The sequence below is a fragment of the Eleutherodactylus coqui genome, chromosome 4 (assembly GCF_035609145.1).
Source record: "Eleutherodactylus coqui strain aEleCoq1 chromosome 4, aEleCoq1.hap1, whole genome shotgun sequence".
Taxonomy (NCBI): Eukaryota; Metazoa; Chordata; class Amphibia; order Anura; family Eleutherodactylidae; genus Eleutherodactylus; species Eleutherodactylus coqui.
This window is the reverse complement of record NC_089840.1, coordinates 13628-157806: the sequence shown is the minus strand read 5'-3', so window position 1 is coordinate 157806 and position 144179 is coordinate 13628. Positions and strand designations below refer to the sequence as shown.

The 144179-nt window shown below is 45.9% G+C and overlaps 2 protein-coding genes across 4 annotated transcripts in view; both read left to right on the top strand.

Moving 5' to 3' along the window:
• Nucleotides 1–49555, top strand: part of BACE2 (beta-secretase 2) — a 116183-nt gene extending 66628 nt beyond the window's left edge. Inside the window, exons 5-9 of the mRNA XM_066598948.1 lie at nt 54–188; nt 41837–41938; nt 44121–44270; nt 45370–45538; nt 47857–49555. Coding sequence (XP_066455045.1) covers nt 54–188; nt 41837–41938; nt 44121–44270; nt 45370–45538; nt 47857–48104 — 804 coding nt within the window. The 3' untranslated portion in view covers nt 48105–49555. The remainder of the gene's footprint in view (nt 1–53; nt 189–41836; nt 41939–44120; nt 44271–45369; nt 45539–47856) is intronic.
• A 14198-nt stretch (nt 49556–63753) lies between these two features.
• Nucleotides 63754–143568, top strand: FAM3B (FAM3 metabolism regulating signaling molecule B). 3 transcript variants are annotated; one of them, XM_066598946.1, is made up of 8 exons: nt 63754–63900; nt 107547–107690; nt 119072–119195; nt 119938–119996; nt 123020–123070; nt 124983–125070; nt 131815–131947; nt 141803–143568. In XM_066598946.1, the coding sequence occupies exons 1-8, from the start codon at nt 63873–63875 to the stop codon at nt 141881–141883; spliced, it is 708 nt and encodes a 235-aa protein (XP_066455043.1). In that variant the 5' UTR covers nt 63754–63872; the 3' UTR covers nt 141884–143568. The 3 variants fall into 3 exon arrangements, 2 of the variants coding, with proteins under 2 accessions (XP_066455043.1, XP_066455044.1); XM_066598947.1 differs by lacking the exon at nt 63754–63900 and adding an exon at nt 77457–77521; XR_010792500.1 differs by lacking the exons at nt 63754–63900; nt 119072–119195; nt 119938–119996; ... (2 more) ...; nt 131815–131947; nt 141803–143568 and adding exons at nt 72087–75296; nt 77475–77521 and having other exon boundaries at nt 107547–107594.
• The last annotated feature ends 611 nt before the right edge of the window (nt 143569–144179 follow it).

The following is a 144179-nucleotide window of genomic DNA, read 5'->3' as shown; positions in this document are numbered from 1 at the left end:
AGAACGTCTGTAGATATTTTGCCCTTCTAGAACCCATTTGTTTTCTCCTGCAGGTCATGGGGGGCATGGAGCCAAGTCTGTACCGCGGTGAGATCTGGTACACGCCAATCACTGAGGAGTGGTACTATCAAGTCGAGGTTCTCAAGTTTGAAGTTGGAGGCCAAAACCTAAACTTGGACTGTACAGAGGTAAGTGGGAAAAAATCCTGTTTCTTATGAACTTCCTTAAATGGGTGTCAGAATTGTGATGTAATTTGGAAGGTTTTGCATGTTGTGGTTTATTAAACCTTTCTCTCTGTGCGACATACATGTGTTCATGGGTGGGAAGGAGAACCTGCAGAATGCTATACACTTAGGGCATATGGATGGCATGCGCTCAGAAGCTGACTGTGACCGGTATCTCATTGCAACAGCGGGAATCGGGTCAGGAACAGAGATCCCTGCCATTAACCCCTTACATGGTGTGATCGATGTTGATAATGGCATTTTCGAAGATGACACAGGGAGGGTGCTTCCTCTGTGACATTATTGGCCCTTCACCAAGAAATAGCAGAGGGCTTATGGGTTGCCATGGCTTTCAAGATAAATTAATAGCAATAATGCACTGTGAGACAAGAGCATTGCAGTGTATTATCTGAGTGATAAGATCACAGCTTCAAATTCCCAACAGGGACATAAGAAAAGCTGAAAAAAAATTTTATTTTTAAGAGAATTTTTTCTTGACCATTTTCAAATTGCTCACTGTTCCCTTTCATTAAAAAAGCAAAACACCCCCGCCCTATGTTTGGTATTGCTGCATCTGTAATGAGCCGTGGATTAAGCTAAAACAGCTTTTAATCCTGCATTGCAAATTTGTGTGTGTGTGTGTGTGTGTGTGTGTGTGTGTGTATAATTCACTGACTGATTCGACCCTAATTCTCTAACTTCCCGGTGTGATACAAACATGAAATTTGGCAAAAGCATTCTTTAAGTCATACATAAGAAAAGTAATAGGGTCACAACTCGATTTTTCAATGCTAATTTCAAAAGTGCACCCTATATAATGTATCTTCTCTGTGTCGTAAAAGCGTGAAATATAGCATGACCATTCTTTAGGCACTAAATAGGAAAAATAAAGGAGCTACAACTCTATTATTAAATGCTAATTGCAAAAGTAAGTGCACCCTGTGTAATGTAACTTCCCTGTGTGGTACAAGTGTGAAATTTGGCACAAGCATTCATTAGGTCCTGAATGAGGAGAATGAGAGGGGTGGCACATTCTGCAGAGGGACATTGGTACATGCAGCCTGAGGAAAATCTAACTCTCCTCTATGTGTATACATATTTCGTTCCTCGATTCCTCTAAAGAAACCTTGACTTTTTCTGTGCGAACAACACGTAAACATCTGTATCAAATGCTTTGTTCATCTTGCCTTCTAAAAAGTGCAATGGTGCTGATTTTAAAAAAAAGGAGAAAAAAAACTATTTACCCCAAAATCAAACTACTAATGACCACTTGTCAGTTAGTATGTATGTGTATACTTCTAATGCTCCGCCCATGGTGACGTCATCGCAGGTCCTACAAACATATATAAAATACAGAGCCTGACCAATAGAAGAACAATACCGTTAGGGCTCTTGGAAGGGGAGGACAACAATAACACACTGAGAATACAACTAAGCCGTTATTATCTCAGACACAACTCGGCTGAAGACCTCAACCTAAAACCACTACATAGATCTGGTGGGCTGAAGGACCTGCGGTGACATCACTGCTGTGGGAGGGGCCATTGTGCAGCTTGGTAGAAAGTACTATATACTGAATAAACCGACAGCAGCTACTACCAGGACGTGATGACGTCACTGTCATGTATTTACATGACATGGGGTGGATCACTGTATCCACGAGTCTGCTGAGCTGGTGATCTCTGGAAATCAGCATAGATGTACCACAGCTGTGTGTGAGGTATAGGAATCAGGATGGATGTATTAGAGCTGTGTGAGATGTCTGGAAATCCAGATGGATGTAGTAGAGCTGTGTGTGTCATGTGTGGGAAACAGGATGCATATAGTAGAGCTGTGTGAGTAATGTGTGGGAATCAGGATGGATGCAGTAGAGCTGTGTGTGATGTGTGGGAATCAGGATGGATGCAGTAGAGCTGTGTGTGATGTGTGGGAATCAGGATGGATGCAGTAGAGCTGTGTGTGATGTGTGGGAATCAGGATGGATGCAGTAGAGCTGTGTGTGTGATGTGTGGAAATCAGGATGGATGCAGTAGAGCTGTGTGTGTGATGTGTGGGAATCAGGATGGATGCAGTAGAGCTGTGTGTGTGATGTGTGGGAATCAGGATGGATGCAGTAGAGCTGTGTGTGTGATGTGTGGGAATCAGGATGGATGCAGTAGAGCTGTGTGTGTGATGTGTGGGAATCAGGATGGATGCAGTAGAGCTGTGTGTGTGATGTGTGGGAATCAGGATGGATGCAGTAGAGCTGTGTTTGTGATGTGTGGGAATCAGGATGGATGCAGTAGAGCTGTGTGTGTGATGTGTGGGAATCAGGATGGATGTAGTAGAGCTGTGTGTGTGATGTGTGGGAATCAGGATGGATGTAGTAGAGCTGTGTGTGCGATGTGTGGGAATCAGGATGGATGTAGTAGAGCTGTGTGTGTGATGTGTGGGAATCAGGATGGATGTAGTAGAGCTGTGTGTGTGATGTGTGGGAATCAGGATGGATGTAGTAGAGCTGTGTGTGTGATGTGTGGGAATCAGGATGGATGTAGTAGAGCTGTGTGTGTGATGTGTGGGAATCAGGATGGATGTAGTAGAGCTGTGTGTGGGAATCAGGATAGATGTAGTAGAGCTGTGTGTGTGATGTGTGGGAATCAGGATGGATGTAGTAGAGCTGTGTGTGTGATGTGTGGGAATTAGGATGGATGTAGTAGAGCTGTGTGGGAATCAGGATGGATGTAGTAGAGCTGTGTGGGAATCGGGATGGATGTAGTAGAGCTGTGTGGGAATCGGGATGGATGTAGTAGAGCTGTGTGGGAATCGGAATGGATGTAGTAGAGCTGTGTGGGAATCGGGATGGATGTAGTAGAGCTGTGTGTGGGAATCGGGATGGATGTAGTAGAGCTGTGTGTGGGAATCGGGATGGATGTAGTAGAGCTGTGTGTGGGAATCGGGATGGATGTAGTAGAGCTGTGTGTGGGAATCGGGATGGATGTAGTAGAGCTGTGTGTGGGAATCGGGATGGATGTAGTAGAGCTGTGTGTGGGAATCGGGATGGATGTAGTAGAGCTGTGTGTGGGAATCGGGATGGATGTAGTAGAGCTGTGTGTGGGAATCGGGATGGATGTAGTAGAGCTGTGTGTGGGAATCGGGATGGATGTAGTAGAGCTGTGTGTGGGAATCGGGATGGATGTAGTAGAGCTGTGTGTGGGAATCGGGATGGATGTAGTAGAGCTGTGTGTGGGAATCGGGATGGATGTAGTAGAGCTGTGTGTGGGAATCGGGATGGATGTAGTAGAGCTGTGTGTGGGAATCGGGATGGATGTAGTAGAGCTGTGTGTGGGAATCGGGATGGATGTAGTAGAGCTGTGTGTGGGAATCGGGATGGATGTAGTAGAGCTGTGTGTGGGAATCGGGATGGATGTAGTAGAGCTGTGTGTGATGTGTGGGAATCGGGATGGATGTAGTAGAGCTGTGTGGGAATCAGTATGGATGTAGTAGAGCTGTGTGGGATGTGTGGGAATCAATATGGATGTAGTAGAGCTGTGTGTGAATTGGGATGCATGTAGTAGAGCTGTGTGTGGCATGTGTGGGGTCAGGATGGATGGATGGATGAAGTGGAGGTGTGTGTGTGTGTGTGAATCAGGATAGATGTAGTAGGGCTGTGTGTGTGTGAATCAGGATGGATGTAGTAGAGCTGTGTGTGTGTGTGTGTGTGTGTGTGTGTGTGTGTGTGTGTGTGTGAATCAGGATGGATGTAGTAGAGCTGTGTATGATGTGTGGGATTCAGGATGGATGTAGTAGAGCTGTGTGTGATGTGTGGGAATCAGGATGGATGTAGTAGAGCTGTGTGTGATGTGTGGGAATCAGGATGGATGTAGTAGAGCTGTGTGTGATGTGTGGGAATCAGGATGGATGTAGTAGAGCTGTGTGTGATGTGTGGGAATCAGGATGGATGTAGTAGAGCTGTGTGTGATGTGTGGGAATCAGGATGGATGTAGTGGAGCTGTGTGTGATGTGTGGGAATCAGGATGGATGTAGTGGAGCTGTGTGTGATGTGTGGGAATCAGGATGGATGTAGTGGAGCTGTGTGTGATGTGTGGGAATCAGGATGGATGTAGTAGAGCTGTGTGTGGGAATCAGGATGGATGTAGTAGAGCTGTGTGTGGGAATCAGGATGGATGTAGTAGAGCTGTGTGTGGGAATCGGGATGGATGTAGTAGAGCTGTGTGTGGGAATCGGGATGGATGTAGTAGAGCTGTGTGTGGAAATCGGGATGGATGTAGTAGAGCTGTGTGTGGGAATCGGGATGGATGTAGTAGAGCTGTGTGTGGGAATCGGGATGGATGTAGTAGAGCTGTGTGTGGGAATCGGGATGGATGTAGTAGAGCTGTGTGTGGGAATCGGGATGGATGTAGTAGAGCTGTGTGTGGGAATCGGGATGGATGTAGTAGAGCTGTGTGTGGGAATCGGGATGGATGTAGTAGAGCTGTGTGTGGGAATCGGGATGGATGTAGTAGAGCTGTGTGTGGGAATCGGGATGGATGTAGTAGAGCTGTGTGTGGGAATCGGGATGGATGTAGTAGAGCTGTGTGTGTCGAGTGGGAAACGGGATGGATGTAGTAGAGCTGTGTGTGTGTGGGAATCAGGATGGATGGAGTAGAGCTGTGCGTGTCGTGTCGGAAACAGGATGGTTGTAGTAGAGCTGTGTGTGTGTGTATCAGGATGGATGTAGTAGAAGTGTGTGTGTGTGAATTAGGAAGGGTGTAGTAGAGGTGTGTGTGTGAATCAGGATGGATGTAGTAGAGCTGTGTGTGTGAGAGAATCAGGATGGATGTAGTAGAGCTGTGTGTGTGAGAGAATCAGGATGGATGTACTAGAGCTGTGTGTGTGTGTGTGGGAATCAGGATGGATGTAGTAGAGCTGTGTGTGTGGGAATCAAGATGGATGTAGTAGAGCTGTGTGTGGGGGGGGGGGGAATCAGGATGGATGTAGAGCTGTGTGTGTTTGTGTGAATCAGGATGGATGTAGTAGGTGTGTGTGTGTGAATCAGGATGGATGTAGTAGAGGTGTGTTTGTGTGTGTTTGTCAATCAGGATGGATGTAGTAGAGCTGTGTGTGTGTGGGAATCAGGATGGATGTAGTAGAGCTGTGTGTGTGTGGGAATCAGGATGGATGTAGTAGAGGTGTGTGTGTGTGTGTGTGTGTGTGTGAAACAGGATGGATGTAGTAGAGCTGTGTGTGAGTTGGGATGCATGTAGTAGAGCTGTGTGTGGCATGTGTGGGGTCAGGATGGATGGATGGAGTGGAGGTGTGTGTGTGTGAGAATCAGGATGGATGGAGTAGAGCTGTGTGTGTGTGGGAATCAGGATGGATGTAGTAGAGCTGTGCGTGTCGTGTCGGGAATCAGGATGGATGTAGTAGAGCTGTGCGTGTCGTGTCGGAAGCAGGATGGTTGTAGTAGAGCTGTGTGTGTGTGTGAATCAGGATGGATGTAGTAGAGGTGTGTGTGTGTGTGTGTGTGTGTGTGTGTGTGTGTGTGAATCGGGATGGATGTAGTAGAGCTGTGTGGGAATCAGGATGGATGTAGTAGAGCTGTGTGGGAATCAGGGTGGATGTAGTAGAGCTGTGTGGGAATCAGGATGGATGTAGTAGAGCTGTGTGGGAATCAGGATGGATGTAGTAGAGCTGTGTGGGAATCGGGATGGATGTAGTAGAGCTGTGTGTGGGAATCGGGATGGATGTAGTAGAGCTGTGTGTGGGAATCGGGATGGATGTAGTAGAGCTGTGTGTGGGAATCGGGATGGATGTAGTAGAGCTGTGTGTGGGAATCGGGATGGATGTAGAGCTGTGTGTGGGAATCGGGATGGATGTAGTAGAGCTGTGTGTGGGAATCGGGATGGATGTAGTAGAGCTGTGTGTGTCGAGTCGGAAACAGGATGGATGTAGTAGAGCTGTGTGTGATGTGTGGGAATCAGCATGGATGTAGTAGAGCTGTGTGTGTGTGTGGGAATCAGCATGGATGTAGTAGAGCTGTGTGTGTGTGTGGGAATCAGTATGGATGTAGTAGAGCTGTGTGTGTGTGGGAATCAGGATGGATGTAGTAGAACTGTGTGTGTGTGTGTGGGAATCAGTATGGATGTAGTAGAGCTGTGTGGGGTGTGTGGGAATCAGTATGGATGTAGTAGAGCTGTGTGGGGTGTGTGGGAATCAGTATGGATGTAGTAGAGCTGTGTGGGATGTGTGGGAATCAGTATGGATGTAGTAGAGCTGTGTGTGAATTGGGATGCATGTAGTAGAGCTGTGTGTGGCATGTGTGGGGTTAGGATGGATATAGTAGTGCTGTGTGTGTCGTGTGGGAAACAGGATGGATGTAGTAAAGCTGTGTGTGTGTGTTTTGTGAATCAGGATGGATGTAGTAGAGGTGTGTGTGTTTGTCAATCAGGATGGATGTAGTAGAGCTGTGTGTGTCGTGTGGGAAACAGGATGGATGTAGTAGAGCTGTGTGGGATGTGTGGGAATCAGTATGGATGTAGTAGAGCTGTGTGTGAGTTGGGATGCATGTAGTAGAGCTGTGTGTGGCATGTGTGGGTCAGGATGGATGGAGTGGAGGTGTGTGTGTGTGTGTGTGTGTGTGTGTGTGAATCAGGATGGATGGAGTAGAGCTGTGTGTGTGTGAGAATCAGGATGGATGGAGTAGAGCTGTGTGTGTGTGGGAATCAGGATGTATGTAGTAGAACTGTGCGTGTCGGGAATCAGGATGGATGTAGTAGAGCTGTGCGTGTCGTGTCGGAAGCAGGATGGTTGTAGTAGAGCTGTGTGTGTGTGTGAATCAGGATGGATGTAGTAGAGGTGTGTGTGTGTGTGTGTGTGTGAATTAGGATGGATGTAGTAGAGCTGTGTGTGGGAATCGGGATGGATGTAGTAGAGCTGTGTGGGAATCGGGATGGATGTAGTAGAGCTGTGTGGGAATCAGGATGGATGTAGTAGAGCTGTGTGGGAATCAGGATGGATGTAGTAGAGCTGTGTGGGAATCAGGATGGATGTAGTAGAGCTGTGTGTGGGAATCGGGATGGATGTAGTAGAGCTGTGTGTGGGAATCGGGATGGATGTAGTAGAGCTGTGTGTGGGAATCGGGATGGATGTAGTAGAGCTGTGTGTGGGAATCGGGATGGATGTAGTAGAGCTGTGTGTGGGAATCGGGATGGATGTAGTAGAGCTGTGTGTGGGAATCGGGATGGATGTAGTAGAGCTGTGTGTGGGAATCGGGATGGATGTAGTAGACCTGTGTGTGATGTGTGGGGTCAGGATGCATGTAGTAGAGCTGTGTGTGATGTGTGGGAATCAGCATGGATGTAGTAGAGCTGTGTGTGTGTGGGAATCAGCATGGATGTAGTAGAGCTGTGTGTGTGTGGGAATCAGTATGGATGTAGTAGAGCTGTGTGTGTGGGGGAATCAGGATGGATGTAGTAGAGCTGTGTGTGTGTGTGGGAATCAGTATGGATGTAGTAGAGCTGTGTGTGTGTGTGGGAATCAGTATGGATGTAGTAGAGCTGTGTGTGTGTGTGGGAATCAGTATGGATGTAGTAGAGCTGTGTGGGGTGTGTGGGAATCAGTATGGATGTAGTAGAGCTGTGTGGGGTGTGTGGGAATCAGTATGGATGTAGTAGAGCTGTGTGGGATGTGTGGGAATCAGTATGGATGTAGTAGAGCTGTGTGTGAATTGGGATGCATGTAGTAGAGCTGTGTGTGGCATGTGTGGGGTTAGGATGGATATAGTAGAGCTGTGTGTGTGTGTTTTGTGAATCAGGATGGATGTAGTAGAGGTGTGTGTGTGTTTGTCAATCAGGATGGATGTAGTAGAGGTGTGTGTGTTTGTCAATCAGGATGGATGTAGTAGAGCTGTGTGTGTCGTGTCGGAAACAGGATGGTTGTAGTAGAGCTGTGTGTCTGTGTGAATCAGGATGGATGTAGTAGAGCTGTGTGTGAGTTGGGATGCATGTAGTAGAGCTGTGTGGGGTCAGGATGGATGGATGGAGTGGAGGTGTGTGTATGCGTGTGTGTGTGTGTGTGTGTGTGTGTGTGAGAATCAGGATGGATGGAGTAGAGCTGTGTGTGTGTGTGTGTGGGAATCAGGATGGATGTAGTAGAGCTGTGCGTGTCGTGTCGGAAACAGGATGGTTGTAGTAGAGCTGTGTGTCTGTGTGAATCAGGATGGATGTAGTAGAGCTGTGTGTGTGTGTGTGTGTGTGTGTGTGTGTGTGTGTGTGTGTGTGTGTGTGAATCAGGATGGATGTAGTAGAGGTGTGTGTGTTTGTGAATCAGGATTGATGTAGTAGAGGTGTGTGTGTGTGTGTGTGTGTGTGTGTGTGTGTGTGTGTTGTGTGTGTGTGAATTAGGAAGGGTGTAGTAGAGGTGTGTGTGTGTGTGTGAATCAGGATGGATGTAGTAGAGCGGTGTGTGTGTGTGTGTGTGTGTGTGTGTGTGTGAGAGAGAGAGAATCCGGATGGATGTAGTAGAGCTGTGTATGATGTGTGGGATTCAGGATGGATGTAGTAGAGCTGTGTGTGATGTGTGGGAATCAGGATGGATATAGTAGAGCTGTGTGTGTCGTGTGGGAAACAGGATGGATGTAGTAGAGCTGTGTGTGTGTCGTGTGGGAAACAGGATGGATGTAGTAGAGCTGTGTGTGTGTGTTTTGTGAATCAGGATGGATGTAGTAGAGGTGTGTGTGTTTTGTGAATCAGGATGGATGTAGTAGAGCTGTGCGTGTCGTGTCGGAAACAGGATGGTTGTAGTAGAGCTGTGTGTCTGTGTGAATCAGGATGGATGTAGTAGAGCTGTGTGTGTGTGTGTGTGTGAATCAGGATGGATGTAGTAGAGGTGTGTGTGTTTGTGAATCAGGATTGATGTAGTAGAGGTGTGTGTGTGTGTGTGTGTGTGTGTGTGTGTGTGAATTAGGAAGGGTGTAGTAGAGGTGTGTGTGTGTGAATCAGGATGGATGTAGTAGAGCTGTGTGTGTGTGTGTGTGTGAGAGAGAGAGAGAGAATCCGGATGGATGTAGTAGAGCTGTGTATGATGTGTGGGATTCAGGATGGATGTAGTAGAGCTGTGTGTGATGTGTGGGAATCAGGATGGATATAGTAGAGCTGTGTGTGTCGTGTGGGAATCAGGATGGATATAGTAGAGCTGTGTGTGTCGTGTGGGAAACAGGATGGATGTAGTAGAGCTGTGTGTGTGTGTTTTGTGAATCAGGATGGATGTAGTAGAGCTGTGTGTGTGGGGGGGAATCAGGATGGATGTAGTAGAGCTGTGTGTGTGTGGGGGGGGAATCAGGATGGAAGTAGAGCTGTGTGTGTGTGTGTGTGTGTGTGAATCAGGATGGATGTAGTAGGTGTGTGTGTGTGTGAATCAGGATGGATGTAGTAGAGGTGTGTTTGTGTGTGTGGGAATCAGGATGGATGTAGTAGAGCTGTGTGTGTGTGTATTAGGATGGATGTAGTAGAGCTGTGTGTGTGTTTGTGAATCAGGATGGATGTAGTAGAGGTGTGTGTGTGTGGGAATCAGGATGGATGTAGTAGAGCTGTGTGTGTGTGGGAATCAGGATGGATGTAGTAGAGCTGTGTGTGTGTGGGAATCAGGATGGATGTAGTAGAGCTGTGTGTGTGTGGGAATCAGGATGGATGTAGTAGAGCTGTGTTTGTGTGTGGGAATCAGGATGGATGTAGTAGAGCTGTGTGTGTCGTGTGGGAAACAGGATGGATGTAGTAAAGCTGTGTGTGTGATGCGTGGGGTCAGGATGCATGTAGTAGAGCTGTGTGTGATGTGTGGGAATCAGTATGGATGTAGTAGAGCTGTGTGGGAATCAGTATGGATGTAGTAGAGCTGTGTGGGATGTGTGGGAATCAGTATGGATGTAGTAGAGCTGTGTGTGAGTTGGGATGCATGTAGTAGAGCTGTGTGGGGTCAGGATGGATGGAGTGGAGGTGTGTGTGTGTGTGTGTGTGTGTGTGTGTGTGTGTGTGTGTGTGTGAATCAGGATGGATGGAGTAGAGCTGTGTGTGTGTGTGTGTGTGGGAATCAGGATGGATGTAGTAGAGCTGTGCGTGTCGTGTCGGAAACAGGATGGTTGTAGTAGAGCTGTGTGTCTGTGTGAATCAGGATGGATGTAGTAGAGCTGTGTGTGTGTGTGTGTGAATCAGGATGGATGTAGTAGAGGTGTGTGTGTTTGTGAATCAGGATGGATGTAGTAGAGTGTGTGTGTGTGTGTGTGTGTGTGTGTGTGTGTGTGTGTGTGTGAATTAGGAAGGGTGTAGTAGAGGTGTGTGTGTGTGTGTGTGTGAATCAGGATGGATGTAGTAGAGCGGTGTGTGTATGTGTGTGTGTGTGTGTGTGTGTGTGTGTGTGTGTGTGTGTGTGTGTGAATCCGGATGGATGTAGTAGAGCTGTGCGTGAGAGAATCAGGATGGATGTAGTAGAGCTGTGTGTGTGAGAGAATCAGGATGGATGTAGTAGAGGTGTGTGTGTGTGTGTGTGTGTGAGAGAGAGAATCAGGATGGATGTAGTAGAGCTGTGTGTGTGTGTGTGTGTGTGAATCAGGATGGATGTAGTAGAGCGGTGTGTGTGTGTGTGAATCGGGATGGATGTAGTAGAGCGGTGTGTGTGTGTGTGTGTGAATCAGGATGGATGTAGTAGAGCTGTGTGTGTGTGTGAATCAGGATGGATGTAGTAGAGCTGTGTGTGTGTGTGAATCAGGATGGATGTAGTAGAGGTGTGTGTGTGTGTGTGTGAATCAGGATGGATTTAGTAGAGGTGTGTGTGTGTGTTTGTGAATCAGGATGGATGTAGTAGAGCTGTGTGTGTGTGTGAATCAGGATGGATTTAGTAGAGGGTGTGTGTGTGTGTGTGTGTGTGTGTGTGAATCAGGATGGATGTAGTAGAGGGGTGTGTGTGTGTGTATCAGGATGGATGTAGTAGAGCGGTGTGTGTGTGTGAATCAGGATGGATGTAGTAGAGCGGTGTGTGTGTGTGTGAATCAGGATGGATGTAGTAGAGGTGTGTGTGTTGGTGAATCAGGATGGATATAGTAGAGGTGTGTGTGTGTGTGTGTGTGTGTGTGTGTGTTGGTGAATCAGGATGGATGTAGTAGAGGTGTGTGTGTTGGTGAATCAGGATGGATGTAGTAGAGGTGTGTGTGTTGGTGAATCAGGATGGATGTAGTAGAGGTGTGTGTGTGTGTGTGTGTGTGTGTGTGAGATTCAGGATGGATGTAGTAGAGGTGTGTGTGTTTGTGAATCAGGATGGATGTAGTAGAGGTGTGTGTGTGTGTGGTGAATCAGAATGGATGTAGTAGAGGTGTGTGTGTGTGAATCAGGATGGTTGTAGTAGAACCGTGTGTGTGCGTGAATCAGGATGGGTGTAGTAGAGCTGTGTGTGTGCGTGAATCAGGATGGGTGTAGTAGAGCTGTGTGTGTGTGTGTGTGTGTGTGTGTGAGAATCAGGATGGATGTAGAGCTGTGTGTGTGTGTGTGTGTGTGTGTGTGTGAATCAGGATGGGTGTAGTAGAACTGTGTGTGTGTGTGTGTGTGTGTGTGAATCAGGATGGGTGTAGTAGAGCTGTGTGTGTGCGTGAATCAGGATGGGTGTAGTAGAGCTGTGTGTGTGCGTGAATCAGGATGGATGTTGTAGAGCTGTGTGTGTGCGTGTGTGTGAGAATCAGGATGGATGTAGTAGAGCTGTGTGTGTGAATCAGGATGGATGTAGTAGAGCTGTGTGTGTCATGTGGGAAACAGGATGGATGTAGTAGAGCTGTGTGTGTCATGTGGGAAACAGGATGGATGTAGTAGAGCTGTGTGTGTCGTGTGGGAAACAGGATGGATGCAGTAGAGCTGTGTGTGTCGTGTGGGAAACAGGATGGATGCAGTAGAGCTGTGTGTGTCGTGTGGGAAACAGGATGGATGCAGTAGAGCTGTGTGTGTCGTGTGGGAAACAGGATGGATGTAGTAGAGCTGTGTGTGTCGTCGGCGAAACAGGATGGATGTAGTAGAGCTGTGTGTGTCGTCGGCGAAACAGGATGGATGTAGTAGAGCTGTGTGTGTCGTGTGGGAAACAGGATGGATGCGGTAGAGCTGTGTGTGTCGTGTGGGAAACAGGATGGATGCGGTAGAGCTGTGTGTGTCGTGTGGGAAACAGGATGGATGCGGTAGAGCTGTGTGTGTCGTGTGGGAAACAGGATGGATGCGGTAGAGCTGTGTGTGTCGTGTGGGAAACAGGATGGATGCGGTAGAGCTGTGTGTGTCGTGTGGGAAACAGGATGGATGCAGTAGAGCTGTGTGTGTCGTGTGGGAAACAGGATGGATGTAGTAGAGGTGTGTGTGTGTGTGTGTGTGTGTGTGTGTGAATCAGGATGGATGTAGTAGAGGTGTGTGTGTTTGTGAATCAGGATGGATGTAGTAGAGGTGTGTGTGTTTGTGAATCAGGATGGATGTAATAGAGGTGTGTGTGTTTGTGAATCAGGATGGATGTAATAGAGGTGTGTGTGTTTGTGAATCAGGATGGATGTAATAGAGGTGTGTGTGTTTGTGAATCAGGATGGATGTAGTAGAGGTGTGTGTGTTTGTGAATCAGGATGGATGTAGTAGAGGTGTGTGTGTTTGTGAATCAGGATGGATGTAGTAGAGGTGTGTGTGTTTGTGAATCAGGATGGATGTAGTAGAGGTGTGTGTGTTTGTGAATCAGGATGGATGTAGTAGAGGTGTGTGTGTTTGTGAATCAGGATGGATGTAGTAGAGGTGTGTGTGTGTTGGTGAATCAGGATGGATGTAGTAGAGGTGTGTGTGTGTTGGTGAATCAGGATGGATGTAGTAGAGCTGTGTGTGTCGTGTGGGAAACAGGATGGATATAGTAGAGCTATGTGTGAGATGCGTGGGGTCAGGATGCATGTAGTAGAGCTGTGCGTGTGTGGGAATCAGGATGGATGTAGTAGAGATGTGTGGGAATCAGTATGTATGTAGTAGAGCTGTGTGTGAATTGGTATGGATGTAGTAGTACTGTGTGTGTCATGTCTGAGGTCAGGATGCATGTAGTAGAGCTGTGTGTGGCATGTGTGGGGTTAGGATGCATGTAGTAGAGCTGTGTGTGGCATGTGTGGGGTCAGGATGGGTGGAGTAGAGCTGTGTGTGGCATGTGTGGGGTCAGGATGGATGGAGTAGAGCTGTGTGTGGCATGTGTGGGGTCAGGATGGATGGAGTAGAGCTATGTGTGGGGTCAGGATGGATGGAGTAGAGCTGTGTGTGGCATGTGTGGGGTCAGGATGGATGGAGTAGAGCTATGTGTGGGGTCAGGATGGATGGAGTAGAGCTATGTGTGGGGTCAGGATGGATGGAGTAGAGCTATGTGTGGGGTCAGGATGGATGGAGTAGAGCTGTGTGTGGCATGTGTGGGGTCAGGATGGATGGAGTAGAGCTCTGTGTGTGTGTGAATCAGGATGGATGTCGTAGAGCTGTGTGTGTCATTTGTGGGAAACAGGATGGATATAGTAGAGCGGTGTGTGTCGTGTGGGAAACAGGATGGATATAGTAGAGCGGTGTGTGTCGTGTGGGAAACAGGATGGATGTAGTAGAGCGCTGTGTGGGAAACAGGATGGATGTAGTAGAGCGCTGTGTGTGATGTGTGGGGTAAGAATGCATGTAGCAGAGTTGTGTGTGTTTATGCGTGGGGTAAGAATGCATGTAGTAGAGCTGTGTGTGTTTATGCGTGGGGTAAGAATGCATGTAGTAGAGCTGTGTGTGTTTATGCGTGGGGTAAGGATGCATGTAGTAGAGCTGTGTGTGTGATGCGTGGGGTCAGGATGCATGTAGTAGAGCTGTGTGTGTGATGCGTGGGGTCAGGATGCATGTAGTAGAGCTGTGTGTGTGATGCGTGGGGTCAGGATGCATGTAGTAGAGCTGTGTTTGTGTGTGGGAATCAGGATGGATGCAGTAGACCTGTGTGTGTGTGTGGGAAGCAGTATGGATGTAGTAGAACTGTGTGTGATGTGTGGGAATCAGTATGGATGTAGTAGAGCTGTGTGTGTCGTGTGGGAAACAGGATGGATATAGTAGAGCGGTGTGTGTCATGTGGGAAACAGGATGGATGTAGTAGAGCGGTGTGAGTAATGTGCTGTGTGGATAATGTGTGGGAATCAGGATGGATGTAGTAGAGCGCTGTGTGTGATGTGTGGGGTAAGGATGCATGTAGTAGAGCTGTGTGTGTGATGCGTGGGGTAAGGATGCATGTAGTAGAGCTGTGTGTGTGTGTGATGCGTGGGGTAAGGATGCATGTAGTAGAGCTGTGTGTGTGTGTGATGCGTGGGGTAAGGATGCATGTAGTAGAGCTGTGTGTGTGTGTGATGCGTGGGGTAAGGATGCATGTATTAGAGCTGTGTGTGTGATGCGTGGGGTCAGGATGCATGTAGTAGAGCTGTGTGTGATGCGTGGGGTCAGGATGCATGTAGTAGAGCTGTGTGTGTGATGCGTGGGGTCAGGATGCATGTAGTAGAGCTGTGTGTGTGATGCGTGGGGTCAGGATGCATGTAGTAGAGCTGTGTGTGTGATGCGTGGGGTCAGGATGCATGTAGTAGAGCTGTGTGTGTGATGCGTGGGGTCAGGATGCATGTAGTAGAGCTGTGTGTGTGATGTGTGGGGTCAGGATGCATGTAGTAGAGCTGTGTTTGTGTGTGGGAATCAGGATGGATGTAGTAAAGCTGTGTGTGTAATTTGTGGGGTCAGGATGGATGTAGTAGAGCAATGTGTGGGGTAAGGATGCATGTAGTAGAGCTGTGTGTGATGTGTGGGAATCAGTATGGATGTAGTAGAGCTGTGTGGGAATCAGTATGGATGTAGTAGAGCTGTGTGGGATGTGTGGGAATCAGTATGGATGTAGTAGAGCTGTGTGTGAGTTGGGATGCATATAGTAGAGCTATGTGTGGGGTCAGGATGGATGGAGTGGAGGTGTGTGTGTGTGTGTGTGTGTGAGAATCAGGATGGATGGAGTAGAGCTGTGTGTGTGTGGGAATCAGGATGGATGTAGTAGAGCTGTGCGTGTCGTGTCGGAAACAGGATGGTTGTAGTAGAGCTGTGTGTGTGTGTGAATCAGGATGGATGTAGTAGAGGTGTGTGTGTGTTTGTCAATCAGGATGGATGTAGTAGAGCTGTGTGTGTGTGTGAATCAGGATGGATGTAGTAGAGGTGTGTGTGTTTGTGAATCAGGATGGATGTAGTAGAGGTGTGTGTGTTTGTGAATCAGGATGGATGTAGTAGAGCTGTGTGTGTCAATCAGGATGGATGTAATAGAGCTGTGTGTGTGTGAATTAGGATGAATGTAGTAGAGGTGTGTTTGTGAATCAGGATGGATGTAGTAGAGGTGTGTGTGTTGGTGAATCAGGATGGATGTAGTAGAGGTGTGTGTGTGTTGGTGAATCAGGATGGATGTAGTAGAGCTGTGTGTGTCGTGTGGGAAACAGGATGGATATAGTAGATTGGTGTGTGTAATTTGTGGGGTAAGGATGCATGTAGTAGAGCTATGTGTGAGATGCGTGGGGTCAGGATGCATGTAGTAGAGCTGTGTGTGTGTGGGAATCAGGATGGATGTAGTAGAGATGTGGTGGAATCAGTATGTATGTAGTAGAGCTGTGTGTGAATTGGTATGGATGTAGTAGTACTGTGCGTGTCATGTCTGAGGTCAGGATGCATGTAGTAGAGCTGTGTGTGGCATGTGTGGGGTCAGGATGCATGTAGTAGAGCTGTGTGTGGCATGTGTGGGGTCAGGATGGGTGGAGTAGAGCTGTGTGTGGCATGTGTGGGGTCAGGATGGGTGGAGTAGAGCTGTGTGTGGCATGTGTGGGGTCAGGATGGATGGAGTAGAGCTGTGTGTGGCATGTGTGGGGTCAGGATGGATGGAGTAGAGCTATGTGTGGGGTCAGGATGGATGGAGTAGAGCTATGTGTGGGGTCAGGATGCATGTAGTAGAGCTGTGTGTGGCATGTGTGGGGTCAGGATGCATGTAGTAGAGCTGTGTGTGGCATGTGTGGGGTCAGGATGGGTGGAGTAGAGCTGTGTGTGGCATGTGTGGGGTCAGGATGGATGGAGTAGAGCTGTGTGTGGCATGTGTGGGGTCAGGATGGATGGAGTAGAGCTATGTGTAGGGTCAGGATGGATGGAGTAGAGCTGTGTGTGGCATGTGTGGGGTCAGGATGGATGGAGTAGAGCTCTGTGTGTGTGTGAATCAGGATGGATGTCGTAGAGCTGTGTGTGTCATTTGTGGGAAACAGGATGGATATAGTAGAGCGGTGTGTGTCGTGTGGGAAACAGGATGATATAGTAGAGCGGTGTGTGTCGTGTGGGAAACAGGATGGATATAGTAGAGCGGTGTGTGTCGTGTGGGAAACAGGATGGATGTAGTAAAGCGGTGTGTGTCATGTGTGGGAAACAGGATGGATGTAGTAGAGCGCTGTGTGTCATGTGTGGGGTAAGGATGCATGTAGTAGAGCTGTGTGTGTTTGATGCGTGGGGTCAGGATGCATGTAGTAGAGCTGTGTGTGTGATGCGTGGGGTCAGGATGCATGTAGTAGAGCTGTGTGTGTGATGCGTGGGGTCAGGATGCATGTAGTAGAGCTGTGTGTGTGATGCGTGGGGTCAGGATGCATGTAGTAGAGCTGTGTGTGATGCGTGGGGTCAGGATGCATGTAGTAGAGCTGTGTGTGTGTGATGCGTGGGGGCAGGATGCATGTAGTAGAGCTGTGTTTGTGTGTGGGAATCAGGATGGATGCAGTAGACCTGTGTGTGTGTGGGAATCAGGATGGATGCTGTAGAGCTGTGTGTGATGTGTGGGAAGCAGTATGGATGTAGTAGAACTGTGTGATGTGTGGGAATCAGTATGGATGTAGTAAAGGTGTGTGTGATGTGTGGGAATCAGTATGGATGTAGTAGAACTGTGTGTGTTGTGTGTGGGGTCAGGATGCATGGAGTAGAGCTGTGTGTGGGGTCAGGATGCATGGAGTAGAGCTGTGTGTGGGGTCAGGATGCATGGAGTAGAGCTGTGTGGGGGGTCAAGAGGGATGGAGTAGAGTTGTGTGTAATGTATGGGGTCAGCATGGATGGAGTAGAGCTGTGTGTAATGTATGGGGTCAGCATGCATGTAGTGGAGGTGTGTGTGTGTGAATCAGGATGGATGTAGTAGAGCTGTGTAGGGGATGAGGATGGATGTAGCAGAACTATGTGTGTAATGTGTGGGCATCATTATGGATGTACAATGTAGCACAGCTGTGTGATGTATTGGGCCACCCGAAACACTGTTACTGTAATTTCCTAATAATTTCTAGTAGTACCAATAAAGACTGCAGCTTGTCACGCAAAAGCGCACACGGCTTTGTCCATGGTAAAGGAAAAAAAAATGTTCTGGACACTTGTGCTTTGAACTAAAAAGGGAGATGTCTGCTCCAGTAATAAGTAAATAGGAGCACAGGGCAGGCTAGACAGGTCATGGTAGTAGGTGACTCATTTATTGGGACAGATAGGTCCTGTTAGTGGGGGACAGATGGGGCAATCTATCACAAAGACTGGTATCGTTGAACGGTGTGTTGTCTTCCTGGTGCTTGAGTTTGACACTTCGCAGGTAGGTTTAACCGATTACTGTGACGGGCTGGTGACTGTCCAGCAGTCATTGTACACATTGACATCAATGACAAAGTTAGAGGTAGGTGGAAGGTTTTTAAAGACGATATCTGGGTAGTAGGATGTAAGCTTATGGTGAGGGGACCTCCAAAGTAGTATCTTCTGAAATCCTACCTGAGCGACAAGCCACACCAGAAAGGCAGCGGGAGATTAGGGAGGTAAACAAGTAGCTCCGGAGCTGGTGTAAGAAGGAGGGCTTCGGGTTCCTGGAGAACTGGGATAACTTTGCTATTGGCTACAGGTTCTACTGTAGGTACGGGCAGCATCCCAATGGGGATGGGGCAGCTGTTCTGGAGGAGAAGATGGCTAGAACGTTGGAGAAGTGTTTAAACAAGGTACTGGACGGCAACCAGAGAGATGGGGAGACAGTGTAGAAAGTGAGCTTGGAAATGGGGGTAGAGTGTTGCGATGGGCTAGTACAGTTAGAACTGGCAGAACACTTCGTAGGGATGTACATAATATAAAAAATGTAACCAACAGACCTTACATAACAGGCGTTGTAGGTTGGGGGAACCTGGAAAAAAGTGACCATAATATAATATATTTCCACTTGTCCTTTCAAAGAGCTTTTTTATAGGGGAGCTACGAAAATACTAAACTTTAGGGAGGCCAAGTTCCATCAGCTTAGAGATGCCCTTGACTGGGATAATGTCCTCAAAAATTCGAGCTCAGACAATAAATGGGAAATGTTTAAAAACATCTTAATGGCTTACTGCGAGCAGTTCATACTTTACAGGAATAACAGACTTCGTAATAGGAGAAACTAATGTGGGGCAATAAAGATGTAAAAGGAGCAATAAACAGCAGAAATAGTGTTTAATCTACTAAAATAAGAAGGCAGCGAAGAAACACAAAATCTATAAGGAAAAAATAAATTATGTAAATATCAGGTAAAAGCAGCAAAGATGGAGACAGAGACGTATTGCCAAAGAGAGTAAAACAAACCCTAAACTGTTCTTCAACTATATAAATAGTAAAAAGATGAATACTGAAAGTGCTGGCCCTTTAATAAATAATGTAGGAGAAACTGTAGAGGCTGATGAGGAGAAAACAAATCTATTAAATAGCTTTTTCTCCAGTGTATTCACAGTGGAAAATTAAATGTCAGATGAGATGAAAAGTGATAAAGTAAACTCTCCACTAAATGTCACCAGTCTAACCCAGGAAGAAGTGTAGAGCCACTTTAAAAAGATTAAAATTGACAAATTGCTGGGTCCCAATGACATACACACCCGGGTTTTAAGGAAATTAGGTAATGTGATACACAGTCACTTGTTTCTTATATCTAATGACTCTATAGTGATGGGGTCTGTTTCACTGGTTTGGCACATAGCCAATGTGGTGCCGATATTTAAAAAGGGTTCAAAAAGTGACAGGTCAGTAAATCTTACTTCCATTGTGGGTAAGATGTTTCACGGGTTTCTAAGAGATATCATCTTGGAGGACCTCAAGGAAAATAGCTGTGTAACTCCATATCAGCATGGGTTTATGAGATCGCTACTGTCAGACCAACTTGATCAGTTTCTACAAGCAGGTAAGTTCTAGACTGGACCGGGGAGTCACTGTATCTTGTGTATCTGGATTTCTCCAAAGTGTTTGATACTGTGCCACATAAAAGGTTGGTATATAACATGAGAATGCTTGGTCTGAGCGAGAATGTGGGTAACTGGTCAGTGATAGAAAGCAGAGGGGTTCTAAATGGTAAATACTGATTGGGTCACTGTTACTAGTGGGGTACAGCAGGGGGGGGGGCGCTGTATCGTAAGGGACACAGTTACTAGTGAGGTACCACAAAGTGCGGTATTGGAGGGGGCACCATTACCACTGGGGTACCACAGGGGGCAGTATTAGAAGGTACACCATTACCAGTGGGGTACTACAGTGGGCAGTAAAAGGGCCCTATTCTTTTTTTATATAGTTATTAATGATCCAGTACAAGGATTGTGCAGTAAAATATCAATATTTGCAGATGACCCAAAACTATGACCCTAAGGCCGCCTGCACACGGCCGTGACGGGCTCCGCCGCGAAATATTCCGCGGCGAAGCCAGTCACGGCGCCCCCCAGGGACCCCATACTTACCAGCGGATCCGGCGTCCTGGGTCCCGCATGACGCTTCGGCGTGACGCGCCGCAGACAGTGTGACGCGGCGGCGGTGGGCGGAGAGGCGATTTCATGCTATCTTCCGCTGTGCTACAATTGACTGCAATGGAAGCCGGCCGCTGGTACACCCGCGGGTCAGGACGGGAGATTTCACGGTGCGGAATTCCGCAATGGAATTCTGTACCGTGAGCATTGAGCTATTGGGTTCAATAGAACCTAATAGCTGCGGGCAACGCGGCGGATTTTCGCCGCGTATTACGCGGCGGAAATCTGTCCGTGGGAAGGAGGCCTAAGGAATAAACACTAGAGAGGTTGAAAGGAAATTGCAAGAGCATCTGGGTTAGTTGAGGGCAGTAAAGTGTCATCTAAGGGGTAACCCTGATACATGTATGGTTCTGCACACGGGCAGGAAATACATGTTACCATTACACACTACATGGGACACCACTGTTCTTCCTCTTTACAAGTCATTGGTCAGACCACACATGGAATATTGTAGACCGTTTTGGGTACCGGGACTCAAGAAGTACGTATGTCAGAGCTTCAGCGGGTACAAAGCGGGCAACTAAAGTAATAAATGAACTGCAACACCCAGGGAGATTATCGAAACTGGGGGTATTTAGTTTAGAAAATAGTAGGCTGAGGGGAAACCTAATAACTATGTATAATATATCAGGGGTCAGTACAAAGATCTCTCCGATCATCTATTATACTCAGGACTGTAACAAGGGGGCGCTCTAATAACTATATAATATCAGGGGTCCGCATAGAGATCTCTTCAACAAGGGCGAGCTCTCTACGTCTAGATGATAGAAGGTTTCTACAACATAGAAGGGGGTTCTTTACTGTAAGAGCAGTGAGACTATGGAACGCTCTCCTGAGGACTCGGTGACGGTGATACGATATAAGAGTATGAGGTTCTGGATGTCTTTCTTGAATGTTACAATATTACATGTTATATCACTGATTACTCAGGAGGGTCTGGATTATTGAGATTACTAGATTGGAGTCAGAAAGGGATTGTTTTTTTCTCTTAAATTAGGAAAATTGGCTTCAACCTCATTTTTTTGCCTTCCTCTAGATCTACATTGGGGGTGGGAGGGATAGTCTGAACTGGATGGACGGGGGCATAACATTCTATTTTACTATATTACAACTTTTCATCCTGCAGTCTTCAAAAATATTATACAAAACTCTGAAGGACTCATTAACACAGGCGTATGCTTGAAATTCTGCGTGTATTAGACAGCGTTTTACCGCTGTGAGACTGGTATCACTGAGATTGTGTACTGCACATGATGGTGTCCCTCTTGTACGCTGTCATGCGCATTGTGACTAGGTTTTTTTAGTTTTTATTCCCGCACATGCGTATTAAATGCTGTAGATATGCAATACATTACGTGAGGCTGTGCAAACGTTCTTTTTTGTGCAAGCATTACACACAAGGAATATTCGCACGTGTGAATGGATTATCAATGTTCTTTCATTGACTCCATTTATCATGCCCGTAATACACGGTGAAACGACATTTGTGGGAATGAGCCTTAAGGCAGAGTTGCTGATTTCAGTTTTCTATTGCAAATTGCACCACAAAGCAGTCTTGCATGCTTCGCGTCACATTTGCTATGTGTCTTTAGACACTCGCAGACAGTTTTTCCACCTCCCCTGAAAAAGGGGTGTGGCCAAAATTACACATCATTCTTCAATTTTTAGACTACACTAAGTCAATAGGTTGTATATAAACTCAAATCGGGTAGTCCTAAAATTTGACAGATTTACCACCCAGCTGTGATAAATGCTTTTGCATTTTGATATAGATAGATCATTTCTACATATCACATATGCATAATGTACATACATGCATAACTATATATCAGGCATAGTATATATCATACTCCTCTTCTTGTCAGTAACGGTCTTCCCTTAGGAGGAGTATGTATACTGGGGGCATGGAGACTTTAGTACCTTTTCGTATTCAAACTATAGGCAGTACAAGATGTGATACAGACTGGCATAAAGGCTCTAGTACCCTGTTGTACTGCCTCTAGCTTGGATACAAGATGTTATACGAATAGGCATGGAGGCATACAGGTTTTGTATGGTGTCCTGCAGCATATTGCTACAGACTTGCTGTAACTGAGCCTCTGTTTCGTGTAAACTCATAGACTATGGTAGTTTGTGTCCCAGATGGTCCCCAACATGTTCTACTGGTGATAAATCTGGTGACCAAGCAGCCAGACAATCCTCTCTACTGGTAGTCCTACCAACAGGATGGGGATGGCTGAGTAAGTAAGGGTGGCTGGGACCTTAGGAGGCAGTGATTGTGATATCCTTGGTTGTTGGATAACAAGGGGAGGAAGACCTGAGAAGACTCAGATCTCAAGGTTGGATTTCAGAAAGGGAGATTTTACTGAACTCAGAAAGAGGAAGAATCCAATGGCCGGATGTTCTTAAGGACAGAAATGTCCAAGAAGGTTGGGAAATATTGTGGAATGAGATTCTCAAAGAACAATCGTTACCAATCCCTAAAAGAAGGAAGAATGGGAAGCATTTAAAGAGACCAGGATGGATGAACATAGAACTTGTACACATGTTATAGAGGAAGAAAAATATGTTTATCAAAGTCAAAGATGCTGTTGGATGCTTGCAAGATGAAAATGATGAATTGGTTAAGAAGGATGTTGAGAAGGCCGAACTTTTAAATTCCTATTTTGTATCTGTTTTCTCTAAGAAAGTAGATGTAACATCAGCTGATCTTCCCTGTGCTGTTGGTGTAATTAAAGAATGCAGGCTATCTGTTGTCACAGTGCAGAGGGATCAGCTCTATTCTCATCTGCACAAGGAAAGACTAGAAGCAATGGGATGAAACTGAAAGGGAGGAGACACAGATTAGATATTAGACCGTGAGGGGGATCAATGAGTGGAACAGGTTGCCACGGGAGGTGGGGAGTTCTCCTTCAATGGAAGTGTTCAGACAAAGGCTAGACAAATATCTGTCTGGGTGATCTTGCATTGAGCAGGGGGTTGAGCCCAATGACCCTGGAGGTCCCTTCTAACTCTACTGTTCTATGATTCTATGACCTTGTCTGGTCCCAACACCCCCTAACAGTCTGGTCAGACGCTCCTCTCTATAAGTGGAAGAAGAGGTCACTACACACAAGGAGCTTCCAAGAGCCTTTTATAGGCCAGGGGGGAACCACTTTTAGGGCCCCCGGTGACAAGACCGTTCATCTAATCACCACAACTCTCATTATTTACAGATCTGCCTGAGATAGAACTGCAGGACAAGTTACGTCAACTTCGATGGGGCTGTTTTTTGACACTGTGTGTATTTGTATATTAATATGGTATATTATAAACATTTTTGCCTTAGGCCTCCTGCACAAGGGGGAAGGAAATTCAACAGTGTGACTTCCTGCAGAATTTCCACCCATGCCCACTGCCATAGGATTGCTTTAAATCATGCAATCCTATACAGACAGCCATGATTTGACCCCGTGAAAACTCGTGCAGTAAACAAATCGTGGCACGTCCTATTTCTGTGCGAGCCTCGTAGAGGCCCGCACAGAAACATCACGGCTGACGCGCCGGCTCTGCTCTGCGAATGTGCAAACTGGTCCGTCAGCTGACACATAGAGCGGGAAGGCGGCGGAGCAGGTGAGCCACGGTGGTCACTGCAGGGGCATGGCTCGCATCCTGCTGCGGGATCCGACCCGGCTGTCAGCAGGAGGCCTTACTGAAGCTACACAACTGTAGTCCTTGGCTTGTGTCTGTATTGCAGCCCCTCCCCTCCAAGTAAATACTGCAATAACCTAAACAGCCACTGGACTAGAGTGGTGCTCTTGGCAGAAAAAATAGCAGGCCCTTTTTCCAATCTCATATAATATCTTTAGGCTGATCTCGCAGTCTTTTGCAAAAATGTGTTGTGATATAGTGGCGTCTTTCACAATATCTAGAAGGCTGCTGTCATGGACTGAGACAAATGCAATCCATATCTAATGCCGTGCACTATCCAAGTAATCAACCAATTTCCTCTTCAAGCCCCCATCAGGAAGTAAAAAAATAGCATCTAAAAATTCAATAAAACTCAATTAAAAGACGAAAAACCTCCAGTTTAAGAAAAAAAGATACACATTTTCCGCACAAAACCTATTTTACTCATCCGTCTTATTTGGGGTACACCGCTCTAGGCCATGGGATATAGCTACTGGTCACTAGGAGGCGACACTAAGCAGGGAAGCATTAGCCCTGTCTCCTGCTGATACTGAGTTAACCAGTTTTAGCTTTTTATCTGTAGGAGGCAGACCTACCTATCGCATGTCCTGCGAAGCAGGGTGTTAACGGGGAGGTAAGACCGAGGCGGGCGAACAGGACTAATCCTTACCCTGCTGTTGTCAGACCCTCCTCCGAAGGAAAGGTGGTCCACGCTATCGCTGGCATGTTAACCCGCTAGCGATGGTGTGCTTCCCCCTATTTTTCAGTATACCCTCCCATTCCTAGCTCTAAAGGAAGGAGGCTGCAGGGGTACGACTGCTGCAACCCAGGTCTACTTTTCCCCCTAAAGGTGACTGGGGCATATTTTGTTCTATACTCTGTGGCTGCTAAATATGTGTGGACTTACCTTGTGGTGCACCTCCTGGGAGCTTGGAGGTCCCAGGGTCGGCAAGATTTCCCATCTGTCGGGGCATTTGGTGAATTTGTCCGGCCGCAGGTGTGGGGACGCTCTCCTAAACACAGTCTGGGTGTTCTGCCCGGTGGTCTTTTGCTTTCGCTGGTGGCCCCGTGAGCCTCCCTGCTGATTTCGTCCCCGGGCATTTGGGCCTTGGTGTCTTCCAGGGACAGGCCAGTGCGCGGTGATGTCAGACACCGACCCCCTTCACCAATTACTGCACCATTTGAATGCCACACCCCTTCCCCACATCCTGGTAGCTGCATGGATGTTCTGGGACTTTTAGTTCCACGCCAGGAGCATCCCTGCGATGACTGCGCTGCTGTTACAGTTCGAGTGGTTGGGTAAGCTCTCCATGTGCTTTTCTCCGCTACTTACTATATTCCTCCTGTAACTTGCTGGCAATTATTTTTCGGTTGTGCCATGTCCAAATTCAAAGCTGAGGAGCCGATACAGGGATCATCCAGAGCCACTCATGCATGCTCTCGGTGCATGATTAAATTCATGTGCGGGTAGCTAAAGCCCTATTGCAGTAATTGTACTGCGTTGCAGCAGGTGGCTGCAAACCCGACTGTTAGCACCCACTTCCGCACCGCCCTTGCCAACCACTCGGAGTCGGATTAGGCTCAATCTCTATAATTGGTGGTCTCTAATTAGACTAGAGCTTCGTCTGCTATTCTGGAGAGGCTGGATTGGATGTCGGAGCCTCCTAGCAGAGTGGGGTCTGAAAGAGATGGTTCTGTGTCACAAAACGTTCTTCACAGTAGACCTCAGAAGCGGGCCAGGCCTTCAGTGTCCTGTTCCCTATTCCAGGTGTCCCCATAGATTTTTTTTTTTTTCCCTCTGCATGAGGATTTGAGGGTGGGATCTCTAGCAAATGGAGTAAGCTAGATAAGCGTTTTGTTAGGCCTAAGGGATTGGATCTTTTGCATTCATTTTCTGAGATTTCGGTGAAGTGTTGGTCTGTTTCCCCTGTTGTGGATCCTCCGGTGTCACGGTTATCCAAACTTACTATGCTCCCCGTTGCGGACCCCTCATTCTTTCAGGGTGTGCGGGACAAAAAAAATAAAACAGACAGCCAAGTCCGGCTTTGAAGCGGTAGGAGTGGCCTTTAGGCCAGTGTTTGCCACCACCTGGGTCAATAAGGCCATTTCGGAGTGGGCTGCGCATTTGCAAAAAGCTATCCTAGCTGATTGCGCTAAGGTTCAGTTATTGGAGCTGGCACAACAGATTGGTCATTGGTCTGTGAGGCATCCCTTTAACCCCTTCCCGCTCCAGGACATATATTTAATTCACAGAGGCAGAGGGATATAGAAGAAAGGCTTTCTCAAAATATTCACTGGGTATATCCCTTAAAATATAACTTTTATTAATCAATAAATATAAAATGATTGGGCCTCACAAAAAACAGACAAACTGGAACTAACAAACACAGAGCAAGAATTTTAAACCCTGGAAAAGGACCAGAGAAAATATATGCAATTGACACCTCTATTACAATGCAGAAGTATCCTGCAACGTGAGACACTCTAATGCACTCTTTTTCAGTCACCATTGGGGATGGATGTCACCCAATAAAGATTAGAGGACCATATTAGGATGCGTCCTTCACAAAAAGATGAAAGGAGGATGATCGTTCCATCAAGGTAAGTGGTTTACGGAACACCTCCAATGGTGACGTACATTCGGGCTCCTATTGTGTCTCATCAACAAGGATCAGAATTATTAGAGGTGCAATGACAAGAGGCCACCAGGCCGATGTCTTCTTAGTACACAAACCCTCTTAAATAAGAGATAAAATCTGGTTCTTGACCAGGTAACTGCCCTATCTGGATAATAGCACCGGGCTAAAGATGCTGAAACAGTAGGACTCCAGCAGCAGCCTATGATAGGTCCTTGTCCGTGATGAAAAAAGAACTGTATATAGTTTCGTTTAGAATGGACAAACCACAAGCAAAGCTTCTGCTGATGCCCCCCGAGAAAAAATACACAAGTGGCTGATAGATTATCAAATCTATATTCAAATTGCATATATTTTCTCTGGTCCTTTTCCAGGGTTTAAAATTCTTGCTCTGTGTTTGTTAGTTCCAGTTTGTCTGTTTTTTGTGAGGCCCAATCATTTTATATTTATTGATTAATAAAAGTTATATTTTAAAGGACATATATTTACATCCTGGAGCATCGGGGTATCTATGAAGAGAGGTCGCGGGGGTTTATTACAGCTGACACCTGCAGGCAACAGCTGCAATCGTCCGTGCGGCCTATCGCTGCTATAAACCCTTTAAATGCCCCGAACGATGTTCGCGGTTTCCGTATGCCCCCCCCCCCCCCCCCGGGGTGAGATCATCAGAAAATCTAAATCCTAAAATAAAAATACATATTTGATATCGCCGCGTCCATTAAATTCCGATCTATCAAAGTAGTGTATTTTTCCCGCACGGTGAACGTTGTCTGAAAAAAAAAAAAAAGAAGAAATAAAGAGTGCCAGAAATGCACTTTTTCAGTTACCTCGTCTCCCAGAAAAAACGCAATAAAAAGCAAACAAAAAGTCGTATGTATTCCGAATTGGTACTAACGGAAACTACAGGACATCCTGCAAAAAGATTAGCCCTTGCAGAAGTTATTGCGTGCAGAAGATGGCGGCAGAAAATAATTTAAAAAAAATTTCTTTGCACAAAAAAAGTAGTACAGTAGAAAAAACCGGTATAAGTTTGATATCGTTGTACTCGCACTGACCCATAGAATAAAGTTATCAGGTCATTCTTTGTTGCAGTTTCTGCGCCGTAGAAACAAGGAGGAATGTCTTTTTATTTATTTTTTTTTCATTTTACTCCATTTTTTAAAAAGTTTTTCAGTACATCATATTGTACAGTAAATGGCATCATTTAAAAATACAACTCGTCCCACAAAAAACAAACCTTCATACAGCGACGTCGATGGATAAATAAAGGAGTTACAATTTTTTTGGAGAGGGGAGGAAAAAACGAAAATGGGGAGGGGGGGGGAGAAGGGGGCGCGTCATTAAGGGGTAAATGCGGCTAGGCTCACAGCTTGGGCATCTGCGTCATCTGTGGTCATATGGTACACCCTGTGGTTGAAGGCCTGGGAGGCTAATACTGCCTCTAAGAAAGCACTTGCGCACTTACCCTTTGGGAATTTTAGACTGTTCAGCACTCAGCTGGAGCATTTCCTATTTGCATCAGTATAGGCATAGATTTATTGGCCCCAGACAGGGCAAAAGTCTTTTTCCCGGACCCTTCACCGTTCCAGTTCGCGAACCTCAGGCAACCGGAGGGCATCGCAAGACCAAAGGCGAGGTCCCTACTTCAAACCAAGACCGAAATGGCACCCATGCCTGATAGGTCATCGATTTTCCTAAATCGTCCCTCATTCCAGCCCAGCAACATGTGACCGCCAGAGAAATTGTGTAACCTCTGGGAGCAGATACACAGCCTATGGACGTCAGATCGCATATCCATTCACCAATGCATGCGAGTGCTGAGCCTCATGGTTTCATCTTACAAGGTGATCCATTACAGAAAGTTTCATTGCCGATCCCTTCATTGGGACCTCCTCTCACAGTAGGATGGTTTTGTAGGGTCTCTACAACGGAGTATCTCAGTACCTTCTCAAACCCAGCACAGTCGGGGTGGGGCCATGGCAACATTTTCTGTCGTGGGCCGAGGAGCATCTATTGGCTCTCTCGGCAATTTACATTTCCGGGTTAGTCAACTGGGTGGCCAACTACCTCAGCAGGACGATTGCTTTCCCAGGGGAGAGGGAACTGCATCCCGAAGTATTTTGGTTGATATTTCCACAGGTGCAGCCACCCGGACGTGGATATGAAGGCCTTCAGGTTCAACCACAGGTTACCAGCCTTGGTGACCTGATCCCGGGTTCCCTTAGCTTGCGCAGTAGACACCCTTGTGATTGAGGGATTCCGGTTCCCATATGCATTCCCTCCCTTCCGCCTCATCCCGAGACTGCTCAAGAAAATTTGGCAGGAGGGCCTTTCACTCATCCTCGTGGCTCCAGATTCGCCATGCAGAGCATGGTACGCGGAGCTCTTCAGCTTCCTAGTTGATGCTCCATGACTCCTTCCAGTTCGACCCAACTTTCTCTCTCAAGGACCCCTTTCTCACCCCAATTTGTCCATGCTACATTTAATAGCATGCCTAAGGCTGCGGTCTTAAGATCTCATGGCTTTGGAAAATTGGTCATCCCAACTATGATACAGACATGAAACCTTTTTTTTCCAAGGTCTATTATCAGATATGGAGGAGCTTCTTCCTCTGGTGCAAGCAATGGAAGGCTCACCCTATGCATTTCTTCCTGCCTCGAGTCCTTTTTCTTTTAGCAGAGTGGTCTGCAGTCAGGACTGGACCTCTGTTCTTTAAAACGATAGGTGTCAGCCCTCTCGGTGCTTTTTCAACATAGGCTGGCCTCAAGGTCGGTGGTCCACACAATCTTGTAGGGTGTCGCTCACATCATTCCTCCCCATCATTCCCTGGTACTGCCGTGGGACCTAAACTTGGTGCTGACAGCATTATGATGTCACCCCTTTGGACCACTGAAGGAGGTTCCTATGCGTCTCTTGACATAGAAAGTTGCCTTCTTTGTGGCCATGACTTCCATTGGCAAGGTATAGGCGTTTGCAGCTCTCTCTCTAAGGCCGCCTGCACACGGGGCGGAAATCCCGCGGCGGGATTTCCCGCGGGATTTCCGCCGCTCAAAGTCTGCATAGGAGTGCATTACAATACGCACTCCTATGCAGACGGCCGCGGTTTGGCCGCGCGAAATGTCGCGCGGCAAACAAACCGCGGCATGTCCTATTTTTGTGCGGGGCTCGCAGAGCCTCGCACAGATACGTCACTCACCCGTCCGCCGGCTTCGGTCTGCGCATGCGCCGGCTGCCCGGCAGCCGGCACATGAAAGAGTCAGGGCCGCCGGGCGCGGGTGAGTACGCGCTCGTCTCTGCAGGCGCTCAGGTCGGGTCCCGCGGCGAGAATTCTCGCCGCCGGATCCGACCCGCTCGTCTGCAGGCGGCTTAAGCCACCATTTACAGTCCTCCATCACAATAGGGTGGCATTAAGAGGCCTTCCACCTTAATGAGGAAATTGTCCTCCCCTCTTTTTGCCCTGCTGCCCATCATGCGTGATTGCGGGCCCTCCGCTGGCGGGACCTGGTGTGGGCTTTTTGAGACCTATCTCTCGCGGACTGCCTTTTTTAGGCGTTCTGGTTCTTTTTGTCATCCCTTAGGGTCTGAAACGCAGACTGCCCGTCTCCAAGATTGCCATCTCCCGCTCGATTCCATTTGGCTGTCTCCGAAGCCTACCGTGCGGGAGGAAAACTGCCCCCTTCCGGGTCACGACGCATTCAGCTCAGGCGATGGGGGCATCATGGGCTGTGCAGAATGGGGCTACTGCCACCCAAGTGTGTAAGGCCGCCACTTGGTCCTCCTTGTACATGTTTTCCAAATGTTATCAGGTCGATACATTGGCATCTGTAGATGCCACTCTGGGGTGCGGAGTTCTGCAGACTGCAATCAGCTGACCGCATGTCTCCTCGAGCTCCCACCCTAGATGGGAACTGCTCTAGGACATCCCATGGTCTAGAGCTGTGTACCCCAATGAGATGGGCGAGTAAAACTAGACTTTGGTATTCGCCGTAAAGTCTTTCTCGTCTCGTCCATTGTGAGACACAACACCTACCTAATTCTTGTATTCTTGCTTTTTGTTAAAGGAGATGTCCCGCGCCGAAACGGGTTTTTTTTTTTTTAAACCCCCCCCCCCATTCGGCGCGAGACAACCCCGATGCAGGGGTTAAAAAACCCACCCGCACAGCGCTTACCTGAATCCCGGCGGTCAGGCGTCTTCATACTCACCTGCTGAAGATGGCCGCCGGGATCCTCTGTCTTCATGGACCGCAGGGCTTCTGTGCGGTCCATTGCCGATTCCAGCCTCCTGATTGGCTGGAATCGGCACGTGACGGGGCGGAGCTACACGGAGCCCCATAGAGAAGAGGAGAAGACCCGGACTGCGCAAGCGCGGCTAATTTGGCCATCGGAGGGCGAAAATTAGTCGGCACCATGGAGACGAGGACGCCAGCAACGGAGCAGGTAAGTATAAAACTTTTTATAACTTCTGTATGGCTCATAATTAATGCACAATGTATATTACAAAGTGCATTATTATGGCCATACAGAAGTGTATAGACCCACTTGCTGCCTCGGGACAACCCCTTTAAGCTTCTTCGTTTGAGCTGCTGCTTTGTCGTACATGGTACTATCCTGAGTGGATTTATTCTTATACGTTTTTTTCCACTGTATGAGCGTCCATATCATTTTAGGAGAATTAGAAGGAAAGTGGAAAGAGGTAAGAAAAAAGGACTTTCCAAAGTTTCATCTCCTTTCTGTTATCACTTTCCTTTGTACACACATTGTAAGCTCAGTGCTGGCAGGAAGAATATAGTGAGTAGGCGGAGCTAACTCTTCTCTGCTAGGGCCGCCTCCTAGTGACCAGTAGCTATATCCCATGGTCTAGAGCGGTGTCTCCCAATAGACGAGAAAGAGACTTCACAGTGAGTAGCAAAGTCTAGTTTTAAGTGCATAAAATACCCCCAAAATGCTTTAAAAAGTGAAAATATGTTGTTAATCTTGCACAATGCAGACAAAAAAAAAATGTATTTTAAAAACAAACAGCAGAATTGCTATTTTTCTTCTGTTCACCTCCCAAAAAAACGCAATTAAAAAAAACAGTCCAGAAGTCTAATCTACCTCAAAATGGTACCAATAAAAAAACAACTCTTCCTGCAAAAAAAAAAGCCCTCAAAGAGCTCCACTGATGGGAAAAATAGACCTTTCCCCTCGTCATCGTGACAGCATACACATGGAGGTTGTCCTCTGGACTCCTGTTGGGACAGGAAGCGAAAGCGTATAAAAGAACCTTCCCCTCCCCACCTGATCACCAGTGTCTTCCTGTCCCTGCAGGACAGTTTGAGCGGATGAACCTATCATGTGTAGGAAGGAGACTTTTAGCAAGTTGCAGCCTGTGCGTGCAGGGAGGGGTGTGTGTGTGTGTCTCCTCTCTTCTGGGCTGGTGGGAACTGCACAGGTGAGACTCCATATCAGGGGCTCTCACCCGCCGGGACAAGCGAGGCAGCCGGTGGTATAGCGTCCGGGAGCGTGCTCCATCTGCACGGCCCGGTCTCCCCAGTTGGTGGCGTCCCACCTGAGCTTCACCAGTATCTGTGCGTGACGGAACTCAAGTAAGGGTCGCCAGCCTGCAGCGTCTGTCATTGCGGTGGTGGCCGCCTCGTGAGTCTCGCCAGCAGCAGGAGCTGTCTTCTTCCTGGTCTGACGCTAATGTCAGACGTTCCGTGCCTCAGCCACAACCCAAGGGGGCATGGCTTAGCGCAGAGATTCCAATTGAGATACTGCATCTGCAAGGAAAGCTCTGCAGCTGTAAGCAGGGACTGGCTCCAATTCCTGCAGGTGCTTCTCAGGACTCTGCTGGATCTGTCGCTGGGATGTCCGCTAGAAGGAATCAAAGACCTACAAACCGGAAGTGGTCCAGTGGGCCGATCAATGCACACTCTAACATCGGCACTCCCTGTCTCGCAGGACAGGGATACACAAAAAGTCTAACTCTATGTCCAGCCTCCATCAGCAATCCCCTCTACATCTACTAGAAGGGCAAGGCTCACAACTCTGGATTCAAGTCACGTAACTACCCCTCGGGGCAAATGGAGGAAGAAATACAGCAACCTCTTTACATATAAGGACGAGATTCTTGCAGGTCTTATACCCTGAGGTAAAAACCCGTGTTTCTGGTAAATGCGATTCTGAAACGCCTAATTCAAAGAATGGCAATATACGGAGCATAGTCCTGTGTTTATCAAAGGTCTGTAAAGATAGACTCCTATTTTCAGAGGGATAGAGCAGTCTTTGAAAATATCCCTAGAGTAGATAAATCCATCTCTAACATTTCCAGGATGTCCGCTTTACCTGTTTAGAGTGTCTCCCACTTACTGGAGCCCATGGATAGTAAGTGGATAGTGTGATGCGGGAAGCTGGGGCTACATGCGCCCTAACAATTAAATCAAACAGTCCACAGGTGGATAGCTTGGTAGTGAGAGCTCAGGAGATCCCCGGTTAGATTCCTAACACAAAGTGTTTTAAACCCGGGACTCAACTGCCGCTTACATTGCATTGAGTGGGAACACTTCCCCATTAACCCCTTTAGTGGCACGCCTAGGAAATCACCTCTTATTTTTATTAAAAAAAAGAAAAAAAAAAAAAAAACTGCCCTGTGAGGCATGAGATGGTAGCAATAAACCTGCCACTAAAGGGGTTAAAGTCAGCTGAATGGTAATACTACCCTGACAATTTACGTAGACAACATGCAGTTCTAGCGGTCGTGGCCACGTCTATGACTAGATTGATCCGTGTGGTGGGATCAACTCGCTACACTAATTCGCCATATAGCCACAAGGGAAGGGGGGGGGGGGGGGAATCTCTAATTGTCTCCCTCCTTTGCAATTGGCCACAGCCTATGGAATTAGACCAGCAGAAGAGCAGTATGGATTAGGGCCCAGTATGGAGATAGCTAATCAAAGAGCATACTCTACGCCCTGACCCGGACTTAGAATGCCTGCCGGAGTGAGCAGCCAATAAAAGCCACGGGATACAGAGGCCCCAAGAGACTCTACACACCTCATCCCTCATCCTGAGGATAAAAGGGATGGTCTTACCCCAAAGGAGGAAGGGGAAGATTCCATCCAAAAATTCCCCTAGTCCTTCCGCTCAACAAGTGGGTGGGAGTCTGCCCTGTTTTCATAGAGCATGAGAGAAGATTAGATCTAACGAGTGGGCGACTAATAGCAGACGGCATGGGTCGACTTATCCTAGTTACTTCCAAGGAGATTCGTGGAGATCTCCCACCAGTCACCATCCCTTCAACAGGCCTTAGGTTAGGGATTCAGATTCTGTTGCCACTAGGGGCCATCATTCCTGTTCCTGAACAAGACTGCTAGAAAGGGTTTTATTGCCCGCTATTCTTGATAAAGTAACCAGATGGTTGTTATCGAACCACAATAAACTTAAAAAATAAATAAAGCAAAATAAATTTAAAAAATAAAATATATATATTTGTCCATTGATTAACGTGGTCAGTGTCATGTCCACCATAGTTTAAAATATACCTATTACCACATCGCTATGCATCTTAACTCTCTGAGATGTCTGAGGTTCACATTGCAGATAGAGGTTTCGGTCCACCACTTCCAGTTGGTTGTTTGCCCTTTTGGATCTCCTCCGCCTCTTGGGGTTTCTCTAAGTAGTTGTAGAGAGAGGGGGCACATTTGCGCAGACTAGATATAATCCTTATTCCTTATCTAGTAGATTCCCTTCTTATCGCAGTATCTCTGGCAAGTCTGCATTCACATTTTGAATTGAAAATTGCTCTGCTACGAAAATTGGGCTGGCTTATTCACAAGTATCCAGACCAAAACCCGAGCACAAAAAAAAAATCTGAGGGGTCATGCTGGATTTCCACCTTCAGTTCTCCTCCCTGCCCTGTCCAAAACACAACATGTGTTGGAAGCCTGTGTAGCCCTCTACAGGGTTCCAAGGGTATCCATTAGAGACGCCATAAGAGTCTTGGGCCTAAATACCTCCTGCATTGGTAATTGTGCCTGGGCCCAATTTCATGGTAGAGGACTGCAATCCTTCATCCTTTTGAATATCTGAGAACAGAACCCAGTTTTCCTCTAAATCAAGTGATCTCCATGTCTCCTAAGGTCATGGATTCCCCTGTTGGTGGATGTCTGTAGATAATATTACTAAAACGACAGAGTAGAGAATCAAGATTCTTCAGTTGTCCTTATGATCGTCGCCAGCTCCTTGGGCTGAGGGGCCCACCTACACGGAAAGCATATACAGAGGACTTGGAGTTCTCACAAAGTAACTTGAACCTCAAATTTCAAAGAATTAAGTGCTTGGATGCAATAGGTCCTGGGTTCGGAACCCAGATGAGCCCATGCAACTAGGTGGGGTTTTGGCAACCCGTGCTGTTTAATTCAACTTGCAGATAAGTGGGAAACATGTCAACATCTTTTCAGATAAATGTAACTGCTGCATCCCTTATTTGCCACCAGGTATCCTCATCTTCAGCAGGTGGCAGCAGAGATACTGCTCTGGGCAGAACAACTGACCTGGTCATTATCAGATTTCATGTGACAGAGGCAAACTGCCCAGATATTGGGCACCCGCAAAGGTTCATATGCTTACCGTGGAATGAGGATCCCCACAAATACTTTTTTTTTTTTTTTGCTTCCAGGGAAAAATACCAAATGTCCCCTATTCTTCTCAGGCCATAGGCACAAACGCCCTCTCACACGTATGTGACTGGGACCTAGCTTGCGCCTTTTTTCCCCCTGCCTCTAATCTGTATGGGGCCAAGAGGTCTAGAGCTACCATGATGATAGTAGCCCCCTTTTGGCCCAAGAGGCCCAGGTTCCCACTACTAAACTTTCTTAGGGTTTCCATTTCCCTACCGATGAAGACACAGAGATTGAGTTTCAGGTTAACCGCCGGGATGCTGAGAGGGTAAAATTCTTAGACCTAGCTCAATCTAATAAAGTCCTATCAACCCTCTGCGAAAGCCTTAAACCCTTGAAAAGTCTATTCAAAAGTTTAGGGGAGATTTTCCAAGTGCATGGGTCAGGATACCCAGGAATACTTTAAAAGTTCAGGCTGTGCCCTTGGGGGCTTTCTTTGACTTTCCCTGACAGAACATAGATGGATCAGGAAATTCCTTAAGTGAGCTAGCAGGCCTCTCCCCTTATCAGGAATACTACCCTTTCTTGGGATGTAACCCTAGTTCTGCAATCACGTTGTGAGCCTCCCTTTGAGCCTATAGCGGATTTCCCTACTTCTACTCACGTATATAGTAGCCCTGTTAGTAGCCATTACATCAGCTAGACGAGTGGGAGAGATACAGGCCCTCTCCCATTAGGCTCCCTCTATGCTAATCCATCCGAACAAAATAATATTTAAGCTAGATCCTTTTTTTTCAACCCAAAGGCCTAACTGACTTTCATAAGGGGCAATCAATAGCTCTTCCTTCCTACCTTCTACCAGGATCCCCGGAACAAGAAGGAAGGGAAGTTCCCCAACTACACATCAGGAGGGCAATACTAGCTTACCTAGAGGCAATACATTCCTTCAGAAATGCGGATACCTAACCTCTTTTCCTTGTCCGGCCCCTGAAATTGAGAAAAAGGCCGGTTCTAATGATACAATTGCCCAACAGGACAGATGAGCTATTCAGGAGGCCTACAGATCTCAGGGCATCCTCCACATCCCCCTCCTTCCCTGATGGCCTTCTACACCAGGGCCATAACTTGCTCCTGGGCAGAAAAAGCTCACTCCTCCACTGATCCACGAGATATAGGGGAGTAAAATAAACCCCCTGCAAAATGTCATACCTAACGCAAGAGGAAGTGCGGAACCGATTAAAGAAGATTAAAATCGATAACTCACCAGGCCCAGATGGAATACACCCAAGGGTACTAAGGGAACTAAGTGATGAGATAGCTAGGCCGCTATACCTGATATTTCTAGACACTATCAAGACCGGTGTTATACCATTGGATTGGCACATTGCCAACGTGGTTCCAATTTACAAAAAGGGGACCAAAAGTGAGCCTGGTAACTACAGGCCGGTAAGTCTCACTTCAGTAACGGGAAAAATTTTCGAGGGGATTCTGAGAGACGCCATCGATGAGCACCTCAAGGAGAACAAGGGAATAACACCTCACCAGCATGGATTCATGAAGGGTCGCTCATGTCAGACAAATCTGATCAGTTTCTACGATGAAGTAAGCTCTAGGCTGGACCTGGAAGAATCTATTGATCTCGTATATCTGGACTTCTCTAAAGCATTTGACACTGTGCCACATAATAGGCTAATATACAAAATGAGACAGCTCGGATTGGGTGAAAACGTGTGTAATTAATTGGGTAAAAAATTGGCTCAATGATAGAAAGCAGAGGGTGGTAATAAATGGCTCATACTCTGATTGGGCCACTGCCGCTAGCGGGGTGCCACAGGGTTCAGTATTGGGCCCCATTCTGTTCAATATATTTATCAACGACCTGATAGAGGGGCTGCACAGTAATATATCAGTATTTGTAGATGACACAAAATTATACAAGACAATTAATACAACGGACAATGTGCGGCTTGACCGAGATAAGCCGGGGGCTTGGGCAGAAAAATGGCAAATGAAGTTCAATGTTGAAAAATGTAAGGTTATGCATATGGGCAGCAAAAATGGATGTTACCAATATACACTTAATGGGGTACCGCTAGGGGAAAGTGATATGGAAAAGGACCTGGGGGTACTAATAATAATAATAAACTTTATTTGTATAGCGCCAACATATTCCGCAGCGCTTACATAGACAGGGGGGAATACGGAAAGACAAAATACAAACATTACAGAACCACGGTTACATATAGTAATCAGTTGATGGAAACAATAGGGGTGAGGGTCCTGCTCCAACGAGCTTACATACTACAAGTAATGGGGTGATACAGAGGGTAAAGGGGCTGGAGATGTGCACGGTATGGCGAAGTGTAAGCGATGTTATACACATAGACAATGGTCAGACATTTAGCCGTGTGACGGCAGAAACGGTGTGACTGCAGGAGCGGTTTATGATGGCTAGCAGGGATTGCAGTCAGTAGGTCAGGGAGCATGTTATCAGGCGGAGTACAGAGAGGTTTGTTTAGGGAATGCGGTATGCCTCCCTGAAGAGGTGCGTTTTTAGAGCACGCCTGAAGTTCTGCGAGTCCTGGATTGCTCGGGTAGCCTTTGGTAGTGCGTTCCAGAGGACAGGTGCTGCTCTGGAGAAGTCTTGGAGGCGGGAATGAGAAGTTCGAATGAAAGGGGCACTCAGTCTGGTTTCATTAGCAGAGCGGAGAGCCCGGGCTGGTTGATGGATTGAGATGAGGGAGGCGATATAGGGTGGCGCTGCACTGTGGAGGGCTTTGTGGATGAAGGTAGCGAGTTTGAATTGAATTCTGTATTTAACGGGCAGCCAGTGCAGTGACTGGCACAGGGCAGAGGCGTCCGAGTACCGGCTGGACAGGAGGATGAGCCTGGCTGCCGCATTCAGGATGGACTGGAGAGGGTAGAGTCTGGTGCAGGGGAGGCCGATCAGCAACGAGTTGCAATAATCGAGCCGGGAGTGGATGAGGGCAACAATAAGCGTTTTTAACGTCTCCACAGTGAGAAAAGAGCGAATTCTTGTGATGTTCTTGAGGTGCAGCTGACATGTTCGGGCCACTGATTGGATGTAGGGGGCAAAAGAGAGATCCGAGTCAAATATGACCCCAAGGCAGCGGGCGTGTTGTCTAGGAGTTATGGTGGCGCCACACACTGAGATGGAGATGTCAGGAGGAGGTCGGTTAGTGGAGGGTGGAAATACTAGTAAGTCAGTTTTAGAGAGGTTTAGTTTTAGGTAGAGAGAGGACATAGTGTTTGAGACAGCGGACAGACAGTCGGTGATGTTTTGGAGGAAGGGTGCAGAGATGTCACGGGCAGAGGTGTATAGCTGGGTGTCATCAGCATACAGGTGGTATTGGAGGCCAAATCTCCTGATGGTTTGTCCAATAGGGGCTGTGTAGATAGAGAAAAGAAGGGGGCCGAGGACAGAGCCCTGGGGGACCCCAACAGCAAGGGGAAGAGGAGGGGAGGTAGAGCCAGCAAAGGAGACACTGAAAGAGCGGTCAGATAGGTAAGAGGAGAACCAGGAGAGGGCAGTGTCCTTTAGGCCAATGGAGCGTAGTATACTGAGGAGGAGTTTGTGGTCAACAGTGTCAAACGCTGCAGAAAGGTCGAGGAGGATCAGTAGGGAGTAATCGCCCCTCGATTTGGCTGTCAGTAGGTCATTGGATACCCTAGTAAGGGCAGTTTCTGTCGAGTGTTGAGGTCGGAAGCCAGACTGTAGGGGGTCTAGGAGAGAGTTCTCTGATAAATAGCTTACAAGGCGGGAGTAAACCAGGCGTTCTAGTAGTTTGGAGATGAAGGGGAGGTTTGAGATGGGTCGGTAGTTGGCAGCATCGGTCGCGTCCAGAGTCGGTTTCTTTAGCAGTGGGGATATGATGGCGTGTTTGAAAGAAGAGGGAAAGATGCCAGAGGTCAGAGAGAGGTTGAATATAGTGGTGAGATGGGAGATGACCACTGGGGAGAGGGTCGCTAGCGCAGGTGGTGGGGCGAGCAGAGAAGAGCAATTTGGAGACTTCTTCCTCTGTCGCTGGTCTGAGTACAGACAGTGAGCAGGAGCTAGATGCAGTGCTGACAAGACTAGGGTCAGGGCTAGTTTGGGATTGGGAAGTTATTTCCTGACGGATGTCGTCTATTTTCTTTTTGAAGTAAGCAGCCAGCTCTTCAGCACTGAGATCCGTCACTGGGGGCTGTGGTTTAGGGCTGAGAAGGGAGTGAAAAGTATCAAAGAGCCGTTTAGGGTTGTGCGATAATGAGGAGACTAGAGAGGTGAAGTAGACTTGTTTGGCATGGTGGAGGGCGAGGTTGTAGGTTCTGAGCATGAATTTGTAGTGGAGGAAGTCTGCAGCCGTTTGCGATTTCCTCCACAGCCGTTCAGCACTTCTAGAGCACCGCCGGATGAAGCGTGTTTGAGGTGTGAGCCAGGGTTGCCGTGTTCTACATCGAATGGCTCGGGTTCTGGGGGGCGCCACTTCATCCAGGGCATGTTTGAGAGCGGTGTTGTAGTGAGCGGCAGCCAGGTTGGGGCAGGAGAGGAGAGAGATGGGGGACAGAGAGGACTGTAGGGATTCAGCAAAGTCCTGGGTGTGAATGGCCTTAAGGTTCCTGTAGGTACTGTAGGTAGGTGGGTCTGGAGAGATGGTAGGGAGCGTGACAGAGAAAGAGAGGAAGTTATGATCCGAGAGCGGGAGAGGGGAGTTAGTGAAGTTGGAAACAGAGCAGAGACGGAAGAAGACCAGATCAAGAGTGTTTCCATCCCTGTGAGTGGGAGAGGCTGTGAGTTGAGAGAGACCAAGGGAGGAGGTGAGCGAAAGAAGCTGAGAGGCAGATGGGGAGTTGGGGTCATTAGTGGGGATGTTAAAATCACCTAAGATGAGGGTTGGAATTTCACAGGATAGGAAGTGGGGGAGCCAGGCAGCAAAGTGGTCCAAAAACAGGCGAGGAGCACCTGGGGGGCGATAGATAACTGCTACTCGCATGAACAGCGGGCGGAAAAGCCGTAGCATATGTACTTCAAAGGATGGAAAAGTGAGTGAGGGTACAGGGGGGATGACCTGGTAGGTGCATTTCGGGGATTGTAGACTAAACTGGAGTAACCAATGCCAATCAGCTGCTGCAAAGGCAAATAAAGTTTTGGGATGCATTAAAAGAGGTATAGGGGCGAAGGACGAGAACATTATCCTTCCATTATATAAGGCACTTGTCAGGCCTCACATGGAATACTGCGTACAGTTCTGGTCACCGGTGCTCAGGAAAGATGTTACGGTATTGAATGACGAGACTAGAATACCCAGAGAGGCTATCAAAATTGGGACTATTTACTCTAGAAAAAAGAAGGTTAAGGGGCGACCAAATAACCATGTATAAGTACATGAGGGGACAACACAAGGATCTCTCCCAGGATCTGTTTATACACAGGACTACGATGGTAACGAGGGCATCCGCTACGATTAGAAGAATGCAGGTTTCATCACCAACATAGAAAAGGGTTCTTTTCTGTTGGAGCAGTTAGACTGTGGAACTCTCTGCCTGAGGACGTAGTAATGGCAAAATCCATAGAAGAGCTTAAAAGGGGACTTGATGTCTTTCTGGAGAGGAAGGATATTATAGGCTATACATCTAAGGTTATTTGTTAATCCGGGTACACAGGCAGGTAGGAACTGTTAGGGGTTGGTCCAGGGAACAGTCATTGCCATTAGGGAGTCGGGAAGGAATTTTTTCCCTAAAAGGGCTAATTGGCTTCTGCTGTTGGTTTTTGTTTTTTTTTTGCCTTCCTCTGGATCAACAAAACAGGAGGCTAACGGGCTGGACTAGATGGACATTGTCTTCATTCAGCCTTACGAACTATGTTACTATAATCAGCTTAGCAGAGCCGCCATGTGGTCTAACAACCACACCTTTGTTAAACATTATAGACTAGATCTGGAAGCCGGTCAAGATACGGCCTTTGGAAGTTAGTTACACCGAAAGCCCTACTTATGATTTGATATTCCTCCATGGGTATGCTGTCATGATGACGAAAATAGAAATTTATCCTACCGTTAATTCCCTTTCTTGAAGTCAACATGACAGCATACGGGCTTTCCCTCCCTGCCTTCCCTTCAAACCTTTCTATGTAAAATTAACGTGTCTGTTTTATGTTCAAGGTGTTTGAGTACAATAAGGAACACCTTCTGGTGAAAGACGTAGTCACTGTAGTTATTTGGGACGCACTGGTGATCAGGTGGGGGGATGTTTTTATACGCTTCCGCCTCCTGTCCCAAGAGGAGTCCAGAGGACAACCTCCATCGTATGCTGTCATGATGACTTCAAGAAAGGGAATTAACGGTAGGGTAAATTCCTATTATTCTGGGTCCTAGACTGTGGCGACACAGAGCCAATTGTTTTTCTTTAAAAATGTGTCTCTATTGTATAAAAGTATTAAAAAAAGAAAAAGTCTGTATAACTTGGTATTGCAGTAATCGTGCTGATCCAGATAAGAAAGTTATGTAATTTTTATACAATGATGAACAGAGTGAAAACAAAACCCAAGAAGCATGGCGGAATTTCTGGGGCATTATTCTGGCACCTTCCCCTCTAACCATCTCCCTCCTCCAAAATAAATTAAATATAATTCTAAAACATGTTATATGTACCCCAGAGTGGTACAACTCGACCCTCCAAAACAAACCAAGCCCTCATATATCTTGTAATGTGGCAATGAAAATCCCTTGGTTTCTTGTCTAAAACCTCAAGCTTCCGTCTTGGCTTCCTGAATCTGCTCTCATGGTTGACTTGAATGGACACAGATTATTTATTAGTATAACAAACCATCAACATGAGTTTTCTGAATTTTAAATTTTTGTATTTTTCTAGTATAACTTGGATAAAGCCATCGTGGACAGCGGTACAACCCTCCTGCGGCTGCCTGACAAAGTGTTCAATGCTGTGGTAGATGGGATCATTCAGACATCTCTGGTGAGTCTTCTCGACTACAAGGAAGCGAGTTTAACCCTTTGTAGAGAACTTCAACTTTCAGCTGTGTGTCTTGAATCTCCAAATTGAACAGAATTTAAAGGGGTTGTCCCGCGAAACAAAGTGCGTCTATACACTTCTGTATGGCCATATTAATGCACTTTGTAATGTACATTGTGCATTAATTATGAGCCATACAGAAGTTATCAGAAATTTTTCACTTACCTGCTCCGTTGCTAGCGTCCTCGTTTCCATGGAGCCGTCTAATTTTCAGCGTCTAATCGCCAGATTAGACGCTCTTGCGCAGTCCGGGTCGTCGTCTTTTCTGAATGGGCCCGCTCGTGTCGGAGAGCGGCTCCTTGTAGCTCCGCCCCGTCACGTGCCGATTCCAGCCAATCAGGAGGCTGGAATTGGCAATGGACCGCACAGAAGCCCTGCGGTCCACCGAGGGAGAAGATCCCGGCGGCCATCTTCAGCAGGTAAGTAAGAAGTCACCGGAGCGCGGGGATTCAGGTAAGCACTGTCCGGTGTTCTTGTTTAACCCCTGCATCGGGGTTGTCTCGCGCCGAACGGGGGGGCTGTTAAAAAAAAAAAAACCCCGTTTCGGCGCAGGACAACCCCTTTAAAGTTTCCCAGCAACATTTAATTCCTTAGTCAGTTATACTTTTGTAATTGTTTGCCCTTCTGCGCAGTGACGGCGTTCTTTGCACCATCCCCCCCCCCCCCCCCCCCCTACCAAACAGAATGCGTAACTGGAAAAATTCTGTCTCGTAGAGGCAGGCGGGCAGCTCCACGCGATTAGTCCAGCTCAGCCGGATAGTCTCTAGAATTATATGCATTGGTATAAATTCTTTTATTGGACCCGGGTATCGTCACTGGACTTTAAGAAAACCTTGAACATGGAGAGAGAAAAAAAACATCAATTGTACCCTAAAGGGGCTAGCCGACGTTAACCAGCCAGCCATGCACTAAAATAGCAAGAGAAAACCTATTCTCCTCTCTTCACCCTTCCTTGTAAACTACGCAGAGGCTCCCGCGACCATTTCACTCTTTGCTGATAGCGAGAGTCAGATGACCACTGCAGCCAATTAGAGACTGCAGCATTACCGCCCATTCTCCCAACATCATTCCCGATAGTGGAACGGTGACGCTGCAGTGGTTACCTGACCTCCACTATCGGCAGAGACCGGAATTACAGAAAAGCCTCTGCACCATTTACTGAGCGAGAAGAGAGCGGAGTATTTCTTCGTTTGTCATTTTAGTGCATTGCCAGCTGGGTAATTTTTCTTTTTTTTTTTTTAAGTTGTACAACTGTCAGGGAAATTTCTGCGTACAGCACCAATCAGGCCCACCCCAATGCCCCGCTGCCGGCGGTAAAGAAGACACACCACACACGGAGGTCTGGTATAGTTCCTCACACGGGGACATGACTGCGCACTTTATTACAGATTACATGGACTCTTATACCCTTTGGTCTTATCACTAGGAATGGGTGATGGTCTCATTGGCTCAAATTCACCGAATAACCATATATATTAAGTCCGGATTTCCGGCTGAGGCACTGATAGTCATATACGTAGTTAAACAGTCGTTATCTTGATACGGCGCCTCTGGGAAAACAGGCAAGCACGCGGCCTTCGTGTTCGGTTCTGTATCATCTCTGAATTTCTGGACACATCTCTCTCAGCCTTGCAAACTTTTGGAATATCTGATATAAGGCGACATATAAGTTTTTCTCATTTTAACTTTGAATAGAACTTGCATACAGGTATAAAAGCGTAAAAAACATATGGCAATATATAGATATACCCTCATACAATGCCTTTAAGAGAAGGAAAAGCAGAACAAGGGAACAGTTGCCCTGAGGCATACACCACTTAGGAGCTTCTCAGTACTCGGGCTCTATAAAAACAGGGTGCTAGCCACGCAACCATTTATCTCGGCCCATAATAGTTTACACTTTGCATACATAAGTAAAGAAAAACCGTTCGTCTCCCCCCCCCCCCCCCCCCCCCCACACTCCCCTTGAACTTTCTGGATTCACAATTCTAAATAATGCTAGATATTTGTGCTACATTCGTTTTTAGTTTTGCAAAAGAGACATTTTGCAGTTATTGACAGATGCGATTGTCTGCAAAAATTGCTGTAAATGACGTTTATTAATTTTTCCATGTTGATTTTATAGATTGAGAATTTCAATAATGAGTTTTGGACGGGCTTGCAGCTGGCTTGCTGGGAGAAGAATGAAAAGCCATGGGCATATTTTCCCGACCTGTCCATCTATCTGCGGGATGTGAATTTGAGCGAATCCTTCCGTCTCACCATAAAGCCTCAGGTTTGCAACCCCCCTGCTCCCCCCCCCCCCCCCCCCCCCGTTCTGTTGCCGTTCCCTACTGATCTCTAGACCTCGTTCACATCGGTGTTTTGGCATCGTGAATACAATGCTACGGTGTTTGGGGCTATGCGTACCAGCATAGAGAATAGAATATCATAGAATGGTAGAGGTGGAAGGGACCTCTGTGGTCATCGGGTCCGACTTGCTGCTCAGTGCAGGATTCACTAGGTCATCCCAGACATTGGGGCGTGTGCCCCAGACAGAGCTGTTCCCTAGCACCACAGGGAGGAGGTGGTCTTGGTGGTTTGAATACATGATGAATTCCATCCACTTACATGCAGAGCAAGCATTCCTGTAGTCTGTTCTCTACGGACTTAGCTTATGGCCTCATTACATGGAGAGCAGCTTGGGCACCATGTGGGTCCCATGTCAGTGATGGCGTTCACACTGGCTTCATCCGCCGTGTGTTTTGGAAAAAAAGTAATTTTTGATGGTTTTTGAGCCAGACTGCATCTAGCAGTAGGAGGAAGAACAAGTCCTCCTTTTATATTTTCCTTTTCTTTTTAATTCTACTTTTCGCTTTGACACAAAATAACTGTAGTGTTTTTTCAGATTAAAAAATACATTAAAAAGCTGTAACCGGCAAGATCTAGGGATGGTCACAAAATTAGCTGTTTGTACCTTTCTGTGGAATAATGCAATTGCAGCTTGAATAGTGGCGAACTGTAGATGGACTAAAATTATTTGCGGGTCTATAGCTGCAGACGTCTGTGGTTGCTCATACCGTAACCTTTCCGTGTGGCAGCGAGCTAAACTGGGTGGAGTGCGATTCTCATCGTAAGAACAGAACATGGACAAATACAGATTGCACAAAAAAAGTTTAATTAAAAAAACCTCCTGGGATGTAAATCTGCTACAAGGCCTCTGCAGCGCCACCTACTGAAAGGCAGAGTTCCTACAAATCTCTGTCCAGTATTGTATAACCATATAAGTCTCCCCTAGAAGTTGCTCTCTAGGAGGAGACCCTTCGACCAAAAAAACATGTATCTCCCTTGATGTGCAAACTATTTTCTTTGATCCGAGTCTTCCATACTTTCAGTTGTACATCCAGTCTGTGGTGACATCCCGCACGGATCTCAGTTGTTACCGCTTCGGCATCTCTCCGTCGTCCAACGCTCTGGTTATTGGAGCCACAGTCATGGAAGGCTTCTACGTCGTCTTTGACAGGGAGGAGAAGAGAGTCGGTTTTGCCACCAGTAGCTGCGCAGGTGAGATGCTGAACAAAGACTTCTGACAGCGCTGCAGAATCGTCCAGGGTTTTTTCTTTTTTAAGTTCTGACTTTTTTAGGAAAAAGCTACATATTTTGAAGCCGTTTTCCCATCATGTTTTTTGCCATAGCCAGATGTTAGCAATTCAGTAGGTAAATATGAAAGGCGCTGTTTTTTAAAGTCACATAGTGCCAGCTTATTGATTGCTTGAGGCCTCTACTAATACGACTAGTCGGAGTTCTTTCAAATATTCATTGGCCTGTAATGTAATAATGCAGTGCGCTCTAAAGTAGAAGAGATGGCCACAGCAGCCAATCAGATTCCAGCTTTCATTGTCGCTTCTGAACTGTAAAAGAAGTGATCTGATTGGTTTCTTGTGGCAACTGCAGTGTTTGAGCCACAATGGCTGCTGGAAATAAAATGGATTGTCTGCTTGTAGATAGTCTGGTCGTCGTCCTGTATAAATGGTTCCAACCAGCGTGGCCCATGTTTAACCCTTTCCAATCCACTGTCTGACGTCTGAAGACATTCTGATTGAAGGCTGTACAGCTCCGATGTTGAAAGACATCTGGCAGGGTATTCTTACTGTATATTACTGGCCGCTCTGTTGTAGGGGGCCTCTCCAGCATGTCCCATACCACACTACTGGCTCTTGCCAGCAGATGGCGCCATTGTATAATGGCAGAAAGAGAAAGCCTCCTAGGAAACCCTGAATCCAAAATTGGACTGCAAAGGGTTAATGGAGTTATACAGCGTTATAAAAGTGGCTACTTTCTTCCATCGGCAGCGCCCGTCCATGGATTGTTCCCAGTAACTCCGTTGAAGTGAATGGGTCTGAGCTGCAATATCGCAGACAACCAGGGAATGGAAGGGGCGCAGTCTCTGAAACGTGGCAGCCACGTTTTTCTCTTAAATGAAAGGGCGCATATATTTGTGCATCACCTTTATTTTCCTCCTGTCTTTCTTACCTGCTCATTATGTCGCTGTTTGTTTTGGCTTTCATTCATGTCAAGTCTTGATCATCACTTCAGGAACAACATAACAAGGTTGTTTGGCCGATGATCTACTTTCTAATTGCTGTCGTCATTAACCGTTTCTATGACTGCCGAGAATAAGGCCGACCGCCTGGCAGATCCCCTTCCCCGCCCAGTAACTGGCATTCCTGTATGTAGACCATAATGTCACTTTGCTTCTCTTCCTATATTTTTTTTTCCTTACAACCATAGAATTTGTTTTTTTCGTGTTAAAGCAGCGGTGACACTTATTTACGGGTAATCCAGAAAATATGATGATCCGCGCTTGTTTCCAGCTCAAAACTGCAATACAATAGATGGGGAAGTAGAAGAATGTAGATTTTTAAAAAATGTAATAAAATTTTTTCACATGATTATCACAGTAACTGTAGCAACCCATCTAATACAAGGTTTTTTTGTTTTGTTTTTCATACTATCAATATAAAGTTCAAGTCATGCAGCAAAAAAGAAGCCCGGAGGCCTCCCTCACACATGAACACAGTGAATGATGTTTAAAAAAACCTGAAACAATGGCAGAATTTCTTTTCTTTCTCAAATCTTACCCCCCCCCCCCCCCCCCCCAAAAAAAAATAATATCCGAAAAGTTATTCAGTATATTAGGGCTCTTTCACATTAGCGTCGGATGTTTCGTTTGGCAACTCTGTTGCTTATTCCCGGTATAAAACAGGTTGAAATAGCAAGCCGCCTTATTGGTCCTGTGAATTCCGGGAGAACGCCTGGTTGATAAGAATCCATTTGGTTCAGTCATAAGACAAAACGCGTTGGCCAGCAGGTGCTGTTTTCTTGCTTCAGGTATTCCACAATAGTTTAGATTTTGCAGTGGAACCAAGTGAAATGTGGTCGGCTGTTGGAGAAATCAAAAAGTTTAAATTTATGACTTTTGGAAAGTTGTGATGAGAAGCAAAAAAATATTTAGGGGTCCTTAAGGGGGTAAATTAACTTTTTGTTTCTCACTAGCTTTAGGGGGGGGGGGGTTGTTTTTTTTTTTTTTTACCACCGTTGCTGCAAAACATTGTTAAAATGCCAAGCATTTTTTGCAAAATCGGCACAAAACTGTGGTGTTACAATAATGGCAGTAAAAACTGCAACTTTATTGCATTGTTTCAATGAAACCTTGCATATGAGTTTTATCTACTTCCAAATGTTATATGGTAATCCAGCATCTAGTGGGTGCAATTAATGCTGATGCAGATTGTATAAGCAGATCTGTATCTCTCCTTCCCTGTGACTTGAGGATATTTAGCGCCATCTAGTGGTCTTATGCAGATATTTTCCGTTTGCAGTTGTCGGTGATGTGATGGCGTCTGAGATCTCCGGTCCGTTCAGTACTGTGGATATATCCAGCAACTGCATTGCCAGCAACCCCCTCAGGGAGCCGATCATGTGGATTATATCTTACACTCTCATGACCTTCTGTGGAATAGTTCTGCTGGTCCTCGTGGTCTTGCTGCTTCTTCCCAACAGACGTCACATCAATGACCCCGAGGTTGTCAACGATGAGTCTTCTTTGGTGCGCCATCGTTGGAAGTAATCTTCAGGTGTCATTTTACCTTGGTCTGGTCTCCAGGACAGCGAGATGCACCAGTGATATTTCCCATGATTCATTACTTGCTGCTGGGAACTCTTGGTTCACTACCAAAGCCGTTTGTGAGATATGACGCTGAATTCATAACTTATTGTCTTTCCTTTCCTTGCAAAGTCCAAAGTATGCCGGTATTGGCGGAGTCTTAATACTACTACTCTCACTGGATGCACTGCATTAATTAACATGTGATGATTTTGTTCCCCCCTTGAAGCCATAGGCCACGACCGCTCAGCCACTGGTTAGACTGAACATTCGCACTTACCCCAAGAAGAATGCAGGAATCCCCGGGTCGTTGTTGAGATTTCTACTTTCTATGCAACCATTTGTTCTATCTGTTCCTGGAAGAGCTGGCTGATGAGCAGTACGGCTGCAGCAGTGAGACCCAGAAGGGGGATGCACTTCTGGCCTGGGGCAAGGCGGCTGGGCTCTACATTCCAAGTGGACTTGATACTTCTGGGGTTTTTGTTTGTTTCTGATCAGGGATATTTGTTCATCAGATTATAAATGGTGATAGTCTGCAGCTTAACCCCTGCTATTCCTTGTTATATTGATTGGTGGACTGCCTTTAATAAAATATAGAGGAAGCCATTTTATTTGACTACAGTCAGCACACCTGTCAGCCTTAAAGGGGCGGATCTTATCTCAAACAACTTGTGCAGTTTTATATGTTCTGGATAGCAATGCAAACCGAGAACAATAAATGACACATGATAATCGCTAATAAACCCTTCTTTAAAGTGTGGCTTTAATATACTGTTGTTTTATATTTGCACCTTAAATTGGATTTTTTTTTATGACTGGTTAATTTTAGAATAGATCATCTATATGTACAACACCCACCAAGGTGCCAGTCAAGGACTAAAAACTGATATTTTGCATATGGCCCTCCCCTCTGTATGCTCTTAAAGTCTCTGGGTGGAGTTCGGAGACCTCACATGACAGGTCAGGCAGGTGGGGCTTATATTTATAGTTAGTTCCGTTTCACTAGGAGATGCCTAATTTAATAGGTTTCCACCTTTTAATTAGAGACTCTCACTCATATATTAGTCTCAAAGTAGGTTGGGTGATGCCCTGTACACCCACTGCTTGTGCCATCTAGTCCCCATCAAGACTGTGCTTTTAGATGGAAGTTGTAATATTGTATCGGGTACAGACTGTATGTCATGTGGCATTCTGTTTTCCTGCTGCTCGAGGGTCCTGTTCTGAATTTCTCCCTGATGGTCTTGAACCGTTTAATAATTTTTTTGTATATTTTTTTAAAGTCTTAATTGTTCAACCTGTGCTGTTTTTTAAGTGTCATCACTACAATCTAACCCCCGGATGTTACTTCATCGCTGTATTTATAAAGATGTAAATGAAACTGAACACACAATTAAATCCATTTATATCTACTAAAAGTCTCCTTATATATCGACATCAAATAATTTGTTTAATTTATTATAGGATTTTATCTACTTTTTCAACATTTTTCTTTCTTGTACTTTATTTGGAGGTAGTGTTTTTGGTGGAGTCGCTTCAGAATACACCTGGAGTCGCTGCCGAACCGCTCTCTCCTGGACTAGACTGGATATATCTCAGACCTGCAAAGCAATCGGTTCACACTGTAGGAATCTCATCGGCTTATAAGGTCCATCAATGCCAGTCAGGACCTACCGCTGTAACACCCCAGAGGGTTACCCCGGGTACTTGCCAAACGTGGGGAGCTAGGAGTGTTAAGTAATAGCCTCTCACTGCGGCACTTACCAGCCTCCTTTCCGAGAGGCCACCGTTGACAACCCCAGGAAAGGGAATCCCAATAAACAGGATGATGTGTTCAGTACCTCGGGTCCCCAGGAACGGTTAGGGCCCGGTATAAATTTGGGCAAGCAATTATTCACAACAATTCCAGTACAATTCTTCACAGTGCGGGTAGGAAAAGAAGTTCAGAGGTCAGGGAGGATACACAGGATGAAACCGGTCCTACAGTCTGCGCTATCTGTATGGTACCCATCTGGACTGGGAGCACTCCGGAGGAGGAAGAGGGTAGGTGGTCACTCCACAGACACTCTGGTAGTATTAGTTACTTTTAGAATTGACACCATGCACTGAAGATGCGTGGGTTTGAATTAGTACCTCTGCACTGGGTCTTGTCAGGAAAAGTGATTACTTACAAAGCTCTCTCTTAGGCTTGGGGTTCACTCCACTCACATCCAAAATGCAATCATTACGAGAAGTTTCTCTTTCTCCTCAATCTTCACCACAAGGAAGCTCTTTGGTCTTAGACAAGATGGAACTCTCAGTGAAGCTGAATCTTAGACCCGTTCTATACCCTCACTGGTACCGCATGACATGACAGACTGATACATTCACAGGCAAGCAATGATTTTATTAGTTAACCTCTGAGGCGCCGCAGCTGTGCAACACTCACACTGGATATGACAGGACCAGCTTTGCACAGTGCATCTGCATAGGACAAACGTATGAAATTTTTTTTGGGGGGGGTTATAACTGTAAACTTAACTGGAGCAACCAGTGTCAGGCAGCTGCTGCCAAGGCACATAGGATCATTGGGGCATCAGAGGCAGTCTAGGGGCGTACGACGAGAACATTGCTCTTCCTCTTTACAAGTCACTAGTCCGACCCACATGGAATATTGTGGACAGTTTTGGCCACCAGGACACAGGAACATATCTGAGCTTGAGCGGGTACAAAGGGGGCAACTAAAGTAACAAATGGAATGGGCGGACTATAATACCCAGAGAGGTTATTGAAATTGGTGTTATTTAGTTTAGAAAAATGATGGCTGAGGGGTGACCTAATTATTATATATCAGGGGTCTCTTATAAAAGGACTGTAACAAGGGCGCGTTCTAATAACTATGTATAGATATATCAGAGGACAGTACAGAGATCTCACGGGATCTATATCCAGGACTGTAACAAGGGGGCGCTCTAATAAATATGTATAGCTATATATTAGGGGTCAGTAAAGAGCTCTCTCCCGTCATCTATTATACCCAGGACTGTAACGGGGGCACTCTAATAACTATGTATAGCTATATCAGGGGTCAGTACAGAGATCTCTCCCTTTATCTATTGTACCAAGGACTGTAACAAGGGGGCGCTCTAATAACTATGTATAATATATCAGGGGTCAGTACAGAGATCTCTCACATCATCTATTACATCCAGGACTGTAACAGGGGGGTGCTCTACTAAATATGTATAGCTATATTAGGGGTCAGTACAGAGATCTCTCCCGTCATCTATTATACCCAGGACTGTAACAAGGGGGTTCTCTCTCTCTCTCTCTCCTCTCTGTCCTCTCTCTCCTCTCTCTCCTCCCTCTCCTCCCCATCCCCCCACCCCCGAGCCTGCTCGAACCAGTAAGCAGTTACTCGACGAGCGATTCTCTACCCAGGACTGTAACAAGGGGGCGCTCTAATGACTATGTATAGATATCGGGGGTCAGTACAGAGATCTCTCCCATCATCTATTTATACCCAGGACTGTAACAAGAATCACAGAGGTGAGGAAAAAGAAAAAAACAAACATTCACTGAAAAAGCCAAAAATACCTGAAGGTCTGCAAAGCAGACACGGTCGCCATAGGCACGATCACCATAAGGCAGGCACAATCGCCACCGGCACAATCGCCGTAGGGCAGGCGCAATGGCCTTAAGCCCTGAGGATATGTAGTCAGCCAGACAATAATGTGTGGAGGAGCAGCTTGTTCCTGGCAGGCTAATATGCAGTCACCCACTCAACCCAGCCCAGAATGGGGAGGAGTGACTGCATATACTAAAAGCCTGCACATGTGAACGATACCAAAGATGTCAGCCATAGATAGGTGGTGACCCACCATACAGGATATCAACCCTGGCTGATATGACAGCGGGTTGCCCTGTATCAGCTGGGTTGAGTGGGTGACTGCATATTAGCTTGCCAGGAACAAGTTGCTCCTCCACACATTATTGTCTGGCTGACTACATATCCTCAGGGCTTAAGGCCATTGCGCCTGCCCTACGGCGATTGTGCCGGTGGCGATTGTGCCTGCCTTATGGCGATCGTGCCTATGGCGACCGTGTCTGCTTTGCAGACCTTCAGGTATTTTTGGCTTTTTCAGTGAATGTTTGTTTTTTTTCTTTTTCCTCACCTCTGTGATTTTATGTAATTTATCGTGAGTTAGCGTAGGTACTGACGGAAGCGGTGTGACCTCGACGCGGTCCGTCAGCCTATGCGTTTTGGCCAAAATGCAGTACTAACACCCGCATTTTATCAGTATGCATTAGTACTTTTGTATGTAGTTTGCTAGTTGGTGGGGGAGCCCAAGATGTCAGCCAGTGTGGCCCACCTTAGAGATACAGGGCAACCCGCTGTCATATCAGCCAGGGTTGATATCCTGTATGGTGGGTCACCACCTATCTATGGCTGACATCTTTGGTATCGTTCACATGTGCAGGCTTTTAGTATATGCAGTCACTCCTCCCCATTCTGGGCTGGGTTGAGTGGGTGACTGCATATTAGCTTGCCAGGAACAAGTTGCTCCTCCACACATTATTGTCTGGCTGACTACATATCCTCAGGGCTTAAGGCCATTGCGCCTGCCCTACGGCGATTGTGCCGGTGGCGATTGTGCCTGCCTTATGGCGATCGTGCCTATGGCGACCGTGTCTGCTTTGCAGACCTTCAGGTATTTTTGGCTTTTTCAGTGAATGCAGGACTGTAACAAGGGGGCGCTCTAATAACTATGTATGGATATATCAGGGTCAGTACAGAGATCTCTCCCATCATCTGTTATACTGAGGACTGTAACAAGGGGGCGCTCTAATAACTATGTATAATATATCAGGGGTCAGTACAGAGATCTCTCCCATCATCTGTTATACTGAGGACTGTAACAAGGGGGCGCTCTAATAACTATGTATAATATATCAGGGGTCAGTACAGAGATCTCTCCCATCATCTGTTATACTGAGGACTGTAACAAGGGGGCGCTCTAATAACTATGTATAATATATCAGGGGTCAGTACAGAGATCTCTGCAACAAGGGGGCGCTCTATGTCTAGAGGACAGAAGGTTTCTACAACATAGAAGGGGTTCTTTACTGTAAGAGCAGTGAGATTATAGAACTCTCTCCTGAGGACTCGGTGATGGTGATACAATATAAGAGTATAAGAGGTTACAATATTAACTGTTATATTGTCAATTACTCATAAGGGTCGGCGTTAGGAAGGAATTTTTTTCCCTTTTGATAAGGACAATTGGCTTGTACCTCATTGGGATTTTTTGCCTTCTTATGAATCAACACTAAGGAGAGGGGGGTGGGGTGTAATAGGCTGAACTGGATGGCCAGGGGGCTGTTTTCAGCTTTAAGGGCTATTTTGCCGGAATAAGTATGGCGCAAAATTTGTTCAAACAAACGAATTTGCACGTTGACGTCAGTCGTCCCGTATAAATGAAGCCTCACACGCTATGTTATTATGAATGCGCAAACATTCATACGTCAGGGCTGTATGTCTTATGTGCCCTTTGGTCTCTCCTCAGCCCTTCACGTGATTGCAGGGAGTGCAGTAGCCCTTTGAGCCCAAGAGGTAATTTTATAGTAGGATGATTGGCATATAAAGGCAGACGTTGTTCCCTGTCTGACTAGAACTATAAGATCTGACTGCAGCTGTAAGTCCACCACAATTTAACGAAGGACACATCTGTAGTTGGCCCATAGTAAAGTCAATCACAATGTCATCGGAACAGTGCCAGCACAGTACCCCTATATCTGTAACAACCATAGGGGCCTCATAGTATTATCAGCCACAGTGTGCCAAGCATAGTGGAACCAAAGAAGAGTCAGTGTCCTCATTACAGGCCCAATATACTCCCCAGTCATGAAAAAGTTAATAGCCATACAAGTGAACTTTTCAATACAACTGTATACAAAGCGGAATAGGGCAGTACTGTCTGTTTTTACGTGTACATAGTCATAACCATACTATATGTACATCTACCATGTCCAAGTCATATGCAAAAAAAATCAAACTCCCGTGACTTTTTTTTAGATGGACACAATGATATCACAATGCATCTCTCCTTTTTAGGTGCCAGAAAGAGAAGTTTCCCTACTGGCTTCACTCTGCGAAAGTATTACGTTTTCTGTGTTACACTTGTTATTAAGGATTAATATATATATATATATATATATATAGCTTAGTAGAAGTAGCGTATACTGAAGACCATATTTAGTCATTGTATCCGCATTCTTTTACTAAGATAATGTAGGCAACGCGTCACATTATTTATTCATCCATCAGTGTTTTAACGCCCATTTAGACAACGATTATCCCTCAAAATTTGCTCAAAAACCGCCTATTGAGCTATAATCGTTGTGTGTAACTGCACTGACATAGTGCAGTTTTCATTATGCCGTCTCGCTCAACGTTGTCTTTCAGCATGCTGAAAGACAACAATGGGTCTTATCAGGGATTCACAGCGGGATACAGCTGATACTATTGTTTCAGCTATATCCCACTCCCTGATGACAGCTGGGTATGAAGAACAGAGTGGTGCAGCTGTGTTCTCCATACCTGGCACAGAGCACTCAGCCGGGCGCTCCGTGCAGAAAACATCTGGATGCAGAAGACAAACGGGGACGCCCCGCTTGTCTTCTGCATCCTCCGCTGGCAGCACAAGGTGATCGCTCATCTTGGGCTGCAAATGACGCAACGATTATCGCTCAAAAGTCGCTTGAGCGACATCTTTTGAGCGATAATCATTGTGTCTAAATGGGCCTTTAGACTTTGTATGATTTGCTGTGTTCAGGGAGTTAGTCTACTGTGTCTGACACTATACCTTTCCTTTTCCTGCCTTGCACTATAAATGAAGTTAACGTTGGGCTAGGCTTCTCAAAAGAGCTTAGAGGGGACTTCACACCATTGATTTCTTTTGTTCTTTCTCCCATGATCATTGTTAATTAATTTGGACACGAGACAACTTAAATCCTGCTAGCCTTATTGCAGATTCTAAAATTAAAAGAGTACTCCAACAATACACAGAGCTGTACCATGTGCATAATCCCATAGCGCATGTCTGCTAACTCCCCCCACCCCACCCTTCCCTCCTTTTCTTAACACCTTGCTGGCTATTTGCAATGGGAGGGGATGGGGCGGGAGCTACCGTAGTTGCTAAGCTTCTGCCCCCTCCCATTGCTGGCAGATTACAAGGCGCCGCGAGGAATCAGGAGCTTGGCACACTAGCTCCCGCCTCGTCCCTAGCCCTTCTCTTGTTAAGAGCCGGCGAAGGGGTGGAAACTGTCTCCCTCCGCCAACGGCAATCTGGGCTCAGTGTATATGCATCGGGACGTCTGAACGGGCGCATTAATAGCAGATGTGTCCACCCATTCACGTGTTTTTATGGCGCCAGTGGGCGCTCGTAAAAACTCCTACGCTCGTGTGACTAAGCCCTTAGGTGGGAGTGTGTTTGTGTAATGATTAGGCATACACATCTGGGCGGCAGAGAAAACAATGTACTGATTATGTACACTGCTATCCTGCAGTCTTTTGAAAGATGAGCGAAATTCATTCAAATGGAATAAGTTAGCACAGTCTTTCAGAGGTGTGAACAATGGATTTCATGCGGACTGAATGCCATCGTTCAACAGAAAAGTGCACAATGCCCGCGTTTACATGTGAAGATTAACGCTCATTTTTGGCTGTTTGAACTCATTTTGAGTGGAAATCTCTGCGTGTAAAAGGGGATTAAGACACATTCAAGTGGTTGCATGCTTGTAATCCAGCCAATGATTTCAATATCCGCAGGACATGATTCCGCAAACGGAACCAATACTAAATGGAATAAACACACAGTGCAGCATCACCTGAAGTTGCTTTCAAAAGAATTCTGGTTTTACCTGCATGGGGCAGTGTATGAGACGTGGTGTTTGCCACCTATTCGTTTAGGCGCTTTTATACTTGGACCTCCATGGTCATCAGGTCCAACCCCCTGCTCAGTGCAAGATTTACTAAATTATCTCAGACAGATATTTGTCCAGCCTTTGAACACTTCCAATGAAGGAGAACTCACCACCTCCCATGGTAACCTGTTCTACTCACTGATCACCCTCACTGTCAGAAAGTTTTTTCTTATATCTAATCTGTGTCTCCTCCCTTTCAGTTTCATCCCATTGCTTCTAGTCTTTCCTTGTGCAGATGAGTGTAGGGCTGATCCCTCTGCAGTGTGACAGCCCTTCAGATATTTGTAGACGGCTATTAAGTCTCCTCTCAGCTCTCTCTTCTGCAAGCTAAACATTCCCAGATCCTTTAACTGTACCTCATAGGACATGATTTGCAGACCGCTCACCATCTTGGTAACTCTTCTCTGAACTTGCTCCAGTTTGTCTATGTCTTTTATAAAGTGGGGTGCCCAGAACTGGACCCAGTATTCCAGATGAGGTCTGACTAATGAAGAGTAGAGGGGGATAATGACCTCACGTGATCTAGACTCTATGCTTCTCTTAATACATCCCAGAATTGTGTTTGCCTTTTTGGCTGCTGCATCACATTGTTGACTCATGTTCAGTCTATGATCTATTAGTATACCCAAGTCTTTTTCGCATGTTCTGCTGCTTAGCCCGAATCCTCCCATTCTGTATGTGCTTTCTTCATTTTTCTTGCCCAGATGTAGGACTTTGCTGACCATTAATCTCATGCAAAAGCAATTTCAGGTGAAGCTGCACTATGTCTGACTATTCCATTTAGTGTTGGTTCAGTGTCCTGTGGATATTAAAAACATTGACTGAACTATAAGCCTGAAACCTGCATTTTTAGGCGTTTTCTGCAAGTCGTAGAATAGGAGGAATCCTTGGATCCGCCATCTCGTCATTTCTTATGTTGAGCCGTGAATAGTGTTTTTGACTTTTCAGAGAACTTGATGCCCCTCTTCTATTACTGGCTCCGTGGAATCTGTATATGCTCATTTGATTTAATAGTTGCTTCCTCAATAGTTGGCATAGTGGACCAAAACTGTGCTAACCATAACTAGCCCCTAGCAGTACTAGCTACAAGGTCCAGATAATTGTGCCAATTACAATGCCCCATAACAGAACCATCAATAGTGTTATCTGCTGTTATAGCGCATCCATGCTAAGGAATGGCGAGTTGTGTTCGGACACATTAGTTGGAGCACCAGTGTTGTATTCAGCTGACAGTGCAGCATCTGTTGATCAAAACTATTCCTGACATCCTCCTCCGACCCCTTTCAGTGATGAGTTATTTCCGTCCTCAGGATCCCCTTTCACTGTATGTTTTCCTTGATCACGCCATGCTCTGTATACTCTCCACACCATTACATGAGAAACCCACCCGCGGTGGGCAGTGAGGCCCCAGAAAACTTGTCACGTGGAGAATTTCCATACAGTGAAGTGCCAAAGGACTGAGGGCTCTAATAAAGGGTCTGGGAGCTTTAGTATCTAATAAATAGGTCAGGGGCTCTAATCAAGAGGTGAAGGCTTTAATAAAGGGGCGGGGGTCCTTATGGATCACCAGTAAACTTCATTCTGAGGGCTCACTTAACAGCTACTTCTGCTTCCTCTTTGTATGTAGTACAGTAGGTGGTGTGCAAGATGCTACTTGTGTAGGGGGCCTACCCTAACCTCCATAACCGCAGTTCTAATGTGGCTGAAGAGGCTCTCTTGAAAATCCCATAACAAAAAGTCAGGATGAGCTTGCAGTACTGCCTAGCTTAGAGGAAGTCAGCAAAGCCTGTTACTTTTAGCTGTGGGGGACATCTGCCCTAACCCCAGCTCTCCCTGTATCACTCACAGCCAATACCCCCCCAAACCACACTTAGACACCCCCCAAGACTGACTTCTAGCTCGCACGCACCCCCCCTGCCCCCTTCAAATGTTCCCTCTGGAACTCCCAATCCACATGCAACAAACTCCCAACCATCCACAACCTCTTCACCACCAAGTGCCTAAATCTACTTGCCCTCACCGAAATCTGCCTCTCCCACTGCATTATCCTACGATGCCCTGCAGTCCTCACACACCCCCTGATCGGATGACAGGCACGGCGGAGTAGGTGTTCTCCTTTCACCAAATTGCACCTTCCAGGTTATTCCCCTAGCTCCCTCTCTCACCTTCTCGTCCTTTGAAGTACATACTCTTCATCTCTTCCACCAAATCCCTCTACGGGTTACAGTTATCTATGGCTCCCCGGGCTCCACCCGCCTGTTCTTGTCCTGGACCACTTCGCTGCCTGGCTCCCCCACTTCCTATCATATAAACTCCCAACCCTCATCCTGGGGGACTTCAACATCTCCATAAACACCCCCATCTCCTCACCTACCTCCCAATTTCTATCGTTCACCTTCTTCGGCCTAACACAACTCTCAGACTCCCCCCTCACAGAGATGGCAACACTCTTGACCTAATCTTCCTCCCCTTCTGCGCTGCCTCCCACTTACTAACTCCCCCTTTCACTCTCAGGTCACAACCTCCTCTCCTCCATTAGGCACCCTAACATCTCCCCAGAGCCTCCCATCTATCGCACCTCCACGCCTAACAGTTCGCCAAGACCCTACAGTCCTCCCTGTCCCCCATCTGTCTCCTCTCATGCCCCAACCTAGCTGCCAAACATTACTCCACCACCCTCAGACACGCCTTGGATGAAACAGCACCCCCTGTGACCAGAGACATCAACCCAAGACCATGACAACCTGGCTCACGCCTCAAATGTGCTTTATCAGACGGTGCTCCAGATGTGCCGGACGTCTGTGGTGTAAATCCAAACAGTGTGCGGACTTCATCCACTTTAAATTTATGCTTAAAACCTGCAACTTCGCCCTCCACCATGCTAAACAAGTCTACTTCACCTCCCTCATCTCCTCACTATCACACAAACCAAAACGACTCTTCAACACCTTCCACTCCCTCCTTAGCCCCAAAAAACAGCCCCCAGTGACGGACCTCAGTACTGGAAAGCTAGTCGCCCACTTAAAAAAAAAAATCGAAATTATCCGTAAAGAATTCCCCAAACATTGCAAAACTAGCTCTGATCCCAGCCTTTTCAGCACTGCACCCATCACCCATTGATTAAAGGGGTTGTCCCGCGACAGCAAGTGGGGTTATGCACTTCTGTATGGCCATATTAATGCACTTTGTAATATACATCGTGCATTAAATATTGGCCATACAGAAGTTATACACTTACCCCCTCCGGCGCTGGCGTCCCCGTCTCCATGGCGACGATGAAGCCTCTTCTCTGGTGGCACGAACAGTCGGGCTTGCGCACTGAAGGATTCCTCTTCTGTCTCCCTCTGGTCTCACGAGCTGCGTCCTGGCTCCTCCCTCCTCAGCGTCATCGTAGCTCCGCCTCCGTCACGTGGTGCCGATCAGCCAATGAAGTGGCTGTAATCGGCAGTGGAACGCAAGACTGGAGAAGAAAATCCACGGTGCACCATGGGAGAAAACCAGCGGCGCCATCTTTGAAAGAAGAAAAGAAGAAGCTGCAGAACGGGGATCCAGGTAAGCAAATTTTTTTTTTTAATAACAAAGGGATGCTTTTTAAAGGGGTTGTCCCGCGGCAGCAAGTGGGTCTATACACTTCTGTATGGCCATAATAATGCACTTTGTAATGTACATTGTGCATTAATTATGGGCCATACAGAAGTTCCCATGGAGCCGACTAATTTTTGCCCTCCGATGGCCAAATTAGCCGCGCTTGCGCAGTCCGGGTCTTCTGCAGTCTTCTATGGGGCCGCTCATGTAGAATGCCGCCTCCGTGTAGCTCCGCCCCGTCACGTGCCGATTCCAGCCAATCAGGAGGCTGGAATCGGCAATGGACCGCACAGAAGCCCTGCGGTCCACGGAGACAGAGGATCCCGGCGGCCATCTTCAGCAGGTAAGTATGAAGACGCCGGACCGCCGGGATTCAGGTAAGCGCTGTGCGGGTTGTTTTTTTAACCCCTGCATCGGGGTTGTCTCGCGCCGAACGGGGGGGGGGATTAAAAAAAAAAAAAACCCGTTTCGGCGCGGGACAACCCCTTTAACTCTGCACAATGTGGGGGTATGTTTAAAAAAAATTTTTTGATTTCGCCGCAGGACAACCCCTTTAACTGTATTGGAACCAACATCAGAGGAAGACATCTTCAGACTGCTTTCCGCTGCTCGCCCCAACACCTGCACTAGCACTTCTCTCCCCTCACACCTCCTCCAGTCCCTCTCCCCGGCTGTCATTACCACCTCACACCCAACTTAAACCGCTCTCTGACCTCTGATATTTTCCCCTCCACATTCAAACATGCTATCATATCCCCTCTCCTAAAGAAACCGACCCTTGCCCTGACTGATGCCACCAACTACTGACCTATCTCTAACCTCCCCTTCATCTGTAAACTACTTGAATGCCTAGTCTACTCCCGCCTTACTCTCTTTCTTTCTGACAACTCACTCCCCAACCCCCCCCCCAGTCTGGTTTCCGCCCCCTCCACCTGACCGAAACCACCCTCACAAAAGCGTCGAACGACCTGAGAGCGGCCAAGTCGAGGGGCAACTACTCCCTACAAATCCTCCTTGACCTGTCCGCTGCATTCAACACTGTTGAACATGACCTTCTCCTCACCATACTCCACTCTATCCGCCTAAAGGACACTGCGCTCTCCTGGTTCTCCTCCTATCTCTCTGACCGCTCTTTCAGTGTTTCTTTTGCTGGCTCTACCTCCTATCCATACTAAGTGCGGCAGCTAGCATCATTTTCCTGCCCAGCCGTTTCTCAGATGCCTCCGTCCTATGCCAGTCATTGCATCGGCTGCCCAAGTATTACAGAACTCAATTTAAACTCATCACCCTCACTCATAGAGCTCTCCATGGCGCCACACCAGCATACATCACCTTCCTCCTGGCCATAGGTCACCCAGTCCATGAGCTGCTCTCTGCCAACACGCTCAGACTAAACATTCCCATATATGAACCTCACATGCTCACCTCCAGGACCTCTCTAGAGCAGCACTAACCCTATGGAACGCTCTACCCCAGAACATCCGGATTATCCCTGATGCATGGAACTTCAGACGTGCCCTAAAGACTCAACTCTTCAAGGAAGCATATCAACTTCCTTGATTTTAGTCCCTCCCACACCCTCACACTACGCCCATCATGTACACTCCCTGCCCCCATAGCCCCATACCACCCCATCCTGATTGAGCCCCCCCCCCCCCCCATACATCAAATGCACTGCGGAATAAGTTGGCATTATACCAATAAAAATTGTGTAAACTATCAAGGTATCTCCCTTCTAACTTCTGCTGGGAAAAATCCTTGCAAGAATGCTTGCAAAGTATCTTCTATCCATTTCAGAGGACATCCTCCCGAAATCCAGAACAGCTTCCGCCCTTCCAGAGGAACAGTGGAGATGATCGTCACAGCATGACAGCGCCAAGAAAAATGCAGGGAAAAAAACCAACCACTGTACATGGCTTTCATTGACCTTGCAAAGGCTTTGGACACCGTGAATCGTAATGCTCTTTGTGTCATCCTCCAAAAAAATCAGATGCCCTAATAAATTTGTGAACATCGTGCGGCTCCTCCATAATGGCAACGGTCTTGGACAGCAATGGCTCCCAAAGTAACCCACTTAAGGTGGAGTCAGGGGTCAAACAGGGTTGCGTTATCGCCTCAACTTTATTTTCCATCTTAATAATAATAATCTTTATTTATATAGCGCCAACATATTTCGCAGCGCTTACAATACAGGGGAAATAACACAAGACAACGGTTACATGAAGTAATCAATTGATGGAAATAGTATGGGTGAGGGTCCTACAAATAAAGGGGTAATACAGAAGGTAACGGGGCTAGAGATGTGCACGGTATGGTGAGGTGGAGAGTGAGGGATGCTATACACACAGACAATGGTCAGGCCGTATAGTGGCAGAATCGGGGTGACTGCAGGTGCCGGTTGATTACGGCTAGCAGGGATTGCAGTCTGTGGGACAGGAAGCATGTTATCAGGCGGAGTACCGAGGGGTTTGGTTTAGGAGATATGGTAGGCCTCCTTGAAGATGTGTGTTTTTATGGCACGCCTGAAGTTTAGCGTGTCAGTGATTGCCCGGATATTTTTTGGTAGCGTGTTCCAGAGGACAGCTGCTGCTCTTGAGAAGGCTTGGAGGCGGGAAAGAGAGGTTCGAAAGCTAACAATAATACTGAAATACAACACCATCTGAGCTCTGCGAGTGCAAATGAAGCAGAGGGTGTTTGAGGACCACAACATTCGTAGGGATACCAAGATGCTTGTTTATAAAGCTATTGCCCTTCCAACCCTGTTATATGCCTGATTCCATCAGCATCTTCAAAAAATCCTGCAAATCTCTTGGGAAGACAGGCGGACAAATGTCAGCGTTCTGGAAAAGTAAAGACCACCAGCATTGAGGCGATGATCCTTCGCCATCAACTTCGCTGGACTAGCCGCGTTGTGCGAATGCCTGACTACTGTCTACCAAAGCAACTACTATACTCTCAACTCAAGAACGGAAAATAGAATGTTGTTGGACAGCAAAAGAGGTTTAAAAAAGGTCTTAAAGGTAACCTTAGAAACTGTGGCATAGACATCAAGAACTGGGAAGGCCTGACCCTTGGGAGCTCAATTTGAGGGTCATTACCAACAGTACTGTGAATTTTGAAGAGACAGGAATGGACCATCTTCTACTTGGAAACCAATGTCCACACTGCCAAATAACCTGTGGATCAAGAATAGGTCTCTATAGTCACCTAGGGACCCACTGCAAAGGCCCTATACTTGGAAGGCAATCATGTTTGGCCAGAAGTGATAGCTTATGATGATGATTAGCTGGTGTTAAATTTGCTACTTGTGTGGTGTGGCTGGGGTCTCTAGTAAAGTGGCCATTCAGGGTACATTGCCCCAATAACAGTGCCAGCTGCTGGGCTCAATAACAACAGCGCAGTTATATAATAATAATGTAACATTTTTTCCTTGTCCACAGTCCTTCTCCACTCGGAAGAAGTTACTTGTTCAGTAAGTGACCAATCAATAGGTGAGTTCTGAAGTCCATATCTGGTGTGATGTCACATCATCATTATATCATCCTGCATTGATACACTAGTTTCCATATTATATTTATGGCACATCACACTCATTTAAATATCCTTCTAGTCACCACCGACACCATAGGGCAGCAGTACATGAGCAGGTAAAGAATGAGGAAATATGGTGAAGTCTATAAGTTTATTAGTTTACTTAGTTAAAGACTGATAAAATATTTGTGTCTCATAAAAAGCCCCTACAGAGACCCCCACAGCTAGAGGGGAGCTGCTGTCACTACTTATGTACCTGCAACCCCAGAGGTAATGGCGAGTGATACATTGCTTGAGTTACTAATAATACAAATTAACCCTTTAATAACACAGTACACAAATGGCATTTCCTCTGCTGCATCAGAGTGTTCTCCCTGCTGCTTGACATTCTAATATAGATGTAGCAGAGTTGAGTGTGCTGTCAGCAATATCCCGAAGGACAATCTATAGTTTTTTTCTGCTTCGTAAAGCTGGCTGTATTCTCACACAGTTCCCAGCAGTCAACGCGGAAGGCGACACCTGTATTGTTCCAAAACAGGCGGTCAGACCAGTCACTCCGGGTGTGGAAAGGGAAGAACAGCAGTCAGCCCACACTGAACATGCGCAACCCGCAGCTCGCTGACAGTTCACCTGTGCCTGCTGCTCCCCACCATCATGGTCAACTACAGGTGCCTGTCCACAAGTAAGTGAGACCCTCATCAGTACTAGTCTTTGTACATGCTATATCATGTGTGATCTATGGACTATACATATTATATACGATATATAATATGTGACTGTGGATCATGTATCACATAAGAATGATCTAAGTGGTATACATACTATGCACCATGTATCATGTGTGATCTATGAACCGTACATACTGCATCATCCATTATGCATCAATTAACTATGTAGTGTGTATACCCTATGGACTGCACATATTGTGTATGATGTGTGACTGTGGACTATACATACTATACCATGTAGCATGTGTCATCTATGTACTCAATATACTCCACTCTTTCTCAAAAACACTCCTGCGCCCACAGAAGAAGTTGTCATTCTCTTGTATAACCCGCCCTGCAGTTCCATCTCAGGCAGATCTGTAAATGATGAGAGTTGTGGTGATTAGATGAACGGTCTTGACTTCGGAGGTCCTAAAAGTGGTTCCCACCTTGTCCTGTAAAAGGCTTTTGGAGGCTCCTTGTGTGTAGTGACCTCTTCTGTTCACCACTAGACGCTTCTATGACACAGAGAAGAGATTTCACCCTGTTATCAGAGTCTGAGAGGGGCGCATTATTGGGATGTGAGAAACTGGGTGGTTCTGTTGATAAATTGTTCTCCACCGGCCGTCCTGACCAGACTGTTAGGAGATGTTAGGACCAGTGGATGGGGGCACACAAGGTGACCAGGCTCAGGACACCCTGCAGACCACCAGTTGAGAGGAGCATCTGACCAGACTGTAAGGAGGTGTTGGACCAGTGAATATGTGAGGGGACACAAGGTGACCAGGCTTAGGGCGCCCCCTACAGACCAACAGTAGAGAGGAGCATCTGACCAGACTGCTAGAAGGTGTTAGGACCAGTGGATGGGGGCACACAAGGTGACCGGGCTCAGGACGTGCCCTACAGACTACCAGTAGAGAGGAGCGTCTGATCGGACTGTTAGGAGGTGTTGGGACCAGTGGATGGGGCCACACAAGGTGACCGGGCTCATGACGCCTCCTGCAGACCACGAGGAGGGAGCAGCATCTGACCAGACTGTTAGGTGGTGTTGGGACCAGTGGATGTGGGCACACAAGGTGACTGGGCTCAGAAACCCCGACAGACCACCAGTAGAGAGGAGCGTCTGCAGGATAATGCTCGGCCACACACACAAGGAGGTCACAGGAAGCCAATGCCACAACATTGTCACACTTCCTTGGTCGGTCACCAGATTTATCACCATAGGATATCTATGGGACTATCTGGGACATCAACTTCCACAGTCTATGAGTTTGCAATATCTAGAGGCTTAGTTACAGTAATGTGGAGCTAGAGGCGGCCCAACAGGATACTAGAGATTTCATGCCCACATGTAACACATCTTGTATCAGTTTTCCACAATAAGGCTAGTTTCATGTGGGTGAGTGCGATATTGGGCCGTTTTCACACAGCCTGATATCGTGTTTGCTAACGTGCGATTTCCCTGCGGATGCAAGGCAATTTTGTATCAAATATGTCTTGCATCACTTCAGGGAAGCAGCGATCCTCCGGCGTATAGCCTCTCTCTCCTGTGCACAATACGATGTTGGGGGCACGGCCAAAGATAGGACATGCGATGCCGGGAAAAGAAATTGCTTATGCGTATGACCACATACAAAAGAATGGGGTTCAGATGTGTGCGAGATGTGTGCAACGTACAAGCCTCGCACGATTTTCTCGGCAGTGTGAAAACAGCCTAAATAATACTTTTGCTGTGATATTGTAATCACCTACTTATACTCACGTTACAATCATACAGAGAAAGTTACATCCCGACAACTTCTAGGATGTTACTGACAATGAGTGTTTATATATTATAGAATGGTAGAGTTGGAAGGGACTTCCAGGGTCATCGGATCCGACCCCCCGCTCAGTGCAGGATCACTAAATCATCCCAGACAGATGTCTGTCCAGCCTTTGTTTGAACACCTCCATTGAGGGAGAACCCACAACCACCAGTGGTATATATATACTCCTTCTGGGGGGATATTACTGACTGTGAGTATATATATATATATATATATATATATACATAGATATATACACTCCTTCTAGGTGAGGAGTGTTACTGACTATGAGTGTATATATAAATAGTATGTTTGGACGAATGAGGACGGTCTTCATCTAGTTCAGCCTATTTCAACCCCACCTTTGTTGATCAAGAGGAAGCAAAAGATTCCCAACGAGGAAGAAGCCCTTTTAGCCCATTTGGAGGAAAAAATTCCTTTCCGACTCCATTATGGCAGTCAGAATAATCCCTGGATCAACGTTTAATAGTTCCCACCTGACTGTAAGGCCCTGATCACCAACCCGCTGGTCACCTAATGTCTATATCCTGTAATATCATAGAAAGACATCTAGTCCCTCTTAAACTCCTCTATGGATCCTGCCATCACCACATCCTCAGGCAGAGAGTTCCACTGTCTCACTGCTCTTACAGTAAAGAACCCCCTTCTGTGTTGGTGATGAAACCTGCTTTCTTCTAGACGCAGCGGATGCCCTCTTGTTACCGTCGCAGTCCTGGGTATAAACAGATCATGGGGGAGATCCTTGTATTGTCCCCTCATGTATTTATACATAGTTATTTAACCATCTTTTTTCCGGGGTGAATAATCCCAGTTTTGGTGCCTCTCTGGGTATTCCAGTCCTCCCATTCCGTTTATTAGTTTAGTTGTCCTTCTTTGAACACCCTCAAGCGCTGCAACATCCTTCCTGAGCACCGGTGACCAGAACTGTATGCAGTATTCCATGTGAGGCCTGACAAGTGCCTTATATAGTGGGAGGATAATGTTCTCGTCCCTCGCCCCTATACTTCTTTTACTGCACCTCAAGACTCTATTAGCTTTTGCAGCAGCTGATTGGCATTGATAGCTCCAGTTAGATCTACAATCCACTAGTACCCCCAGGTCTTGTTCCATCTTACTTTTTCTGAGCTGTACCCCATTAAGTGTATATTGGTAACAACCATTCTTGCTGCTCATGTGCAGAACCTTACATTTATCCACATTGAACTTCATTTGCCATTTTTCTCCCCAATCCCCCGACTTATCTCGGTCCTTTTGCAGCATAGCATTGTCCTCCATTGTATTAATTATCTTGTATAATTTCGTATCGTCTGCAAATACTGATATATTACTGTGCAGCCCCTCTATCAGGTCGTTGATAAATATATTGAACAGAATGGGGCCTAGTACTGAACCCTGTGGCCCCCCACTAGCAACGGGGGCCCAATACGATTAGAAACCATTTATTACCACCCTCTACTTTCTATCTCCGAGCCAGTTCTTTACCCAGATACACACGTTTTCGTCCAGACCGAGCTGTCTCATATTATATATTAACCTAATATATTATAATATTGATGGGAAACTGATCAAATTTTCTAACGACACAAAGCTAGGAGGGATAGCTAACACTAGGGAAGAGAGAGTGAGGATTCAAAACGATCTAGAAAAGCTTGCACAGTGGGCAGCGACTAATAGGATGGTATTTAACAAGGAGAAATTCAAAGTCCTACATCTGGGCAAGAAAAATGAAAAAAGCACATACAGAATGGGAGGAATTGAGCTAAGGAGCAGCACATGTGAAAAAGACTTGGGTATACTAATAGATCATAGACTGAACATGAGTCAACAATGTGATGCAGCAGCCAAAAAGGCAAACACAATTCTGAGATGTATTAAGACAAGCATAGAATCTAGAGCAGGGGTCCCCAACCACCTATCCGCGGACCAGGTCCGGGCCGTTGGGGGTTTTTTGCCGGTCCGCGGCGGCGACACCACAGGGTACTGTCTGTCAGCAGACTTGACAAGGAGGTGACGTCCAAACCTTTTGATTGGCTAGGACGCTTGCCTGCTAACTCCGTCCCTCTGGAGGCCTCTGTTGCCATTGTGCAGTTAAATATCTGGGGTCGCCACCTAAGTACTCCGGTGCTGACACTCCCAGACTCACCGCAAGCGGGGGTCTGCTGCCCTGACAGTAGATGTGATGCGGTGCTCCGTCTCCACTTCTCCGCTCCTGTGAGTGAACCGATTGGCAGCAGGGTCGGGGCACAAACCAAAGCAGGGCCCGGACGCAACATCACATCCCAGACCCACAGATGGCAGGGCTGCGGCGACAAGCAGGCCATTAGGGACAGCCTATGCACGGGACGAGTTACAGCAGTGCGTGTGGACAGCACATCACAGATGCCAGCTGGAGATGGCAGAGCAGCGGGAACATCACTTTGAACCGGACAGTGTGAACAGCGGGATCCGGACTGCACATAGCACGGCTGCAGGTAAAACAGCCAATCAGATGCTGGGGGCGTCACCTCCATGTCAAGTCTGCTTAATGATGTAGACACCCCCAACCTCCAGTGTCGACTTAATACAACAGTACCCCACCACAGACCAGCACTAAACACTGATAGTGTGCTCTGCTCTGCGTCAGCTAAGAGCACACTGTGTGGGCTGGCCTCAAAAGACGCGGAGCGTGCCATCTTTCTGCGTTAGGGAGCCGGTACTGTTGTATTATGTCACCACTGGTAGTTAGGGGTGGCGACATAATACAGCAGTCTTGACATTTGTAGCCAATCAGAAGCTGGGGGCGCTGCCGTGCTATGCGACTGTCTCAGCGGCCCCAGGAGGAACGCAGCCCACCGCCGCCCACAGTAACAGTGCCAGAGCCCCAGCGCCGCCAATGCTCAAGCCAGCACTCAGCCCGTCGGACAGGAGCTGACATCCCCAATAAGCTAACAGACTGTCGCAGGGGGTGAGTCACAGCAGGTGTCCTCCATAACCCCGCCCCCATATGACCAAAGTCACACCCCTATCCCACCCCCACCCCGCCCTGCTGGGCCATGGAAAAATGATCTTGCTTGAAGCCGATCCCTGATGGGTTGGGGACCACTGGTCTAGAGCACGTGAGGTAAGTATCCCACTCTACTCTTCCTTAAGGTCCCTGTGTTTCCTCGCTCCTGTGCTCCTGCATGCAGCATAAAAGATCAGCGATGAAGCTAATCGCTTATCGTTCTGTTTAAACAGTAGCCATTCAGTAGAGTGGAAACACAGGGACGAGTGTCGGGCATCGTTTGCCTGACATTCGTCCTGTGTAAATGGACCTCAGACCTCATCTGGAATATTGTATCCAGTTCTGGGCACCCTGCATAGACAAACTGGAGCAAGTTCAGAGAAGAGTTACCAAGATGGTGAACGGTCCACAAATCATGTCCTATGAGGAACGGGTAAAGGATCTGGGAATGTTTAGCAGAAGAGAAGGAGACTTAATAGCTGTCTACAAATATCTTTTTTTTTTCTTTTACACATTTTTTAATTGATTTTCAGGGAAGGGCTTATATTTGAAGCCCTTCCCCGAAAATCACTGCAGTGCTTGACAGCAGCCCATTGCTTTCAATTGAATTCAATGGGAGAAAATCGAGCTCCTCTGTCACAGCCGCAGCAGGGGATAGCGGGCAGCGCTCTTTTTAAGCGTCAAAACGCCTGTGTGACAGAGCCCTTTTGAGTGGATAAACCCTGCTAGCAGCGTTTTTTCCACCGTGAAGCCCGCTTAGGGCACACGAATTGTTGGACGCATCAGTTATGCGTTCAAAAATACATGCATCAAAACGCCCGTGTGACTGAGCCCTTAGTGAATCCTGCACTGAGCAGGGGGTGCACCCGATGACCCTGGAGGACCATTCTATGAGTTCAATATTTAATAGCTTTGTCTTCCCCCCATCATGTTCTATAGTTTCTCCTGCATTAGAGAGGTGAGGTAGATTCTCCTCAGTTTATACACATATAGGGGATGTATAACGACTGTTGGGCCAACAGCTGTCTCATGGACTACTACCTATCTCTCCTGCTCTTCACACAGGAGCTGGGGGTTGGGATTGTCCTAGTCTGCCTGCTTCCATCCATAAATGTCTGACTGCCTGTTTGCATGGACCGATAGTTGCTTGGTTTTGCACTACTAAAAAACAAGCGATTTCAACAAGTGAGCGAATTCTCGCCCAGTGCCCTGTAAGCAGCCACATGCAACGGATGAAATGTGTTGTTTCCAGAGATAATTGAGGCGATAATCGCCCCATGTAAAGTCCCTTTAACCCCTTAATGACACGGCCTATTTTGGGCTGAAAGATGCAACGATTTGTGGCGGTTTTTCTTCTCCATTTTTCAAAAGTCATAACTTTATTTTCCCCCAGTCGTCTCCACGACAGCACCAACTGAGATTGCCTCCTCCTGGTAGGACAGGAACATACTGAGAGGTTAAAAGCTCCCCCCCTTCCCCACTTTCCTCAGTGTCTTCCTGTCCTGCCAGGAGGCAGGATCGCTGAGAGGAGCTGGTGGAGAAGCCAGCGAAAGTATACAGGCGGATCGGAAGGCAGTGGCTCACCCTGTCATCCCTTCGCAGCCAGACGACTCCCGGGACGCCACATCAGGGTGGTAACCCCCGGGCCAGGTTCCTCCCGCGGCGGCCCATGGGGGGGTTCAAAGAGGGAGCCTCAGTCCCCCTCGTCCTCCGGCAGAAATTACAGCGCGGCGCTCCAGGAAGCCCTTTGACAGCAGGGGGCGGGGTGCCACATCTCACGTCCAGCGCGATGACATCATCGCGTCTGCATTAGGAGTGGAGGGGGCGGGGCTTAGCGCAGGAGCGCGAAATTCAAATAGGAACCTGAGAGAAGCCAGAACACCAGCACTACAGGTCGCAGGGTGTCTGCAGCACTGGTATAAAGATGAGTGCTCCAGCCCCAGAGACAGCTGAAACCTCAGCCTCAGCGGCCGTAAGTAGCCAGTGCGGCAAAAATACAATGCAAATATCCAGTATGTTGTATATGGAAAAATTGCATGTTTACCCGCAAAAATGCTTTGTTTGTCAGGGGGATAAAAAAGACATCCCCCCCAGAACAAAACTGCGAAAATGCGTGGAATGCGGGACGAGACTGCCAGCCACGTACCAGAGGCCTCTATGCAAGGCATGCGTGGCTAGGCTAGTCAGAGAGGAATCGGGGGGATTCCTGGATGACGTTAGGAAGCTGGTGAAGGAGGAGGTGCGATCAGCTCTAACGTCACTGCCGGCACTGCCAGCAAAACGCCAGAAAAAGGCGTATGTTCCCGAGGAGCCTTCTGATTCCGAGAATTCCATCGGATCAGAGCAAGAGGAACAGGCGGCCGAGGAGTCCTCAGAGGAGGAGGACTACAGGAAATATTTGTTCCATCAAGACGAGTTGACGGAATTAATTAAATCAGTCAGGGCTACATTAAAAATGGAACAGCCCAGAGAGCCATGGACTCTTCAGGATGAAATATTCAGTGGACTTGGGGAGAGGCGTAAACATACCTTCCCGGTCCACAAAAACATCTCTAAAATAATTCAGAGAGAGTGGAGTAGACCAGACGCAGGTTCCTTCTCTGCTCGAGGCGTAAAAAGGAGATACCCCTTGGAAGAGGAAGCTTGCGCAAGCTGGGACGAAATACCTAAAGTAGACGTCCCGGTGGCCAAGGTAGCCAAGAGGACGACTCTCCCCTTTGAGGATGCCGCACAGCTAAAAGACCCCATGGATCGCAAGGCAGAGGGACTCCTAAAGAAATCATGGGAGGCAGCGGCAAACATCCTTAGGCCAGGGATCGCAGCCACTTGCGTGGCGCGGACCCTGGGGGTATGGTTAGAGCAGTTGGAACTACACCTGACCAACAAAACACCAAGAGATCAGATCCTTAACTCCCTTCCCATCTTGCGCATGGCAACTAACTTCCTAGCGGACGCCGCGGCCGAGACCGTCAAGCTCTCAGCAAAGGCCACAGCCCGCTCTAACTCAGCCAGAAGGGTGTTATGGCTGAGATCATGGTCAGGCGACCTGGCCTCGAAAAACAAATTGTGTGCCCTCCCATTCTACGGCCAATTTCTATTCGGACCGGACCTAGACAAAATTCTAGAAAAGGCGGCCGACAGGAAAAAAGGGTTCCCTGAGGAAAAGCCACAGAGAGCGAAGACCTTTTCCCGGGCCCCAATGCAGCAGCCCGAGGCCTACCGAGGCAAGGGCAAGACAGGCTGCTGGAGTTACCCCAAGGGGGGCAGAGGAAGGAATTTCCTCTTCAACCCCCACCAGGGGGAGCCGAAGCAGAGACCCTGACGCCATCCCCGTAGGGGCAAGGCTGGGAGCTTTGCGGATCAATGGGCCGCAATCTGCGGGGGCCCATGGATCCCAAAAATCCTACAGCACGGATACCGGATAGAGCTAGTGTCCATCCCCAGAAGGAAATTTATTACCACGCGAGCCCCAAAAAAACAGCTACATTTACTAAGGCAAAGCGTGCGCGACTTGCAACGGTTAAACGCAATATCTCCCGTACCGCGAAACGAGGAAACCCAGGGCTATTATTCCAGGCTCTTTCTAGTAAAAAAACCCGGAGGGAAACACCGGACGATAATAAATCTGAAAGGCCTGAACACCTGCGTCCGATACAGGAGATTCAAAATGGAAACCATCTCCTCCACAATAAAGTTGATCCCCAGAGGAGCCTACATGGCGTCCATCGACCTAAAGGACGCTTATTTTCACATCCCGATCCACAAGGATTCCCAGAAATACCTGCGGTTCGCAGTGGACATGGGCAGAAGAATAGAGCACCACCAATTCAGATGCTTGCCCTTCGGGATATCCTCAGCCCCCAGAATCTTTACCAAGATTATGGCGGAGGTAGCCGCCCACTTGAGAGAAAAATCGATTCTAGTAGTACCCTACCTGGACGATGTTCTATTAATAGCAGAGTCCAAAAAACTCCTAACAAAACACCTGGAGACAGTACTAGAACTTCTCCAATCGTTGGGATGGATTATAAACTGGGAAAAATCCAGCCTAGATCCCGACAAGCAGAAGACGTTTCTGGGAATAACTCTCGACTCAGAATCGCAATGCTCCTACCTACCCGAGGAGAGAATACAAAAAATCCGCAGAATAGTCAAAACTTTCCTACGAAGACGATTCTGCACAATTCGGGAGGCAATGTCTCTCCTAGGGAGCTTGACATCATGCATCCCAGGAGTAGCATGGGCCCAGGCCCACACCAGAGCCCTGCAGGCCGTAGTCCTATCCTCATGGGACAAAAGGCAGTCCTCGTTAGGTGCAAGGATGTACATCCCAAACAGGGCAAAAACATCCCCGCGTTGGTGGACATCCCCAGAGAACCTGCGGAGAGGGGTTCACTGGCTACAAAGCCCAGCCATCCACATCACAACAGACGCAAGCGCTTGTGGATGGGGAGCACATGTGGGGAACCAATTCTTTCAGGGTCCCTGGCCCCAGAGGATAAAAGAACAGTCCTCAAATTTCAGAGAACTACAGGCAGTTTGGCAGGTTCTACAGCAGTTGGGCAACTCGCTACAGAACCAACACATAAAAATACTGTCAGACAATGTCACCGCGGTCGCTCACATACGACACCAAGGGGGCACAAGATCTCCCCCACTGCAAAGCATCGCACAGAAAATCTTTCACTGGGCGGAGGGCCGGATCCTCTCGATCACGGCAACCCACTTGAAGGGTACACTAAACGAAAAAGCAGACTTCCTCAGCAGGAAGCAAATAGACCCAGGAGAGTGGGCCCTCTCCCCAGAGGCATTCAGAATCCTAACCAACCGGTGGGGGACCCCACAGTTGGACCTCTTCGCAACCAGGGAGAACACAAAAGTAGGCAACTTTTTCTCCCTCCGGCCAGGAGATCGCCCGATAGCGGTAGACACCCTAGGCCAGGACTGGGGTCAAGGACTGGCTTACGCCTTTCCTCCCATACCACTAATTCCCAGGGTCTTACAGCACTTCAGAACCCAGGGATGCACGCTAATCCTGGTGACCCCCTTCTGGCCGAAAAGAAGCTGGTTCGGTCTTCTGACAACACTGAGCGTCCAGGACCCAGTCACCTTCCCTACCTGGACAGACCTTCTATTGCAGGGGCCACTGAACCACCCCGGCCTAGACAAACTCCATTTAACGGCATGGCTCTTGAAGAATCCTCGCTAAGAAAGAAAGGATTCTCAGAGAAAGTAGTAGAAACCCTAATGTCCAGTAGGAAAAAGACGACCCACCTGATCTACCAGAAGGTCTGGAGAAGGTTTTCCTCATGGAGACAGGGAAGGGATCGCGGGGATTCTATCCCCGACACTCCGCTAATCTTAGAATTCCTGCAGGAGGGCTTAGAGATGGGCCTCTCCCCGAGCACCCTAAAAGTCCAGGTTTCAGCTCTTAGCGCCATCTGCGACACAAAATTCGCAGACGACAGATGGGTCCACAGGTTCCTAACAGCAGCAGCTAGACTACGCCCTAGGCCCATAAACCTGTTCCCAGACTGGAACCTTAATTGGGTTCTAGGGGCCATGGCAGCGGTACCATTCGAACCAATCGAGGCGCTACCTATAAGAATGCTTACAATCAAGACCATCTTCCCAGTAGCCATCACCTCCGCAAGACGGGTTAGCGAACTACAGGCCTTGTCCATCCGCCACCCGTTCATGAAAATCGCAGACACCAAACTAATATTTAAAACAGACCCGGCCTTTATGCCAAAAGTAGTGTCAGATTTTCATAGGTCCCAGGATATAATAATCCCCTCATTCTTCAGTAACCCAAAAAACGAGGAGGAAAAAACCCTAAGTTGCCTGGACGTTAGGAGAGCAGTCCTAACCTACATAGATACAACGAGCCACTGGAGGCGAGACGACAACTTGTTCGTCCAGTTCAGTGGCCCAAATAAGGGTAGCAAAGCAGCAAAAAGGTCCATAGCCAGGTGGATCCGTCTGGCTATCATAGAATCCTATAAGGCCCTCGGGAAGGAGATCCCCTTAGCTCTTAAAGCCCATTCCACAAGGGCAGTAGCGTCCTCATGGGCCGAACACAGTTCAGCCTCGGTCGAGCAAATTTGCAAGGCCGCAGTCTGGAAAAAACCCCACACGTTCACTAAACACTATAGGGTAAAAGTGCAGCAGGACGAGGACATGGCCTTTGGCCGTAAAGTCCTCTCGGCAGCGATCCCACCCTAATAAACTTTAGTTGGTACGTCTCAGTTGGTGCTGTCGTGGAGACGACTGGGGGAAAAAGTGGATTATACCCACCTGATAATCAGGTTTCCAGTAGTCTCCACGACAGCACCCGTACCTTTCCCGCCCTATAAAAGTAAAATAATAAATTTAAAAATAAAATAAACCCGGTTAGGGGAAGAAATTTAAGTTTAGCTCCTGCCCCGGCAATTCGTTAGAATCCACTGAGGAAAGTGGGGAAGGGGGGGAGCTTTTAACCTCTCAGTATGTTCCTGTCCTACCAGGAGGAGGCAATCTCAGTTGGTGCTGTCGTGGAGACTACTGGAAACCTGATTATCAGGTGGGTATAATCCACTTTTTTCCGTCGACGCGGTCGTATAAGGCTTGCTTTTTGCGTGGTGAACTGTAGTTTTTATCAGCGCCATTTTGGGGTACATTGACTATACTATAAAACTTATTATTTTTTTCATGATAACAGGGAGAGAAAACGCATCAATTCTGCCCTAGATTTTTTTTTTTTACAGCGTTAATCATGCAGCATAAATGACACAATACATTTTTTCTGCGGGTCGGTACGGTTACAACGACACCAAAATTCTTACATTTTTTTTTAGGTTTTTCCACTTTTCTGGAATAAAATTTTAAAGTCTTGTAACTTTTTTATTTTTCTATGTACGGAGCTCTATGAGGGCTTATTTTTTGCGAGACGAGCTGTAGTTTTTATTGGTACCATTTTGGGGTACATATGGCTTTTTTGATCACTTTTATTGCGTTTTTCGGGAGGCAAAATGCTAAAAATTAGCATTTTGGCTCAGTTTTTTAGTGTTTTTTTAACGCTTTTTTCCCTGCACAGTCAAAAGCATGTGCAACGTATTGTACGCATTGTAACGGACGCGACAATACCAAATATGTGGGGTTTTAATTTTTTTTACGCTAATGTGAGAAAAAGCATAAAAAAAGGGGTTTTTATTACTTTTCTTTTACATTTTTCTTTTTTTTACACTGTTTGTGTCCCTCTGGGATACTTACAGCACAGCATTTATGATCGCTGTGATAAGGCATGGCAGGGCTACTGCCCTGCCTTATCGCTTATACAGCAATCACAGACTATGGCAATACAGGACGCCAGGATCGCGGCAGGGAAGGGGTTAACAGCGGGGGGGGCGCATCCCACTGTGGGATAGCGCGAACTCATAAGTGATCTTGCGCTATCCCCAGTAAGTTTGCACCCTGTTGCGGGAAGTACCCCGCTGCCAGGACGTAAACCTACGCCCTGGAGCGGGAAGGGGTTAAATCTAAAGGCGGAATCCATGTGGAAGAAATCTGCCACAAAGGCTAACCATGTAAAATGGATCTCATGGCCCTTTTACACGAGCCAAGATCTCACAATTATCGTATGCAAAATGGAATAAGCTGGTGACATTATCTCGTTTGCGCCCGTTTAGACATTCATGCAGTGCTTCACATTCCTCTTGAGTGCCCGTGACGGCACTGGTTTTCATACCGGCTGAAACTGAACAATGAGCAAGAACGTCACGATTCTCACTCATCGTTCAGTCGTTTATCACGTTGAAATTGACCGATTATCATTCAGTTTCATTCGCTTGAACGATTTTTTGGAACAATAATCGTTCCATCTAAACAGGGCATTACATTACAGCGCCAATGTCATCGGCACTAACAACCACCTCTCCCACTTTTGAGCCATCTAGGCTCAATCTCGTGTATTTGTGAACGCTGTCTAGTTTTACCCCTTTAAGGGCTTCTACCCACTAGCGTTTTTTAAAAGCTGTGATATCGCTGCGTTTTTTAATGCAAATGTCAATGGGACTTTCTAATGTTAAAATAGCCTCACACAAAAATCGTAAAGCACAAACTTGCGATTTTTGTGCAATGCGATTTTACCATTAGAAAGTCCCATTGACATTTGCATTAAAAAAACGCACCGATATTGCACCGTTAAAAAAAACACTAGTGGGTAGAAGCCCTAAGTATTTGCTGTCATAGGGTGCCTACATTCTTGCATAAAAACGCGCAATGCGAGAGTGAGTGACAATGCAGAATTATGAAACAAATGCTTTTCAATGGTTTCCTTCACATTTGCGATGTTTTCACTCATGCGATGTGGAGTGAAAAAGAAAATCACAGCGTGTCCTACCTTTTGGAGTTTAGCTTTTTTTTATCTCCCATGTTTCTCTATGAAGCCTCCTTTTTATTGCATTGCAACGCACAAACCTGCAAGTTTCGTGCGATGCGTTTTTAATATCAGACAGTCTTATTGACTTTTGTGCTAAAAAATCATGGTAAAATCACGCGAGAATATTGCAAGTTGCAGCAATATTTTTGCAAGAAAAAGCATCGCTGATGCTCAGACATCTCAGGAACACAATTGCCATTTTGCCCCGATTTGCTTGTGGCAAACTCGTGATTGCCAGTGTGAAGGAGCCCATATTGTCAAGACGTTTCACAATCTTTCATCCGTTGTTTGTAATAGTGACACGCCAATAATCATCCACAGAGCTGTGATGGAGTTCTGATGCCGGGCGCGATGTCTCTATATATAAAGTAAGTTATGTAGAGGAACCTGAAAGTCCAGTTTCTTTCCTTGTAATTCTTCCTACAGCTGCTCACTCCCCCTTTATTCTACTGTCTCACTAATACTTATTCGTGTTCATCTGTAATTATATTTTATAGAGGGTGGAATGTTAAATGTGACACACCCCACTGGAATTCTCTGCTGAGTACATAATATGGTACACAGCATTATATTGCATTTATGGCTTCAGTATGTGTGATGTGGAAAGCAGAGGCCTGAAGCTCCTGGGCCCCAATGCAAAATCTGCCCCCACCTACCATGTAACGTCTGTAATACTGTTATAAGGGCACAGAGAAGCACTGCAAATATGAGGAAATCTGGATGTCACTGCAGACTGGCGAGATCCGTGCTGGAAAATCGGATGCAGATGTGCATGTTTAAACGTGACTTCCTGATGTGGATCCGCATGTCAATTAACCCCATTCAGTGGGGCTGATTGCTGTGTTGATATCTCACAGCAGATCGTGCAGAAGCGGACGCGTCTCTTCTTTTTTTTCTCAGAATCTGCACAGTACACAAATGGAGCAGATTCCTATTCAAGTGAATGAGATTTTTTCAACAAAAAAGGCGTTTAAACACGCCAAAATGCGTTGCATGACCCTCGCTGCAAGAAGTGTTTCTTGTATGCATTTTTCTTGATTCAGTTTTTGTTTTCAAATAAATTGATTACATAAAAATACTGTCCGCCATGACAGTGTATCTGTTCTAAACAAGAAGATCTACAGCAGGAGCGCGGAAAGAAGCTGCTTTTTTCTTCAAAAGATTTCTTACAGCTGGTATGGGTTATATATCTCCGGCATATAGTGATATCGAGCATGCTGGTATAACCTGGGTATATACTGCATATAATTATATATGTACAGCTGGTATAAGTTATACATCTCCGGCATTTAGGGATATGGAGCATGCTAGTATAACCTGGGTATCTCCTGTATATAACTTATGGTATAAGTTATAAATGCAGTACAACGAGGTATGTACCATGTACTGCATGTAATCTTGTATGTTTAGGTGGTATACGTTATACCAGCTGTATATATAATTATGTACATGATATATCCATGTTATATCAGCATCACTATATACAGGGGATGTGTATCAGCTATATGTAGTGATATGGAACCTGCTGGTATAACCTGGGTATCTCCTGTATATAATTATACTAGCTGATATACCCGGCTTCGCCCGAGTTAATTTGGTACTGGTGTTTATATGGTGTTCACACGGAAAATCTTATGAAGTCGTGGTTACTTTAGAGATACTGAGGAAAAACATATGTTCACCATTTTGCATAGTTCTCTGCGTTACCCAGAAAACACCACGTGGAGGTAACCATACGACGTTTCCTTTATATAAAATGACATCAGGAAGTGAGAGAATTAGATTACGTACATAAAATTTGGACACTAATTCTTTTCCGCTTAGAATTGATTAATCGAGTTGGGACCCATTTACTTTTCATATTTATGACACAATCAATGCTTGTGCCAAATTTCATGTTTCTATGACATTGGGAAGTGAGAGATTTAGATTATGTACGTAAAATTTGGACGCTAATTCTTTTGCGCATAGAATTGAATAATGGAGTTGGGACCCATTAGCTTTTCCTATTTATGACATAATCAATGCTCGTGCCAAATTTCCCGTTTCTATGACACCGGAAAGTGAGAAAATTACATTCCGCACGTAAAATTTGGACGCCAATTCTTTTGCGCATAGAATTGAATAATGGAGTTGGGACCCATTAGCTTTTCCTATTTATGACATAATCAATGCTCGTGCCAAATTTCCCGTTTCTATGACACCGGAAAGTGAGAAAATGACATTCCGCACGTAAAATTTGGACGCTAATTCTTTTGCGCATAAAATTGAATAATGGAGTTGGGACCCATTAGCTTTTCCTATTTATAACATAATTAATGCTCGTGCCAAATTTCACGTTTCTATGACACCGGAAAGTGAGAAAATTACATTCCGCACGTAAAATTTCGACGCCAATTCTTTTGCGCATAGAATCGAATAATCGAGTTGGGACCCATTAGCTTTTCCTATTTATGACATAATCAATGCTCGTGCCAAATTTCCTGTTTCTATGACACCGGAAAGTGAGAAAATTACATTCCGCACGTAAAATTTGGACGCTAATTCTTTTGCGCATAGAATTGAATAATCGAGTTGGGACCCATTAGCTTTTCCTATTTATGACATAATCAATGCTCGTGCCAAATTTCACATTTCTATGACATTGGAAAGTGAGAAAATAACATTCCGTACGTACAATTTGGATGCTAATGCCTTTGCGCATAGAATTGAATAATCGAGTTGGGACCCATTAGCTTTTCCTATTTATGACATAATCAATGCTTGTGCCAAATTTCGAGTTTCTATGACACCGGAAAGTGAGTGAATTAGATTCCGTACGTAAAATTTGGACGCTAATTCTTTTGCGCATAGAATTGAATAATCGAGTTGGGACCCATTAGCGTTTCCTATTTATGACATAATCAATGCTTGTGCCAAATTTCACGTTTCTATGACACCGTAAAGTGAAAAAATTACATTCCGCACGTAAAATTTCGACGACAATTCTTTTGCGCTAGAATTGAATAATCGAGTTGGGACCTATAAACTTTTCCTATTTATGACATAATCAATGCTTGTGCCAAATTTCACGTTTCTATGACACCGGAAAGTGAGAAAATAACATTCCGTACATAAAATTTGGACGCTAATTCTTTTGCGCATAGAATTGAATAATGGAGTTGGGCCCCATTAGCATTTCCTATTTATGACATAATCAATGATCGTGCCAAAGTTCGAGTTTCTATGACACCGGAAAGTGAATTAGATTCCGTACGTAAAATTTGGACGCTAATTCTTTTGCGCATAGAATTGATTAATCAAGTTGGGACCCATTAACTTTTCCTATTTATGACATATTCAATGCCCGTGCCAAATTTTAAGTTTCTATGACATTGGGAAGTGATTTAGATTATGTACGTTAAATTTCGACGCTAATTCTTTTGCGCATAGAATTGAATAATCGAGTTGGGACCCAATTACTTTTCCTATTTTGGAGATAATCTATGCTCACGCCAAAATTCATGTTTCCACGACATTGGGAAGTTGGAGAACTTTTGGCGAGTTAGTCAGTGAGTGAGTGAGTCAGTCAGTCAGTCAGCGAGTCAGTGAGGGCTTTCGTCTTTATATATATAGATATGTACAGCTGATATAAGTTATACATCTCCTGTATATAGTGATATGGAGCATGCTGGTATTATCTGGGTATCTCCTGTATATAATTATATATGTACAGCTGATATAAGTTATATATCACCGGCACATAGTGATATCGAGCATGCTGGTGTAACCTGGGTATATATTGTATATAATTGTATATGTACAGTTGGTATATGTTATACATCTCCGGCATATAGTGATATGGAGCATGCTGGTATAACCTGGGTATCTCCTGCATATAATTATATATGTACAGCTGGTATAGGTTATAAATGCGGTACAACGAGGTATGTACCATGTACTGCATGTAATCTTGTATGTTTAGGTGGTATAAATTATACTAGCTGTACATATAATTATGTACAGGATATATCCATGTTATATCAGCATCACTATATACAGGGGATGTATATCTGCTATAAATAGTGATATGCGTCATGCGGGTATAACCTGGGTATCTCCTGTATATAATTCTATATGTATAGCTGGTATAAGTTATACATCCTGTATGTAGTGTGAGCAGGATCCACAACAGGTATGTTTCCGCTGTAGGAAGTCAGGCGGCAGCAGAGGCCGGTGATGGTAAAGCAGGGGGGTTTATTGCCAAACTCTCGGTCCTTTCTCCAGCCATATAATGTCCATAAGACACCCAAAATAACAGTCTTTGTAATCTAATGCAGGGATTCTCCCCCAACCCTTTCCTCAGGGTTTTGCTTTCATCAGCTCTCCAGGTTCTCTTCACCCGGCTTTCCAGGGACTCTGCACACAGTCTGTCCTCTCTCTGGTCCGGCTGAACACACTCTGTCACAATCTCTCTCTTACTGAGCTTTTCCTGCTCCTTTTCCAATTATCTTCCAGCTGAGTTCCAGCTTCAGGTACTTCCTCGACTGGAATATGCGTGTGACCCGGACAGCCCCTGTCTCATGCAAACTCCGGAGTTATATCCTGGAGTTTAGTAATCTCCGTGGTATATACACACCATCCAGGACTTTACCCCTTACTTCACTACATATCCCCCCCCCTGCCAAAAGCCAAGGGGCTGGGTATCTACTGCCAGCCCACAATGTACCCCACCTTTCTGATAGAATCCAGAACAGCTTGAACTCTACTCAGGTGGCTCTCCCAATCCCGGCTAAATATAACTATGTCATCTAGGTAGGCCGCAACATATTTCTTATGGGGACTTAAAATCTTGTCTATTACCCTCTGGAAAGTGGCAGGAGCCCCCTTGAACCTGAATGGCATCCTCACATAGTGAAAGCAGCCCTCCGGGGTAGAGAAGGCCGTCTTCTCCTTTGCACTCTCGGACATGGGAATTTGCCAATATTCTTTAGTGAGGTCTAAGGTGGTAATATACCGAGCAGGAGCCAATCGTTCAATTAGCTCATCTACCCTAGGCATAGCGTAGGCGTCAAACTTAGAAACTTCATTCAGTTTTCTATAATCGTTACAGAACCGCCACTCCCCTGATGGTTTTGGTACTAAGACTATTGGACTCAACTACTCGCTTTTGAATTCTTCAATCACCTCTAGTTCTAACATTTTTTTTTTATCTCTTGCGAAACTATTTCCCGGTGGGCTTTGGGAATTCAATAGGGTTTTACTTTTACTCTTACGTGGGGTTCTGTAATGACCTCGTACTCCTTTTACTGTTGTTTCTGGAATTTTGATAGGCCCTCCGCTATTATCACGTTCTGAATGCCACTTGTTGCCTCAACCATACAACAAGGAGAATTAAGAGCCTTTCGTTCTCTCCAGGGCTTTAGTAAGTTTACATGATATAATTGAAAAAGTTTTCTTCTACCGGGTTGGTGCACTTTATATTAACCTCTCCAACTTTTCCAACAATTTTGTATGGCCCTTGCCACATGGCAAGAAACTTACTCTCTGCCGTGGGTGTTAAAACTAGTACCCGGTCTCCTGGACTGAATTGTCTAACTCTCACATCCCTGTTATAAACCCTTGCTTGGTTTTCTTGACCTTTAAGGAGGTGTTCTTTCACAATAGGCATTACTTTTGAAATCCTTTCTTGCATTTGGGAAATGTGCTCTATTACACTTTTGTGAGGGGTAACCTCAGTTTCCCAAGTTTCTTTAGCCACATCAAACAATCCACGTGGGTGCCGACCATACAACTCAAATGGTGAGAACCCGGTGGATGCTTGAGGAACTTCTCTAATGGAGAACAGTAGGTAGGGCAGTAAATAATCCCAGTCGCGGCCGTCCTTCTCAACCACTTTCCTTAACATACTCTTAAGGGTTTTATTAAATCGTTCCACCAGACCATCGGTTTGGGGATGATAGACTGAGGTCCGCAGTTGCTTAATTCCTAACAGTTTACCAAACGCTTTCATAACCTTGGACATAAACGGTGTTCCTTGATCTGTTAATACTTCCTTAGGAATGACGGTTCTAGTAAACATGGAAAACAATTCCTTTGCAATGCATTTGGATGAGGTATTTCTTAGTGGAACTGCCTCTGGATACCGAGTGGCATAGTCTAGTATTACCAGAATGTATTGGTGACCTCTAGCAGATTTTACTAACGGTCCTACAATGTCGATAGCAATACGGTCAAATGGTACCTCGATTATCAGTAAAGGAACTAACAGGCTTTTAAAATGGGCAATCGGTGAGGTTAGCTGGCACATGGGACAGCTCGGGCAAAAATTGAAGATTTCTTTGTGACATGCAGGCCAAAAAAATCTCTGCAGAATATGTTCCTGCGTTTTTCTGACCCCCAAATGGCCTCCTAAAGTGAGTCATGTTTAATACTGTTCGTCTATTACAAGTCCGGACCAGAAGCTGTTCCACCACCTCGTCTCTAACTTTTATTACCCGGTACAACATGCCCTGATTCATGGCGAAATGAGGGAACCGATTCTCAGCCCCGGGATTTTGGGGGACCCCATTCACCACAGACACATTCTTGCGAGCATTTTCCATGGTAAGATCAGTCAGTTGTTCGGTACCAAAATTGTCCCATGACACCCCCAAATCAAGTATAGCGGGGGTTTGCGGTAGATCCTCTTCTTCAACCCGTATTAACACTATCCAGGGAAATTCTGTTAACTTGACCGGGGTCTCTACCCCAGTTTCTGAAGTAGTATCACAAGATCCTTTAGGACCCCCAAGGCCCCTGGAAAGTGTAACTCGAGCCCACAAATCCCAGAATAGCGGAAAGTCTCTCCCAATTATAGTGGGGTCCACCAAATTTCCCACGACCCCAACTTTATGGGGGACCACTCCACATTCGGTATTTATAGACACTTGAGCCACGGGATAGTCCTTTGTATCCCCATGAATACATAGCACCCTCATGCGTTCCTGTGGAATCAACACATGGGGAAGGAAGGCAGACACCAAGGTGATCAAACTCCCCGAGTCCAGCAGAGCATTGACCGTCACATTGTTAATGCTCACTTAACATAGTTGGGGCTGTTGCTCCAATGAGGAAACTGCACTGTACACAGGGTGTGCGTATAGAGAACGGCGGCGCCCATAGGTGCAATCCATTGGTTCCATAAGGGTAGGGCAGTGCGCAGCAACATGGCCTGCGACCTGACACTCCCAGCAAATAATGGGGCCAGGGGACTCTGTCCAGTATACTCAAACCTCTCCTTATTCCGCCGCTTCCACTCTGGGACAACTTGGGGCCTTGTTCCTCTAGGCTTGGTGCTCTGTTTAAAGCCACGGTAAGGGAGTCTTCCTTCAGTAGAGCCGACTAGAGTGTCTTCCGCAGTGACATATCGTTCTACCAGGTTCACCAATTGATCTGCGTTCTGTGGGTCTCCCTGAGCAACCCAGCGTGTATGGATTTAGGTAGAGATTAAATAAATCTGTCAACTACCACTCTTTCTACGATCTGCGTAGGGGAGGAAGTCTCAGGCTGCAGCCATTTTTGAACAAGATGAAATAGATCGAACATCTGTGACCTGGGAGGCTTATTATCGCTATACATCCACTGGCGAACACGTTGAGCTCGGACCGCTATGTTTACTCCCAGGCGAGCAAAAATCTCTGCTTTTAGCTTGCTATATTCCTTTGCGTCCTGTTGGGTCAGATCATAATAAGCCTTTTGGGATTCTCCCATTAAAGGGGTTGTCCCGCGGCAGCAAGTGGGTCTATGCACTTCTGTATGGCCATATTAAGGCACTTTGTAATGTACAATCAGGAGGCTGGAATCGGCAATGGACCGCACAGAAGCCCTGCGGTCCACCGAGGGAGAAGATCCCAGTGGCCATCTTCAGCAGGTAAGTAAGAAGTCACCGGAGCGCGGGGATTCAGGTAAGCGCTGTGCGGTGTTCTTTTTTTAACCCCTGCATCGGGGTTGTCTCGCGCCGAACGGGGGGGGGGGGAAACGTTTCGGCGCGGGACAACCCCTTTAAGTAAGGGGCCACCACATCAGCTTAAGGGGCCACCACATCAGCCCACCGCTCAGAGGGCAGTTTTTCCCTCTCTGCTATTCTCTCAAATATGGTTAGGAAGGCTTCGACGTCGTCCTCTGGGGTCATCTTTTGTAAAGTCCCTCTCACTGCTTTCAGGGCATCTTTACCAGCACTTTGGTCAAAGTGGACTGAAGTCTCTTTCACCCTGACTGACTCTGTCAGCATAGCAAGCTGCCTCACGAGGAGCTGATTTGTCTGCTGCTGCATCCGCATAGACTCCACATGGGCTTTTTGCTGCTGGGCACTTGTCTTGTGTTGCTGTACATTCATCTGTACTAGTTGCTTCACCAACTCCTCCATACTTGCAGCGGTTGTTTGCATTTTAACTGCTGTCTGGAGCCACATTCACCGGTGTATAAATCAATGCCCGCATCCTCCACCATATGTAAGCAGGATCCACAACAGGTATGTTTCCGCTGTAGGAAGTCAGGCGGCAGCAGAGGCCGGTGATGGTAAAGCAGGGGCGTTTATTGCCAAACTCTCAGTCATAAACAAACACAGGCTTTCTCCAGCCATATAATGTCCATACGGCACACAAAATAACAGTCCTTGTAACTTGATAGAGGGATTCTCCCCCAACCCTTTCCTCAGGGTTTTGCTTCCATCAGCTCTCCAGGTTCTCTTCACCCGGCTTTCCAGAGACTCTGCACACAGTCTGTCCTCTCTCTGGTCCGGCTGAACACACTCTGTCACAATCTCTCTCTAACTGAGCTTTTCCTGCTCCTTTTTCCAATTATCTTCCAGCTGTGTTCCAGCTTCAGGTACTTCCTGGACTGGAATATACGTGTAAAGCGGACAGCCCCTGTCTCATGCAAACTCCGGAGTTATATCCTGGAGTTTAGTAATCTCCGTGGTATATACACACCATCCAGGACTTTACCCCTTACTTAACTACAGTAGTTATATGGATCCTGCTGGTATAACATGGGTATCTCCTGAATCAAACTACTAACGACCGCTTGTGCGTTTGTATGTATGTGTGTGGGTGCTTCTCATGCTCCACCTCTGGTTACATCATCGCAAGTCCTAACACAATGAGAATACAACAAAGCCGTTATTATGTCAAACCCAATTCAGTGATCCTGACAGGAGACACCGACCTACCATCACCTCTGAGATCCGGTCCGCTGAAGGACCTGCGGTGATGTCACTACTTTGGAAGTGCAGGATTCCCTAAATCATCCCAGACAGATATTTGTCAATGTATGTAATGTAGCACAGCTGTATCTGTGTTACGCATGTCATTTAGCACAGCTGTGTCTGTGCCGCCCATGTCATGTAGCAAAGCTGATGCACATGCCATATAGCACAGCTTAGTCTGTGACATGCATGTCAGGTAGCAGAGCTGTAAAGAAGATAGTATTCAGCAGCACTCACCACATCCCATCAGGGGGGGCCTTTTTTTTTTTTTTTTAAACAAACTGATTGCACGCCTGAGCTGGAATTGGATCCAACTCCCAAATATACCAAAGTCCAAATTGAGAGAAAACAGGCAGCAAATTCCAGGTTTAGGTGCAAATAAAAAGCAGCTTTATGCTTTAAATAGGAATGCCAAATGACAGTCTCATCATCATACAAGGAAAGCAACGTTTCGACCGTTATCAATAGGTCTATTCAGGCGCATGTCATTTAGCAGAGCTGTGTCTGTCCGGTGCATGTCATGTAGCACAGCTGTGTGTGTCTGTCACACGCCCATGTATCAGAGCTGTGTGTGTGTGACGTGTATGTAGCAGAGCTGTGTGGCCACTATAATTTTCTAATTTAGTAGTATAATTATATATACTGTGTATGGACTCCGGATTGGACGCCTAATTGACTTTAATGGAGGCCATCCACACGGAGTCCACAGCATAATTGAGCATGCTGCGATTTGTGTTCCACTCGCGGAATACACATTTCGTATACATGAGTGTAAAGAAAAAATTCTAAAGTAGATGCCTTTCAATGCCTACATTTTGCCGTGGAGAGTCCGTGCAGAGGGTGATCGTGGATTTCACAACTACAATCTGATCCCGTGAGACTCCCCTAACAGAGGTAAAAATCACAATTTCTTTTACCTTGGCCAATATTTTTGGGGGACTTTTCTCTTCATGGGCTACCTCTACGGTATGTATGCCCTTTGGTGTCTGAAATATTGAACTATTATAGGGTATTACAAAATATTTTGCGCAATTACTATTTATTAGTCCTGCAAAATGAAAAAAAAATGTGAATAATGCTGAAAGACCAGAAAATGTTACTTATGGCAGGCTCACACGAGCATAATTTTATTGTGTATTATGCTGTGAATGGCGTCAATGATATCATATTGATTGTCATTGACCCACTCACACTAGCACTTTTTTATTGCAGCATTTTCTATTTTACTGTGTATTGTGCTAGAGCCTTATTGTTCTCTATGGGATAAATGCTGTAGATACAAAATTAATTTGCATATATGTCGCAAAGTGACAGAGTGGGAAGTGAAAAAAAAACAAGGAAAAAGCCAGACTGCACATGACAGAGTGCGTGATATACGTGTGTGAGATAGCCCTATCAGTGATATGCCTTCTCACTGCCGACTTACACAGTGCTACGCATACGCTCGTGTGAGCCGGCCCAAAGGGCAATGCCTCTACTTCTTTCGTTGTTTGTCACTCTCTGTCACAGAGTGTGTTATATAAGCGTTGGGTGTAACATGGATCAGACTTTATTTTCCGTCTGAACAAGCTGAATAATAATCTAAGGCTTTGAATGTGTTGACTTTGTCATGTTATAAAAATCCATCATAAAAGTTCACCTTTAGTCAAGCCATCAAAATCTACTGCATGCGGAACACTAGGCCTCGCTTATCAACGCCGTCTAGGTGGGATGTTATGTGATGGTGCAGCGATGACAAATGGAGGCAGATGCAGTTCAGTACAGCAACATAAAGTCTTAACAGTAAAAATACTAATTACCTTTTAAGTGTTAAATACTTGAAATGTACATAACATTTAGCCATAAAGTTCAACTTATCTCTCCAAAGGAGGACACAATGTTTTCAAAGTTACATTTGACTGTTTTCTTTCCCACTACAGAGCAACTGACATCCTGAGAAATTGTTCTTTAAACAGTAGTCCTTTTACAAGCAATTCTCTCTGACATCTAGTACCCTGGATACTGCAGGTTTAACACCCCAGGGCAGTCTCTACAACTATGTTTATTGCCTGAAAGGATGTCTCTGTTGTCAACTTCTACGACCCTAACATTGCAAATCTGACGGACTTCTGAATCCTTTGCCTTTCGATGGTTCAGAGTATCCTCAACCCAATGGTTCTGCAGTTCTCGGCTGGTCTTCTTTCCACTGCTCTTCTTTGTCTCTTCCATCAGTCTTCATCTGAATTCTGTTTCGGATTACTCCACAGCAACTTGTCTCTTTCTTCATCTCAGTCTCTCCTGGTGAAATGGTTGTAGCAGCAACTGCAGGGGCAAATTACGTCAAAAGAAATACATCTTATTTTTTAAAAAGTTCCTTTAATATAGACCATGCTTGATAAAGACTGCGTCAGCAGTCAAAATGTTGCAGGTATGCTGTGGCTTTGTGGTCTATATTAAAGGAACTTTCTTTAAAGAGGAAGATGTGAGTATTTCTCTTGAAGTAATTTGCACCTGCAGGTGCTGCTACAACCATATCACTGGGACTTGATACATGTGGATCCTGTCATCTGGATCTTGTTGGGAGCATGCAACTACTACCCCGTGTGGCTATCCCGGTGGGATCAGTGTGAGGCCTCGGTCAGACGGGCTTTTTAACGCGCGATTTGCGCATGCGATCTGCGCATATATAGAACCATTGCTTCGCCGGCAATGGGCTGCCAGCGAGCGCGGTATGAATTTTCGGGAAAGGCTTAAAAATATAAGCCCTTCCCTGAAAAGCATCCTGAAATGTGTAAAAATTTAAAAAAATTATACTCACCTTTTTTTTCCCTGCAGCCGGAGTTCAGCCGCGGCCGGCTGGCAGTTCTCCTGAACTGCTCTGTGTAGTAATCAGCAGACGGGGATTTAAAATCCCCGCCTGCTGAATGGGCTGCCTCTGATTGGTCACAGCCCTCACCAATCAGAGGCAGTTCTCACTCACCCATTCATGAATTCATGAATGGGTGAGTGAGAGCTGCCTCTGATTGGTGAGGGCTGTGACCAGTCAGAGGCAGTCCATTCAGCAGGCGGGGATTTTCAATGGGCGAACAGCGGACAGCGCTCCTTTGATTGGGCCCGTTTAGCTGAAAACGCTGCTAGGTGCAGATTTTTCAGCGAATCGTCAGCCCTGGTCACGCAATTTGCGGATGCGCATCCGTTATGCGATCCGCAAATCGAGCGAAAAAACGCCCCATCTGACCGAGGCCTGAGTTGTGCTGCTGCTACATAATTTGAATTACATCAGTCTCTACTGCTGTCCTCCACACCAAGCACAAGTTGTAATGACTGTCTCTCTTGGCCCAGAGTACTCAGCAACTTGCACATACTGGTATCTGAAAGATCTTCTTAAATCGTGGGAAATGACTCCTCATAACTGACTTGCTGCTTGCCACATCACAGTAGGATGCAGCAAGCTGATGAGGTAGAAGCCAATTTTCCTCATTTTAAGGAAATCTGGCAGTCAGAATAATCCCCGGGTTACCCAAACTTCTGAATTAGTCAGTGAGATAATGTGGTGCGCCATAATGAGGAGCGGTGATGGTGGTGGCTCTGCAATTCCCCACAATGGCAGCGACCAACAGAATAAACCGGCGTAAAACTTTAAATGATGATAACAAATCAATCAGTTCGTGACACCAGCCCCCAATCGTCTTCGGGGCAAAAATAAAATAAAAATGGATAAAATAAAATAAAGTTAGGGAACTGTCCTTTTCCCCCTGAGGGTGGTGTGGTACTTGTAGTGCAGTTGTTAAAATGGCAAGAAGGGACTCCAGAAGACAAGGTTTGACGGTAAACTAATAACAGGTTATTTTCCCTTAAGAACAATTTTCAATATATTATTTCCTGAGGTAAATTATTTCTCTTATAACTACAGGAACAACATCTGTATATTACTTTTCTTATATTTCTATTTCCCTTTCTTTCTGGGCCTTATCTCTTCTTCTTTTATAGCTAGTTCATTCTTTCTTTCTGTCAGTACTCACACTTCTACCTTCTTGCTGCGCTTTCTAGTCTTTCTCTCCTGCTCTGTTCTTGACCTCCTTCCTCTTCAATAGCTAGACTCCTTATCCCTAACTGACAGCCTACGCACACTTTAAATTATTCTGACTGGAATTCCTCCACCAACCACAGACCTGTTGCTTGGTGGTGAAATGCCCAATCAAAATAATGCTCCTGACAGCCAATCAGAAAAAGGCTGCAGGTTGCCTGGCAGAATAAATAATCAACAATAAATATGCAATATTCAACTTAAAGGCACATACACATTTTAAATTTGAATAAACACATTTACATTTTGTAGTGCCTAACTTTGGGCCACTACAATAACATGTAATATGTTAGCTGGTTCCCTTTCATTACATCCTCAAGCAATGAGCTCCATTGTCTTGTCGCAGGTGGTGGGGCCGACGCAGGTTCCAGGATATGATGCAGTAGACAGACTTACCAAAATCTACTATTTTTATTTTAAAATAAGTAACAGTAAAAGAAAAATAGTAGAATGTTAAGAAAACAGATCAACTGTTGTGGTACCATTATTCAATGCTGACTACTGCTAGCTAAGTCCTAAAAAACCCACTATTCGAGCAATAAGAATCAACATCGTTCCACACTCACACGGTGTAATTAAGGCAACTCGAACATTAACATAGGTTAATAGAACAGCAAATTGTAGCTCAATTCACACGGTTCAGCAATAAAGAAATACTCTTCCACTGACTGCAGACTCCGGAGCCCAATTTGCATAACCTCTATTACCACTTGTCCATAAACATACTGGCTCAACATTTGGTAAACTCCCAATAATAGTTCATTCGTAGCTGTCAAACCCTAGTTAGATCCCCACTGTACATTTAATTAATGCTGAAATCCTTGCTAACTTGCAGCAGGCCTGCTAATTTGCTAGTCCATAGTGATGTGCACAATCTCTGCTTTTTCTGAGGCCAGCCTCACTTACATAAATCACAGGAGTTAGCCTAAGCTATTTGATGCTAGTACTTCCATGTCGGGAGCGTTCCTCAACCATGATTTTCAAGAATCGGGACGTCAGGACCACCATCTGCTAACTATTGAAGTCGCAGTTCTGACCCCTTTTTTTCCCCATGGCACCTCTGAAGCCGCTCCACAGCTACAGACAGTGTCTCTTCTGCAGTCCTGGGGATCCTAGTATTCTCCCAGCTGCTCCTGATGCTTTCTGGCCTCAGCGCTTAGCAGCTCTTCTGCTCAACCTGCTATTTCTGTGACTCTCCTGCAGGCTATTGAGTCGCAGCGCTCTTGGGTGCCCCTACAGTTAGTTATATGCACCTTATCCTCCTGTGGCTCAGCTCAAAATTCCTTTGATAAGGCGCTTGTAGTGCTGAGAAAACTCAGGATGGGGACGGGGCTACATCCCTACTGTTTCCTATGGTGGGGGCAGTTTTCTTACAGCTTTGAAGCTAATCTCATCACTGCTAACATCAATGGGAGGGATAAAGCCTCCTTTTACAGTGCAGAAAGCGCTAAGAATATGGTGCCCAAAGCACCCAATCATCTCCTCCCTCTACCTTCTAGTTCCCTCATGGAAGCGGGACCTCACCTGGCACCTGATAAGTGCCTTACATTTATCAAGTTAGGGGGTGGGGCTTAGTGCAGTCAACTCTCCGCTTCCAACTGTAATGGGAAGAACAGTGTAGTGTTTCCCCCTTACAGTCTCACTGCACTTACAGTAAAGAACCCTCTTCTATGTTGGTGTAGAAACCGTTCCTCTAGATGTAGATTTTCCCTTTTCCTGGTCACAAGCCTACAGTAGGTGTAAAAGGATCATTAAGCAGATCTCTGTATTGTCCATTCATACATTTGTACATTTGAATTAGATTGTCCCACTTTTTACTAAACTGAATTAAGGCCCATTTACACGCATTGATTGTCGTTTGAACGAACAAACAAATGCACTGTTACGGTATACTGCCCTTGATACGCCAGTCCGGGTTGCCCTGATCTCACCCGCAACCCCCAGGCGGTCAACTGGGCGGCGGTTTCTACTCTCGCTAGGGATCAAGAAGGGACGCTGGCGTACCTGATGGAAAGGGCAGAATAACAACAGAAAAGGCAGATGTAAAATACCAACACGAAAATACAAAGCAGACCTGAGGCAGATGGAATAACCTGGCAGAAATAGAAAACAAGCTGACAAGAGCAGGAGACCGCCAGAGACAGGCTGCTAGCTCACTGAGGAAAACCGCTAACTGGCAGTGATTGCAAGTCACTGCCAGACCTGTAAACAAAAGCCTCCGCTCAGGGGCGGAGAGAGGGAGAAGCCAACTCCCAACAGACAATATAAAAAGGAAGCTAGTGCACGGCAGCCGCACTCACCAGACCGGGGGGATGCGCCCAACCGCGGGACCCAGCACCCCGCCGCTCCGGGAGGAGACGCAACCGCCGCATGGTAACATTAACTTTTTTGCTTACAAATGCTGAGCGTTTACATGTAAAGGTAATTGTTTAAAATCCTCACCATTTCTCTTGTTAGCTATGTAAACACTGTATATGTTGTTTGCTCAGGTGGGCTTGTGTTTATGTGAAGAATCTCTAGGTGGAAGGTTTTTAATTGGGGTGAAGAAAAGGCCGTTGTCTAGCACGACGTGAGAATTTATTTCCAAGAATGAAAGTATTTATTTTCCACCAATAGTGGTAACACACGCACCAGCAACTGGTTGGTTAAACTAACTGTTCAGTTGTATGATTTACCTGAACAGCCTTTAGGGTGTGTCCAGAGAGAAATCTTTCCCAGCTCTTTTCCATCCAGGTTGGTCCTTTCACGTTCCCTTGGATGTGTGATACAGGACAGGATACAGAACACTCTATCACACTGATGGCAAGCCTTTGAGTTTGGAAACAAAGGCAGGTAGATAGGGCAGGATCTATCTTTCACACATGCAGTAACGGGCTAGAATACCGCTAGTGAAATTGAAACTAAAACCACTGAAAGCAATCATGGCTGTTTGTTTAAGCCCTCACTGCGCATAAGAACTATCGCTGGATCGAAGGCTTCTGGTTCCGTGTAACTGCTCCCCGCCCAATGCCTCACATAGAAGGTGAAGTGCTGAGCGAGAAGCTCGCGATCCAGTGACAAAACGTCCATTTACACTGAGCAGTTATCTTTCAAAATTGTTCAAATTCACGTGCTGGAAAGTTGTCTTGTGTAAAGGCATGTAGCGACTGAGCGAGAATTGTTCAGTCCTTCTGTTACTGTATGCCGTTCAGTGTAAGCAGCAGTCCTCTTCTGAATGAAGTGAATGGAGGTGGGCGGGGGAGAATGCTACCTCCATGCCGGCAGCACTTTCAGCGATACTCCTGTGTAACAGTTCAGGAGACAGTATCACTGGGGCGCGCTGTCAGGTATCGTTTGCCCGACAGCTTGTCCTGTCTGAATGGGGCAAAACTCTGCCTGCGCAAACGCTCTGCACAAGCACCAACGACCTTAGCGATGATGTCAGCGCTCGTTCAGTTGTTTACCCGACTGTCGTCTGTGTTGCGGCGACGATACACGTGCCATAGATTCGCCACCACTGCTCTTTTATAGAAGAGAAAATAAGTCACAAATACTGTTTGTGATCCCATGCTTTATTTTAATTCTATATTAATAAAAGTTATGTTTTAGGCAAATAAGGGTAAAAAAAGAATGCTACCCAGCACCTCATATCTCAGGTTGCTTACTGCCTGTGAGAGCTCCTTCACATCAGCGTTAGTGAGTTCTGTTACCCTGCTTAGAGAAGAAAATGGCCCCCCCTAGCCAAACATTCCATCTTATGACGAAACCAAATGGCTCCAAATGGACCCACATTCAATATCATAGAATGGTAGAGTTTGAAGGGCCCTCCAGAGTCATCGGGTCCAACCCCCTGCTCAGTGCAGGATCACTAAATCATCCTCGACAGATGTCTGTCCACTTCTGAAGACTTCCATTGAAGAAGAACTCACCACCTCCCTTGGCAACCTGCTCCACTCATTGATCCCCTCACTGTCTAATATCTAATCTGTGTCTCCTCCCTTTCAGTTTCATCCCATTGCTTCTAGTCTTTCCTTGTACAGATGAGAATAGGGCTGATCCCTCTGCACTGTGACAGCCCTTCAGATATTTGTAGACAGCTATTAAGTCTCCTCTCAGCCTTCTCTTCTGCTAAACATTCCCAAATCCTTTAACCGTTCCTCATAGGACATGATTTGCAGACCGCTCACCATCTTGGTAACTCTTCCTAACCATTTCCTCGCTGTTGGTAAGAATTAGGTCCAAGATAGCAGATCCCCTTGTTTTCTCTTCTACCTTCTGGAAGATAAAGTTGTCACAAGAGCGGATAAGAATCTGTTGGATCCATTACTTTTACCTGAGATTCCCACCAAATGTCTGGATGGGTAAAATCTCTAATGATCACTATGTTGGGCTTTTTTGAGAGCTTGGCCATCTGATGTATAAAGAGTTCCTTCATATCATCTGCTTGTCCAAGCGGCCTATAGTAAATGCCTACAATGGTGTCCTTTCTGTTGTTCTCTCCTTGTATTCTTACCCAAACAGTTTCTACAGAACTCTCATACTCTGAAACTTGAATCTCTGTGGAGATGACTGTTTTCCTAACATGCAACACAACACCTCCTCCCCTTTTATTAGGTCTGTTTCTCATAAATAAATTGTATCCTTCAAGCCTTGTATTCCCATCATGTGTATTATTCCACCATGTTTCACAAGATTACGTGGTTTCTCTTGCTGGGAACAATCACACCATGTTTCCGTGATGCCTATGACATCATATTTGTAAGGTGCAACCCGTCTCTAGCAAGCAGTCCATCTTATAGGTAATTCACTCCATGGTCTAGGAATCCAATTCTTTGCTGACGGCACCATCGACGTAGCCACTTGTTAACCTCTAGAAGTAGAGCAAAGCCAGGCATGTGCCTGAGGAAGGAGATACAGTTAGGGGTGAAACCCCCTCCCTTGAGAGGTTGGTAAGACAAAGTGCTCAAATAAGAGAAGTCATATCATTATTTTTAACACTAGATAAAAAGCCCATCATACGGCGCAAACGTCTAAGAAAGAGAATAAGAGAAGTCGGTCGGTCTTTAGGGTTGAAACGCTGTTAGGACTCAGGGTCCAGGAAACTGGAGGTCCCTGCAAATACCCGCAACCCCTGTCCCTACTTACTTGCCCCCCTGGGCTAAGCCCCAGGGCGACAACTGGGCGACGGTCCCTACACTCACTAAGGAAGGGGGACACCGGGAGTAACAAACAGACACTGGAACAAACAGCAAGGAGAGTCAGACTATCTGAGTCGGCAACGAGAGGGAACGTGGTACAAGAGGGTCAGGCAAAGGCAACGTCAGGTTCAAAAACTGGGAGTCAAAAGTCAGGAGTCACAACAAGAAGTACGCTGGTGTAGCAAGGAGACCAAACTAACAGTGGCACTGGTCTGCAGACACAAGCAGGTTTAAATGCTGTCAGAGCTCCCGCCCCAGCAGCTGATTGGGGCGGGGAGCCTGACAGCAGCTGAGTGCATCCAGCAGCACTGGGGAACCCGCCCCCAGTCCTACAGGAGGCAGGGAAGGAGACACATGCCTGGTTGCTATGATACCGAGGATGCGACGCAGGGCAACACCCACCACGTCCCTAGCAACCTGGCGGCGAGGAGGAGCTCGTCAGCCAGGGGAGGGGACGAGGACCGGGGCTCCCCTGCGCCGCACAGCAGCAGCCTGTGTAACAGGACCGGCGGTGAGGGCACGAGGGACCCGCGAACCGCCGATCCTTACAAACGCCTTCCCCTGAGGGGTCGGAAAGGCAACAAAGTGCTCTTACAACAAAAAGGAGAAGTCGTATTTTTATTTTTTAAAAACCCAGCAATAAAACGCGTTTCAAGGCAACAGAGCCTCTTCACCAGTTACACTTGATAGTAGACTATGTACAAACCTGTTAAGAATAAGAAAAAGGGAAGTTAAGAAGGGAAGGAAAGGGGAACAACAGTACAAAACAGAAATCAGTATACGGGTCATCACTGAAAATATATAATAATGCAAGGAATAAAATTGTGAAAGATAAACCTGCAGTGCCATGTATGGTGAAGTGATGGTGCAGGGATACACTTGGTATAGAAACACAGGGATATATGCGAGGTAAAAACTGAGATCCAAGTGTGTGTACTATATTCAATAAGTATTAAATAGAAGAGATTATAATAAGGCTGGGCACACACATGAGTGTGTCTCTCAGCATGCGGGCAGTGAGATAGGCACACACGGCTTGCAGCCCGTTCACAATTACATTTTGTACAGGCTGTGGGCCGCCCATCGCCATGTACTATCTTGCTGTTTATGTGCACATAATACACACCAAGATAGAACATACTGCGATTTTTGTTGCGTGCGTATTTTACGCAATTTTCCTGTGAGCGGTAATATGGCCACCTATGGGAGACTGATACAGCGTATTCTGCGCACTATACCGACGCGCTCATGTGAGCCTCGTCTAACGGTGATAGTATAAGAAGTGGGTCAGAAAAACTATCTTTTCTCTTTAGGGAGAGCACCTAGACTGTGAGTGAGGAGACTCAAAAGGCAATTCATGCTCCTCTGGGTAATATGCAAATAAGGGAGATGGAATAATACCTGGTGGCACTGTGGAGGTATTATTCCATCTCCTTTATTTGCAGTATAAGAAATATAATACAAATATTAGCAAAAATAATGATAATTGTGATAAAAAAATGATGGTAACAGTATATGCGTTAGAATCAGAAATATCTTGGTCTTCGTGGATGCATATTGGATGGGGATTGGGGAAGGTGTGACTAAGGAATGAGGTAGTAGAAATAAGTAAATTGGTTTCTCAATAAATGACAGACGAGCGGATGGGTATGGGGCAAGGAATTGTGTAGTAAAAAACTAGAGCTGGGCCTTCTCGCATTTGTTAAATGTGGACCCAGTCATTCTTTATCATCTCCACTATTGTATATAGTACATACGCACACTTGGAGGTCAGTTTTTACCTTGCACTGATGAAAAGGTTATTTTGCCTTGAAATACGTTTTATTGCTGGATGTTTTAAAAATAAATAGACGTGCGTGTCAGGATTTTTATCTAGTGTTTTACATTGTCTCTCAGACCCCTCAAGGGAAAGGCCTTTCACCCCTAAAAACCGACTTCTCTTATTTGCTGTAGAAACACTTTCTTGGCGGTTTGCGCCTTTTATCCAGTGGTTCCATTGAACCAGGCAGAGTCAATGCTTTAACCTCTTTACTACTAGCCAATTTTTGAGGTTTTTTTATTTTTCATCTCTATGTTCTAAGAACGATAACCTTTTTATTTTACCATCCATGGGGCTTTGCGACAGCTTGTTTTTGTGGGTATACATGACTTTTGGATATTTTTTACATTTTTATTGGGAGACAGGGTGCCCCAAATAACTGCTATTTTGCATTATGTATTTTTTACAGTGTTCACTGTGTCAGATAAATAAATACTTACATGGTTCGGGCTTACTTTGACTCGGCGATCACAATCCTTTGTTTTTTTATGTTACAATTGTTTCATGGGAAAATTGGGAAAAGGGTTTTTTCATTTATTTAAATGTTTTTCACTTAAATCTTACATTATTTTTAGTCCCCTTAGGGCAGGGTGTTTGGGTTTTTTTGCCGGTGTTACGGCAAAAATGTATGGCCGTTTAAGGAAAGCTGAGTGTACCTTGTAAATAACGTCATATGACCCATGTTACGGCGATAGCCTGCTGAGGGACAGCAGAGTGTACCCTGTGACTGAAGTCTAGGTGACCCGTGCAGTAGGGCTGCCACACCTAGAGTTCAGTACGTCAGATGACCCATGTTAGGGCGATAGCCTGCTGAGGGACAGCAGAGTGTACCCTGTGACTGAAGTCCAGGTGGCCCGTGCAGTAGGGCTGCCACACCTAGAGTTCAGTACGTCAGATGACCCATGTTAGGGCGATAGCCTGCTGAGGGACAGCAGAGTGTGCCCTGTGACTGAAGTCCAGGTGGCCCGTGCAGTAGGGCTGCCACACCTAGAGTTCAGTACGTCAGATGACCCATGTTAGGGCGATAGCCTGCTGAGGGACAGCAGAGTGTGCCCTGTGACTGAAGTCTAGGTGACCCGTGCAGTAGGGCTGCCACACCTAGAGTTCAGTACGTCAGATGACCCATGTTAGGGCGATAGCCTGCTGAGGGACAGCAGAGTGTGCCCTGTGACTGAAGTCCAGGTGGCCCGTGCAGTAGAGCTACTCACAATAAAGACTTTAGTATGTCATATGACAGAGGAATTAAATGACAGAGCCCACACAGTTATGGATTCATCAAAGAATTCCTACCTGATGGGTATCAGGCATCCTTATTTATAACTCCAATACATTGGGTTAATCACTGGTGATTGAACAGATAACTTTGCAAGGTTATTGGTTAGTTTTCAATAGAATCATTTCATAGGTTAGAATTTAAGACATTCTCGTGTCCATTGCTTACATCTCATTATTCTTAGTATAGTTTCTAAATTCCAAGAAATATCATAGTTCATTGGACAGTTCTCAATCCAACCTTTGATTGGTCAATTAAATTGCACTCATTGGACATATTCTTATCCTTAATTTGCATACTCTTCAAGAAACTTTTAAGTCGCGGTGAAAAACATATTGACAAAGCTCCAAGTTGCGCAGTAGAAACTTCTTAAAATTCTTATCTCATCTTACATTCCGTGATTATTCTATAGCGTAGGTAATAATTCAAACATCACTTACATATATATATATATATATATATATATATATATATATATATATATATATATACACATACACACATTCAGACCATGATTACTTTACATTTCATTATTACATTATTCTATCGGTTAATAAAGGCATCAACGCTGCCTATTGGTTATATCTTGATATTCTTGGTGCATCTTCTAAGCCAAATGTGGAACCTTCTTGATACTCTTATCTTATCTTGACATTATGTCTCTCTGTATATACAGAAATTAGACAAGTGGTTTTCTGGTATATTCGACGGTGTCTGCTACTGCGTAGTTCAAATTCATACTACATATATATCAATTAGCCATAATCAAATATTTTCTGTTACACCGGTCTGCGGCACCGCCGTCGGCCGTTCACCACGTTAGTAGTGAATATCGGCAGGGCCCATGTCTCCCCTAATAATAATAATAAACCTTTTTTGTATAGCGTCAACATATTCCGCAGCGCTTACATAGACAGGGGGGATACAGAAAGACAAAAAATACAAAAATTGCAGAACCACGGTTACATAGTAATCAGTTGATGGAAACAGTAGGGGTGAGGGTCCGGCTCCAACGAGCTTACATACTACAAGTAATGGGGGGATACAGAAGGTAAAGGGCTGGAGATGTGCCCGGTATGGCGAGGTGGAGAGTGAGGGGTGATATACACATAGACAATGGTCAGACATTTAGCCGTGTGACGGCAGAAACAGTATGACTGCAGGAGCGGTTTATGATGGCTAGCAGGGATTGCAGTCAGTAGGTCAGGGAGCATGTTATCAGGCGGAGTACAGAGGGGTTTGTTTAGGGAATGAGGTATGCCTCCCTGAAGAGGTGCGTTTTTAGAGCACGCCTGAAGTTCTGCGAGTCCTGGATTGCTTGAGTAGCCTATGGTAGCGCGTTCCAGAAGACCGGTGATGCTCTGGAGAAATCTTGGAGGCGGGTTTCGTTAGCAGAGCCGAGAGCCCTGGCCGGGTGATGGATTGAGATGAGGGAGGCAATATAGGGGGGCGCTGCGCTGTGGATGAGGGATACAATGTAGGGGGGCACTGTGCTGTGGAGGGCTTTGTGGATAAGGGTAGGGAGTTTAAATTGAATTCTGTATTTAACGGGCAGCCAGTGCAGTGACCGGCACAGGGTAGAGGCGTCCGAGTAGCGGTTGGACAGGAAGATGAGCCTGGCTGCCGCATTCAGGATGGATTGGAGAGGGTAGAGTCTGGTGCAGGGGAGGCCGATCAGCAACGAGTTGCAATAATCGAGCCGAGAGTGAATGAGGGCAACAGTAAGCGTTTCTAGCGTGTCCACAGTGAGAAAAGTGCAGATTCTTGCGATGTTTTTGAGGTGCAGCTGACATGTTCAGAAAACAGATTGGATGTAGGGGGTAAATGATAGATCAGAGTTGAATATGACCCCAAGGCAGCGGGCATGTTGTCTAGGAGTTATGGTGCCACACACTGAGATGGAGATGTCAGGATGAGGTTGCTAAGTGGAGGGTGGAAATACCAGTAAGTCAGTTTTAGAGAGGTTTAGTTTTAGGTAGAGAGAGGACATGGTGTTAGAGACAGCGGACAGACAGTCCGTGATGTTTTGGAGTAAAGGTGCTGAGATGTCACGGTAAGAGGTATAGAGCTGGGTGTTGTCAGCATACAGGTGGTATTGGAGGCCAAATCTCCTGATGGTTTGTCCAATGTGGCTGTGTAGATAGAGAAAAGGAGGGGGCCGAGGACCAAGCCCTGGGGGACCCCAACAGCAAGGGGAAAAGGAGGGGAAGTAGAGCCAGCAAAGGAGACGCTGAAAGAGCGGTCAGATAAGTAGGAGGAGAACCAGAAGAGAGCAGTGTCCTTTAGGCCAATGAAGCGAAGCATACTGGGGAGGAGTTTGTGGTCAACAGTGTCAAATTCCCCTACCAATATTCACTAAGCAGCGATACTAGCGGCGCTGATGCCGGAGCACACTGTGATGTCAGTGTGCTGCCGGGATTCTCCTCCCCCCTCCCCTGATGTCTCCTACTACTTGGTTCCGCGAGAGCAGGGGAGGAGGCGTCCGGCAGCACACTGAAGTCACAGTGTGCACCGGTATCATTGCTGCTAGCGGCACACCGGGCAGATGAGCAACGGCGCTTCCACGAGGTGGAGGGTGTAAGTATATGGGTCTCAGGGTGGCACTGTCACTGCTGGGGGGCCGCTGTGGGATGTCACTATTACTACTGGGGGCCAGTGTAGGATGTCACTATTACTACTGGGGCCCGCTGTGGGATGTCACTATTACTACTGGGGGCCGCTGTGGGACGTCACCATTACTACAGGGGGTCTCTGTGGGATGTCACTATTACTACTAGGGCTGATATAGGGGATACTATTAGTAATAGTGTCCCTTATATCAGCCCCAGTAGTAATAGCATTACTACTGAAGCCACTGAAACCCTGCCCCCATATGACCAAAACCCCACCCCGCCCTTGGAAAAATGGTTGTGCTTGAAGCTGGTCCCTGGTGCAAAAAAACACTGCCTTAGGCTGCCTGCACACGGGCGGAAATCCCGCGGGATTTCCGCCACTCAAAGCCTGCATAGGAGTGCATTACAATACGCACTCCTATGCAGATGACCGCGGTTTGGCCACGCGAAATCTCGCGTGGCAAACAAACCGCGGCATGTCCTATTTTTGTGCGGGGCTCGCAGAGCCTCGCACAGATACGTCACTCACCCGGCCGCCGGCCGTGGGTGAGAATTCTCGCCGCCGGATCCGACCCGCTCGTCTTCAGGCGGCCTTAAGGAACTTGAATTTGTAATTACTTGATCACTTCTACAGTATACTGCAATACCTCAGTATTAAGTTCTTGCCACAGGCCACAAGCAGGGCTTAAAGGGGTTGTCCCGCGCCGAAACGGGTTTTTTTTTTATTCAATAGGCCCCCCGTTCGGCGCGAGACAAACCCAAGGGATGGGTTAAAAAAAACAAACGTTTAGTACTTACCCGAATCCCCGCGCTGCGGCGACTTCTTACTTACCTTACCAAGATGGCCGCCGGGATCTTCACCCACGATGCACCGCGGGTCTTCTCCCATGGTGCACCGTGGGCTCTGTGCGGTCCATTGCCGATTCCAGCCTCCTGATTGGCTGGAATCGGCACACATGACGGGGCGGAGCTACGAGGACCAGCTCTCCGGCACGAGCGGCCCCATTCACTAGGGAGAAGACCGGACTGCGCAAGCGCGTCTAATCGGGCGATTAGACGCTGAAATTAGACGGCACCATGGCGACGGGGACGCTAGCAACGGAGCAGGTAAGTGAATAACTTCTGTATGGCTCATAATTAATGCACGATGTACATTACAAAGTGCATTAATATGGCCATACAGAAGTGTATAACCCCACTTGCTTTCGCGGGACAACCCCTTTTATATAATATGGCAGCCCTGCAAGTCTTCACTAGAACTGCAATTGTATCATGAGGGATTTCCTGCACATATAAGCTGTCAGACATCTAGCTCTGTTTGCAGATGTTTGCAGTGGGTGTCAGCTGTCAGAAACTAGGTATACAGCAGGCTAGGCTCCCAAACCTGCTTTAGATCCACCCTCTACCTCGGAGACGTGCATGTACAGTACGTCACAGAGGGGGGAGAGGTTAAAGTTCCCACTTCTAATGCTGAAAGACAATTATATGCATAACAAACACAGGTTGTTTGCTCATGATCATATTTAGGTGACACATAGTGATAGATTAGAATCACCTATGCCAGTAGTTCTATTCAATTGAATGAACCTCATCTTTCTTCTCAAGCACAACAGGGGAGGTTACCAATGTTGAAAAGGTTACAAATTGTGGCAAATGTTTTTTTGAAAAAAATTGTGGATTTTATAATTCCTCTTAGCCACATCTCTTTCTCTAGACAATGTTCAAAGCTCTAGTTAGGCAGAAAATCGCAGAATAGTTAATGGAATCATACTTTAAGTACATCAATGAAAAACAGTACCGTATACACTCGAGCATAAGACGAGTTTGTCAGCACATGTTTTTTATGCTGAAAAAGCCACCCTCGGCTTATACTCAAGTGAGGTAAAAGAAAAAAACGCAATACTTACCTCACAGCCGGCGTCTGTGTCCCCGGCGGTATGGTCGGCTAATACTCAAGTATATACAGTAATTCTAAGTTGCACGAAATGGGATAGAGGTAAATGCTGCAAATGCAAACTTGCCAAACCATATAAAGTTACACTAGGCTGCACGGTGACAGTTTGTGCAATTTCATGCTTCTGCATCTAGCTTTTGCATCACAGCTGCTGCTCACTGCGGCTTCGTTGCTACATGACTCATGCGACGTTCACATCCCACTCATTTCAGTCAGAGACCTGTGCAACTTTTTCGTTGCATTACCTACCAACACTTTACCATTATAAAAAAATGGAAAAGGGGGAGACCCAATCAAGTTGCATAAATGTTTATTGCATAGCCCTAGCCTAAAGGCCCTTTAAAATTGGGCTATTATGTTCACCCAGTCATTTGTTTTCCTGATTGTTGGGAAGTGTAAAAGGGGCAACAATCAGCCAACACATGAGCAGACACTCATTGCCAATGACTCTTAGCCCATGTAAACAAGCTCTGATCAACATGCTTTGTAAAAGGACCCTAAAGGCTCTTTTAGACACAACGATTTTCGCTCAAAAATCGCTCAAAAGATGAGTTATCAGGAATTCACAGCGGGATACAGCTGATACTATGGTTTCAGCTGTATCCCGCTCCCTGATGACAGGCTGGGTATGAAGAACAGAGCGGTCCAGCCCTGTATAACAGCAGGGCGCTCCGAGCAGAGAACAGCTGTCTTCTGCATCCTCCGCTTGGAGCACAAGGTGATCGCTCAACATTTGAGCGATCACCTTGCGCTGTAAAAGAACGCAACGATTATTGCTTGAAAATCGCTCAAAAGATTTTTTAGCCTTTAGAGCTATGTCATAAGAGCTTGCAATCTAAGGCCTCCTTCCCACGAGCGTGACGGGCTCCGCCGCGTAATATTACGCAGTGAAGCCGGTCACGGCGCCCCCCAGAGCCCCTATACTTACCTGCGGGAGATAGCGTGAAAACGCTTCCCCGCCCACTGCCGTCACGTCGTGTGACACGCCCACCGCGTCACGTGACGAGCCGGCCGCGTCAAATGACGCTGTGGCAGTAGGTGGGGAAGCGTTTTTTCACGCTATCTCCCGCTGGTTACAGCGGGAGATAGCGTGAACGGACGGCTTCCATTGACTGCAATGGAAGCCGTCAGCGCGTACAGCCCGTCCTCACCCGCAGAAAATAGAGCATGCTGCGGGTGAGGACGGGAGAAATCGCTGTGCGTAATTCCGCGGTGGAATTACGCATCGTGAGCATTGTGCTATTAGGTTCAATAGAACCTAATAGCAGGGGGCCACGCAGCGGATTTTTGCCGCGAATTTACGCGGCGTAAATCCGTTTGTGGGAAGGAGGCCTAAGGCCTCCCTCACACAGGCGTTTGCAGAAACGCAGCATTTAATGCAGATTCTGCCCGATTTCAGCAGCGCTGGCATTTGTTATGCATGCTGAAATTCAGCAAAAGTTGCTGATAAAAGAGAAAAATCAGTACTCACCTAGCTAGTGAAGTCGCTGCCCCCGGCACTGTTGTCAGGACCTTGTGAAGCTGGACGATTGCTCTAATTACCTAAGCGCCGAGTGACAGCCGGCTGAGCCAATCAGAGCCAGTAATGGAATGCGCCCAATCACAGTCATTCAAGGAATGAATGGCTGTGATTGGCTGAGCAGGCTGTCACTCAGCGGTGCTCAGCCAATCACAGCAATCTCTCGCTGGAGGCAAGGATTTAGAATCTCCATTGCCAGCCAAAGTTCCCCTGCCAGTTGACAAGTCCCGAGAGTGCCGCCAGGGACAGCAACATCACCTGTAAGGGGAGTACTGATTTTTTTTTAAATCAGGCAATGTATCTAGGGCATCCCAGACACTTGACAATACATGGGGAGCTGGGAGGGCTAAGGCCTCATGTCCACTTGTAAATTAAGGCCGGCTTCACACGAGCGTGACGGGCTCCGCTGCGGAATATTCCACAGTGAAGCCCGTCACGGCGCCCCCCAGAGACCCCATACTTACCAGCGGAAGATAGCATGAAGACGCTTCCCCGCCCACCGCCGTCGCGTCATGTGACACGCCCACCGCGTCACATGACGTGGCCGGCCGTGTCACGTGACGCGCCGGACGCGTCATATGACGCGGCGGCGGTAGGCGGGGAAGCGTTTTCACGCTATCTTCCGCTGTCTTACAGCGGGAGATAGCGTGAACGGACGGCTTCCATTGACTGCAATGGAAGTCGTCAGCGCGTACACCCGCGGCAAATAGAGCATGCTGCGGGTGAGGACGGGAGATTTCACGGTGCGAAATTCCGCGGTGGAATTCTGCATCGTGAGCATTGTGCTATTAGGTTCAATAGAACCTAATAGCAGGGGGCAACGCAGCGGATTTTTGCCGCGAATTTACGCGGCGTAAATCCGTTCGTGGGAAGGAGGCCTAAAATTTAAAATCCGCAGCATTTTTCCTGCACGCGGATCCGCGCCCCATAGGGATGCATTAGACACCCACAGGTAGTTAAATACCTACGGATGTCATTTTCCCCTGCAGACGCGGATCCGCGTGCAGGAACAAATCCGGATCATGCTCCATTTGGTGTGGGTCTCCTGCGCGGACGGCTCCCGCAGGCTTCTATTGCAGCCTATGGAAGCCGTCCGGATCCGCGGGAGACCTAAAATCAGAATATACTCACCTGCTGCAGGCCGTGCGTGTCTTCCCTTCTTCCCGGTCGGATCTTCTTGCTTTGGCCCGGCGGATGTGCCCGGCGCACAGCCGGAGTGCCGAGCACATCCGCCGGGCCGAAGAAAGAAGATCCGACCGGAAAGAAGGGAAGACAGGCACTGACCGCTGCAGGTGAGTATATTCTATTTTTAGCGCTCATGGAGCGCCAGGAGGGACCCGCTGCGGATTCTCCATGGAGAATCCGTAGCGGGCCTGATTTTCCCCATGGACATGAGGCCTAAGTGATGACTTGTCACCGTGGCACTTACCAGACTCCTTTCCCAGAGGGATGACACGCAAGGCCAGCGCAAGATTGAAGGCCACCGTTGACACCCCTAGGGTAGGGAATGCAAATAAACAGGATGATGGGGATAGTAGTTGTCATGGGTGATGCCACCGTTCCTACACACCAATATATCACACAGCGGAGAATAAACACAGACACTATTTTCTAGTACCTCAGGTCCCCAGGAACAGTTAGGACCCGGTAAAACTTTACTAGGAATAAATTTGGCAAGACAATTATTCACAACAATTCCAGTATAATTCTTCACAGTGCAGGTAGGAAAGGAAGTTCAGAGGTCAGGGAGGATACACAGGATGAAACCGGTCCTACAGTCTGCGCTATCTGTGTGGTACTCACCTGGACTGGGAGCACTCCGGAGGAGGAAGAGGGTAGGGGGTCACTCCACAGACACTCTGGTAGTATTAGTTACTTTTAGGATTTGTACCCTGCACTGGAGACACGTGGGTGTGACTTAGGAGAGTACTTTTACACAGTGATCCTGACTTTGGACAGCCGCATAGGAAAATTGGGGGTTTGAATTAGTACCTCTGTACTGAGTCTTGCCAGAAAAAAACGATTACTTGCAAAGCTCTCTTAGGCTTTGGGGGCTCACTCCACTCACATTCAAAATGCAGTTGCTACGGAATATCTCTCCTTCTCCTCCATCTTCACCACAAGGAAGCTGAAGGTGCTTCCATGTGGCTTTGTGTTAGCACTCTCTCTGGTACAAGATGGAACTCTCAATGAAGATGGATCTTAGACCCTTTCCCGCTCTCAAGCACTCCTATTTATACCCTCACTTATACCGCATGACATGACAGACTGATACATTTCCATGCAAGCAATGATTTTATTACTGTTAACCTCTCAAGCACCACAGCTGTGCAACACTCTCAGTGGATATGACAGGACCAGCTTTGCATCTACAGAAGACAAACATCTATGACATTTATGGAGGGGACCAAGATGATGTTCTGGGACACTACAGATGTATATAGAAGAGAGGGGGGCCCCATTTTGGTGCTGGCCTTCACCTGGGCCTGAGGTTTGTTTCTCCTCTGTATACTTTCAAAGACCCTTAGACCGATTCCCCCTACCTGTTTGCAGACAGTACAGTTCCTTTGGAGATGGGAATCTGGCTACCCAGTAGCAAAGAGGATGGGACCATCAAGTCTGGGCCCCCTCTCTCCAAGGGATTCCATAGTTTACCTCCATGGTATGCACGCCCTTGAAGGGCTGCTATCCGAAGTGAATCCCTGGCTATAGTGTATGAATCTAACTATCCTCTCCCTATTTTACAGATACATTGAAGGTGGTGGGCCTGATATGCGCCTCAGTGTGTGCCTGGTATATGGGGTATTTCTTTGCAGAGGTATTACCAGAAGACTCCTTACAGACGGCCATTGGAAGTATGCAGAAAATGCACCTCAAACCTGTTCTTAAAGGTACGTCCAATTACATTTATTCACTCACATGGGTCAAAATTAGAACTAACTGGCTGTTGATATACTGTAGTTTATTAATTGGCTGCATTTTATGCCATTTTTTTCATGCACTGCAGATTTGAGTTCTAAGGTGAGTGCTCCTCTATCATGCACATGGCCTCATTTATCAAAACTGTCTAACAGAAAAACTAAGAAAGGCACTAGAGGACCAGCCACTGGACTCCCAGCAATAGGAGGAAAGTGAGTAATGCAATGAAAACTTACCTGGAGGTGAGAAGACCCTCTCACACCCCTAACAACCAACCATAGGATCAAGGAGAGCCTTGAGAAACTTGTGCAGACTGCAACATTCAAGCATCCAATAGATGAGTTTTATGTACCTAAACACTCAATGCATTTTGCGGGGTACTCTAACCCCTTCCTCAGAAGTAACAAACACATGTTAGACATTTACCTTACATATATATCACTCATAAAGTCCAACCTGCTCCAAAATTCCAGCTGCTAGCCAGATGCCAAGGAAACAACCGGTCATGTGACTTGATATGTGCCCTGCTGGAAGTGTACGTGCACACCACTGTGAAGTGCATTAGCCAATGTTAGACTGGATGTTCTTTTGGCGTCAAGCTGGCAGCGAAACTTTTGGAGCAGGTTGAATTTATCAGTGACATATAAGGTAAGTGCTTGAAATGTTTATCGCTTCTGAGGAAGGGGAAGTTAGAGGACTCCCCAAAACACTAACTATTGGATGCATGAATGTTGCAGTCCCTGCATACTTCTCAAAGCTTAGATCTGTTGGGGATTGTTAGAGGTGTGAGAGTTCCTTCTTCCCTTCCCCCTCTGAGTAAGTTATCACTGCATTTTTTATTTTACCCCTATTATTGCTATGCGTGGCGGGTCCTCCAGCATCCTTTCCGCTTTTTCCTTTCCGCATGCCCATATTGTTGCAACCATTGGTTTGAGTTTTGATTGCTGGCTGTTGGCCTTCCCGGTAGGAGAATCAATCCTCTGGTGAAATGCCTGTACATTGCTTGATTGGATTCTGTGTAGCGCCAATGCGTGCCACAAATCCGTTGGGTTTAGACCACACATATTTTTTTCATGCCTGGAAGGATTTTACAGCATATCTGTTTAAAGGAAAAACTATTTTTGTTGCTCCAGAGCGCAGCTTTCATTACTCAAACTGCTGTGGTATTATGAAAGCTGCGCTGTGATTGGTTCCTATAGGCAACATAGACAGGGTTTTTTTTCAGAGCGTTTTAATAAACGAGGCCCAACTGTGTGTACACTGCATGTACGACACGATCACAGGGTGCTCATGGGTTTCCCTTTCAGCCTGAGGCCTAATGAAAGATCCCAGGCCTGCCATGGATTTTATCCTATTAAGACCTGTATAATATATAACAATAAAGAAGTACTGCAGTATATTGTTCAAGTGCTCAAACAATCGCAAGTTCGAGTCCGTTAGTAGGACTAAAAAAATAGGTTTAATAAAAATAATTGGAAATACCAAAAAAAATTAAAAGTTAAACCCCTCCCCCCCTTTTCTCAGTTTTCACAAAAAAAGCATAAAAAAAACATTTAAAAAATGGTATTCGCACTTCTGTAAAAACTCCAGTCTATTAAAGTATCACGTTTATCCTGCACAGTGAACACTGTGGGAAAGAAATACCGGAACTGCATCTCTGTTCACCTAATCTCTCAAAAATATAATAAAAACTGTTTTATTGAATCCAGTATAGTACTAATAAAAACCACAGCTCACGTGCCCCCCAAAAATAAATGCTAAATAGCTCAACTGCCCCTCAAAAAATAAACCCCAAACAGCCCCATAGATGGAAACCAAAACATGGATGGGTCTCAGACTATGGCGAGAACTGTTTTTGTTTTTGTAAAAGGTGTAAAACATAAACCAAAAATGAAATTTGGTTTCACAGTATAAGGCCTCCTTCCCACGAATGGATTTCCGCCGCGTAATTCGCGGCGAAAATCCGCTGCGTTGCCCGCAGCTATTAGGTTCTATTGAACCTAATAGCTCAGGGCACACCGTGCGGAATTCCACCGCGGAATTCCGCACCGTGAAATCTCCCGTCCTCACCCGCGGCATGCTCTATTTGCCGCGGGTGTACGCGCTGACGGCTTCCATTGCAGTCAATAGAAGCCGTCCGTTCACGCTATCTCCCGCTGTAACACAGCGGAAGATAGCGTGAAAACGCTTTCCCGCCTACCACCGCCGCGTCATATGATGCGGCTGGCGCGTCACATGACACGGCCGGCCGCGTCATGTGATGCGGCGGCGGTGGGCGGGGAAGTGTCATGCGGGAGTGAAAAACGCCGGATCCGCTGGTAAGTATGAGGTCTCTGGGGGGCGCCATGACGGGCTTCGCTGCGGAATATTCTGCGGCGGAGCCCGTCACGCTCGTGTGCAGCCGGCCTAAAGCAAACATATTTTTACCACCCTGTGAATGCCATAAAAGCAATATCCCCTCAAAAATGTCGCACAATAATTTTTTTCCTATTTTATTTAGAAATGTTTACGTTTTTCAATACATTATGTAATAAATGGTGCAATTAAAAAATACAACTCTGCCTGCAAACGAAACAAGCTGTCATATGACTATGATGATTCAAAAATTAAGCTGTAGCTCTTGGAAGACGAAGATGAAAACAATAAAACAAAAAATGTCCATGTCCTCAAGGGGTGAAAATATAATCTGCTTGCTGCCTGCAGCCACCATTACTATATGGGTTCAATGAATAAGAGTATTCTGTACACTCATGAGCTCCCTCTAGTGGTGACTGCAGACAGCCAGTAGTTTATGCAGAAGATTTGGCACTCTGCATCAGAAAAACACAGCTCCAAAATATAACACGGAGTTCTTTCCAATGTGAAAACCTCATAACTCACGTTTAATGACACTCACATACAGAAGTTTGATATCAATGAAAAAAACTCTAAAATGTTTGTTAAGCAAAACTGTCTAATGGTAAGATGTTCTTGTTGCCCAATCACAGCACAACTTGTATTTTTCAAACTGCTGAGGTAAAATGAAAGCTGTGCTGTGATTGGTTGCTATGGGCAACAAGGGCTTTCTTGCTGCTAAGACAGTTTTGCAAAATGAGGCCCAAAGAGTTTTATTTCCCCATAGTCATTACTAGGGGCATAGGAGACAAAATGGCTGCCGAGGAAGACCAGCATTTTGTTTCCTTGATTAACAAGTTTACCAGTCTGTTCAAAAATAACATTGCACACTAAAGACAAAGTTTGGTTAAGCTCCGCCCAACAAGCACACTATTTGTAAGTGGTATTTCAATTTTAAGGATAAAGGTTGTGTCTGTAAGCCATCCACCAGTAAGCGTGCAAGCAAGTTTCATACATAGTCCTCAGAAACCCACCATCCGAGCAAGCAGAGAACTGGACATCCCACAGATGACTGTGTGGAAAATTTTGCGATGTTATCCCTAGTGAATTTCTTCCTTGGCATCCACATTCCTGGGGGAGTGTTAAAGATAGAGTCTACATTTCCCCTTACCGCCCAGAATCATCTGCCGCATCCCGGTAGCCATTGCATCAGTCATCGGCATCCACTACAACATGTATGGCAGGAACTTGACTACAGGCTCCATGTGTGTCCAGTGACAACGGGGGCCAAATAACCACCTCTGAGGGGGAAAACATTTTGATGTTGTGCAACAAGAGTTGTTGAGTTTCTGTTTCCATAATATCAAATTTATGTACTTGAGTGTCATTAACCCCTTAATGCTGCAGGGTGTACATTTATGTCTTGCAGCATCAGGGTATGTATGAAGGGAGATTGTGGGGCAATCTCCGATCAGCCGCGCCATTCACATGAGCTAAAACCGTGTGTACGGGCAATGTTTCATATGCACATCACATGAAACATTGCTCATTGCCTCGAGCTGCTGTGTTTAGAGAAGTGCAGCGCTGTCTCTCTCTGCTATGAGGAAATCCTGAAGACTATCCCCATAGTGCAGAGTGTGGGCGGGGAATTTGTAGAGGGGCGGGGCTAGAGGGATCTGCCCCTAGTCACACCCCCTCCATGGTTTGCTATGGGGATTCTCAGGGAACTCCCATTGAAAGCAATGGGATGAAGGCAACCTACGCATGAAGTTTTGGGAAAGGGCTTGAAATATAAGCCCTAGCTGCTTGAAAACATAAAAAAGTATATACATCACCTCTCCGATGCTGTCCAGCTCCGGCGCGTCTTCTTAAGCATTTTCTCGCCAATTAACATTGAGAAGTGTAAATAAGAATAAAATCCTACATATATAAATAAATAAAACAAAATGTAAATCTAAACTTTATACATACAAGGGGTGGGACATAGTGTTTGTTTAAAGAGAAGGGTTTAGTGTGGAGAAATATTTAAAAAATACAATAAAGGAAGAATAATATATTTAATTAAAGGAAAAATATAAATATAGGCAAATTACACTGGCAAACTGAAAGGGAATTTAAAATGCTAAATATAATAAAAAGCAGGTAATGGGTACTAAAATTTAAAAATATGAATAAAAATCAATTCTCTCTAGTGAGGTTAGCCACATAAAAGATGTGTTCTTGTTATGAAGTGTCTTGAGAAGCTGTCTTATTGGAACCATTCACGATATTCCAGCAATGTTTATTTTTACCCATTCCTAACATGTAATGGTACGTCCAATGTACTTAAAACCATGCAGGCATTCTAGTAAATAAATGATGTATTTAGATTCACAACTGAGAAAGTCTTTTAAAATATAATTCTTGATTTCCTCTTCCAAAAATATTTTTTTCCTTTTGTGGCAAATCTTGAGACAGCATTCGCTATTTTGTATTCCATATTTATTGGACCCACAGATTTGTTTACCCCAAGGGTCAGTAATGGGGGTTTTGCTATAGAGACTGTTAGGCCATCAGCCATTTTGTTCTGTGTGTCTTGGCTTAGGCCTATATCCAGCAACCAATTTTGTATCCACTGTATAATGCCTGAATAGTTGGAATGTCACTATAGAAGTGGCAGGTTTAGCAGCTTTTCCCCAGCCTGTTGATATTTGCATGTAGAAAGGCATTGCCTCACCCTCCCAGGACAAGAGCTGTATTTGCTTGTTGGTATTAGCATGAGGATGCAGAGTTGTATTGACCATGCATTTGCTAATGAAAGCCTTAGAAAAACCATTCATCTAGTAGAGGGCTAGATATATTCAGCTGGCAGACCCACTGGAGCCGAAGAATTCAGATTAGGACCAGATCATGTGAAGGTCCCATCCTGATATGAATTATATTTTCAGAATCGGGTGGGCCTACTGAACAAAACGCATCCACACAGGTTGTGGTAAGAGCTCAGTAACCCCCTCAAACTATGTATCCCCATACCTGGTTATGATTTCTGCTTGATATCAATGCGTAGATAAAATCATGACTGAAAATAGGGAATTACGATTTTTTAGAGCCAGTGAGAATCCCACCTCCTAATGACCTCTGAGGGGGAAACTGTTAAAACTAAGGGTCTCAGAGAGACCCATTGTTAGACCTGCCAGAGATATGCCCAGCGTAAGGCCTTTCCCAGTGCTTCAGTGGCTCCGCGCAAATCAGAACCTTGGAGATATCCTAAATCTGGTATCTTTCTTTTTATTTTATTTCCTGTTTTATTTTAAAGTCTGTGTTACTGTATATTCATATTGTATTTCCTTTTGCTCCCTTGTAACAACCTTATTTGTACATCTTTGTACGTAACTTTTTTTTGTACTGCTAGACTTTTTCAAGAATAAATCTACACTTTATTAGTCAAGCCTTGCCTGTTTTAAAAAGCGAACTATAACTCCGAAGATTGTTTTCATAATTCATAAGTCTGGGTTCCAGTTTCCCTTAATAGCTGGTGGCAGCAGCGTGTATTTGTATAAGTATTGTAGAGCTCTGGAGTACGGTAGAACGGATCAGGTGGTGATTTGAGCTTTCGCTTCACATGCGTGCAGAAGCGTGGGAAAGCTGGATACAAATCAGCCTGTATTCCGACGACTTCAAGCTTGCAATACTGCTAGAGTGATCGATAGAGGCTCCGCCGTGACAGTTGGTAGCAGCAAAAGCACTCGGAATAGTTGATCCATGAGTAATCGGGGAAGTATCATCCCTTCTCCTCTCCCCCTCTCCCTCCGGTATGCGACAAATTGGTGGCGGCGGTGGGATCACTGTAGAATTGTGGCCAAAGGTGATGGTTGCTTGTCTGGTTGACTTGCAGAGTCCTGAAAAATTGAGTACCAATCACTCCACAATCTAAGCTTCCCCTCGCCTACGTGACAGAGGTGTGATTTGTTTTATGTTTCATAGGTCTAAAATGCCAATATATTCTCTAAAGTTTTATTCCTTAGTGCAGTGGTTCCCAACCGGGGTGCCGCGGGCTGCCAGGGGTTCCGGGGCTCTCTGGTTGGAAATCACGGAAGGTAGGGGTGTGACAGGTCTAGGTGGCGATTGGCTCCCGCCGGACTCTCGTTGGCGCTGCGGGGGGAGGGGTTAATGTCGCTATTACTACCGGCGCCGCAATATCGGTCGCTATTACTACCGGCGCCGCAATATCGGTCGCTATTACTACCGGCGCCGCAATATCAGTCGCTATTACTACCGGCGCCGCAATATCGGTCGCTATTACTACCGGCGCCGCAATATCGGTCGCTATTACTACCGGCGCCGCAATATCGGTCGCTATTACTACCGGCGCCGCAATATCGGTCGCTATTACTATGGGGGCTGCAATATCAGTCGCTATTACTTCGGGGGCCGCAATATCGGTCGCTATTACTTCGGGGGCCGCAATATCGGTTGCTATTACTTTGGGGGCCGCAATATCGGTCGCTATTACTTCGGGGGCCGCAATATCGGTCGCTATTACTTCGGGGGCCGCAATATCGGTCGCTATTACTTTGGGGGCCGCAATAGGGTCGCTTTTACTATCAGGGCCGCTGATATAGGGGGTCACTATTACTAGTGCGGCCACCGATATAGGGGGTCACTATTACCAGTGGGACCACCAACATGGGGGGGGGGGAGGGAAACACTATTACTACATGGGGCGGATTAGGGCCCATTTAGACACAACGATAATCGCTCAAAAGATGTCGCTCAAGCTACTTTTGAGCGATCATTGTTGTGTCATTTACAGTGCAAGATGATCGCTCAAGATGAGCGATCGCCTTGCACTGCCAGCAGAGGATGCAGAAGACAAGCGGGGTGTCCCCGCTTGTCTTCTTCATCCATCTGTTCCTTGCTCCGAGCGCCCGGCTGTTATACAGCCGAGCGCTCATAGCGGAGGATGCAGAAGACAAGCGGGGTGTCCCATGCTGGGAGCGCCCGGCCATCATACAGCTGAGCGTTCCAAGCAGAGGACGCAGAGTATAAGCAGGGTGTCCCCGCTTCTCATCTGCATCCAGCTGTTTGCCGCTGGGAGCGCCTGGCTGTTCTACAGCCGAGCACTCCGTGCCGGGTATGGAGAACAGAGCTGGACTGCTGTGTTCTTCATACGCAGCTTGTCATCAAGGAGCGGGATACCAGCTGAAACAATAGTAGCTGCTGTTTCCCGCTGTAAATCCCTGATAAGGCTCATCGTTGTCTTTCAGCATGCTGAAAGACTAGATGAGCGACGGCATAACGAAAACTGCACGATGTAAATGCAGTTACACACAACGATTATAGCTCAAAAGATGGCTTTTGAGCAAATTTTGAACGATAATCGTTGTTTCTAAAGGGGCCCTAAGTTGTGGAATTTATAGTAGCTGTAGCAGCAAAGTGGATGAGATTTTGAAAATCATCCACACAATGTGGAAACAATCTCCACAAAACCTGTGCGGACATGACATGTAATGCTGGATTTCATTCCACAACATGTTAATTTTAAATGTATATCAATAGCTCCTCCCTGTGTGTGTTTTTTTTAAACAGCCATGTCCTTTTTATAACGATGGAGGTAAAAATCATGTCGTAATAAGCCACACCCTAGACACACCCCATCACAACACAGCCACACCCCTAACCACACCCTCATTTGGTAGGGGTGCCCCACCATACAGTTTTTTTCCCAGGGGTGCCCCAAGGCTGAAAAGGTTGGGAAACACTGCCTTAGTGGGAGTGCTGTGCAGAATGGCTTGCAGAGGGCTAGAGTGAGGTTCCTATTTTCCAGTCCAAGAGGTCAGCAATCCTGAGGCGAGTAAACCCCCTTGCCGCATATGGCTGAGGATGTGGGCAAAACAGAGAGGTGCAGAAAGCCACGAAAGTTTGCAAGCTGCAGAGTGCAAAGAGCATGTCTGCTTTGTGCAGTGCTGCAGCTGGATGTATGTAAAGAGCCAGGAGGCTGAGGGTGCTGTGCAGCGACTGAATCTTAAGCCGCCTGCAGACGGGCGGAAATTCCGCAGCGGGATTTCCGCCGCTGGAAGCCTGCATAGGATTGCGTTAACAAACGCAATCCTTTGCAGACGGCCGCGAGATTTCGTGCGGCAAACAAACCGCGGCATGCTCTATTTTGTCACTCACCAGCCGCCGGCTCTGGTCTGCGCATGCCGGCACATGAAAGATCCGGAGCTGCGGGGCGCAGGTGAGTACGCGCTGCTCTCTGCAGGCGCTCAGGTCGGGTCCCGCAGGGAGAATTCTCGCTGCCAGATCCGACCCGGCCGTCTGCAGGCGGCCATAAGGTGAAGATGTTATTGGAAGACAAGCATGAGTCTGAATGCAAGAGAAATGCAGTAGAGATGCAGTTTCAAGAGCTGCACATAAAAATCACTGAAAGTGACAGAGTCCAGGCAGAGTTGTCTGAGAAGATTATCAGACTGCAGATGGAGCTGGAAGCAAAGACTGAAGAGTCTCAGAGGCTGGTGCAAGAAGAGACGCAGCAAAGGCCTGGCCTTATTGCACACCGGAAGAGAATGGAAGCTGAAAGAAATGTGTTCCTCAAGCAGTTAGAGGAAGATACAGAAACTAAGAGAAACCTGACAGAAGGTTTCAATGCTTCAAGCTCAGGTGTCGACTATGGAAAAGAAAATGGATGAGAACCCTGCATGTTGAATTTTTTTACACAGTGTTGTTTTTTTTTAAACTCTACGGCCGAGATATACCATACCCTAGGCCCTCCTTAGACGCTCTCCTCACACCTGTGAATCACAGTCAGAAATTTGGGGACTTAAACACCATCCTTTAAAGGCACACTTGGACCTACAGTATGGGGGTCTGTCTATTGTCCGACCCTCCACATCAGGTGAGTCCAGTCTTTCAGCTTTTTTTTGCAGATTTATTTCATTAGACTTTCTTCTGAAGTGTGGTCTGGTTTTTCATTATTGTTGTTCTGCTTGACTGAAAGAGTATGTGGAATATATGGGATGTGGAAGATAAGCCACTTCCAGGCACCCATTGTGCCACTTATCACAGGTGACTGAAGGTGCCCATACACCTTCAACAACTGTCAGATGAATGATCATTTGACCGACATCGGTTCCTCCGGCTCCCCAATACATGTGAACTTTCGGCTCAGCCAAGCATTCATGTCTTTAGAAAGAAGAGATAATCCACAGCCAGACAGCTCTGGCAATGGCTTATCTCCTGGGGAACAAAAGGCTTTGGCGTTGAAATCTAACATATCCAATGCTTCTTTCTTTTAACATCATCTGTCTGGGAAAATTGAACCGCCCCCATACACATTAGAGAGTCTTCCGAACCCAACTGTTATCAATGGATTCTGACAACTTAACTCTTATGTCTACTGAGACCTTAAATGCATCAGGCAAATAAAACCCTAATTCCAAAAATGTTGAAACGCTGTGTAAAATGTAAATGAATGTTAAAAAAAAGAATGCAATGATTTAGAAATCTTATGTAACAATATTGTATTCACAATAGAACACAGAACACATATTAGAGGGGGGAAAGGAGACATTTTCTATGTAAAAAAAATTAACTCATTTAAAATCGAATGGCAGCAACACATCTTAAAAAAGGTGAGACAGGGTTAACAATAGGCTGGAAAAATAAATGATACTAATAAAACCAGCTTGAGAGTCATGACTGTGTATGAAAGGAGTATGTTACAGAAGCAGAGCCTCTTAGCAGCAAAGATGGTCAGAGGTTCACCAATCTGTCTAAAGATTGTGGAACAATTCCAGAAAAATGTTCCTGAGCGTAAAATCACAAAGACTTTGAATATCCCACCATCTGCAGTACATAATATCAAAAAAGTCAGAGAATCTAGAGAAATCCATGTTCACAAGGGACAGATGGTCAATATTGGATGCTCGAGATCAAAAAGCCCCCTGGTGGCACTGCAATAAAAAGAGGTATGATTCTGTAATGCAAATCACTGCATGGGCTCAGGAATACTTCCAGAAATCATTGCCTGTGAACACAGTTCTCCGTGTATGCTACAATTGCAAGTAAAAGCTGTATTATGCAAAGAAGAAGCCATATATCAATACTATTCAGAAACACCAGCATCTTCTCTGGGCCACAGCTCATTTAAAATGGACTGACGCAAAATGGAAAACGGTTTTGTGGTTATATGAATCACAATTTAAAATTTTTGGAAACTATGGACACCGTGCCCTGCAGACTCAAGAGGAGAGGGACCACACAGTTCAAAAGCTTGCATATTTGATGGTATGGGCTTGCATTAGTGCCTATGGCATGGGCAGTTTACACATATTGAAAGCCACTATCATTGCTGAGCAGAACTTTTAGAACATATGCTCCATCTAGACAACGTCTCTTTCAGCAAGACAATGCTAAACCACATACTGCATCCATCACAACAGCATGGCTTCATAGAAGAAGATCCCGGGTGATATTACATTACTGGCCGCATGCATTCCTGACCTTTCGCCAATAGAAAACATTTGGCGCATTATGAAACGAAAGATCAGACAGACGACCCAGAACTGTTGAGTAGCTAGAATCCTACATCAGACAAGTATGGAGCAACATTCCTCTCCCAAAGCTCCAGCAATTGGTCTCCTCACTTCCAAACTTTTTTAAAATGTGTTGTTGCCATTAATTTCTAAATGAGATATTTTTTTTATGAAATGGAAAAATGTCTCCCTTTCAACTTCTGATATGTGTTCTATAATGAAAGAAATATATGATTTTATGAGATTTCAAAATCATTGCATTCTTTACATTTTATTTCCATTTTACACAACGTCCCAACTTTTTTGGAATTCTAGTTGTAAAACTCTGACTTATATGATTCTTGCTTACCCTGACAGGAGAGGCTGGAGGCCTGTTAGGTTGTCGTTATAGATATAGATTATTACCTAATCCCGTCAAAGTCTATTCTTTGTACTAAATATCTGTGGCATGGTTAATGACTATTGATAGTATCTTGACTGTTCATTACCAGTATATTTATTTGCAGCTCCATTGCCCAAGAAACAGAAGTGTGCTACATGGAGAACCTGCTCTTCTTCTGAGGTTGTGTACCGGATACGGAGTGGTGCTGGAAAGAGTGTTGAACCTAACATCTGTCTGGAAGATGAAACGTAAGTAAATTGTTGTCTCATCTATACTAAATTCAGCTGTATGTGAGTATATGGCATCATGGGAATGTATTTTATTGTGTTGGTAAAGTTGATGTAAGCACGGCAGTACCACATTTCGCTCAGTATGCCTTATTATATTGTATCCTTACAATGGTGACTTACAGCATTGTCCTATCAACCTCTCATGTCACATAGTATACGACCATCTGGCCACAGTGTCAATACATTCCCCACTGTAGTGCTCATCATAGTACCACTTAACATTATACCCAAATCCTCATAAGGTGGATGGACATCTTGGAGGTACAACATTTTTGCGTCAATCGGTCAACATACAATATTTACTCCAGCCATTACTACTGGGAAGAACAGAACCAACTGCTGATGCCTGTCTTCCTACCATGACTTTTAGTGATACCACACACATGGAGCTCCAGACTAACCAAAATATCTGAGTATGATTCAGTGCACCATAATCACAATGAATCTTTCCCCGACCAATTTATCATCAACTGTGAGGGTGTTTTCACATCTGTGTTGGGGATTCAGCTTCCCTGCTCCGTTCAGCCTCCCCAGACAGAACGGAACAGCACCAGACGGACCGCATTGACTATAATGGGGTCTGCCCGCTTTCTGACCAACTGGCCGGCTTTTAAATGAAAGAAAAAGCATTCTGGTATTTGGGGCCAGAAACAGAGTAATTACAGTGCCATCAAGACTAATGACTTTTCTTGTGTTTTAGAATAATAGCTGGAAGTAAGAAGAACGGGAACAGAGGGATAAACATCGCTGTTGTCAGTTGTAAGTTATTATCCTACAGTTGTCGAAATACATAGTATGCTAGGCTGAAAAAAGACAAATGTCCATCTAGTTCAGCCTGTTTCCACCCCACCCCCCCCTTCCTTCTTGATCCAGAAGAAGGCAAAAAAAAATCAACAAGGCAGAAGCTAATTTACCCTATTTTGCAGGAAAAAAAACTCCCTTCCGACTCCAAAATGGTAGTCAGAATAATCCCTGGATCAAAATTAATGAAAAGTTCCTTCCTAACTCCAAGGCTGGTAGTTGGAAGATACCTGGATTAACAACCCATTTGGTTATTTAATGTCTATATCCTGTAATGTCTCTCGTAGTGCTCTAAAAAGACCACTAGTTCCCTCCTAAACTCCTCTATCGATTTTTGCTATCACCATGTCCTCACGCAGAGAGTTCCACAGTCTCCCTGCTCTTACAGTAAAGAACCCCTTTTGTGTTGGTGATGAAACCTGCTTTCCTCTAGACGTAGAGGATGCCCTCTTGTTACCGTTGCAGTCCTGGGTATAGACAGATCATTGGAGATATCCTTGTATTGTCCCCTCATGGATTTATACAGAGTTATTTCGTCGCCCCTAACTGCCTTTTTTTCGGGGGGGGGGGGGGGGGGGGAAATCCCAGTTTTGGTGCCTCTCTGGGTATTCCAGTCCCTTCATTCCATGTATTAGTTTAGTTGCCCTTCTTTGAACCCCCTCCAGCACTGTAACATCTTTCCTGAGCACCGGAGTCCAGAACTGTCCGCAGTATTCCATGTGAGGCCTGACGAGTGCCTTATATAGTGGGAGGATAATGTTCTCGCCCCTATACCTCTTTTACTGCACCACAAGACTTGATTTGCCTTTGCAGCAGCTGACCGGCATTAATTGCTCCAGTTATGTCTATAGTCAACTAGTACCCCTAGGTCTTTTTCTAGATCACTTCTTCCTAGCAGTACCCGATTTAGTGTAAAATGGAAATTAGCTTCATTCAAAAATTGCAACCTTCTTGTCCTGGGTAGAACAGTGGTGGCAGTTATGTGGCCCTTGTAGTACATTATTATAAGTTTTTTAAGTAACTCCCTGTTCACTATACTTATGCACTTAAATGCCCCCTTTAGTCCCTGTCCTAAGTACCATTTACTTCTTATGCCTCAGATACTCCCTTTAGTGCATTTACATCAGATGCTACATTTAATGACACTACCCCAGGTCCCCACTTTAGTGCCTGACCAAGCTGTCCTCTTTAGTACCACTACCCCAGGTGCTCTACTTAGTCCCTGCTCCAAAACCCCGTTTTTGAGCTGCCTCAGGTACCTTTTTTAGTATCTCTGCCCAGGTGCTTCTTTAGTGACTCTCTATCAAGGGCCCTTGCTAGTGATTCTGCCTCAGATGCCCTTCTTAATGTTTGTCCAGATGCCCCATCTGGTTCATACCCTAGGTGTCCAATTTAGTGTAAGTACCCACCTTTAGTCCCTTCCCTGGGGTGTCCCTTTCGTGCCCCCACTCCTGGTGCTACCTTCAATCCCTTTACCAAGTATCCATTTGAATCATTTCCCCAGGTGCCTGCATTAATGCCTCTGCCCCAGATGTCCCCGTTCATATTCTTACCAGGTGCCTACTTTAACCCCTTAATGACGCGGCCCTTTTTCTTTTTCCATTTTCGTTTTTTTTCCTCCCCCCCCTTTAAAAAAAATCGTAACTCCTTTATTTATCCATCGACATCGCTGTATGAGGACGAGTTGTATTTTTCAATGGTGCTATTTAAAGTACTATATAATGTACTGAAAAACTTTTAAAAAATTTTAAGTGGAGTAAAATGAAAAAAAAACCGACATTTCGCCATCTTTTAGTGCGTCTTGTTTCTACGGTGCACAAACGGCAACAAAAACGACATGATAACTTTATTCTATGGGTCAGTACGATTACTACGATACCAAACTATTTTTTTTTTTACTATACTCTTTTTTTTTTTTTTTCAAAGACATTTTATTTTTTTCAATTATTTTCTGCCGTCATTTTGTGCACGCAATAACTTTTTTATTTTTCCGTCGACATAGTTTAGCAAGGGCTCTTTTTTTGCGCCATGTTCTTTAGTTTCTCATAGTACCAATTTGGAATACATACGACTTTTTGATCGCTTTTTATTGCGTTTTTTCTGGGAGACAGGGTAACTAAAAAAGTGCATTTCTGGGTTTTTTTTTGTTTTTTTTTCGGACGACGTTCACCGTGCGCGAAAAATAATGCGCTACTTTGATAGTTTGGACTTTTACGGACGCGGCGATACCGAATACATATTTTTAATTTAATATTTCGATTTTTTTAATAATGGATATTGCAAAAGGGGGGTGATTTTAAACTTTTACTTTTTTTTTTTAATTAAAAAAAAACTTTATTGATTTTTTTTTTCTTACATTACTTTGAAGTCCCCCTGGGGGACTTTAACATGTGATGCTTTGATCGCTCCTGCAGTATGACGTATAGCATTACGTCATACTGCTTTTTGACAGGCAGTCTATCAAGCCACCTCATGGGGATGGCTTGATAGGCAGTCTGTTAAGGCAGCCCTGGGGCCTTTCATTAGGCCCTCGGCTGCCATGACACCTGCACGGATCCCCCGATCTCACCGCGGGGGGGCCGTGATGTTCGGGGGATTTAAATGCCGCTGTCAGAATTGACAGCGGCATTTAAATGGTTAATAGCCGCGATCGCTATTGCCCGCGGGTGTCAGCTGTTATAAACAGCTGACACCCGCACTGTATGAAGAGAGGTTGCCATGCAACCACTCTTCATACATACCCCGACGCTCCATGACGTACTGGTACGTCATTGGTCGTGAAGGGGCTCCTTTAGTCCCTGTCCCAAGTTCTCCCTTCAACGCTTTGTGCACGTGTCCTATTTAAGACCTCTACCTCTACTGCAGGTAGGTGGATTTATATAGTGATGCTTATTACACATATGCTGCTGTACTATTATAACATTTTCTTCAAGTGTTTTCTATGAATGTATTATGATTTGTAATTATCCTTTTCGTCTTAGATGAGACCATGAAGGTCATCGCCACCAAAACATTTGATATGTATGAAGGAGGTACGTACGTCAGCTGCTCGGTGTAAGCTGGGTGTGTTTCACGCCTACGCAGTATTGTGTTGTCATTTATACTTCTACTTTCAGACAGTCAGTAGTAGGGTGCCCACAGATGGCCCTATAGCACCAACAGTTAAGTATCCATATTTGAAGGGGGTGGTGGGAATTGCAAATGTTTATACTTCTACCCATGGGATCTAGTCCTTGATTCACACTGGAAAAATATGGACTGGATGCCCTAGAAAGGGAAATTTTAACAATAAACATTCTGGAAACAGACCATGTCAAGCTCTGGTGGCCAATGGAGTCTATGGCAAAACTGGATTAGACTGATGCTCTACATCTCCAATCTTGGTAGAAAAACTCCCAAAGATGTTTCTGACTAGTGATTTGCTGTTTAAAACATGGGGTGTTTCCAAACTTTTAGAGGATTCTGTACCCCAACCACCAAATAGTGCCAACTTAGATGGCGTAACACTAGTGTCAAATTTCACATGGAAATATTTACCAGGGATCGTTTACAATTTCACCGTTTCTTGGTTGTCCACTTTTAGGCTAGGCCTACATGTTGACTTAGGGCATGACACGTTTGCAAGTCATCACGTGACTGAATGCACTTCCATTAGTATGCAATGTAGTAGAACCAATTCCAGCTTTAGTTTAGATAGCAGCATGGCAAAATTCTTTTCTTTTTTAATCTACACATTTTGCACTGATCGGCATTCTGCCAATGCGTACATGAGCAAGATAGCAGCGAACCCACACAACAGCTCAGTGAATAAATACTGTAATCACCATAAGAGCATAATAACACTAATTCACTAAGGATCAGAAGGCGGAGATTAAGAAGTGTAGGGTAACTGCTGTTTTTTCAGGTTTAGGGCGAGCACCCACTGGCGTTTTTTTACCTGCGTTTTGCGTTTTGCGTTTTTCCTGCACAGGCATAGAGATAACATGTGTTCCTGTCCACTGGCGTTTTTTTTGCGTTGCGTTTGCGTTTTTAACATAGGAACTGTCAGTTGCATATGTGTCCCTATTTTTCTCCTAATGCACCCATGAATGTCAATGGAAATTAACGCAAAACGCCGCGAAAACGCCGCGAAAAACGCGCGGAAAAAACGCGAGAAACGCGGCGAAAACGCTGCGTTTTTTTCCTGCGGAAAACGCAAACGCCAGTGGGTGCTCGCCCTTAGAACTGTGTTATAATGGATTTGCCCAACATCCCCCTGGTGTGGATGAGTTGGTTCAGCCTTAAACCCCTGGACATTGGTAGGGAAACCCCAGAGATGGAGTTGAGAGGTTGATATAAAAGGAGGGGATTGGCCTCCAGCACAGGGAGTCTGCAGCACATGGGGGTCTAGGGGGAAGCTACCCCAGGCAAGCGAGCTGCTTCATACTGGCAGGTGACCAGATAAATATCATTACTATATATATATATATTTGGTGCTGGGTGTAAACTATAGCAGAGCAACAGATACTTTACTTTCCATTCACTTTACGTTTCTCTGTGCAGAGCTAGTGACCCCAACTCTGCTACATCTACTGTTGCTGATTAGTTCTTTTGTGTTTGGTGTGTTGGCCACTAATATGACCCATTGTTAACCGCTAAGGCCTCATGTCCACGGGGAAAATCAGATCGGCTGCAGATTCTCCATCTCCTTGATAATCCATCTTCAATACCCCTTTTGTCAGTTGGAGAAGTGTGGGGAGCATGGAGACCTTCACAGCAGGGTGTAACTATATTCACTGGTTCACTGTGAAATATAATGATAGCTGGGGCCCTGATATAGATTTTGCATTGGTCACAGGAGTTATGCCCTTGTCCCACAGCACCCATGAATGGACATCTGTGTAAGAAATTGCCTGTAGCAGAGGTGCACACGTTTGCCTTTTCACATTTTCTGCTTCTTTTCAGACTTTTCTGGACCAATGGTTGAATTTATCAACAAGATCCCCAGTGGCTCCATTATCCTTGTTGCCAGTCATGATGATGCGGTTACTAAGTAAGAATAATCAATGCTTTATGTAAGAACTAGCTTACCCGTCGCGCGTTGCTGCAAAGACAGACAGACAGACATACATTCGTTTCTATATATCTAGATAACAACCAATCACATCGCAGCTTTCATGTTACCTCAGTGGTATAATAAATAACAACCAATCGCAGCGCAGCTTACATGTTACCTCAGCTTTATAATATATAACACCCAATCATAGCGCAGCTTTCATGTTACCTCAGCTTTATAATATATAACACCCAATCACAGCGCAGCTTACATGTTACCTCAGCTTTATAATATATAACACCCAATCATAGCGCAGCTTTCATGTTACCTCAGCTTTATAATATACTAGCTTACCCGTCGCGCGTTGCTGCAACATCAGAAGAAAGGAAAATCAAGGCAACTCGTTCTTATAACATTGAATTTACATTGTGTCTTATGTTGTTTTAATTCTATGTATTTAATCAAGTGCTTGTGGATACACAATATTTTTTGTTTTTCCGTCTGGTGCGTACACGAATAAATCCGAAGGTTTTCCGACGCGTGAGCTGGCCACATACAGTTGTCCATGTGAGAAGCACGGATTCTCCAAATCTAGCCCACACACTTGCAGCGATTGTCCTTGTGCTCTGTTGATGGTCATTGCAAAAGCGAGTCGCACCGGAAACTGTAAACGTTTGAATTCAAATGGCATATCTGTTGGGATAATTGGAATCCGTGACAACAGAACATCTTCCCCTTTGAATTTCCCATTCAGAATTGTAGCTACGATGACATTGTTCATCATCTTTTTCACTGAAAGTCTTGTACCGCTGCAAAGTCGTGTAGGATGGATGTTTCGGAGAAGAATGATAGGCACGCCTATTTTCAATGTTAAAATGTGTGGTGGCATACCTGGAAAATCGAGTGAATTCAAGAATTCCGTTGGGTAATTGACAGCTTCATCTTGATTCATCACAGTATCGATGGACTTATACGTTGTCGCTTCGCCTGGTATTCCGTTTTGAATGCTGAAATTGATGGCATTGACATCGTTGTTGGTAGCTGCTAATATAGCCCGTGCGCTGAGCCACTGATGATTTTTGTAATTCCGCGCGATATTTGGGAACACCTTTTGGATCAATTCGTCTTTGGTTGATGTCATCTTTCCAAAGTTTGTTGGCAATGTGATACATTGTGTAGATCTGTCGATAGGCATTTTCCCATTTCCAATATCCAGCAATTGTTTTGCGAAACGTTCGGCGGATGCATCATTTTGTAGTTGAACATGCATATTGGTTTTCAAAGTCAATTTCTTAACATGTTGCCATAGAACCGATGATTTGAGACATGCATTAAGGCATAATCAATACTCGTGCCAAATTTCAAGTTTCTATGACATTGGGAAGGGAGAAAATTAGATTCCGTACTTAAAATTTGGACGCTAATTCTTTGGTGCTTACAATTGAATAATCGAGTTGGGACCCATTAACTTTTCCTATTTATGACATAATCAATGCTTGTGCCAAATTTCAAGTTTCTATGACATTGGGAAGAAATTTCAAGTTTCTATGACATTGGGAAGCGAGAAAATTAGATTCCGTACGTAAAATTTGGACGCTAATTCTTTGGCACTTAGAATTGAATAATCGAGTTGGGACCCATTAACTTTTCCTATTTATGACATAATCCATGCTCGTGCCAAATTTCAACTTCCTATGACATTGGAAAGTGAGAGAAATAGATTCCGTACGTAAAATTTGGACGCTAATTCTTTGGTGCTTACAATTGAATAATCGAGTTGGGACCCATTAACTTTTCCTATTTATGACATAATCAATGCTCGTGCCAAATTTCAAGTTTCTATGACATTGGGAAGCGAGAAAATTAGATTCCGTACGTAAAATTTGGATGCTAATTCTTTGGCGCTTAGAATTAAATTAATCGAGTTGGGACCCAATAACTTTTCCTATTTATGACATAATCAATGCTCGTGCCAAATTTCAAGTTTCTATGACATTGGGAAGCGAGAAAATTAGATTTCGTACGTAAAATTTGGACGCTAATTCTTTGGCGCTTACAATTGAATAATCAAGTTGGGACCCATTAACTTTTACTATTAATGACATAATCAATGCTCCTGCCAAATTTCATGTTTCTACAACATCGGGAAGTGAGAGAATTAGTTGCAATGATGGAAATCGAACGATCTATGTGGGGGGGGTCGTAACTGTCAATGACGCACGCATGCGCGCCATTTATCGTAGCATAAATGTACTATGCCTATAATCTTCCCAGGAGTGTACTCAACAACTTCCCAAAGTTTCATGGCGATCGGATGAATAGCGTAGTAGCGCATAAAGGACAAACAGACACGCACGCATACAGACATACATTCAATTTTATATATATATAAATTTTATATAAATTTATATAAATTTTATATAACACCCAATCACAGCGCAGCTTTCATGTTACCTCAGCAGTATAATATATAACAACCAATCACAGTGCAGCTTTCATGTTACCTCAGCAGCAAGAGAAATAACAACCAATCACAGCGCAACTTTTATTCTGCCTCAGCAATATAAAAAATAGCAACCAATCACAGCGCAGCATTCATTTTACCTCAGCGGTATAATATATAGCAACCAATCACAGGACAGCTTTCATGTAACCTCAGTAGTATAAGAAATAGCAACCAATCACAGCACAGTTTTCATTTTACCTCAGCATTCTCAATATCCAGCAATTGTCTTGCGTGCCATTTATCATAGAATAGATGTACTATGCCTATAATCTTCCCAGGAGTGTACTCAACAGCTTCCCAAAGTTTCATGGCGATTGGATGAATGGTGTAGTAGCGCATAAAGGTCAAACAGACAGACAGACATACATTCATTTTTATATATATATAGATGACATCAGGAAGTGAGAGAATTAGATTCCGTACGTAAAATTTGGACGCTAATTCTTTTGCACTTAGAATTGAATAATCGAGTTGGGACCCATTAGCTTTTCCTACTTATGACAATCAATGCTCGTGCCAAATTTCCCATTTCTATGACACCGGAAAGTGAGAAAATTACATTCCGCGCGTAAAATTTGGACGCTAATTCTTTTGCGCATAGAATTGAATAATGGAGTTGGGACCCATTAGCTTTTCCTATTTATGACATAATCAATGCTCCTGCCAAATTTCACGTTTCTATGACATTGGGAAGTGAGAGATTTAGATTATGTACGTAAAATTTTGACGCCAATTCTTTTGCGCATAGAATTGATTGATGGAGTTGGGACCTATTAGCTTTTCCCATTTATGACATAATCAATGCTCGTGCCAAATTTCCCGTTTCTATGACATTGGGAAGTGAGTGATTTAGATTATGTACGTTAAATTTCGACGCCAATTCTTTTGCGCTAGAATTGAATAATCGAGTTGGGACCCAATTTCTTTTCCTATTTTGGAGATAATCTATGCTTGCGCCAAATTTCATGTTTCTACGACATCAAGAAGTTGGAGAACTTTTGGCGAGTCAGTGAGTCAGTCAGTCAGTGAGGGCTTTCAGCTTTATATATATATATATATAGATAGATAGATTACAGAGGAGTGGAGGGCATTACAAGACTGGATGTAAAGGACATAACAAATATATGCAATTTTAAAAAGAGGCTTTGCTATTTCATGTGAACAAAGCCATGAAAAGTTCAGCAACTTTTTAATATACTTTATGTTTTCATTTCTCACAATGTTCAACATCTTTGCTTACCCTTGGTGGATGGGCACATTCTTGTTTAAATCCAGAGACTTAAAAAAACCTGTATGGACCTAATACTTCTCACAGTTGAGGGTTTGTTACAATTGTATTCATCCTCTATGATAGAATAATAATAATCTTTATTTGTATAGTGCCAACAGCACAAATCTCTTCACTGCCCTGACAGTTTGTTATAATGTCTGTGCAGATAAAATGTATCTACAGATAATCCTTCAAACTGGATACCATTATAAGCAGCAGCGCCAACCCCATTGAAAGCAATGATATAATATCGCTGACTTCTGCCACAGCTGTGGCAGAAGTCAGCGATATACTTCCTATGTTTTCAATGGGGCTAGCGCTGCTGCCGCTGGCTCCATTGAAAACACTGAGCGATATCGCTGCGTTTGTCTTGCACTGCGAGGTGAGTGTTTTCACTCGCTCTTGTAGCGCAAGAAAAAAACCCTCTAGTGGGTAAAAGCCCTAAACAAGAATATTTCCATTTCGCAATTACAAGTAGAGATATTGAACTATATTAGAAAGTTACTGAATTTTTCATTATAAGATTAGGCAAGGGTTACACTGTGACTTTGATACAGGTTGCATTGTCAAAGATTGGAGAGCCTTAAGACATTGCACACTAATGGAAGTGAATGCGGATGCTTTGAGGCTTGAATATTGCTGCAAACACAACCTAAGGACTCCTTCAGACAAGCGGGTTTCGCAATATGCTCGCTCCTGTACAATTTTTTTTCTGCAGTGAATGAGTGTATTTTGCGCATGCAGGGGTTCACCCTGCCTTGATTTAGATAGCAAATTAGCCTAACAAGGTGCCAGTGATAGCAGGTATGTGCAGCATTTAACGCATACCCCTGCATGCAGGTGTGCGTATTTCCACATCTCCCTCTGTGGGGCTCTTTGGTGTACAAATATACATAAAATAGAGCAGGTACCTCGGTCACAAAAGAAAGATGTGAGAATGAACCTAGTGAAATCAATGGGTTCTAATGTCTCCGCTAAGCTACAGGATTTTACTGTATACAAAAACACACTTGTCTGAAGAAGCCCTAGCAATCACAAGAAACCCAACCTATTGAATTCTGTGTGATCATTGGGTTCCGGCAAGTTTCTTAATACATCAGTTTCTTATCAAAAGTGTCCTTCTCTCCCCATATGCGTAGCCTTGAGATACATCCTCTGATGCTCGTTAGTGAGTTTTGGCAGGACATATCTTAAGATAAGAACACAGTACAGGAAACTTTGTGGTGGTCCCAATTAATTTTTTCAGCTGCATTAGTCAAGGTGAGGGTCAATAGAGGTGAGGGTCCTGCTCCAAGGAGCTTACATACTACAGATAATGGGGTGATACAGAAGGTGAAGGGGCTGGAGATGTGCACGGTATGGTGGGGTGGACAGTGAGGAATGCTATACACATAAATAATGGTCAGACCTTTAGCCGTGTGACGGCAGAATCGTTATAACTGCAGGAGCGGTTTATGATGGCGAGCAGGGATTGCAGTCAGTAGGTCAGGGAGCATGTTATCAGGCGGCATACAGAGGAATTTGTTTAAGGAATCCGGTATGCCTCCCTGAAGAGGTGCATTTTTAGAGCACGCCTGAAGTTTTTCGAGTCCTGGATTGCCTGTGTATCCTTTGGTAGTGCGTTCCAGAGGACCAGTGCTGCTCTGGAGAAGTCTTGGAGGCGGGAATGAGAAGTTCGAATTAGAGGGGTGCGCAGTCTAGTTTCGTTAGCAGAGTGGAGAGCCCAGGCTGGGTGATGGATTGAGATGAGGGAGGCAATATAGGGTGGTGCTGCGCTGTGGAGGGCTTTGTGGATAAAGGTAGCAAGTTTAAATTGAATTCTGTATTTAACGGGCAGCCAGTGCAGTGATTGGCCCAGGGCACAGGCGTCTGAGTAGCGGTTGGACAGGAAGATGAGCCTGGCTGCTGCATTCAGGATGGATTGGAGGGGGTAGAGTCTGGTGCAGGGGAGGCCAATCAGCAACGAGTTGCAATAATCAAGCCGAGAGTGGATGAGGGCAACAGTAAGTGTTTTTAGAGTGTCCACGGTGAGAAAAGAGTGGATTCTTGCAATGTTCTTGAGGTGCAGCTGACATGTTCGGGAAACAGATTGGATGTAGGGGGTAAATGATAGATCAGAGTCGAATATGACCCCAAGGCAGCGGGCATGTTGTCTAGGAGTTATGGTGGCGCCACACCCTGAGATGGAGATGTCAGGATGAGGTCGGTTAGTGGAGGGTGGAAACACCAGCAGGTCAGTTTTAGAGAGGTTTAGTTTTAGGTAGAGAGAGGACATAGTGTTAGAGACAGCGGACAGACAGTCGGTGATGTTTTGGAGGAAAGGTGCAGAGATGTCACGGGAAGAGGTGTATAGCTGGGTGTCATCAGCATACAGGTGGTATTGGAGGCCAAATCTCCTGATGGTTTGTCCAATAGGGGCTGTGTAGATAGAAAAAAGGAGGGGGCCGAGGACCGAGCCCTGGGGTACTCCAACAGCAAGAGGAAGAGGAGGAGAGTTAGAGCCAGCAAAGGAGACACTAAAAGTGCGGCCAGATAGGTAGGAGGAAAACCAGGAGAGAGCAGTGTCCTTTAGGCCGATGGAGCGAAGCATACTGAGGAGCAGTTTGTGGTCAACAGTGTCAAATGCTGCGGAGAGGTCGAGGAGGATCAGTAGGGAGTAGTCGCCCCCCTCGATTGTTGGATACCTTTGTAAGGGCAGTTTCTGTCGAGTGTTGGGGTCGGAAGCCAGACTGTAGGTGGTCGAGGAGAGAGTTCTCTGATCGATAGCCTCCACATCCCCCAAGCATGAAGGGCACATGCCCCACCAACCCTCCAGTTTTTCTCTGACTTCTTCAGTGCCACAGCAAGTGGTACACATGAAGATTTTAGCAGGCTATGTGTTAAAATCAATTGTTGCAGTTTCTCACATTTCACTCATTCAGTATAATGTACAGTGATAAGATTAATCATATTTTTGTGTCTGCAGATTAAACGAAGCTGCCAAGAAGGTTTTTGAAGACCTTGGCAGTAAAGAAGTTCGAAATCTGAAATTCCGCTCACAATGGGTTTTACTGACTGCTAAAGGAGTCCCAATCCCTAATAACATTGAAAGAGAAAAGGTAAAATGCACCACATAATGCTGCGCAATAGAAGGTATTTTATACAGACTTAGAATCATAGAATGGTAGAGTTGGAAGGGACCTCCAGGGTCATCGGGTCCAACCCCCCGGCTCAGTGCAGGATTTACTAAATCATCCAAGATAGATATTTGTCCAGCCTCTGAAAACTTCCATTGAAGGAGAACTCCCCACCTTCCATGGCAACCTGTTCCACTCATTGATCCCCCTCACCGTCAGATAGTTTTTTCTAATATCTAATCTGTGTCTCCTCCCTTTCAGTTTTATCCCATTGCTTCTAGTCTTTCCTTGTGCAAATAATAATATGGCTGATCCCTCTGCAGTGTGACAACCCTTCAGATTTTTGTATCGGCCTTCTTTTTTGCAAGCTAAACATTCCCAGATCCTTTAACCGTTCTTCATAGGACATGATTTGCAGACCGCTTACCATCTTGGTATCTCTTCTCTGAACTTGCTCCAGTTTGTCTACGTCTTTTTTAAAGTGGGGTGCCCAGAACTGGACACAGTATTCCAGATGAGGTCTGACTAAGGAACAGTAGAGGGGAATAATGACCTCATGTGATCTAGACTCTGTGATTCTCTTAATACATCCCTGAATTGTATTTGCCTTTTTGGCTGCTGCATCACATTGTTGACTCATGTTCAGTCTATGATCTATTAGTATACCCAAGTCTTTTTCACATCTGCTGCTGCTTAGCTCAATTCCTCCCATTCTGTATGCGTTTTTTCTTTTCATTTTTCTAGCCCAGATGTAGCACTTTGCATTTCTCCTTCTTAAATACCATTCTATTAGTCGCTGCGCACTGTGCAAGCTTTTCTAGATCTTTTTGAATCCTCTCTCTTTCTTCCCTAGTGTTAGCTATCCCTCCTAGCTTTGTGTCATCAGCATATTTGATCAGTTTCCCATGAATTCCCTTCTCCAGATCATTTATAACAACATTGACCAACAATGGGCCTAGGACAGAGCCTTGTGGTACCCCACTTGATACATTTTTCCACTTGGATGTGCAGCCATTTATGACCACTCTTTGAGTACGATCACTCAGCCAGTTGTGAATCCACCTAACAGTTGCCTTGTCAATCCCATATTTGGTCATTTTTTCAATAAGTATGGTCAACTCAGTCAGTGATATTATCATAGAAGGAAATTAGATACGTCTGGCATGACTTGTTTGCTACAAAGCCATGCTGGCTCTGGTTAATTACTCCATTTTCATCCAAGTACCTGCATACATGCTGTTTAATAATTTGTTCAAAGATCTTTCCCGGTGTAGAAGTCAGGCTCACAGGCCTGTAGTTTCCTGGATCCACCTTCTTGCCTTTTTTGAAGATAGGGACAACATTTACCCTTTTCCAATTTTCTGTGACTGCTCCTGTCCTCCAGGAATTTTCAAAGATTATGGCGAGTGGTTCAGCAATTACCTCCACCGCTCCCTTTAGTATCCTAGGAAGTTATTCATCTGGACCTTGAGACTTGAATTCATTTCACTTAGCTAAGTGTTCCCTCACCATCTCTCTGCTTATAGATAGTCTGCATTCTTGTCCATTATTTTATTGATTTACACTCAAATGGCTGATGGCAGAGAACAATAGATAATATTTAAGTGAAAAGCAAAGAATAGTCATCTATTGGCTTTGTTCAGGCTAAAGGCCCATTTAAACTCAACGCTTGTCGTTTGAACGAATGAATGACTCAACAGTGTTTTTTGGTTTCAAATGATGAGTGCTGAAATTTGTGCCAGTTCGCTGGGTCGTTTGGTAGTGTTTACACATAAAGATAAGTGGACTATTGTTTGCTCAGATGGGCCTGTGTATATGTGAAAAAAGAACATTGGTATTGCTCAAGTATGTGGATTAGCTTTTGAAAGAATCTCTAGGTGGGATATATATAATTAGTGTGCAGAAATAGTCATTTTTTTACTGTGGCAGTGTGTGGATTGACTTTTGAATGAATTGTTTTGTTTAGGTTGGCATGAATAAATTATTGCAAAAAACCCTAGACTTGAAGTATGTGGACAGCTATTGCAAAAACCGCTTTATCTATAAACTATAGTGTATAAATAGGAATCACCGAGACAGAGGAATACGGGAGGAAAAAAATTCTTTTGGAAATATTCACTGTGTGTATTCCTTAAAACGTAACTTTTAATACATAATATTTAAAAACTCGAGGTGCCTCGCTGACACGATATCACATACACAAATACACATACAAAACAAAAATAAGATCAACAAAGAGCCAGTGGCCAGAAATACTATGAGAGCACCCTACTTTGAGAATTGACTCACGGAAAAAATGTGGTGGCACCTATAGATTAGTGCCAGCCGGCCGTGATTAGGGGCTAGTGACCAAAATGAAGGTCAATGACTCATAGTTAGAGATGAGCGAGCACCAAAATGCTCGGGTGCTCGTTACTCGAGACGAAATTTTCGCGATGCTCGAGGGTTCGTTTTCGAGTAACGAACCCCATTGAAGTCAATGGGCGACTCGAGCATTTTTGTATATCGCCGATGCTCGCTAAGGTTTCCATTTGTGAAAATCTGGGCAATTCAAGAAAGTGATGGGAACGACACAGCAACGGATAGGGCAGGCGAGGGGCTACATGTTGGGCTGCATCTCAAGTTCCCAGGTCCCACTATTAAGCCACAATAGCGGCAAGAGTGCCCCCCCCCCCAACAATTTTTACTTCTGAAAAGCCCTCATTAGCAATGCATACCTTAGCTAAGCACCACACTACCTCCAACAAAGCACAATCACTGCCTGCATGACACTCCGCTGCCACTTCTCCTGGGTTACATGCTGCCCAGCCCCCCCCCCCCCACGCACGACCCCACACCAAAGTGTCCCTGCGCAGCCTTCAGCTGCCCTCATGCCACGCCACACTCATGTCTATTTATAAGTGCGTCTGCCATGAGGAGGAACCGCAGGCACACACTGCAGAGGGTTGGCACGGCTAGGCAGCGACCCTCTTTAAAATGGGCGGGATGATAGCCTACAATGCTGTACAGAAGCAATGAGAAATATAATCCTGTGCCACCGCCATCAGGAGCTTTACACGTGGGCATAGCAATGGGGAACCTATGTGCCACACACTATTCATTCTGTCAAGGTGTCTGCATGCCCCAGTCAGACTGCGTTTTTTTATAAATAGTCACAGGCAGGTACAACTCCGCAATGGGAATTCCGTGTGCACCCACAGCATGGGTGACTCCCTGGAACCCACCGGCTGTACATAAATGTATCCCATTGCAGTGCCCTGGACAGCAGAGCTAACGTCAGATTAAATGCAGGTGGGCTTCGGCCCAAACTACATGCCCCAGTCAGGCTCGAGTTTTTTATAAGTATACACAGGCACGTACATCTCCCTAATGGGAAGTCCATGTGGACCGACAGCATGGGTGGGTCCCAGGAAGCCACTGGCGGTACATAAATATATCCCAGTGCAGTGCCCAGCACAGCTGATGTAACGTCAGCTTTAATGCAGGTGGGCAAAAAATTTATTGGATTACACTGTAGGCGAGGGCCCAAAAAAATTGGTGTACCAACAGTACTAATGTACCTCAGAAAAATTACCCATGCCCAACCAAGAGGGCAGGTGAAACCCATTAATCGCTTTGGTTAATGTGGCTTAATTGGTAACTAGGCCTGGAGGCAGCCCAGTTAAAATAAAAATTGGTTCAGGTGCAAGTTTCAACGCTTTAATGAGCATTGAAACGTATAAAAATTGTTTACAAAAATTATATGACTGAGCCTTGTGGGCCAAAGAAAAATTGCCCGTTCGGCGTGATTACGTCAGGTTTCAGGAGGAGGAGCAGGAGGAGGAGGATGAATAGAATACACAGATTGATGAAGCAAAAAGGTCCCCGTTTTTGATGGTGATAGAGAACGATGCTTCCATCCGCGGGTGCAGCCTACGTATTGCTTAGGTATCGCTGCTGTCCGCTGGTGGAGAAGAGAAGTCTGGGGAAATCCAGGCTTTGTTCATCTTGATGAGTGTAAGCCTGTCGGCACTGTCGGTTGACAGGCGGGTACGCTTATCCGTGATGATTCCCCCAGCCGCACTAAACACCCTCTCTGACAAGACGCTAGCCGCAGGGCAAGCAAGCACCTCCAGGGTATACAGCGCGAGTTCAGGCCACGTGTCCAGCTTCGACACCCAGTAGTTGTAGGGGGCAGAGGCGTCATCGAGGACGGTCGTGCGATCGGCTACGTACTCCCTCACCATCCTTTTACAGTGCTCCTGCCGACTCAGCCTTGACTGGGGAGCGGTGACACAGTCTTGCTGGGGAGCCATAAAGCTGGCAAAGGCCTTGGAGAATGTTCCCCTGCCTGCGCTGTACATGCTGCCTGATCTCTGCGCCTCCCCTGCTACCTGGCCCTCGGAACTGCACCTTCTGCCACTAGCGCTGTCGGATGGGAATGTTACCATCAGTTTGTCCGCCAGGGTCCTGTGGTATAGCATCACTCTCGAACCCCTTTCCTCTTTGGGTATGAGAGTGGAAAGGTTCTCCTTATACCGTGGGTCAAGCAGTGTGTACACCCAGTAATCCGTAGTGGCCAGAATGCGTGTAACGCGAGGGTCTTGAGAAAGGCATCCTAACATGAAGTCAGCCATGTGTGCAAGGGTACCTGTACGCAACACATGGCTGTCCTCACTAGGAAGATCACTTTCAGGATCCTCCTCCTCCTCAGGCCATACACGCTGAAAGGATGACAGGCAAGCAGCATGGGTACCCTCAGCAGTGGGCCAAGCCGTCTCTTCCTCCTCCTCCTCATGCTCCTCCCCCTCCTCCTCAACGCGCTGAGATATAGACATGAGGGTGCTCTGACTATCCAGCGACATACTGTCTTCCCCCGCCTCCGTTTCCGAGCGCAAAGCGTCTGCCTTTATGCTTTGCAGGGAACTTCTCAAGAGGCATAGCAGAGGAATGGTGACGCTAATGATTGCAGCATCCCCGCTCACCATCTGGGTAGACTCCTCAAAGTTTCCAAGGACCTGGCAGATGTCTGCCACCCAGGCCCACTCTTCTGTAAAGAATTGAGGAGGCTGACTCCCACTACGCCGCCCATGTTGGAGTTGGTATTCCACTATAGCTCTACGCTGCTCATAGAGTCTGGCCAACATGTGGAGCGTAGAGTTCCACCTTGTGGGCACGTCGCACAGCAGTCAGTGCACTGGCAGATTAAACCGATGTTGCAGGGTCTGCAGGGTGGCAGCGTCCATCTTGGAGTTGCGGAAATGTGCGCTGACCCGGCGCACCTTTCCGAGCAGGTATGACAAGTGTGGGTAGCTTTTCAGAAAGCGCTGAACCACCAAATTAAAGACATGGGCCAGGCATGGCACGTGCGTGAGGCTGCCGAGCTGCAGAGCCGCCACCAGGTTACAGCCATTGTCACACACGACCATGCCCGGTTGGATGCTCAGCGGCGAAAGCCAGCGGTCGGTCTGCTCTGTCAGACCCTGCAGCAGTTCGTGGGCCATGTGCCTCTTCTCTCCTAAGCTGAGTAGTTTCAGCACGGCCTGCTGACGCTTGCCCACCGCTGTGCTGCCACGCTGCGCGACACCGACTGCTGGCGACGTGCTGCTGCGGCTGACACATCTTGATTGCGAGACAGAGGTTGCGTTGGAGGAGGAGGAGAGTGGTTTAGTGGAGGAAGCATACACCGCCGCAGATACCAGCACCGAGCTGGGGCCTGCAATTCTGGGGGTGGGTAGGACGTGAGCGGTCCCAGGCTCTGACTCTGTCCCAGCCTCCACTAAATTCACCCAATGTGCCGTCAGGGAGATATAGTGGCCCTGCCCGCCTGTGCTTGTCCACATGTCCGTTGTTAAGTGGACCTTGGCAGTAACCGCGTTGGTGAGGGTGCGTACAATGTTGCGGGAGACGTGGTCGTGCAGGGCTGGGACGGCACATCGGGAAATGTAGTGGCGACTGGGAACCGAGTAGCGCGGGGCCGCCGCCGCCATCATGCTTTTGAAAGCCTCAGTTTCCACAAGCCTATACGGCAGCATCTCCAGGCTGATCAATTTGGCTATGTGCACGTTTAACGCTTGAGCGTGCGGGTGCATGGCGGCGTACTTGCGCTTGCGGGCAAACAGTTGCGCTAGCCACGTCTGGACGCTGCGCTGAGAGACATTGCTGGATGGGGCTGAGGACAGCGGAGGTGAGGGTGTGGGTTGGATCTCAGTGGCAGGTTGGGGCACAGGGGGAGGGGCAGTGGTGCAAACCGGAGGCGGTGAACGGCCTTCCTCCCACCTTGTGGGGTGCTTGGCCATCATATGCCTGCGCATGCTGGTGGTGGTGGCTCCCCAGCTGATCTTGGCGCGACAAAGGTTGCACACCACTGTTCGTCGGTCGTCAGGCGTCTCTGTGAAAAACTGCCACACCTTAGAGCACCTTGGCCTCTGCAGGGTGGCATGGCACTTTGGGAAACAGTTGGTGGATTATTCGGTCTGGCCCTGCCTCTACCCCTGGCCACCACACTGGCTCGGCCTGTGCCCACACCCTGACTTGGGCCTCCGCGTCCTCGCCCGCGTCCACGTCCTCTAGGCCTACCCCTACCCCTCAGCATGCTGTATTACCAGTAGTGCAGAAACAGAACGCTGTAATTAAATGTGCCGCTTATTGGCCTGTGGTTGGAGGCTGACTTCGCTTACGGAACGCACAGCAGAGCCAGGAAAGAATTTTGCGCAAGCCTGCTGTAACACTTAGCTGGCTGCGTATGAATTAGGACAACTACCCCCAGCAGAGACCCAGTACACTGAGGACGGTCACAGGCAGCCCAAATAGATTTTTTTTCTCAAATGTTTTTGGAAAGGCCCACTGCCTATATACACTAAATATGTCTTCTGTCCCTGCCTCACCACTACTGGCCCTGGACAATGTAAAATTACTGCAGGACGCAATGCTCTGCACGGCCGATATACAAAAAAAAAAAAAGTGCAACACTGCAAAAAGCAGCCTCCACTTTACTGCACACGGTTAGATGTGGCCCTAAAAAGGACCGTTTGGGTTCTTGAAGCCTAAAATAACTCCTAACACTCTCCCTATAGCAACTCCAGCAAGACAGCACTTTCCCTGAACTATGTCAGAATGCATCTGTGGCGAGCTGCGGGAGGGGCCGATTTATATACTCGGGTGACACCTGATCTCGCCAGCCACTCACTGCAGGGGGGTGGTATAGGGCTTGAACGTCGCAGGGGGAAGTTGTAATGCCTTCCCTGTCTTTCTATTGGCCAGAAAAGCACGCAAACGTCTCAGAGATGAAAGTGAAAGTAACTCGAACATCGCATGGGGCTCGTCTCTAGTAACGAGCATCTCGAACACGCTAATACTCGAACGAGTACGTTCGCTCATCTCTACTCATAGTTTTGGCAATGAAAATTATAGTTCTGGAATGATGCCAGAAGTAAGGTAGATGACTCATATGCCTGTTATCCAGATAAACCGGACAACACGGATTAATTGGTTCACAAATGTTATTTCTGTCAAGAACTGACTCATCAGGTACCTTATAGTGGAAAAATTGTCATGCCAAAAGTGGGTAAAATAACCCGTAGCAATATATGAGTATAGGGCTGCCGTAGTCTAAGGACAAGAGGTATGCACCAGTTCTAGGCAGATGGCCCGATAATAACCTTCTAGTGGCCTTCAGACTGTGCACCCGTTGCCCACTCCTTCCTAAGTGGTGAGAAGGCAACACCAAAGCCATACACCTAAAGGAGATGGTAGTGTAGGTAAATGGTCAGCTGAACCATAAAATAGTGGTTCAACAGTAAAACCTAAATAGGTTGGTATATGACCAAAAAATCTCGGCTAGTCTACTAGCAAAAAGACGGGTAACCTATGCTGGCACCAGTAGAGCAAAATAACAAGAAGGTAGGATAGGAGAGACCGAGATATGCAGCAGCACCTCCAGTCTGGATGGTAGACTGGAGGCTAATGTGGTCTATGAGTGACTGTGTCTATTTAAAGAGGCTGAATGGTACACTACCCACTGGGGGTGTGTTCCCATTAACCAATGTCTACGCAGGGGTAATTAAGAAATCCGCCCCCTTGGAAGGATCCAGTCTCCCATTGTTATGGAGGGCATGAGGCATAAAGAAAAACAATGTTCAGACAGTGTCTGAGTTAGATGATAAAAGCGGGCTAGCGGCGATTGCAGCTAAATGATGAAAAGCCCGATTGCAAAGATTGCCACTATGCAGATCGGATGACAGCCGCCGATGACGTCATCACGTCGGCGTGTGGTCACGTGACCGTGCGTCATGTGTAGGGGAGAAGCCAATTACGGTACCATGCCCCACTTTTAAACAGTCTGCAAACACAGCTATTCGTGTATAATAACATGACATCTCGTCGGGGCGGAGCCCGGTGCAGATAGATGCCCTGCTGTGAACAGAGTATTATGCCGGCCGGCGCTGATGTGCCTGCGATCCTATACGATCATGTGACACCTGTCACATGTGGGGGAGGAGCCAATTACGGATCCCTGCCCCGCTGTCAGCAGCCTAATGCCGGCTACAATGCACACTTTGCTATGACTGCGATCCTATGCGATCATGTGACACCTGTCATGTGTGGGGGAGGAGCCAATTCCAGATCCCTACCCCGCTGTCAGCAGCCTAATGCCGGCTACAATGCACACTTTGCTATGGCAACAGAGACACTCAGAGACGTAGGATCTGTACTGAAAGACCGTCCCTAACATGAGATGGACAATAGTAAATTATGGACCATGTGATCCTTAAAAGATAAATTGTTTACAAAGCAGTAGCCCACATATATGGAAAAAATAGATGTTTTACAGGGTAGTGATGCTGTAAGGAAGAAACTACAGCGGATGAGTATCAATGGCCTTAAGAGAAGTAGTGGTTGTTTAACCAGGGGTCGCTCGAGTAACGAGCACCCGAGCATTTTGGTGCTCGCTCATCTCTAACTATGAGTCATTGACCTTCATTTTGGTCACTAGCCCCTAATCACAGCCGGCTGGCACTAATCTATAGGTGCCACCACATTTTTTCCGTGAGTCAATTCTCAAAGTAGGGTGCTCTCATAGTATTTCTGGCCACTGGCTCTTTGTTGAGCAAATGCTCCTCCATAGAGCAGTGTGGCTGCCTGCATATTGGGGGTTGTGGTTTTTTCCCTCCCTCTTGTATAAGATATATCAGTATGCATATGGCTGCTTTCAGTGATTTATTTTTGTCTGTTTATATTTCCATGTTCTGTGATTTTAATTTATATACAGAAAATGTTATTAAAAAAAGCTGAAAAAACTGAGCATTAATGCATTTTTTGTTCATTTCATCTCCAAAAAGCAAAATAAAAATGATGAAAGAAGCCATATATAACCCAAAATTGTAACAGTAAAAACTACAGCTTGTCATGCAAAAATTGAGCCCTTACAAAAAATTGGCATATAAATGCACCGACGTGAAAAACATATTTTCCAAAAAAGGAGAAAATGCTACAAAATATTTTTGGATCATAATAATCCTACTGATCCGCAGAAAAAGTTACCATGTCATTTATACCTCATAGTGAACATCTTAAGAGAAATGGGAAAATTGGTGCTTCTTCACCCTATGGACCCCTTCTCCCCGAATTAATATAAGTTATGCAGTACAGTATATGTACCACAAAATGATACCAATAAAAACGACAGCTCACCACACAAATATACGGCTATATGGATGGAAAAAGAAAAAGTGAAGATGTATATCGCCAAAAATCATTGCTTCTCTAGGTATCAAACTAGGCCACATCCTTAAAGGGTTTAATAAAATAAATTCCCCATTAATGTTTCCATGATTTAAATACTTGTTTTTCTTACAGATTATCCACTCTGATGGCAATAACCGATATAGCGGATGGCCAGCAGAAATCCAGATCGATGGATGCCTCCCAAAAAAATAAAATAACCATCATAAATGTTTGCCAAAGGAGAATAAATTCAGGAACTTTTAAGATGAAGACTTCTAACGGCTTCAACTTGTCAGGTTACAAATATTCCTGTACCTAAGAAGACATTTTCGAACACTGCTATTTTTATAATACGCAGAGCGATGTCATTGTGTTTAATTTAATTAATGTGCATATCAGGAAAAGCTGAACTGATTAATTATAGATATCATGTCCAAAGAGCTTTATGTTTTCCCCCTAAGGGCTCAGTTAGACGGGCGAATTTATGTGCGCAAAAACGCATTCCTAAAACAATTTGCGTGACCGAAGCAGATGTCACACAGAAAAAACGCACTTGGTCGCGTTTTTGCGCACATAAAGTGCGCTACCCACTATCCGTTGAATGTGAAACCCCTGGATGTTACATCCAGGCGTTTCACCTTTGGTCAGTAGGGCCGATGGCACCAGGGGCGACCCCACTGACATACAGAGAACATTGCACTCTGCCACAGCTGTGACATCTATGGCAGAGAATTTCTTTATCTCCACGGAGAGTCCCCTCATCACTGAACGCTGTGAAAGCATTGCGACAGTGTCCAGTGACAATGGGACTCCACGCGGAGATGAAGCACGATAAGCAGGATGTTCTCCCATTGAATTCAAGGGTGCTGGCACTACAGCCGGCTCCATTGAAAGCAATGGGCTGCCGGCAAGCCCTGCAATGATTTTTAGGGAAGGGTTTTAAGTATAAGCCGTTCCCTGAAAATAATACCTAAAATGTGTAAAAAAAAATATACATATATATATACATACTCACCTCTCTGCAGCAGCCGGGGCTCAGGCGCATCCAGCTGGGTCTTCTCTCTGCACTGCTCTGAAGTGTTTTTACAGGCGGATGCTTTCAGTTGTCATTCAATAGCTAAGTGCTGCCTCTGATTGGTCACAGTGCTCAGCCAATCAGAGGCAGCCCTTTCAGCAGGCGGGGATTTTAAATCACAGCTTGCTGAAAGCACTTCTGAGCAGTGCAGGGAGAAGACCCAGCTGGATGCGCCTGAGCCCCGGCAGCTACACAGAGGTGAGTATGTACATTTTTTTTATTTTTTACACATTTTAGGGATGATTTTCAGGGAAGGGCTTTTATTTAAAGCTCTTCACCGAAAATCACTGCAGGGTTTGCCGGCAGCCCATTGCTTTCAATGGAGCCGGCTGTAGCGCGGCTCCATTGAATTCAATGGGAGAACATTGCGCTCCTGTGCTACAGCTATGCCAGAGGATCGCGATCTTCACTGTATGTTCTCAATGGCGTCTGCGCTGCTGCCGCCGGCCCCATTAAGCAGAAGGTGAAACCCCTGGATCTGACAGCATCCAGGAGTTTCATATCCAAAAAATACGTATGTCGCAGTTACCTGCGGTTTAAAATCCGCTGCCCTATAACTACCGCTGTACATTTTTGTGCGCAGGTCAATATTGAGCATATGACCGCTGCCATTAAAAAGCATTGGTTCTTAATACATGTGGATCGCAAACGCAGGTAACATATGCACATAAAAAAGGTCTTTGCTACATGGGTTAATGGGATAAAAATGCACAACAAAAGTAATGTCTGATTTTTCTTCTTTCATTATCTTGTCATTTTGTTGGCACTATATTTACATGTTACTCTCACTTTACTCTACAAATAAAAGCATTTTTTTTTTTAATTTTCCGAAAAAATCCACTCAGTTTGTAATTGCAAGTATATCAGAGCAAATTTACAGAGCAGTGTATAAAATACCACTCTAAGTAAAGTTGGCACTGCTCTAAGTTCAACAATTGTATTTAGAAGCGCAAGCCTCTGAATACATTTGTTGCATTGGGCAGAACGTCTATGACAGCTGTAAACTGGCATAAATTTCAGGTATAATTTACTGACAGGTCCATGAGGCCATGCCTATTTGGCCTATCTCTGCCCACTTAAAGTGTCAGAGCAGTTTTAAAAAGAAAAAAAAAATGTAAATCGTGGTTTACAAACCTTGATAAATATGCCTCATCCTTTCTATGTATGACTTTCATTCCTATAGATCACAAATTATGAATCAGCTCCCAAAGAATACTGAGTTGCATTAACTTTCATATTATATACCTTTGCACTTCTATGCTGTATGTATATGCGGGTGTGTGTATGTATATGTGGGTGTGTGTCTGTGTCTGTGTCTGTGGGTGTGTCTGTGGGTGCTCGCGCGCGCGTGTATATGTGTGTGTGTTTTGTATATATATGTATGTATGTATGTATGTATGTGTGTGTGTATACTAGCTGATATACCCGGCTTCG

Excerpts from the sequence above, each read along its gene's own strand:
- FAM3B (XM_066598946.1), top strand. The coding sequence starts at position 63,873 with ATGGTCAACTACAGGTGCCTGTCCACAA. Across the intron at positions 107,691-119,071 it reads CCTCAAACCTGTTCTTAAAG|CTCCATTGCCCAAGAAACAG; the intron begins GTACGTCCAATT and ends ATTTATTTGCAG. Across the intron at positions 125,071-131,814 it reads CATGATGATGCGGTTACTAA|ATTAAACGAAGCTGCCAAGA; the intron begins GTAAGAATAATC and ends TTGTGTCTGCAG.